Source organism: Oncorhynchus clarkii, chromosome 6, assembly GCF_045791955.1.
Source record: "Oncorhynchus clarkii lewisi isolate Uvic-CL-2024 chromosome 6, UVic_Ocla_1.0, whole genome shotgun sequence".
In the NCBI taxonomy this organism is placed as follows: domain Eukaryota; kingdom Metazoa; phylum Chordata; class Actinopteri; order Salmoniformes; family Salmonidae; genus Oncorhynchus; species Oncorhynchus clarkii.
The window spans coordinates 39,131,536-39,275,714 of NC_092152.1; the positions used below are offsets into that span (position 1 = coordinate 39,131,536).

A 144,179-nucleotide genomic window follows, 5' to 3' on the forward strand; every position below is an offset into this window, starting at 1 on the left:
GATGTCATTAAAAGTTAAATAAGGACGTTATAATGGAAACATTATAACTTGAAGAGTTTCATAATGTGTGTATTTTTGTGACGGAAGAGGCTGATTTTAGTTGTCTAACAAGATCATAGTATATTGTGAGACTTTACCTCATAACTAGCTAAGCCCCAGGGAACCCAGAAAGCGTGTCATAAACACGGAAATGCCCCTTTCTACCCTAGGGTAGAAAACATGTGAGTTAAGAATTTACATATCAGACTAGAGGACCACGCACTGCAGCCAGGGTCCACGATTAGTCACGATCCCAAAACGCAACACAAGGTTGAGGAAGACAAAGGAACCTCTTAACAATCAATGCTACGGTTGATTACAGTGTCTAGGAAGAGGTGAATTCAAGCAGGAGCACCTGGTTATTCTTTTCAAGTCACCGGTTGTCTACACAGCCCTCCTACCCACGCTGGGAGCATCGACACAGCTGATTAGCCTCCTCAGAAGCCCACTCTCACAGAACGAGTTCCCCATATATCACCAGTAGAACATTTACCATGAATTCCTAGAACTTCTAATCTACAATGTTTGTTACTTTGGTTAAGATAATTTTTTTAACGCATTCAATATTGTTCCAATATTCCTGTTCTTATTGTCGGAGTTGACACATTGTTTGCAGAATGCATAGTGGCGATTTTAGCACGTAAATCTTGGTGGGGCAATTTTATTGGGGATGCATGCCAGTAAAACCTCTACACAACACAACACTAAACAATACATGAATTGCACTATAACAGTGAAAAGCGGTGCCCACAAACTGTTAGGGCCTACATAAAGTTATCCCAATAGCAGAGTCGCAACAGCAGTACCAACATCTTACCACTGCTACACCTGGCTCTCAGCAGAGTCTTGTCTGGCAGTGAAACAGTTCATTCAGCCTCATTTACTGCCTTTAAAAAACACAGCTGATATGGCTGACTTGCTTAAACAAATGTGGTTTCTACTGACAATTGAGATGTACAAACTACGGCATAAGGGGACGTCGAGCGGAAACGAGGCAATCCATGATTTCAATTAAGACATTAATAAGCGAGATAAGACGGACGTAGTCAATATAACTATTTGTTCAATACTTTTGAAATGTACAGCGAAAGAATTCAGAACATTCCTTTCTTACAGTGTTCTCCCTGTACACCAAGTCAGAACCGTAGGATAAAGAAAGAGGCAATGAAAGCTCTTACAATATTTGATGATTACATTTCTCTAAAACAGGTTAAAGACTACATGTGCACCACCAAGTCAGAACAGAAGGCGAAATGAAGAGGGGAAAATATACCAAATTATTAGGGTGAGGCACATGGGCTACTAACAGCTTACTACAGAACATATACTTAGTATTACTTTCTTAGCTGCAGTATACATATCTCCCTGGCATATTACATCATTTTTTCAGCAACATACAAAACATTTTTGGACTCACCTTGTTGTGCTGTGCCCACTTGAACAGGAAGGTGGTGCCGCGCTCCTTCGTGGCATCAAACTTTGTCATCAACGTCTGGCATTCTCTGGATTTATGCTGCTTCCAAGACAACTGGCAACTCGGAAAAAAGAAGGTTGAATCATGATGACGTCAGTGATCTTCAGATTGTAGCTCTAGAAAGAGGCCCGAGTTCACAACTTACAATTCCTAGTTAGATGACCATTCAAAGTGTATTTTCCCAGTCCGAGCTGTTTTTTTTTTTGAGTTCCCAGTTATCTTGAACTCACTGAAGTCAAATTTCCCAGTTCGGAGTTGTTGTTTTGAGCGTGGCAGGAATCCTGCTGGATGGACAGCATGGCCAATGTTGAATGTTTATAATTTTAAACTAAGAAAAGAGAACCTTAAACCGAGAATTGGGACCACACACCCACTCCACTGAATAGCAGGCTAGTGATTGCTTTGCAATGCTTGCAGTTAGTCACTGATTCCTTCAAAACCACTCATTGTTGAATTTGCGATTTCCAACTTGTTGTGTAATATTCATGTCCATTGGCTGATGAGCACCGATACATTTTATCTATAATTTCTCTTCATTATTTCTCTTCATATAACAAGGATTAAAAAGGATTTGGCAGTAGATTGTCGACTTGATTCACGATGACTGCAAGCTAAGATTTTGAAAATATGATGATCAGTCCAATCAAGCTACTGTAGATATAATGTGATTTGACATTGTTTTATCTGTGGCCAATGACCTTGAACCTTCTTGGATGGGCACTTCTAATGTAACTCTAAGGGGCTTGATTTTTTTTGCACTACCCTTAGGTTTGGCAGTGACGTAGTGTCCCCAACACTGAGCCAATCACGGCACAACTAGAGAACATTACCAACCCCTACGCTCCGTACTTTCCGCTGGTTGCCCCACCACTACAGAAAGAAATTAGCTAGGTTGAAACACCAGCATTTTGGAGCTGCCTTATTCAAGAAAGCAAAAAAGAGACCATGTTTGTATGGAGGACTTATTGACTCAATTATATACAGTGCCTTGCGAAAGTATTCGGCCCCCTTGAACTTTGCGACCTTTTGCCACATTTCAGGCTTCAAACATAAAGATATAAAACTGTATTTTTTTGTGAAGAATCAACAACAAGTGGGACACAATCATGAAGTGGAACAACATTTATTGGATATTTCAAACTTTTTTAACAAATCAAAAACTGAAAAATTGGGCGTGCAAAATTATTCAGCCCCTTTACTTTCAGTGCAGCAAACTCTCTCCAGAAGTTCAGTGAGGATCTCTGAATGATCCAATGTTGACCTAAATGACTAATGATGATAAATACAATCCACCTGTGTGTAATCAAGTCTCTGTATAATTGCACCTGCACTGTGATAGTCTCAGAGGTCCGTTAAAAGCGCAGAGAGCATCATGAAGAACAAGGAACACACCAGGCAGGTTCGAGATACTGTTGTGAAGAAGTTTAAAGCCGATTTGGATACAAAAAGATTTCCCAAGCTTTAAACATCCCAAGGAGCACTGTGCAAGCGATAATATTGAAATGGGAGGAGTATCAGACCACTGCAAATCTACCAAGACCTGGCCGTCCCTCTAAACTTTCAGCTCATACAAGGAGAAGACTGATCAGAGATGCAGCCAAGAGGCCCATGATCACTCTGGATGAACTGCAGAGATCTACAGCTGAGGTGGGAGACTCTGTCCATAGAGACTCTGTCCATATTGCACAAATCTGGCCTTTATGGAAGAGTGGCAAGAAGAAAGCCATTTCTTAAAGATATCCATAAAAAGTGTCGTTTAAAGTTTGCCACAAGCCACCTGGGAGACACACCAAACATGTGGAAGAAGGTGCTCTGGTCAGATGAAACCAAAATTGAACTTTTTGGCAACAATGCAAAACGTTATGTTTGGCGTAAAAGCAACACAGCTGAACACACCATCCCCACTGTCAAACATGGTGGTGGCAGCATCATGGTTTGGGCCTGCTTTTCTTCAGCAGGGACAGGGAAGATGGTTAAAATTGATGGGAAGATGGATGGAGCCAAATATAGGACCATTCTGGAAGAAAACCTGATGGAGTCTGCAAAAGACCTGAGACTGGGACGGAGATTTGTCTTCCAACAAGACAATGATCCAAAACATAAAGCAAAATCTACAATGGAATGGTTCAAAAATAAACATATCCAGGTGTTAGAATGGCCAAGTCAAAGTCCAGACCTGAATCCAATCAAGAATCTGTGGAAAGAACTGAAAACTGCTGTTCACAAATGCTCTCCATCCAACCTCACTGAGCTCGAGCTGTTTTGCAAGGAGGAATGGGAAAAAATTTCAGTCTCTCGATGTGCAAAACTGATAGAGACATACCCCAAGCGACTTACAGCTGTAATCGCAGCAAAAGGTAGCGCTAAAAAGTATTAACTTAAGGGGGCTGAATAATTTTGCACGCCCAATTTTTCAGTTTTTGATTTGTTAAAAAAGTTTGAAATATCCAATAAATGTCGTTCCACTTCATGATTGTGTCCCACTTGTTGTTGATTCTTCACAAAAAAATACAGTTTTATATCTTTATGTTTGAAGCCTGAAATGTGGCAAAAGGTCGCAAAGTTCAAGGGGGCCGAATACTTTCGCAAGGCACTGTATATACAGTTTACATATGCTTAGGTTGGAGTCATAAAAACCTATTTTTCAACCACTCCACACATTTCTTGTTAACAAACTATAGTTTTGGAAAGTCGGTTAGGACATCTACTTGTGCATGACACAAGTCATTTTTCCAACAATTGTTTACAGACAGATTATTTCACTTATAATTCACTGTATCACAATTCCAGTGGGTCAGAATTGTACATACACTAAATTGACTGTGCCTTTAAGCAGCTTGGAAAATTCCAGAAAATTATGTCATGGCTTTAAAAGCTTCTGATAGGATAATTGACATCATTTGATTCAATTTGAGGTGTACCTGTGATTGTATTTCAAGGCCGTCCTTCAAACTCAGTGCCCCTTTGCTTGACATCATGGGAAAATCTAAAGAAATCAGCCAAGACCCGCTCAGCAAAGAAGAAGCCACTGATCCACAACCGACATAAAAAAGTCAGACTACGATTTGTAACTGCACACGGGAAAAAGATTGGACTTTTTGGAGAAATGTCCTCTGGTCTGATGAAACAAAAACAGAACTGTTTGGCCATAATGACCATCGTTATGTTAGGAGGAAAAAGAAGGAGGCTTGCAAGCCGAATAATACCATCCCAACCGTGAAGCACGGGGGTGGCAGCATCATGTTGTGGGGGTGCTTTGCTGCAGGAGGGACTGGTGCACTTCACAAAATAGATGGCGCCATGAGAAAGGAAAATCATGTGGATATATTGAAGCAATATCTCAAGAAATCAGTCAGGAAGTTAAAGCTTGGTCGCAAGTGGGTCTTCCAAATGGACAATGACTTCCAAAGTTGTGGCAAAATGGCTTAAGGACAACAAAGTCAAGGTATTGAAGTGGCCATCACAAAGCCCTGACCTCAAGAAAATAGAACATTTGTGGGCAGAACTGAAAAAGTGTGTGTGAGCAAGGAGGCTTACAAACCTGACTCAGTTACACCAGCTCTGTCAGGAGGAATGGGTCAAAATTCACCCAACTTATTGTGGGAAGCTTGTGGAAGGCTACGTGGAAGGCTAGCCGAAAAATTCGACCCACATTAAACAATTTAAAGGCAATGCTACCAAATACCAATTGAGTAAACTTCTGGCCCACTGGGAATGTGATGAAAGAAATAAAAGCTGAAATAAATCATTCCCTCTACTATTATTCTGACATTTCACATTCTTAAAATAAAGTGGTGATCCTAACTGATCTAAAAATTTTACTAGGATTAATTGTCAGGAATTGTGAAAAACTGAGTTGAAATGTATTTGGCTAAGGTGTATGTAAACTTCCGACTTCAACTGTATATATATTTGACATTGTTTGCAAACTGATATGTGACACGTATTAATGGCAAAATAACATGCAAAACAGGCAGCCACCCCCCCAAAAATGTTTTATTAAGGGTCGCCACTGAGAGTGCACAACCTGTGCTACACTTGTGATAAACAAGTTTGGGCTTATTTATTGACGAGTTCTGTCAATTTAGTCATTGTCTTTTGTTTGGAGAGCTCCTGTCGATGTTGAGTAAGGACACACACACATAGAAATTAGGCCTATAGACTACCTGGCCAGCGTGGAAATGTAGGAATATAAATGTGCCCATTTCGGTATCTGATAGTATTTCTGATTGGCTTAACGCACCACCACCTGTGGAGCTTCTCAAATTAATGTTTTCTTCACCTCAAACAGCAAGCAAACAAAGTCTGTTTTTACATCCATTGAGAATTACAATAGTTCCTCAAGGTATTTGAAAAATCTTTCCAGCTTTCCCTTTCGATAACCACTCAACATGAGGAGGGAAAAATGTAAAGCTCTGATCCAGTGGAAACGTCATAAAGTGGCTTCTTATCAGTGCTTGACTTAGACTGAAATAAGTTCCCGTACTTAGTTTGGTTGCTGGTACTGTTTATATGGTGCAGGAGCTCCACAATACTTTTGAGCTAATATTCTATAAGAGATACAGGGGCTCAAGCAGTAGAACATTTGAGATGCTGCTACTCAGCTCCAGTGAGCTCCTGCCTAAGTCAAGCACTGCTTCTTATCCCTTGTGCAAATAGTCTACAGCTGTGTCTGTCCCGAGCACACTAGCCTAGGAAACTGTGTGCCCAGAATATTTTATACAATGTTGCAAACTCGCTAGTGCAAACAGTGGGCCGAACACAAGTTAATAGTTGATTCAATGTTTCAAGTTCGTTGCAGACAGGCCATGTGAAACCAATGTGATTCATATGATATTTATTTTTAATCAGGATAAAGCTGTCCCAACAGCTTTATGGCTTTAAGTTGGCTTTTTTTACATAGTTGGCAATAGAAGTTACTTTTTAAGTTTGAATCATTTTCATTTAGATTTGGATAAAATGTTGACAATGATTTTGAGATATGAAGATTTTATTATAAGTTAAAGGAAACTGTTTCATGAAAATGTGCATATGAAAACTACAACTGGCATGCAGATCAGTAGAAATGGTAAGATAAATTGGCATTCCAGATGAGAAGGTTTGCAGACTCCTCGTGTAGTCTATTATCGGCAACTTCAGGGGAGTAATGGCAGAATCTGCGAAAGCCAGCACAAGCTAGAGGAGAATAGTTGGGTTTTTCTTCTGCTTCTCTCGAGGCATCAAACTGTAAGTTTAAAGCATCAGACAAGCTCAATGCACACAGTTGATTACACATTTAAACATTTCAAGCAATCGATTGGTCAAAAGAACAGACAACTTTCGGTCCACCAATATTTTTTTAGTCGGGACAGCCCTGGTTTACACTGAAAGTGTTTTTCTATCCCAAAAATGTATTCTCCCTCACAAAAACATCTATCTTCAACAACATCATTTGAAGACGCTCCAGCGACTCCATTTGAAAAGAGGAAAACTTTTCAATAACTCATGGAATTAATTATACTTTCATTGGATATCAGTCTAATTCTACAGATGGATATTAGCTAATGGAACCCGAGACTGATGTGTTTGTCAAACATGGGCCAGAATGGGAACAAGATGGAACCTGTTGACATTTACTGCAAGTGCTTGTTTGTTCATGCATTGATTTGGTGAAAAGGCCAAGCAATTAGATCAGTGGTCACCTTTTATGAGTCAAGATCTCTTTCTGAATCAAAATGCAAGCCGAGATCTACTGCTCAGACTTTTTTTTTAAAACATGACTTAAAAAATGTAAGCCTATGCAACATTAACCTATTAAAATGAGCAATGAGGTTTGTAGTAAACTATCTGCCCAATACATTATCACTGCATGTTGGCTATGCTTGAATTGCCCTGCCAATGTTGTTCTTCGCAGACTATTTCGAAATGATATATTTTTTTTAAATGTAGGTATACGATCACACTTGTAATAGATCATTTGTTGTATTACTTTTGAGTGAGCGTAATAATTGTTTTGTTTTATTTTACTGGACTGATGGCCTGAATCTGATAGTCTGTTTGAGGGGAGGGAGAGAGCAGAGGCTGCCTCACTGCTTTCCTTCCATTGAAAATGAATGTGAAACAGTGTTTCACCGCGGGGTGCTGCCATTAGTATAAACGGGCCTTACCATCCCTCCGCTGAGAAAAGGGGACACTGTCTTCCAGCTGATGGCGAAATTAACACTGTATTATTTCTGCCTCTTAAAGACCTAGTAATATTTTACATCAATAGCAGTCAATATTAATCGTCATCTTAATTCAGTCTCATCTGAAAGTTGTAAATTCTTCACGAACCCTGGCTAACAAGTTGAATCAGCAATACAAAATTGGGTTTAATTATTTATTTACTAAATACCTAACTAATCACACAGAATTACACATACACATAATTAAATCATAACTTGATTACAAATTACGTCATAAAGGAAAACGTCCCTGGCGGGCAGAACAGATATGACAGCTGGTTACACAAAGGAAAAGGGGCTGGGTTTGAGTGAAAGAGCGGTAAGACTGAGGAAAAAAGGGAAGAAGCTGTGCTATCGTAAATACAGTATCTTATGCATTCTAAATTACCGCCCATTTGGAAAAGGAAAATGTAATAAATATTTACTCTGAGCTGCGCTTCGTTAGGTTGGTGGTAGATGGAAGGCCGTGTTGCCCAACCGAGTCCTTTGAAGAATGTCTCTGGTTGTCAATTGGATACGTTGTAGTAACGTCGTTAGGTGATAGACGGGATACTCTGTCTGTTCCTTCCTAACCCTCGTTTGCATCTCCTGTTGCTAACTCAACGGCTAGGAGGTATCACTTCTGTAGTGAATAAGAGTTCAAAGTTCCTACCATTCACAATCAAAGCTCACGCTGATGTTGGCTTCGATCTGTAGTTATTATCTGAACCATTCTGACATCAGACCGTCGTCCTCACATCCCCGGAACAGGAGGTTATATTGTCGTCAAGGCTTTATATAGGAAGGAAGAGGAGGGCGTGTTTGAAAAGTTTTATAGCCCATGTCCCTTCACAGGGGCGGGCCACTGATTGAGTAGAGCCCTATCTTATAAAAACCCAAATCTCACATTTTAGAAGCTAAAATCACATTTCATCCCATCGCGAATAATTTCATAATCAAACATTTAAATTGAACAACAATACCATGTGAATCCGATAACTCTGATGTGTATACTTTCCACTGTATTGATGAGAATGTCTCAGATGAGAACCGAACTGACATCATATTCATTAAGTACCACCGCATATGTTTCGTTGTTCAGATTACCAGAGTATAGTTAATTTCCCCCCACCTTCTGATGTTCCCAGAATCTTTATGTTAACCAAGGGTTTTTGCAAATGTAACCTCAGTAGGGTAGAGAGAGGAAAAGGGGGGGAGGTATTTATGACTGTCATAAACCTACCCCCCCAGGCCAACGTCATGACAACAGGGTGACACAGCTCTATTGTGTGCAAGTAAAAAGAGCTCTACAGTACTATTAGACCTATGATGTGAATTATATGGTGGATGTACTGTTTCTATGTGTTAATGTTTAGGTGTATGCATTTTAATAAACTTCTGTTTTCTAAACCTTGCCCTTGAGACAAAAAAAACGTGGTAAGGAAATTGTGTTGGGGAGAGAGTTGAGTTATTGACTAGACTGGTGAGGTCGGGCATCCAGGCGGCTCGGGCTGCCTGAAATTTGACATAGAGGATGTCTTAATAAAGACAATCGAACGATAAGTCTTTGTATTTATTTGAAAGAGTTGTTCATTTGTTAGGCTACTGGCTAAAGGTGCAACACAATATTGACTATTGAATTACCTTTGATCTAGTTCAGTCTCACTTTAACATATTTAATAATGACCTCTTACCTAGCTTGATGACTGTGGGCATTTTTGCTAACTTTTTGTTGTTCTAAATATAGATGGCTAGAAGGGCCATGGGTCATATTAGATTGTGTTGGAATGCAGGAAATGAGTTTCACATAATCCAAAAATGTTATGCGAGAGGACCCCAGAAAATGTATGGCTCAGACACTCTTCTGCTTGGCAGAAGGCCTATCTAATTAGCCATTCCAGTAATCCAATTAACTGCCTACACATGATCTGCAGCCTACTCACTGTCTAACCCCCCAACGCAAAACACAGCCAATGCTGCCAAACATCACCTGATGATACTGATAATATTCCCTCTCCTATCTACCTCCTCCTCCTCCATCCCTTCACCTCTTCCTCCATCCCTCTTCTCCTCCAGCCCTCCTCTCCTCTTTCATCCCTCCTCCACTTCCTTTTCCTCCACCAGCTCACCATCCAATATAACCCCATGTGATCATTAAACAGCTAAATGACTATCTCAACAGGAGTGTCATCTCATTGGAGGCAGCTGAATGTTTGTATTGTCAGTTTGCCCTCTGGTGCCATATTTAAATGGCTTCTCATTACATTGCCGCTGGTGAATTATGGGTATCTTGCTATATATTTTGAGCAAGGTCGGAATACTAATGAGCAATATTGCAAACCTGCTTGAATGTGCAAATTATACCATAGCTTTGCAATGTTATCATAATACGATATGGTAATTACCATAGTGGCAGTAAATAGATTCAAGGTCAAGATTATACAATATTTGTATTCTCCTATTCCCCCGATATACAACTGACAATGGTTAAGGTGAGTGTGCATGTGTATTTGTGCGTGTGATTGTATCTGTGCAATTTTTCTCTGTGTGTGTACGGGGCTGGTTTATTGGCTCTCCAGCGTGCGTTTGGCAGGCATGGACAGTGAGTCACAGAGCTGAGTCATGTCATTGCTGCTACTGTACACTACCTTCCAACACACACACACAAATAAAATGTCAGTCCCCCAGAGTGCAGTTATGGCTGCTCTGCTGATGTCAGACATTACTGTTAGGGTGATAGATGTGTGTGTGTGTCTTGGCTCATGTTGGACAGTGCTGTTAGCGTTCTGGATGAACAGTAGCACATGTCCAATGGACACACTGGCTGCATGCTAAACAACACAGAGCCTGAGCCAGCCATAATGGAGGAGCTTATCTAGTATGCACACAGAATACTGCCTGCCTGGGACTACTGTATACCAGACCTGTGTTCCAACACTATTGGGAACTATTTCAAATACTTTAGCTGGGTTTGACTGGTACAATGGAACCAATACAATAGTTGCAAAACTATAAACCCTGTACATCTGTCACTCCAGGCTGTCTAAAGCAAATGCTTAAAGTATTTGAAAGATTTCAAATAGTGTTTGAACACAGGTCTGGTATGTAAAGAGAAAGCAGGGAGCAGATTATGTTCCTTCCTACCTCTATTCTAATTGGGTCTGTCTCCATCCATCACCCCTGCACATTACTGGTACCTACAACCTGTTGGGTGGCACACAAACCCTACTCAGTAACAGCTGGTCAGCAGTATTACAGTACAATTGATCCTCAAAGTGCATTTCACAGCTAAATGTGTGGAACACTCACTGCTCTATCCTCAAGTTTTGAGGAAGTGTGCATTCTAGTGATGCACAAACAAACACTCTTATTGTTGTATTTAGTTTACTCCAATTAGGGGAGGGGTGGTAGAGTTATGGGAAAAAGAAGGAAAATATATTTAAAACAATTATTTAAAAACATTTATGGGGATTTGAAATTATGCAGACAATTGATTGATATAATTGATATAATCCGCAATATATCAGCAATATTAAAGCTGATCTACCCTCTAAAAACAAAAACAAAAAACACTCAGGTACTTTGAGAGTTATCTATTGTGACTTGATAATGTGATAGGTCTGTCAGTACAGTACAATACTGTCATACATTTCGTTTACTGGAGTTATCTTCTTATCCACGCGTGATGGAGATTGGCACATCTAGGCAGGCTTGCTAGCTTAGGCATAGACCTCTTTTCATGGATATAAGATACTCACATGGAGACATGGACCACTCATGACACAACAGTTTAGATTTCCGAATTCATTGTTTCATCTCTGTAGTTATTGATTGAAGTTGTAGGTGCAGTCTAGCTCAGACAGAACGGGAATATCTTGACCGTCCTGACCAGCTAATTTGAATGTACATCATACAAAGCTATAACAAACCGGATATTATACAGTACATCCTTATATACTCTTGGCTAACAGGAAACTGTTACCAGTAACCATAGTAACCCAAACTAACCCTTGTTACAATACTAAACAGTACAGTAGGTCCATCCTTTCCAACACAAACTGAAGACATTAAATCAGAATATAATTTAAATATTATTGAGAAGATCAAATATAAATGAAAAGGAAACGTATATGTTCAAACTACAATAATTATTTCATAAATCCTTAAGCCTTCTCTGAAGGTGTAGAAGGTTCCCCACTGCCCTAGAGGATTCCAAAGCTTGCCAAGAGGCATTGAAATGGAGCCGTTTTCCTTTAAATGGCAGGTTTCTCGGAAAGAGAGTGTCACGGTCACCTCTCTCCACTCTATTCTGTAACAACTGAGGGGGAAAGGTAAACAAAAGTCATTCAGGTCTAGCATCTGTAGAATTTGATTGAATCCTAACAGAGTTAGAATTCATTCCATCCGACATTGAAGTGAGTTCAGTTTCGCATGTATTTAAATGCACCTTTATAGTTATAATGTCTCAGAGTCACCTCACCTCCAATGTATTCTGCAACAACAGAGGAGAAAGGCAAACAAAAGTCATTCAGGTTTATGTAAGTTACCACAAAATAATCATCATCCTCACCTCTCCTTTTCCCTGCAATTCAAGTGAGCCATGAAATGAGAGCGAGAAATAGGGATTCTGTAAACAAAAAGGGGAGAGGAACCAGAGAGCGTAACTGTATTGTTTATAAACTGTAGAATAACCTGCCAAAATGTCTTCTTTCCATACATACATTTGAATGCTTGAATTACTGAGACGCAGTTCTGATTGCAGTATGGTTATTACACTCATTCTCCATTTCCAATTAAAGCATATGAGAAGGCATGAAGGACTTTCCCACAGCACGCAACCTGGAGAGTGACAGGGAAGTGTGGAGCCGTGGAGAGTATGTAGGAGAGAGAATGTCAGCGGTGTGGGAGAAGGACACTGCAAATCAGTGTGAGAGAAGGTGAGAAAGGATGGAGGAGAGGGGGAAGAGGAGTGTGATGATGACAAAGTATGACCTTTTGAACTTCCATCAAGACCCACAACAATGAATGTAGAGATTTCTAAATGTCGTGGATTGTGTCTCCTAAATGTCACCCTATTCGATAGATAGTTTACTACTTTTGACAAGAGCACTATGGGCCTTGGTCTAAAGTAATGCACAATGAAGGGAACAGGGCATCATTTTGGACGGATCCAAATAGAAATGTGAAGAAACGACTGCAGGGTGCAATGAGGAGGAAGAGAATCCCTCCCGGCATACAGCGTAGATGTCTACATTACGTGCCATAGCCTACTAATCAGTATGGGGGTGAGTGTTCACTCATGTGTTGATCACATGGTCCAGTGGGTATATCACATCCTCTCCCCATCATTAAGCACTTTGAGAGCACAACTTGGCCATGTGCCATAGCAGGGCAGAATCCATCTAACCCGAAGAGAATTACATACACACACACACACACACCTACACACACATACGCACACTGGAACACCATCACAGGGCAGAATGATCCCTCTACCATAACATAATCTATCAAACCAACCTTTCCAAACCATTCATCACTCAAACTAGGATATATTTCAGAACCTATTCTATAAAATTGGTTCTGAGTTGCTGAGATGAATAACATACCAATCCCATATGGGCCTTTCTCTGAATTGAATGCACATATTAAGCGCATTATCATAGGGGTTCCATCCTAATTATCTGTACTGTTGTGCGGTAGTATGCACATTGCTCATAGTTTTTACTGGACTTGTAGGGGTGTAAAGCTCAGCGCCCTCCCGGAGTGCAGGAGCTGTTTTTAGAAGCTTCACTGCTTGCTGACGCACATCAGAGGTACATTAACATATACCCTCCCACTCAGCAAACAGCAGCAGACAGAAATAGCTGCACAACGGAACTTAGGTTTGCCCTACAGGCCCAGGCCAAAAGTAGTGCACTATATAGAGAATAGGGTGCCTGTCACGACATCCGCCGAAGTCGGCTCCTCTCCTTGTTCGGCGGCGTTCGGCGGTCGACGTCACCGGCTTTCTAGGCTTTCTAGCCATCGCGGCTCCATTTTTCATGTATCTATTTGTTTTGTCTTATTCCCTTCACACCTGGCTTTCATTCCCCAATCAATCTATATATGTATTTATTCCTCTGTTCCCCATCATGTCTTTGTGTAAGATTGTTTGTGTTACGTGTATTTTGGAATTGTGGATAATGTTACTCGCATTACTTTTGTCTATGTTCCGTGTTTGGGCACATTTTATGTTACTTTGTGCTGTCATTTTGGAACGGAATAAAAAGTGTGCCTGTTCACTACACTCTGCTCTCCTGCACCTGACTTCGCCTCCAATACACGCTCCTTACAGTGCCATTCGGGAAGCAGCCTCAGTAGGTGCTATTCTTACCTGCAGATCCGTCCATCACCACTCCCTAATACTGGACCAATCAGACCAGCTCCCTTACTGTCAACAAGAGGCCAAGGCTCAGGCCCCGATAATAGCACCCTACAGTCTTTACTGTTCCTTTAGGAGAACCCTTTGATGTAACTATTTTTGGCCACAACTATTTTTGTAACTATTTTTGGCCATAGCATCATCACCTGCCAAAGCATTTCATTTGCACTGTAGAGTCTTAAAAAGCTTTAGCTCCATAACTAGACAATCTGCCTTTCCTATTCTGGGAATGTATGTGTGTGGACACCTAGTTCAAGGCTGAATCTCTATGAATGTATTTATTTCTATATACGGTATAGAAAATGCTGGATCAAAATGGATAATCAACTGCGCTTGCTTCGTATTCCCCATGTCAAGTTCAATAATAGATATTTCAGATTGGTGTTGTCCTTGAACTCCTCATAGACTCTTGAAACATAAGATTCTGTGTAGACGGTCCACACTTAAAATCAAGTTCTCAAAGGTCCTTATATACTCCATCAAAGAAAAACGTTTTATTGGTCGAAAGTAGTGCACTATGGAAAACACTCTTAGGTTATTTTACCTTTATTTAACTAGGCAAGTCAGGTAAGAACATTTTCTTATTTTACAATGACGGCCTGCCCCGGCCAAACATTCCCCTAACCCGGACGACACTGGGCCAGTTGTGCGGCGACCTATGGGACTCCCGATCACGGCTCAAACCAGCGTCTCTAGTGACACATCTTGCACTGAGATGCAGTGCATTAGACCGCTGCGCCACTCGGGATCTGACTCGAGAGCCTCGGGAGCCCCTGAAACTACACTCTTAGAAGAAAAAGTTGCTATCTAGAACCTAAAAGAGTTCTTTGGCTGTCCCCATAGAAGAACACTTTGAATAACTGAAAATAATTGGAAAAAAACATGCTTATTTTATTTCATAATATACATAATTTAAAACGGCCAAGTTCTATTCACAACGGTATTCAGTTGGTAAGAGACAGACATTCAGTAAATACTAGGAATAGATTGTCCACCATCTATGTGTTATTCAGACAGAAAAGAGAAATAGGCAAAATAACATTTCGATTTAGAGCAATAAAGAAATTGAATAAATTAACTGAGCGAACCAATATATAAATTTAAACATTACTTTAAAACGATTTAAATATAATACATAGAAATGTTGTGGGACTATAGTAGATGAAGAATCAATATTTTTTAGATTGAGTATTTATTGGGTCATTATGTTAGTATATATGTTAGTATACAGTGCCTTGCGAAAGTATTCGGCCCCCTTGAACTTTGCAACCTTTTGCCACTTTTCAGGCTTCAAACATAAAGATATAAAACTGTATTTTTTTGTGAAGAGTAAACAACAAGTGGGACACAATCATGAAGTGGAACGACATTTATTGGATATTTCAAACTTTGTTAACAAATCAAAAACTGAAAAATTGGGCGTGCAAAATTATTCAGCCCCCTTAAGTTAATACTTTGTAGCGCCACCTTTTGCTGCGATTATAGCTTTAAGTCGCTTGGGGTATGTCTCTATCAGTTTTGCACATCGAGAGACTGACATTTTTTCCCATTCCTCCTTGCAAAACAGCTCGAGCTCAGTGAGGTTGGATGGAGAGCATTTGTGAACAGCAGTTTTCAGTTCTTTCCACAGATTCTCGATTGGATTCAGGTCTGGACTTTGACTTGGCCATTCTAACACCTGGATATGTTTATTTTCGAACCATTCCATTGTAGATTTTGCTTTATGTTTTGGATCATTGTCTTGTTGGAAGACAAATCTCCGTCCCAGTCTCAGGTCTTTTGCAGACTCCATCAGGTTTTCTTCCAGAATGGTCCTGTATTTGGCTCCATCCATCTTCCCATCAATTTTAACCATCTTCCCTGTCCCTGCTGAAGAAAAGCAGGCCCAAACCATGATGCTGCCACCACCATGTTTGACAGTGGGGATGGTGTGTTCAGGGTGATGAGCTGTGTTGCTTTTACGCCAAACATAACGTTTTGCATTGTTGCCAAAAAGTTCAATTTTGGTTTCATCTGACCAGAGCACCTTCTTCCACATGTTTGGTGTGTCTCCCAGGTGGCTTGTGGCAAACTTTAAACTACACTTTTTATGGATATCTTTAAGAAATGGCTTTCTTCTTGCCACTCTTCCATAAAGGTTTGTGCAATATACGACTGATTGTTGTCCTATGGACAGAGTCTCCCACCTCAGCTGTAGATCTCTGCAGTTCATCCAGAGTGATCATGGGCCTCTTGGCTGCATCTCTGATCAGTTTTCTCCTTGTATGAGCTGAAAGTTTAGAGGGACGGCCAGGTCTTGGTAGATTTGCAGTGGTCTGATACTCCTTCCATTTCAATATTATCGCTTGCACAGTGCTCCTTGGGATGTTTAAAGCTTGGGAAATCTTTTTTGTATCCAAATCCGGCTTTAAACTTATTCACAACAGTATCTCGGACCTGCCTGGTATGTTCCTTGTTCTTCATGATGCTCTCTGCGCTTTTAACGGACCTCTGAGACTATCACAGTGCAGGTGCATTTATACAGAGACTTGATTACACACAGGTGGATTGTATTTATCATCATTAGTCATTTAGGTCAACATTGGATCATTCAGAGATCCTCACTGAACTTCTGGAGAGAGTTTGCTGCACTGAAAGTAAAGGGGCTGAATAATTTTGCACGCCCAATTTTTCAGTTTTTGATTTGTTAAAAAAGTTTGAAATATCCAATAAATGTCGTTCCACTTCATGATTGTGTCCCACTTGTTGTTGATTCTTCACAAAAAAAATACAGTTTTATATCTTTATGTTTGAAGCCTGAAATGTGGCAAAAGGTCCCAAAGTTCAAGGGGGCCGAATACTTTCGCAAGGCACTGTATATATATATTTATTAATTTTTTCTTGGGCCTCCATAACTATATCTATTGTTTTTTTGTTGTTTTTTTTTGTTTGTTTTTTTCGAATTGGATTCATCCCCTCTACCACAAGGAACCCCACTAATCCTACCGATGGAAACGCTAATAACAGACCTCCATCCTATGCTAGCTTGTTACCGATGGCCCGGCTAAATCGCCGTGACCCCAACCAACCTCACTACTCACTGGACCCTTTTGATCACTCAACTAAGCCTGCCTCTCCTTAATGTCAACATGCCTTGTCCATTGCTGTTCTGGTTAGTGTTTATTGGCTTATTTCACTGTAGAGCCTCTAGTCCTGCTCACTATACCTTATCCAACCTATTAGTTCCACCACCCACACATGCGATGACATCTCCTGGTTTCAATGATGTTTCTAGAGACAATATCTCTCTCATCATCATTCAATACCTAGGTTTACCTCCACTGTATTCACATCCTACCATACCTTTGTCTGTACATTATACCTTGAAGCTATTTTATCGTCCCCAGAAACCTCCTTTTACTCTCTGTTCCAGACGTTCTAGATGACCAATTCTTATTGCTTTTAGCCATACCCTTATCCTACTCCTCCTCTGTTCCACTGGCGATGTAGAGGTGAATCCAGGCCCTGCAGTGCCTAGCTCCACTCCTATTCCCCAGGCGCTCTCTTTTGATGACTTCTGTAACCGTAATAGCCTTGGTTTCATGCATGTTAACATTAGAAACCTCCTCCATAAGTTTGTTCTATTCACTGCTTAGGAAGACCACCAAAAATTCGGACATTTTCATCCCAAACTACAACATTTTCAGACAAGAACTGCCAAAGGGGGCGGTGTTGCAATCTACTGCAAAGATAGCCTGCAAAGTACTGTCCTACTATCCAGGTCTGTACCCAAACAATATGAACTTCTACTTTTAAAAATCCACCTCTCTAAAAACAAGTCTCTCACCGTTGCCGCCTGCTATAGACCACCCTCTGCCCCCAGCTGTGCTCTGGACACCATATGTGAACTGATTGCCCCCCATCTATCTTCAGAGCTCGTGCTGCTAGGCGACCTAAACTGGAACATGCTTAACACCCCAGCCATCCTACAATCTAAGCTTGATGCCCTCAATCTCACACAAATTATCAATGAACCTACCAGGTACCTCCCCAAAGCCTTAAACACGGGCACCCTCATAGATATCATTCTAACCAACTTGCCCTCTAAATACACCTCTGCTGGCTTCAACCAAGATCTCAGCGATCACTGCCTCATTGCCTGCATCCGTAATGGGTCAGCGGTCAAACGACCTCCACTCATCACTGTCAAACGCTCCCTGAAACACTTCAGCGAGCAGGCCTGTCATGACTTCTGCCGAAGTCGTTGCCTCTCCTTGTTCGGGCGGTGCTCGGCGTTCAACGTCACCGGTCTTCTAGCCATCATTGATCCGTTTTTCATTTTCCATTGGTTTTTTCTTGTCTTACCACACACCTGTTTTCAATCCCATTCATTACCTGTTGTGTATTTAACCCTCTGTTTCCCCTCATGTCTTTGTCAGAGATTGTTTATTTGTTGTGTTGGTGCGCGACGGGTCCTCGTACCCATGTTTTTTCATGTCTTTACTTTTTAGTGTTATGGAGCATGTTCTGTTGACATTTATTAAAAGACTCCATTTTGACTCTCCTGCGCCTGACTTCCCTGCCACCTATACACACGACGCTGACAAGGCCTTTCTAATCGACCTGGCCGGGGTATCCTGGAAGGATATTGATCTCATCCCGTCAGTAGAGGATGCCTAGTTATTTAAAACAATTTTTTTTTAAATTTTTTACATTTATTTATTTATTTTTAAAATGCCTTCCTAACCATCTTAAATAAGCATGCCCCATTCAAGAAATTTAGAACCAGGAACAGATATAGCCCTTGGTTCTCCCCAGGCATGACTGCCCTTAACCAACACAAAAACATCCTATGGCGTTCTGCATTAGCATCGAACATCCCCGGTGATATGCAGCTGTTCAGGGAAGCTAGATACCATTATACACAGGCAGTTAGAAAAGCCAAGGCTAGCTTTTTCAAGCAGAAATTTGCTTCCTGCAACACTAACTCAAAAAAGTTCTGGGACACTGTAAAGTCCATGGAGAATTAGAACACCTCCTCCCAGCTGCCCACTGCACTAAAGATAGGAAACACTGTCACCACTGATAAATCCACTATAATTGAGAATTTCAATAAGCATTTTTCTACGGCTGGCCATGCTTTCCACCTGGCTACTCCTACCCCGGTCAACAGCACTGCACCCCCCCACAGCAACTCGCCCAAGCCTTCCCCATTTCTCCTTCTCCCAAATCCAGTCAGCTGATGTTCTGAAAGAGCTGCAAAATCTGGACCCCTACAAATCAGCCGGGTTAGACAATCTGGACCCTTTCTTTCTAAAATTATCTGCCGAAATTGTTGCCACCCCTATTACTAGCCTGTTCAACCTCTCTTTTGTGTCGTCTGAGATTCCCAAAGATTGGAAAGCAGCTGCGGTCATCCCCCTCTTCAAAGGGGGGAACACTCTTGACCCAAACTGCTACAGACCTATATCTATCCTTCCCTGCCTTTCTAAGGTCTTCGAACGCCAAGTCAACAAACAGATTACCGACCATTTCGAATCTCACCATACCTTCTCTGCTATGCAATCTGGTTTCAGAGCTGGTCATGGGTGCACCTCAGCCACGCTCAAGGTCCTAAACGATATCTTAACCACCATAAGAAGCATTACTGTGCAGCCGTATTCATTGATCTGACCAAGGCTTTCGACTCTGTCAATCACCACATCCTCATCGGCAGACTCGACAGCCTTGGTTTCTCAAATGATTGCCTCGCCGGGTTCACCAACTACTTCTCTGATAGAGTTCAGTGTGTCAAATCGGAGGGTCTGCTGTCCGGACCTCTGGCAGTCTCTATGGAGGTGCCACAGGGTTCAATTCTTGGACCGACTTTCTTCTCTGTATACATCAATGATGTCGCTCTTGCTGCTGGTGAGTCTCCGATCCACCTCTACGCAGACGACACCATTCTGTATACTTCTGGCCCTTCTTTGGACACTGTGTTAACAAACCTCCAGGCAAGCTTCAATGCCATACAACTCTCCTTCCGTGGCCTCCAATTGCTCTTGAATACAAGTAAAACTAAATGCATGCTCTTCAACCGATCGCTGCCCGCACCTGCCTGCCCGTAAAACATCACTACTCTGGACGGCTCTGACTTAGAATACGTGGACAACTACAAATACCTAGGTGTCTGGTTAGACTGTAAACTCTCCTTCCAGACCCACATCTCCAATCCAAAGTTAAATCTAGAATTGGCTTCCTATTTTGCAACAAAGCATCCTTCACTCATGCTGCCAAACATACCCTTGTAAAACTGACCATCCTACCAATCCTCGACTTCGGCGATGTCATTTACAAAATAGCCTCCAATACCCTACTAAATTGGATGCAGTCTATCACAGTGCAATCCGTTTTGTCACCAAAGCCCCATATACTACCCACCATTGCGACCTGTACGCTCTTGTTGGCTGGCCCTCGCTTCATACTCGTCGCCAAACCCTCTGGCTCCATGTCATCTACAAAACCCTGCTAGGTAAAGTCCCCCCTTATCTCAGCTCGCTGGTCACCATAGCATCACCCACCTGTAGCACGCGCTCCAGCAGGTATAGCTCTCTGGTCACCCCCAAAACCAATTATTTCTTTGGCCGCCTCTCCTTCTAGTTCTCTGCTGCCAATGACTGGAACGAACTACAAAAATCTCTGAAACTGGAAACACTTATCTCCCTCACTAGCTTTAAGCACCAACTGTCAGAGCAGCTCACAGATTACTGCACCTGTACATAGCCCACCTATAATTTAGCCTAAACAACTACCTCTTTCCCTACTGTATTTATTTAATTTATTTATTTTGCTCCTTTGCACTCCATTATTTTTATTTCTACTTTGCACATTCTTCCACTGCAAATCTACCATTCCAGTGTTTTACTTGCTATATTGTATTTACTTTGCCACCATGGACTCTTTTTTTGCCTTTACCAAAAGGCAAAACATTGTATATAGACTTGTTTATACTGTATTATTGACTGTATGTTTGTTTTACTCCATGTGTAACTCTGTGTCGTTAACCATGCCTACATGGTTAAATAAAGGTGAAATAAAAATAAATAAATAAATAAAATATTATGTATGTTTGTAATAGTGTGTTATATGTGAAAATGTGTTCGTATTATACATTGTATTTCAATGTTTAAGACTTGGAAAATTTGTCCAAATGGGGACTAAAAGAGATCCTAATCAAATCAAAAATCAAATCAAATAACTATTTTTGATTCCAGGTAGAGCTCTTTTGGGTTCCATGTGGAACCCTCTATGGTAAGGGTTCCCTTTATTCCTAAGAGTGTAGTTCTAAAACAAAGACTTTGTTGAAGGGCGCCCTTGTCCTCTCCTCCCTGGATGTCACTGACAATCATTATGAGCAGCTTGTAAACATAAAACTGCACTTATAGCCCAAATGTATTTTTGTTCATGTCTGAATTACCAACATGATCTCAAACATTAAAATTTAATTTGGGTCACAACAAAATTTCAAAAAGATTCCAACTTTGCCAACTTACACTCAAATTAACCCAACACATGAATTATCCATATGTAGCAGCAGACATGATAATTCCTCAAATATAAACCTTCTATCCAACTATCTTGATTCCCACTATGCAATTTAGATTATACTAATATTTTCACATTTGTTTTTTAAAGGGGTAAGGGATTTGAAAAAACAACAGAGCAGTCTGTTGTTTTTCAAATCCCAATCAAAGCATTGTTTGATCTCGACATTTCCACTCATCAAAAACACACTAAAGAGAGTTGAAGAATGATTCATCAGAAGTCCACAGGGTCCTCTCTCTTCCAATGGTTTAATATTCCACCTGTCAATCAACCAACCTGTGCACCCGGGTGAAATGTCTATCCCTAGTCAGTCTCAGAGGTGGTCTGGCTCATTACTATGTAAATCCTCTTCATTGTCATAGATTCCCTCTTCCCCACTGTCTGCTTGAAATTCAAAACAACAACAGACATTACACGTTCTGTAATGGCTCAATTCAAATCTAAAGAGAGCCCACATTGCTGTCTTTGCCGGCAAGATCTTACAGTGTCCCTTCTAAATTGGACGTATTACGGATGAACGTCTATTTTCGATGCATTCATTCTGTGTGGTGACAGGGGTAAGTCCGCGTGGTTACAGGGTTAAAACTGAAGCAACTCAAAGGTTAACAGTTTAGGTATTAATTCAGAGTGATTAAGGTTAGGGCTGTGGTTCGGGGATGGCTAAACACAATAACGTATTTGTTTCCCTCAACTATCGTCAAGTATTCTCACGGCTTGTGACAGCACTGCGAATTGTGGTGGTACAGTGGTCTAAGCAGTACATTCCAGTTCTGAGCATAACAAGTTTGCATCCAGAGCGGGGCAATCATTTTTATGCCAAGAAAGGCATATATCAATGTTTTCAGGACCTTTTTAAAACATCAGAAAATGTATATTTCTAGTGATCAGGCTGGTCTGTGCACTCTTTTCATCATGTACAGTATTGCTCTACTTTCAAATACCACATTTCTATATTCATTTGAGTGTACTAGCTATCATGACAACAGCCCACTGGGCACAGATGTCAGTTCAACGTCTAGTTTTGATTTTCATTCGGTTGAGTTGTCAACTAACGCAAATTCAACGTGAAATCAACAACAAATGTCACCATGTCATTGGATTTAGGTTAAAAGCTGGGTGTAATAAATACGAATTGCCCTTACATTGATGACTTTATGCAATTCCTAATCAGTTTTCAATGTTGATTCAACGTCGTCACATAAATTATTTTGGGTTGAAATGACATGGAAACAATGTTGATTCAACCAGCAGAAGATGGCAGCTGGCTACACAAGACTTAAGATCAGCCAACTCAGTAACGCCTTCTCAATCTGGTGACGTAAATATGATATATATTGTTAATTAAATGTATACAAGATCAAGCCAAAAGACTAGTTGGAATGAATTTACCATGGTTCACCAAGTGTTGAGAAATGTCACCTTGCTCTCACTGTACTCTATTCACCATGTACAGTTCCTATTCAGTTTTCAATGTTGATTCAACGTCATCACATAATTTAATTTAAAAAAACTGTCTTTTGGCTTGATCTTGTATACATTTAATTAACAATGTAAATCATATTTTGGTCACCAGATTGAGAAGGCGTTACTGAGTTGGCTGATCTTTAGTCTTGTGTAGCCAGCTGCCATCTTCTGCTGTTCACTCCAAGAAGCCAGGACATCAAGGCTTCCTGCCTCTGAATAGGTCAACCCAGGTAGTATTAAAGGGGACACAATCACATAACCAGATCTGCGTACCAGGCAGGTAGAAAGCACAGGCATTTATAAAGAAAAACCCAATTTTGCCGCTCAATCATTCTCGCTCTGATCCACCAACATGCCACCTGATGTCGTGTGTGTGTGTGTGTGTGTGTGTGTGTGTGTGTGTGTGTGTGTGTGTGTGTGTGTGTGTGTGTGTGTGTGTGTGTGTGTGTGTGTGTGTGTGTGTGTGTGTGTGTGTGTGCCTCTCAGCTGCCTCTCACTCTAACCTGCTGTCAGCGGGTTATTTTCCCCATCAACAAGGCTTAATTACTGAACTGCCCCCTAGCCGTCTGGGGACTTGGGCCCTGACCTAGGTGGATGTCATTATCATTACCCATAGACAGACACACACAGACACAGACACATGCACACACACGTGCACACGCATACACACACACAGTCCTACTGTATTGTCCTCCACATTGCATTGTTACACAGAGGACCTTACCATGTACAGCAGGTAGGAGACTGCCACATACCTGGGAAAGGAATTACGTTTTACTGCGGGATGCGTCCTAAATGGTACCCTATTCCCTATATTGTGCACTTCTTTTGACCAGGGAACATAGAGCTCAAAAGCATAGGAAATAGCGTTCCCTTTGAGATGCAAGCCTGCATGATTCATACAGTATCTGACACGTTATGCCAACTTTGTCTCACCTGTCCACGGTATTAGTCAGTTCAGAGAAGTTAGAAAACCTGGCAAGGTGTGGGTGTGGTGAATCTGTAATGCTGCACACTGAGTCAGGTCTTCACTGTTCATCATTCAGACAAAAGCGTTTTGAAGAAGAGACATAGATCAGCATTCATTACATCTATGATTTGACAAGCTTCAGCTTTGAAACATGTCAAGGTCATTCTCCTGACATGACTGTAAGAGAGAGCGAGGGAGAGATTAAGGACAACTTTAACTATGTACAGACTCAGTGAGCATAGCCTTGCTATTGAGAGAGGCCGTCGTAGGCAGACCTGGCTCTCAAGAGAAGTCAGGCTATGTGCACACTGCCCACAAAATAAAGTGGAAACTGAGCTGCACTTCCTAACCTCCTGCCAAATGTATGACCATATTAGAGACACATATTTCCCTCAGATTACACAGACCCACAAAGAATCCGAAAACAAACCCAATTCTGATAAAGTCCCATATCTAATGGGTGTATAACCACAGTGTGCCATCACCACAGCAATATTTGTGACCTGTAACCACAAGAAAAGTGCAACCAGTGAAGAATGAACACCATTGTAAATACAACCCATATTTATGTTGATTTATTATCCCTTTTTTACTTTAACTATTTGCACATACACTGTATATAGATACAATATGACATTTGAAATGTCTTTAATGTTCACTGTTCATGTCACGACTCCGACCGAAGGTGGCTCCCCTTCCCGTTCGGGTGGCGCTCGGCGGTCGTCGTCGCCGGCCTACTAGCTGCCACTGATTATTTCCTCCCCCTCCTTATGTGTTTATTGAGTGCACCTGTTTTGAGTTGGATAATATTAGTGAGGCTTTATTAGTCAGCCGGCCCGCCTGGTTCCTTGTGCGGGATTAATTATTGTGACCTTCTGTTTCGTGTAAACTTGTGTGCACGTCTGTGAGTTACGTGCTTTCCCATTTCGTGGGTTTTTCCTGGACAGTTTAAGTCCCCCTGTTTGGGGCGTTTGTTTTGTATTTCGCCCTGTGTTTTCGTGGGGTTGGCTTATGTTCGCCGTTGTTGTGCATTAAAATAGCACTCCCCTGAACTCTCTGCTTCATGCGCCTGACTTCTCACCCACTACACTCAGAACGTTACAGTTCATTTTAATTGTTTATTTCACTTTTGTTTATTATCTACTTCACTTGCTTTGGCAATGTTAACATATGTTTCCCATGACATTAAAGCCCTTGAATTGAATTGAGAGAGAAATAATTGAGAGAAAGAGAAATAAAGATAAATAAATACAGCAGACTATCATTGTTGATGAATTGATAATCTAGGAGATATCAAGAAGCTTGCTTTAAGTCTGACATTTCTTCCAAATTCCCTTGAAAACGAAGCATGGGTGTCACGCCCTGACCGTAGAGAGCCTTTTAATGTCTCTATTTGGTTTGGTCAGGGTGTGATTTGGGGTGGGCATTCTATGTTTTGTTTTCTATGATTTTGTGTTTCTATGTTTTGACCGGGTATGGTTCTCAATCAGGGACAGCTGTCTATCGTTGTCTCTGATTGGGAACCATACTTAGGTAGTCCTTTTTCCTCCTTTCTGTGTGGGAAGTTGGCTTTGTTTGTTGGCACTATAGCCTTAAGCGTCACGGTTGTTTTTGTATTGTTTATTGTTGGCGTCATCCTAAATAAAGAGGGAATGTGTACGCTCACCACGCTGCACCTTGGTCCAGTTCTTTCGACAGCCGTGACAATGGGATTTCAACAGGCATGCACCCACACTTCAGGCTATTCTCTTCCCTAGACTGCACAGTAGTTGGCTGCACCTAAATTGGGGAGGAAGGTCTCGTTGTAATGGCTGGAACAGAATCAGTGAAATGGTATCAAATACTGTAGATCAAACACATGGTTTCCATGTTTAGTGCCATTCCATTGGTGCCGTTCCGGCCATTATTAACTTCTTTGGGATAGGGGGCGGTATTTTGACGTCCGGATGAAAAGCGTGTCCAAAGTAAACTGCCTGCTGCTCAGGCCCGGAAGCTAGGGTATGCATATAATTGGCAGATGGGGATAGAAACACTCTAAAGTTTCTAAAACTGTTAAAATAATGTATGTGAGTATAACAGAACTGAAATGGCAGGCGAAACCCAGAGGACAAAAAAAATAAAATTCAGCATACCACTGATTTCAATGACTACCACTTTTATAATAGGGCGAAATGGTCCCCGATTGCAGTTCCTAGGGCTTCCACTAGATGTCAACAGTCTTTAGAAAGAGTTTCAGGCTGGTTTTTGGAAAAATGAGGGAGAAGTTGTAGTTTTTCTAAGTGGCTCCCATTTTGGCTGTAGTGTTTCCAAGTGCATGGCCGAGAGAGAGCATTCTTTTTGTTTATCTCCGGTAAAGACAATAACGATTCTCCGTCTTAAATTTGATTGTTTATTTGCATATTAGGGTACCTATGATTTGATTATAAACGTTGATAGACTTGTTTGGATAAGTTTATTGGTAACGTTTGGGATTCATTTTGAATGCATTTTGAAGGAGGGAAACCGAGGGGATTATTGACTGAAGCGCGCCAGCTAAACTGAGTTTTTCAGTATAAAGAAGGAATTTATCGAAACAAAAGGACCATTTGTAATGTAACTGGGACATTTTGGAGTGCCAACAGAAGAAGATCTTCAAAGGTAAGGCATATATTATATCGCTATTTCTGACTTTCGTGTCGCAACTCCCTGGTTGAAAATGATTTGTTATGCATTTGTGTGCTGGACGCTGTCCTCAGATAATCGCATGGTTTGCTTTCACCGTAAAGCCCTTTTGAAATCTGATTAACAACAAGTTAAGATGTATTTTTATGTATTGCACTTGTGATTTCATGACAGCTTAATATGTATAGTCATTTAATTTGAATTTGGCGCTCTGCCATTTCACCGGATGTTGGCCAGGTGGGACGCTACCGTCCCAAGTATCCATAAGAAGTTTTAAGAGCCTTCCTCCCCTCAGCGGCCTCCTGTGCTAGATACTACACGTTCTCCCACTACACAGACACCAGACAATAAAACCAGTAGTTATCCCACTACACAGACAATAAAACCAGTGAAGTAGTTCCTGCACTACACAGACACCAGACAATAAAACCAGTGAAGTAGTTCTCCCACTACACAAAAGAAACAGTGAAGTAGTTCTCCCACTACACAAACAATAAAAACAGTGAAGTAGTTCTTCCACTACACAGACACCAGACCATAAAACCAGTGGAGTAGTTCTCCCACTACACAGACACCAGACAATAAAACCAGTGATGTAGTTCTCCAATACAATACAGCTGAGCCAGCAGCATTGGTGGAAAGATCTTTACAGCTGGACGACTGACCATGAGAGACATTGGAAGAAGTTAGAAGTTCCTCTTAACCAACAGTACTTCAATTTGTGTCAATACGGTATAGAAAATGTCTATTAAATTAAAGCCATGCTTATTGGATGGAGAGTAATCAATACATTGTGTTTTCTGCATACACTTGATTAGGTCAGTCTCTCAAATGGCATCCAATTCCCTATATAGTGCACTACTGTACTTTTGACCAAAGTCAAAAGGTCAAAAGTAATGCACTATTAGGGAATAGGATGCCATTAGAGACACTGCATACCGTAACCTTGGCTCATTGATTTGACTGACTAAAGAATTATGTGCTTTGAGAGACTAGTCAAGGACCATATCACCTCCACCCTACCTGACACCCTAGACCCACTCCAATTTGCTTACCGCCCCAATAGGTCCACAGACGACGCAATCGCAATCACACCGCACACTGCCCTAACCCATCTGGACAAGAGGAATACCTATGTAAGAATGCTGTTCATCAACTACAGCTCAGCATTTAACACCATAGTACCCTCCAAACTCGTAATTAAGCTTGAGAACCTGGGTCTCGACCCTGCCCTGTGCAACTGGGTCCTGGACTTCCTGACAGGCCGCCCCCGGGTGGTGAGGGTAGGTAACAACATCTCCACCCCGCTGATCCTCAACACTGGGGCCCCACAAGGTTGCGTTCTCACCCCTCTCCTGTACTCCCTGTTCACCCACGACTGTGTGGCCATGCATGCCTCCAACTCAATCATCAAGTTTGCAGACGACACTACAGTGGTAGGCTTGATTGCCAACAACGATGAGACGGCCTACAGGGAGGATGTGAGGGCCCTCGGAGTGTGGTGCCAGGAAAATAACCTCACACTCAATGTCAACAAAACAAAGGAGATGATCGGAAACAACAGGGAGCAGCCCCCTATCCACATCGACGGGACAGTAGTGGAGAGGGTGGAAAGTTTTAAGTTCCTCTGCATACACATCACAGACAAACTGAAATGGTCCACCCACAGTGTGGTGAAGAAGGCGCAGCAGTGCCTCTTCAACCTCAGGAGGCTGAAGAAATTCGGCTTGTCACCAAAAACACTCACAAACTTTTACAGATGCATAATTGAGAGCATCCTGTCGGGCTGTATCACCGCCTGGTACGGCAACTGCTCTGCACATAACCGTAAGGCTCTCCAAAGGGTAGTGAGGTCTGCACAACGCATCACCGGGGGCAAACTACCTGCCCTCCAGGACACCTACACCACTTGATGGCACAGGAAGGGCAAAAAGATTATCAACGACAACAACCACCCGAGCCACTGCCTGTTCATCCCGCTATCATCCAGAAGGCGAGGTCAGTACAGGTGCATCAAAGCGGGGACTGAGAGACTGAAAAACAGCTTCTATCTCAAGGCCATCAGACTGTTAAACAGCCATCACTAACATTGAGTGGCTGCTGCCAACACACTGACTCAACTATAGCCACAAATTGATGTAATAAATGTATCACTAGCCACTTTAAACAATGCCACTTTTTATAATGTTTACATACCCAACATTACTCATCTCATATGTATATACTGTATTCTATACCATCTACTGCATCTTGCCTTGCCTATGCCGTTCGACCATCACTCATTCATATATTTTTATGTACATATTCTTATTCATTCCTTTACACTTGTGTGTATAAGGTATAAGGTAGTTGTTGTGAAATTGTTAGATTACTTGTTAGATATTACTGCATGGTCGGAACTAGAAGCACAAGCATTTTCGCCACACTCGCATTAACATCTGATAACCATGTGTATGTGACCAATGAAATGTGATTTGATTTGAGCAGCGTGCCACCGTCATCACCACATCTTAATTACTCGGGGGGCCAATTGGCCATTTATGCTGCACATATCGCATGTGAGCCAGAGGGGCTCTCTGACTGGAGCTGCTTGCTGCTGCGCTGTGACCCACATACCTGCCTGGCTGCCTGAGGGAACTGCTTTGTTTTCCCCTTAAAAATTGATGATATGGGAGGCTGTGATTTGGAGGAGAAGGTGGAGGAGGGACGGGGGATGAGGAGAGTGCTGTGAGGATGGGGGGTGGCACATCAGATAAATAATTATTTGAAAACGGGAGGAAGGCGGGCCACAAAAAAAAGTAATATTGCTAGCTATCGCTACTGCTCTCTCAATCATTATTTTTTGACTTTCTCTACCAGGGGTTCTGTATGGACTTTATACGCTTTATGATCAAGTGTGTTTCTCTTTCTTCTGAAGGCTGACATAAAGTATTCACACCCCTTTTACTTTTTTTCACATTTTGTGTCACAGATCTACAGAGATCTGATCCCGATGCAGCTGCATCTCAGTGCTATAGGCGTCACTACAGACCCTGGTTCGGTCCCGGGCTGTACCACAACCTTAATGTGAGAGGCTGGTCTGAGGGCTTGTAGGCGGCATTGTCACAGCATCATCGGACTGAGCTTATTGTCGTTACAGGCAATCTCAATGCTGTGTGTTACAGGGAAGACATCCTCCTGGTACCCTTCCTGTAGGCTCATCCTGATATGACCCTCCAGCATGACAATGCCATCAGCCATACAAATCAAATCAAAGTTTATTTGTCACTTGCGCCGAATACAACAGGTGTACAACTTACAGTTACATGCTTACTTACAGGCTCTAACCAATAGTGCAGAAAAGGTATTAGGTGAACAATGGGTAGGTAAAGAAATAAAACAACAGTAAATATACAGGCTATATACAGTAGTGAGGCTATATACAGTAGCGAGGCTACATACAAACACCGGTTAGTCAGGCTGATTGAGGTAGTATGTAGATATGGTTAAAGTGACTATGCATACATGATGAACAGAGAGTAGCAGTAGCTCTAAAAGAGGGGTTGGCGGGTGGTGGGTGGGACACAATGCAGATAGCCCCGGTTAGCCAATGTGCGGGAGCACTGGTTGGTCGTCCCAATTGAGGTGGTATGTACATGAATGTATAGTTAAAGTGACTATTCATATATGATAAACAGAGAGTAGCAGCAGCGTAAAAAGAGGGGGCGGGGAGAGGGGGGGGCACACACTGCTCGTTCTGTGCGTGATTTCCTGCAAGACAGGAATGTCAGTGTTCTGCCATGGCCAGCAAAGAGCCCGGATCTCAATCCCATTGAGCACGTCTGGGACCTGATGGATCAGTGGGTGAGGGCTAGGGCCATTCCCCCAAGAAATGTCCGTAAACTTGCAGGTGCCTTGGTGGAAGAGTGGGGTAACATCTCACAGCAAGAACGGGCAAATCTGGTGCAGTCCATGAGGAGGAGGAGCACTGCAGTACTTAATGCAGCTGGTGGCCACACCAGATTCTGACTGTTACTTTTGATTTTGACCCCCCCTTTGTTCAGGGACAAATTATTCAATTTCTGTTCGTCACATGTCTGTGGAACTTGTTCAGTTTATGTCTCAGTTGTTGAATCTTGTTATGGTCATACAAATATCTTACACATGTTAAGTTTGCTGAAAATAAATGCAGTTGACAGTGAGAGGACATTTCTTTTTTTGCTGAGTTTATATATACATTATACACACACACACACACACATTCTATTCTGACATTTCACATTCTTAAAATAAAGTGGTGATCCTAACTGACCTAAGACAGGGCATTTTTTACTAGGATTGAATCAAGAATTGTGAAAAACTGAGCGGAAATGTATTTGGCTAAGGTGTATGTAAACTTCTGACTTCAACTGTAGTGCACTATAAAGACCATAGGGTGCGCCATTCGGGATGCAGCCTTAGTTTGGTTAGTTCCAGATACAGAAGCTCCCTAGTCGCTGTATCACCTGCCTCAACCAGTTTCGGACTCTATGTTTCACATTGATCTACTCCATGCATGACCCAATTACAGTATTATATTGACCCCTTGTTCTCAGTCACATGCCAATCCATGTCTCCATCTCTCTGATCCAATTTCACCTAAATAACTGTCTATCTAATCAAAGTTCTGTTTGTATTGTGTGTTTTATTCCTGAGGGGGAATCATTACTTCTGTATGTTTATAGCCTTATAAACAAAGGAAATATCAAACCGAGCCATTACGCAAGATGACCTCTTCTTTCAACTCCCCTACTAGTTCATCTCATCACCAGATTCTTCCATCACTTTCATATTCTTCTGCCTTTCATATTCAACCACGGTTCCATATCCCCCTCTCCGTCTTACACACTCAACACTTCAGAATGTTCTGCTTAGTGCCACCACCCAATGGTTTATGAGAGGTGCAATCGCACTCCAGCGCACTGTTTTTCCACGGTTTGAATATATCCCAGATGATGTATTTTATGAATTGCCGTGTCAAAGTTTGCAAGTGTTACCTAATTGCAGAGAGGGCGGAGAGATTGTAAAAACATAACTTTGTGTTAACTAGACCTTACTCTAATCTCCCTGATCCTTAACATAGCAGTAAGAAACTCCGGTATGAAGTAGACAACAAAGAAAGTCATAAAACCATACTATGAGTCTGTTTATTATTCCTCAGCCTTACTCCCTGTAGGATGTAGAGGGCCACAGCTGTCAGGCTGTCTGGTCCTTCTCTCTGAAACATGCCTCTAGCTCTTCTTGGTGCCCCTGGGGCTTTCTTCTTGGGTTGGTGGGCCTCGATCAGATGGATACTGTGACGCTTGATCTCCTCGACAGGGCGCAGTCCTCCTCCAGACTGCGGAACTGGAACGTGTCTGAGACGGAAGAAGGGAGCAGGTGATAGAGGAGCTATTAGACACAACAAACCAGAAAACACTATTAGCAAAGCACTAAACAGCCATTATGCAAACATGCAGGAATGGATTCCAGCTGTTAATAAGCTGTTGTTTACAATAGACTTAAAGCCATGCAGAACAATACATCCAAGAAAAAAACATACCTTCTGAGACGCTGTTGTACACTGGGCTGCTGGCCCTTTTGAGGTTTCTGGGCTCCATCATGATGCTCTGCTCCAGGAAGCTCCACACCTGAGGTGAGAGGTAAGAGACCAGGGGGGTGAGACCAGGGGGGTGAGACCAGGGGGGTGAGACCAGAGGGGAGAGACCAGAGGGGTGAGACCAGAGGGGTGAGACCAGAGGGGTGAGACCAGAGGGAAGAGACCAGAGGGGTGAGACCAGAGGGGAGAGACCAGAGGGGTGAGACCACAGGGGAGAGGGGTGAGACCAGAGGGGAGAGGGGTGCGACCACAGGGGTAAGAACAGAGGGGAAAGGGGTGAGACAACAGGGGAGAGGGGTGAGACCAGAGGGGAAAGAGGTGAGACCACAGGGGTAAGAACAGAGGGGAAAGGGGTGAGACCACAGGGGAGAGGGGTGAGACCACAGGGGAGAGGGGTAAGATCCAAGATCAAGATAAAAACATTTGCTTTAGAATCCTCTCTATTCCTGAATAACATCACCAAGGGCTAGTTTCTATAATGAGAACAGTAGTGGTCCAAGAACAGAGCCTTGAGGAATGCCCAAACACATTTTCTGGCTGATAGGTGACCAGGGGATTGTTTTTCTTGGTGACCACGAAAGGGCCAGATGAGACTGAGCTGTCCATCTAAAATGACTACCATGACATGCACACAGCTAATCCTGAAGAACAGGTTGTTGACACCCTGCTCTACCCCATGCAGCACAGATTGGGCCTTGCCCAGCTTGGCTTCCCATTGGCTGCAACGATCCTCTTCCTGCTCAAGCTCCACCTGCATTTCCTCCTTCAGCTGCTCAAACCTTGAGAAAAACACAGAGGGTGAATCTCAATTGTGTTTCCTCGATTCCTCACATGCCCTCTCCTCGCCTCCTTTTGCAAAACCCATTAGAGAAGAAGGTCTGAGGCCTGAGATCTGAGATCTGAAGGACCTTCAGATCTTCTCCTCTATTTCTATGGATGATACAGAAGTATTTTTTTTCTTCTATGGCTCGACTGTACCTGTCGGAACCGGGTCCAGCGCTGAACTTGAGTTGGGCGTACTGGAGCTCAAGGGTAGCCAGAGTCTCCATGCTCTTTCTGACCAGCTCCTCACACTGGGTTATCTGGGTGTGCAGCTGCTCCCTGGTGGCCTTCTGAGAGGCCAGCTGTGTCTCCAGCTCCTAGACAGACAGGTAGACGACACATACTCAGCCTTGAGAGACTACCGGCACCAGTATTTCTAATATTGAGTTGCAGCCCCCTTTTGCACTCAGAACAGACTCAATTCATCGAGGCATGGACTCTGCAAGGAGTTGAAAGCCTTCCACCGGAATGCTGGCCCATGTTGACTCCAATGCTTCCCACGGTTGTGTCAAGTTGGCTGGATGTGCTGTCGGTGGTGGATCATTCTTGATACACTCGGGAAACTGTTGAGCGTGTAAAACCCAACAGCGTTGCAGTTCTTGACGCACACAAACCGGTGTGCCGGGCATCTACTACCGTACCCAGTTCAAAGGCACTTAAATCTTTTGTCTTGCACTTTCCCCCACTGAATGGCACAAATACACAATCCATGTCTCAATTGTCTCAAGGCTTAAAAATCCTTCTTTAACCTGTCTCCTCCCTTTCATCTACACTGATTGAAGTGAATTTAACATGTGACATCAATAAGGGATCATAGCTTTCACCTGGATTCCCCTGGTCAGCTATGAAAACCCAACTGACATTTACTCCTGAGGTACTGACCTGTTCCACCCTCTATAACCACCTTGATTATCTATGAACGCTTGAACATCTTGGCCATGTACTCTTATAATCTCCACCCGGAACAGCCAGAAGAGGACTGGCCACCTTTTAGAGCCTGGTGCCTCTCTAGCTTTCTTCCTAGGTTCCTGCCTTCCTAGGGAGTTTTTCCTAGCCAGTGTGCTTCTACATCTGCATTGCTTCCTGTTTAGGGTTTTAGGCTGGGTTTCTGTATAAGCACTTTGTGACATCTGCTGATGTAAAAAGGGCTTTGTATATAAATCTGATTTGAGTCAGTCTATGCCGTGGATAGAGCATGTGCTCCTAATGTTATGTACACAGTGTATATATGCAGTTAAAGAAAATGACTTTTTACTCCAAACATTTTCCCTGACACCCAAAAGTACTACATTTTGAATGCTTAGCAAGACAGGAAAATGGTCCAATTCACACACCTAGCAAGAGAATATCCCTGGTCATCCCTACTGCCTCTGATCTGGAGGACTCACTAAACACAAATGATTCGTTTGTAAATTATGTCTGAGTGTTGGCTGCCGGTAAATAAATAAACACGAGAAAAATCTGGTTTGCTTAATACAAGGAATGTGAAATTGTTTCTACTTTTACTTTGTTACTTCAGTATATTTGAGCAATTACATTTACTTTTGATACTTCAGTACATTTGAAACCAAGTACTTTTAGACTTTCACTCAAGTAGTGTTTTGCTCGGTGACTCACTTTCACTTGAGTCATTTTCTATTAAGGTATCTTTACTTTTACTCAAGTATGACAACTGGGTACTTCTTCCACCACTGGCAACGTGTGGATGACCTTTTTGTTCAGCGAGACTATCAGGTCAGGTACCAGGCCTAGGGTGTGTTTGAATACCTTTGTATTTTATGTCATGTCAAACCTACCGTAAGTGCTCCAATATATTACATTTAATAAAAACTACAACACCCCAGTGTGGTTAGACATTACTGCAACGTAACTCAACAAAATGAAACAACTACATCAATGCGTCATGGGAAATAACAAAGGGCTGTTTGCAACAGTGGCTTATATTAAAACGTTAGATTAATGATAGGCAACACACGCTGCTTATTAGAAGTTGTGTATATAGTAGGGCTAAATGATCCACGTGGGCCACCATACCTGCAGATCAGTGCAGCTGAGGGCTTCTCTCAGAGCATCAATATCCTCCACCAGTTTGAAGACGGACTGTGTCGTAATGGGGGACGCGACGGTCTGCTGGGCTGCAGGGGGAGAACACAACACAGGCACACATCATTTCAGCATCAATCCCAATGCAGAACATGGGGAAATACAATGTGAGCACCTGAAAACCGGCAACACGATGAATATGGATATCATTACATATTGCCTTTGCTCATGCAAAGTTATGTATGATTCAGAATACTACTGTCTTCAAGATAGAGTACTATTTGGACATCGGCGAACTGATATTTACTGTATTTAATGCATAAGTGTCTGTGGTGTAAGATCATCTGATGTAATACCTCTGATAGGGGCTGTATCTTCAGCCAGTCCTTCTCTGGTAGACGACCCTCTCCAACCCTATAAAACAACAACACTCACTGACTGCAATAGGCATTTAAGTGTCCCTCTTGACTAACATGTTCACTTTCAATCTTTTCTTACATTCTCCTGTTCTCTCGCTGTTTCCCACAGGTCCATCCCTCTCACTCTTTATTTGTCTCTCTCTCTCTTTGTTTCTCTGTTCCACACAGGCCCATCTTTCTCCTTCCCTTTCCCTCCCTATTTCTCTCTTCCTCCATCTTGCCCTCTGTCTCTCCCTCCAGCTCCCCCTCCATCTCTCTCTCCGTCTCTTCCTCTCTCACCTGCTCTTTCAACTTCTGAGCTACTCTGCTGCTCCGTCGCTCTCCCTCCCTCTCTCTCTCCAGCCGACCCTCCACCTCCTTCTCTTTCGCTCCCCTCCTTTCAGTCAACTCTTTCTCTATCATTCTGCGTTCCACCATTAGCTGCCTCTCCACGTGAACCAGCTGACTCTGGTGGCGAAAGACAGACAGACAGACACGTCATACAATTGTAGTGGGAAAATACATACTGGAATTCATGACGAGTCATGGCTGGTATTCAGATGAGCCTGACCTTCTTTCTCTTATTTTCTTCCCAATCACACAAAGACATGTAGCCAATGTGTGTAATAAAATTGATAGCACTTACAAGTAAACAGCACACAATGGGCAAGTGGGAGCTAAAAGTTAACGGTCCCCCAGATTTGCCTTACCTTAGTGCAGTCCACTGCAGCCACTGCGGTGTAAGACATGTGCGCCACCTTTCCTAGCTCTGACTGCCCGCCGACCACTGAGTTCTGCAGCTGATCCAGAGCCATGGGCATCTCACACACCTCCTGAACTAGAAACAAATGACCCAAACACGGGTCATAGTGGAACTAGATTTGTCTGCTTCCCAAATAGATTATATTCTATATATAGTGCACTACTTTTGACCAGGGCTCATAGGGCTCTTGTCAGAAGTAGTGGGGTCCCATTTGAGACACAACTCTGCCAGTCCTACATAGTCACACTAACTGCAGCATATTTCCCAAGGGAGACTTGAATTCAATGTTGACAATTTAATTAGATTTAATGTCCACAAAGAAGGGCTGATATCTGTGAATGTGTAAGTGTTGCACACCCGATGTAGGTGGTTGCAGACTCGCAGGTAGGTTTTTTGGATCCTCTCAGCCTCTGTGATTTTGATGGTCATCTTTTCTAGGCTGTTCTCCAGCTGTCTCACACGCTACCAGGGGACAATAGAACACAAACGTCAACACACAAGAAAAATCTTAAACATGATGTCTAGGATCTAGGATCCAAGACATCATTCACTTGAGTCTTGTAATAAGTCAAGGTCACTCAATGTCAACTTTAAGTACCATGGACAAGGCCCTTCTTACACTAACTCCACTAAGCAGTCAAAACTGTGTGTGGTGCTGTCCATGGTTCTGAAAGATCACACTGCTTTCTTCCAAAGTAGGTTTTTGGGAACAATTGAGTCTGTGAGATGCTAGCTCTTTAAAGGGGATGTCGCAAATGGCACCCTGTCCTCTATATAGTGTCACCTGGTCGTAGTGCTGCTCGTCATCATCCAATATGGAGTCCAGCTCCAGGACCTTCATGTCCGGCTCCATCTCCAGCAGCTGTGACTCCTTGGCCCTGACAGCAAACCTCAGCCTGTTGTGCTGCTCTATCAGACTACACTGTCGACACTTCTCCCGCTCCACAACACTCTACACACACACACACACACACACACACACACACACACACACACACACACACACACACACACACACACACACACACACACACACACACACACACACACACACACACACACACACACACACACACACACACGCTGGCATATTATATACAAGTTGATATGTACAACTGGGCTATTAAAAAAATGAGATGCCTTCACAAAGCTAATATTGTCTATGCACGGGTTACTACAAGCTTGCCACCTCTCTCTCTGCCTGAGCTCAAGTTATGTAGGCCTACCTCCATTGATGGTCCAGGCTTGGGCAGTGACCTGCCCAGGGTGCATCTACCTTGTGGAGCTTTCTGATCATTCTCTAAGATCTCCTTTGCAGCATGGTACTCTGCCTGGGTCTGCAGCTCTGAACCCAGGTGGATATCAAACAACATACACAAGAGGGGTGATAAGTATAATCACTGCAATCTATAGAGCATTTCATGGGCAACAGAGTACATTTTATGTATTATATATTCTGCAATACAATTATGTCAAGGTGTGACTGATAGCCATTCTCTCTCATATACATATATATATATATATACAGTGGGGCAAAAAATTATTTAGTCAGCCACCAATTGTGCAAGTTCTCCCATTTAAAAAGATGAGAGAGGCCTGTCATTTTCATCATAGGTACACTTAAACTATGACAGACAAAATGAGAAAAAAAATTCTGGAAAATCACATTGTAGGATTTTTAATGAAAATCACATTAATTATATGTGTATATATATATATATATATATATATATATATATATATATAATATATATGTGTATATTCAACTGTAATATATATATGTGTATATATATATATATATATATATATATATATATGTATATACCAGCTTTATGAGGTAGTAACCAGGAATGCATTTCTTAAAAGTTAATTTGTGGAATTTCTTTCCTTCTTAATGCATTTGATCCGATCAGTTGAACCAATACTTTAACTTTAATTTTGCCAAGTCGGTTAGGACATCTAACCAACGTATGTCGATGTATGTATATATATATATATATATATGTATATATATACAGTGCCTTGCGAAAGTATTCGGCCCCCTTGAACTTTGCGACCTTTTGCCACATTTCAGGCTTCAAACATAAAGATAGAAAACTGTATTTTTTTGTGAAGAATCAACAACAAGTGGGACACAATCATGAAGTGGAACGACATTTATTGGATATTTCAAACTTTTTTAACAAATCAAAAACTGAAAAATTGGGCGTGCAAAATTATTCAGCCCCCTTAAGTTAATACTTTGTAGCGCCACCTTTTGCTGCGATTACAGCTGTAAGTCGCTTGGGGTATGTCTCTATCAGTTTTGCACATCTAGAGACTGACATTTTTTCCCATTCCTCCTTGCAAAACAGCTCGAGCTCAGTGAGGTTGGATGGAGAGCATTTGTGAACAGCAGTTTTCAGTTCTTTCCACAGATTCTCGGTTGGATTCAGGTCTGGACTTTGACTTGGCCATTCTAACACCTGGATATGTTTATTTTTGAACCATTCCATTGTAGATTTTGCTTTATGTTTTGGATCATTGTCTTGTTGGAAGACAAATCTCCGTCCCAGTCTCAGGTCTTTTGCAGACTCCATCAGGTTTTCTTCCAGAATGGTCCTGTATTTGGCTCCATCCATCTCCCCATCAATTTTAACCATCTTCCCTGTCCCTGCTGAAGAAAAGCAGGCCCAAACCATGATGCTGCCACCACCATGTTTGACAGTGGGGATGGTGTGTTCAGTTGTGTTGCTTTTACGCCAAACATAACGTTTTGCATTGTTGCCAAAGAGTTCTATTTTGGTTTCATCTGACCAGAGCACCTTCTTCCACATGTTTGGTGTGTCTCCCAGGTGGCTTGTGGCAAACTTTAAACGACACTTTTTATGGATATCTTTAAGAAATGGCTTTCTTCTTGCCACTCTTCCATAAAGGCCAGATTTGTGCAATATACGCCTGATTGTTGTCCTATGGACAGAGTCTCCCACCTCAGCTGTAGATCTCTGCAGTTCATCCAGAGTGATCATGGGCCTCTTGGCTGCATCTCTGATCAGTCTTCTCCTTGTATGAGCTGAAAGTTTAGAGGGACGGCCAGGTCTTGGTAGATTTGCAGTGGTCTGATACTCCTTCCATTTCAATAATATCGCTTGCACAGTGCTCCTTGGGATGTTTAAAGCTTGGGAAATCTTTTTGTATCCAAATCTGGCTTTAAACTTCTTCACAACAGTATCTCGGACCTGCCTGGTGTGTTCCTTGTTCTTCACGATGCTCTCTGCGCTTTTAACGGACCTCTGAGACTATCACAGTGCAGGTGCATTTATACGGAGACTTGATTACACACAGGTGGATTGTATTTATCATCATTAGTCATTTAGGTCAACATTGGATCATTCAGAGATCCTCACTGAACTTCTGGAGAGAGTTTGCTGCACTGAAAGTAAAGGGGCTGAATAATTTTGCACGCCCAATTTTTCAGTTTTTGATTTGTTAAAAAAGTTTGAAATATCCAATAAATGTCGTTCCACTTCATGATTGTGTCCCACTTGTTGTTGATTCTTCACAAAAAAATACAGTTTTATATCTTTATGTTTGAAACCTGAAATGTGGCAAAAGGTCGCAAAGTTCAAAGTTCATATACACATATATATACAGTTGAAGTCGGAACTTTACATACACTTAGGTTGGAGTCATTTAAAATCGTTTTTCAACCACTCCACAAAATTACTTGTGTCAAGCAAAGTAGATGTCCTAACCGACTTGGCAAAATTAAAGTTAAAGTATTGGTTAAACTGATCGGATCAAATGCATTAAGAAGGAAAGAAATTCCACAAATTAAGTTTTAAGAAATGCATTCCTGGTTACTACATCATAAAGCTGGTTGAGAGAATACCAAGAGTGTGCAAAGCTGTCATCAAGGCAAAGGGTGCTACTTTGAAGAATCTTAAATATAAAATATATTTAGATTTGTTTAACACTTTTTTTAGGTTACTACATGATTCCATATGTGTTATTTCATAGTTTTGATGTCTTCATTACTATTCTACAATGTAGAAAATAGTAAAATAAAGAAAAACCATTGAATGAGTAGGAGATAGACTACAGTGGTTTGTGATAGGACTTCACGAATAGTAGAGTAGGCCTTTTATATTTTCAATGTGGAATATTACATCACTAATTCTTAATTCTATTATATGTACACTAAACGTGTCCTTTATAGAACTATTCGAAATACCGGTGGACATAACTAGCTATGACTTTACCTAATTGTTGTGCGCAGAGCCGCTGCTCTTGCAGAGTCAGTATCTTTGCCTTTGTATCCTCCGACTGCATACTGTCCTGCCTTTCGCTGTAATATGCATTTTTGTTTTATCGGCGCTTTTCAATAGATTTTTGTCACGCATAGAAGAACCGTGTCATGGATTGATATAGGTCTATTTCGACGTCATAATAAAACACAGATACGTTTTATTACTTCCGGCACGTGAGGTAGTAATGTAAAGGAAACAGTAGCCTATCTTTCAATTGTATTATTTATCAGCATGTGACTAAAACTTGAGCACTAATAGGAATACGGATAAGTAGAAGTCAGTGCAATGTATTAGTCATTACATATCTCACACATGAATACTAAATAGGCTACTGACAGCATAATCTCGTTCCCAGACACCTTTTCCCAAATGCACAATAGCATGAGGACGAGGTTACCGACAGTTTAACATAGTGAAAGGCTTAAAACAGAGTAACAGCCTATCAGCCTATCGGACATTGATTGTTAACTCGTTTTTGTCACTAATATATTAAGGTTTTATTATTAGTTAGTCTGCCTTGTACACAATCGCAGCTAAAAGCTGAATTGCAGTAGACAAAAAAGGAGTTAACAGTTATTTGAAGAAGAATATTAGGTCGCCCATTCAGTCAACCAGTAATTAATTCATAATGTAATGAATTCATAATCAAGTCATTATTATTTTAAATCGGTTTTCAAATCATAAAAGACTAAACCCACTGGTCACAGACGTCAATTCCACAACTATTCCAAGTCGTTTCAAGACAAGTTCATTGAAATTACGAGGACATATTGTTCAACCAGAGTGAGCTCAGTGGGAAGCGTGTCAATAAAATACTATCAAAGTACGATCTATTTTCTGATACTCCTCCACCTTTTCTTCTTAGTAGTGTACCACAGATATTCCATAACCCTGACTAGAATAAACACATACAAGTATGGTATCACTGACACATCCCTGCTAATACGGCGCTCACGTTTCCTCCTAACAATGCAAATAACACTACTTCTGCTACATTCCTTAAAGTGATAACTAGGGCTGTCAGAGTTAACCAGTTATAACTGATAACATTTACTAATCCAGTACATAAAGTGATGAGGACATACATACACTCTGAACAACAATAACATCACAATACTATACAATATGATTGTTTTGCAACCCAATCTAATGAGATTGATTGTAATAAGGAAATATGCAATCAAATCAAATCACTATCAATCAGTCAGTCAAAAAAAAGGCGCTGTTCTGTAAAAAACAGAAATGTGAAAGGCACATGTGGCAACTGAAAAAAGGGAGTATAAAGATGCACGGATATGCTTGCGTGACCATGATCATCTGGATTTAGTTCATATCGTTTCACGATGTAACCACAGTATACTGAATGAAATGTAAATGCAATGACCTTGATCATAATACAACCTAACCTAAACGTAACGGCTGAGAAATGATAAATAGTGTAGCGACCTTAACCCGACACCAAGAGGCTACCCCCCGAATTCGCTACAATAGGGTTTTGATCAACAGCATGTTGGATCTGTGCAAACAGCAGCACATTAGAGAAGTGCTCTCACTGTGTATGTGCATGTGAGTTTGTAAGGATGGGACCCAGTTTATTATGGTATAATACAGTTGAAGTCGGAAGTTTGCATACACTTAGGTTGGAGTCATTAAAACTTGTTTTTCAACCACAACACACATTTCTTGTTAACAAACTATAGTTTTGGCAAGGTGGTTAGAACATAAAAAGAAATTAGCCAAGACCTCAGAAAAAATATTGTAGACTTCTACAAGTCTGGTTCATCCTTTGGAGCAATTTCCAAACGCCTGAAGGTACCACGTTCATCTGTACAAACAATAGTACACAAGTACTATTGGACCACGTAGCCATCATACCGCTTAGGAAGGAGACGCATTCTATCTCCTAGAGATGAACATACAAAAGTATCTATATCCACAGTGAAACGAGTCCTATATCGACATAAACTGAAAGGCCGCTCAGCAAGGAAGAAGCCACTGCTCCAAAACCACCATCAAAAATAAAAAAGCCAGACTACAGTTTGCAACTGCACATGGGGACAAAGATCACTGGTCTGATGTAACAAACATAGAACTGTTTGGCCATAATGACCATCGTTATGTTTGGAGGAAAAAGGGGGAGGCTTGCAAGCCGAAGAACACCATCCCAACCGTAAAGCAGCACGTGGGTGGCAGCATCATGTTGTGGGGGTGCTTTGCTGCAGGAGGGACTGGTGCACTTCACAATATAGATGGCATCATGAGAATGGAAAATTATGTGGATATATTGAAGCAACATCTCAAGACATCAGTCAGGAAGTTAAAGCTTGGTCGCAAATGGGTTTTCCAAATGGACAATGACCCCAAGTACACCTCCAAAGTTGTGGCAAAATGGCTTAAGGACAACAAAGTCAAGGTATTGGAGTGGCCATCACAAAGCCCTGACCTCAATCCTATAGAACATTTGTGGGCAGAACTGAAAAAGCGTGTGCGAGCAAGGAGGCCTACATTCCTGACTCAGTTACACCAGTTTCTGACACACTGGAATTGTGATACTTGAATTATAAGTGAAATAATCTGTCTGTACACGATTGTTGGAAAAATGTATTGTTTCTAGCACAAAGTAGATGCCCTAACCGGCTAAAAACTATAGTTTGTTTACAATACATTTGTGGAGTGGTTGAAAAACAAGTTTTAAACGACTCCAACCTAAGTGTATGTAAACTTCCGACTTCAACTGTATGACTTGTGCTTATTTTGGCTCCCCTACATGAACTCACAATTCACATTGTACATTCCACACCTCCCCTCTAGGTGTGTATATGATACGATATTAGTGATATAATATAAATCTCTGCTCCCTGATTGGGAAAATCCTTTTTGATGTCAAAGAGGACAAAGTGTACATTTGTTCTTCATTCATGTTTGGACATACTGTAGAGCATCTGCTAAAATAATGTTTAAAAATAGTGCATTTTGAAAACTCTAGACTGGCATTGAGGACCACTGCTAACTGGACGGATGCATCATCAACACAGTCTGACGGTTTGGTGGTCATGCGGTTTGGTGACTTCGGACCTTGATCTGAATCTCTTCATCCTGAGAGAGAGAGAGAGAGAGAGAGAGAGAGAGAAAGAAAGAGGTAGAAAGAAAGAGGTAGAAAGAAAGAGGTAGAAAGAAAGAGGTAGAAAGAAAGAGAGAGAGGTAGAAGAGAGAGATAGAAAGAGAGGTAGAAAGATAGAGGTAGAAAGAAAGAGGTAGAAAGAAAGAGAGAGAGGTAGAAGAAAGAGATAGAAAGAGAGGTAGAAAGATAGAGAGAGAGGTAGAAGAGAGAGAGAGAGAGAGAGAGGTAGAGAGGTAGAAAGAGAGGTAGAGAGGTAGAAAGAGAGAGAGAGAGAGAGAGGTAGAAAGAGAGAGAGAGAGAGAGAGTGGTAGAAAGAGAGAGGTAGAAAGAGAGAGAGGTAGAAAGAGAGAGAGGTAGAAAGAGAGAGAGGTAGAGAGAGAGAGAGAGAGAGAGAGAGAGAGAGGTAGAGAGAGAGAGGGAGAGAGAGAGTGGTAGAAAGAGAGAGGGAGAGAGAGTGGTAGAAAGAGAGAGGTAGAAAGAGAGACGTAGAACGAGAGAGAGAGGTAGAAAGAGAAAGAGAGGCAGAAAGAGAGAGAGGTAGAAAGAGAAAGAGAGGTAGAAAGAGAGAGAGAGGTAGAAATAGAGAGAGAGATAGAAAGAGAGAGAGAGAGGTAGAAAGAGAGAGAGAGAGAGGTAGAGAGAGAGAGGTAGAGAGAGGGAGAGAGAGGTAGAGAGAGAGTTAAATCAGCCTGGTCTCTGTCTACTGTAGAAGATCAAACAACACAATATCGGTTGTGTAAAACTGATCTCTTGACTTTTGTTTTTTTTCATCTCTGGAAGATTCCTTGGTATATTGTTTATTTACTAGTTAGCATAATTTCCCTAAAGGTAATCCTGGATCCTGCTTCAGTGGGTACATGTGTGCGTCCCAAATGGGAATAGGGGGCCATTTGGACTTCAACCTTGCACATACTGTGTCTGCAGTCTCCTCCCCCTCTGTGTGTTCCGCTCCACTGTTGGGATTAGACATGTCAAAGTCAGAGAGAGCACTCTCTATAGCCTCCTCATCATAGTCTGTTTGGTATTCATCTGATAACTCTGAGGGAGAAAGGAAGACAGAGAAGGTGTAGAGAATAACACAGGAACCAAATAGGTACAGGAAGTGTGTGTGTGTGTCCGTGTGTGTCCCTCTCACCTTCCACCAGGACTGGTTTGACAGGCTCAATTCGAGAGACAATCTCTGCCAGGTCAGTGAAGGAGGCATTGGGACACGTGACCACCTGAAAAACACACACACACACACACACACACACACACACACACACACACACACACACACACACACACACACACACACACACACACACACACACACACACACACACACACACACACACACACACACACACACACACACACACACACACAAACGCCAGTCAACAGTCTAAAGGAACATTTATTGGCAACTGTAAATTAGGAAATTGCCACAGTCCATTTTATAACTGCTAGTATTGGAAGCAATCAGTCAAAAACGACACACAAAAAAAACATGTTAAAAAAAATCATGAACCAATGAGATGTGCAACCAAGTCTGAAGTGGGATTGGAAGAGCTGCTGCAACATCTGAAATAGAAACAAGGTGTGGTGCAGTTGAGAACCGGTCTGTGTAACTAGCTAACTCACATTGCCGCTCTTCGTGTTATGAAATTCCTCTTGATGTCTGTCTTTCATCATCTTGTCCACAACCCCACTACGACTCCACATGTCAAACACTGTCTTACAGTGCTGGTAGCCCACTTCCTGAGACAGAGAGAGCGAGAGACAGAGGGAGAAGGGGGGGGGGGGGGATTAGGTGAGATTATGATGAGACGAGACAGATGGAGAGCCATGGAGACAGTGTCTGGGTCCCCAATGGCACCCTTTTCTCTATATAGTGCACTACTTTACGGGCTGTGGTCAAAAGCAGTGCACCATATAGGGTATAATTTGGGACGCACTCAGTGAGAAAAAGAGGGCTACTCACGGCGATCTCATCGAACTTGCCAAACTCTAAGGTGCCGTAGTGATCAATGGGCGGCCGGATGTACTCGCAGTACTCGCTGTCTTTAACTAACTCCAGCTGACGAACGCAGCACACATACGCAAGCCTGGTCTGGATCTCAGCCATGTTCAGGACCTTATAGAGGATTAGAAGAATACAGAAATAGAACTGAGTTCAGGTAGGCCTCCGTGCCTCAGCAAACAAAGGAGAGTAGCAGGTTGTCCTCAACAACAATAGGGCTTACCCAGGAAAAGCATCCAAAAAGGACTAATATGGCCAACAGGAGTTGGAGCACTCTAAAACAGGCTAGATAGATCCGTTGTGATCAGCAGATATTAATCCTTGTGAACTAAATGAGGTATTCTAGGTTGTGAGCATGTTTTTTTTTTACATCCTCCTGACTCACCTGGACTTTCTTTGCCAGGGGGTTGAAGCGTTTCCATAGCAGCCACCAGCCAGACAGTGAGTCACCGTAGTTGGTGAGGTTAGTCTCATCCTGGCTGCCCACATCTATGGCTATTACTACTTTGGCTCCCATGGAGCGAGCTACATCAGCTATATAATATAAATATATATATATATATATATATATATATATTATATATAAAGTGAAGGTGAGAGAGAGAGATAGAGAGAGTGACAAACACTGACCAATAGCCATGGCATCTACTGTGTACATCACATGCAAGGTAATGTCTCTAACTTGTACAGTATAACTAGACATGTATGCTGACTTTTAACGTCATGTTTTATAGTTGTTTGAGACATGGCATATACATACTGACCAGGTAGGTTATTTATGTAGCCACCGTCCATGAGTAAGTGTCCGTCTTTGGGGTCACAGAGGGGTGGCAGGTAACCAGACAGTGACATGCTGGCACGCACATACCTCCATAGGGAACCTACAAGAGGAGGGCATGCCGAGGTTCAATACCTCAACAGAGTCAAAGGTCCCAAATGGCAACGTATTCCCTACATAGTGCACTACTTTTGACCCGTATCAAATGGCCTCCTTTTCCCTATATAGTACACTAGTTTTAAACCTGAGCCCTACAGAACCCTGGTCAAAAGTAGTACACTATATATATAGGGAATAGGGTGCCATTTTCGACACTGAGAATAAAGCCAGACAGACCGTCAGTGTGAACCCTCATGGATGAAGCAGTGATATCTGTGGTGATGTTGAAGTAGGGGATCCACAGGTCCTAGGAGAGTAGCACGCGGGGGAAAGAGAGAGAGAATAAATGTTTAGCTGATGAAAATAAACTATGAGCTGACCCGGTATTGTCGAGATCATGTTGAATGGATGTCATAAGCCAGCAGTCATAAGTATGGGTCAAATCTAGGGATAAATAAATAATCCGGATTTTTAAACTGATCACTGAGGCCTAATTAAAACCATCACTATTCGCAATGGGATCCTGTCAAGTGGAGTGTGGACTACAACCCCCTGTCCTCTCACCTCGATCTGTTTGCCCTTAAATACAGCGCTGACACTGTTGTTAAAGGAGGCCCCAGAGAACATGGAGGTCACCGGGTACGTCAGGTCGAACACCTTCTTGAAGATGGACCTCATGTCCTGGTGTTGGAGAGAGGTGGAGAGATACCTTACAATAAACTTCTCTGGAGCCAAAGACAATGGCTACGTCTTAAACCCTATTCCCTATTTAGTGCGTTACTTCTGACTAGTGCCCTGGTCAAAAGTAGTGCACTACATGGGGAATAGGGTACCATTTGGGATTAGGACAACATCCTCTTATGCAGTGAGCCCAGCTTCGGCCGTCCTGTATCTTCTCACCATGGCCCACTCGCGAGCACGGACCCTCATACGGCTGTTGCTCTTCTCCTCAGCGTACAGCGCCCCCATCAGGGAGCCGATGGAGGTGCCGCCCACCATGTCCACAGGGATGCCCGCCTCATTGAGCGCCCGCAGGATGCCAACTTGACAGCAACCCCTGGAGGGACACGGACCACAGGTAGGTTACACAGAGTCCAAAACATGACACTGGACAATAAAGCACAGTCGGTGTGTGAGTATAAGAGGGGGGACGTTTAGCCTAAGGAAGCGTTTTAGTGGACAGTCAGAGGGAGCAGTGTTGACGGGACTAGAGAATATACCCACCGTGACCCAGCTCCTGGACATGCCAGAGCAAAAGGGAACAAGAACAGAAAGCAGAAAAGAAAGACAGAAAAGCCATTATCTAAAGACAGTGGCCTCATAGCAAGGTAGACAGAGGCCTCATAGCAAGGTAGACAGAGGAAAGAGGCATCCAGTATTTCCTATACTAGAAATATGAAAATGATTTAAAGTTGGGCAAAAAACAGGAAAGCCATAACCAGGGACTATAATCCTAAAAGAATGTTTGAATAATTGCAGTTGTAAAAATCTGCGGCGTAAAAATCGTAATGTGACGACTGCAGATGCCAGATCTAATCCGCTAAAAAGGTACTACTGATAGTGCAGCATGTTACATTGGAGTGTGAGGTCTGGAAAGAGATTAGCAGCACCTTGCACCCCCTCCCCCCAGCACCAGGGCGATGGTGTTGCCTGTCAGGACTCTGGCCAGACGGCTGAAGTCAGAGTGGCGGTCTGGAGGCTTCTGGAACACACGCTGGTACATTTCTCTCTGAGGACAACCACAGCAGGACCACAGGAGCACAGCACCACAGGAGCACAGCACCACAGGAGCACAGCACCACAGGAGCAGAGGTAGAGGGGAAGAGTCAGCAAATGTGTGATTCGTCTCAATTGACACCCTATTCCCTAGTGCACTACTTTTGACCAGAGAGCTATACATTATATAAGAAATAGGGTGCCATTTGGGAAGCAGCCTAGGTCAAGATTGTTTTCGGAAAGCTCAGTAATGTTATCTAAAAGCTTCCTTCTGAGACGTGCATCATACGAGCTGTGAGGCAGAGTGAACCAAGCTGCAGGTCAAAAGCCAAGATTGAAAATGTAGGTTGAATACTGTCTAGTCAGTGAGAGGAGCTATGACTATTCTGGCTGAGGTGTGTGTGTACTGGCATGGACAGGCTACTACTGGAAAATACCACATTTGGGCAGGACGGGGGTGTATGTGTATGTATGCGTGCCTTCCTGCCTGCGTGTGTGTGCGTGCCTGTCTCTGTTCCTGCCTGCACGTGTGTGCGTGCCTGTCTCTGTTCCTGCCTGCACGTGTGTGCGTGCCTGTGTATGTGTGTGTATATAGGGTACCAGTTTAGGCAGGCTCCTCTTGGAGAAGACCCTGTGTGGACAGGAGAGGTGCAGGTGTCTGGAGATCCAGCTCCTCATGTTGAGCCACTCCACAGTGCCCTGAGGCGGGGGACCGTCCTCCCTGTGCAGCAGGATCAGCTGCTTCTGGGCCCGCACGGCACTGCCCTCCAGCATCCGCTCCAACTAGGGGACAGAGGCCACAGCACAGGGACAACAGCTTTACACCCCAGTGGAGGAGGCCTAAATTAAGTGTGAGTCCCAAATGGCACACTATAAGTAATGCACTGTAGAAGAGGGATTGGGTGTCATTTGAGACTTGTCCTTCATGTCAATCAGACAGCAGAGTCTGAAAGAGACAAGCCTTGTTTCTCTTCTTCCTCATTAAGCTTCAATCATTTAACCCCTAATAAACTGTCTTACTAATAGGGGTTCATCCTAGCGAAGCTAATTAAGAAGCTTAATCCCCACATACACTCAGTAGGCCAGTTATCCCACTTCATAGAGACTGCATACAACAAAGTAAGCCCTCGACTTTCCTAAAACCCATTAGGCAGATAGGGTTCTACAGCTATATGTTGTTTCTTATTGAGCTGCCCCTGTTGGCCAGGTCTCCCTTGTAAAAGAGGTATTCTGACCTCAATGGGACTTCCCGGATTAAATAAAGGTTCAAGAAAAAAGGCAGAGGTATTGGTGTGCATTTTTTAAATGTTATACCTCGCCCACGGTCGGCTCGGCCTCTCCCAGTCCCACTATGATGATGCAGTCGGCCTGGCGGATGCAGCGCTGGGTCCAGGGGGTCAAGGTATCGTCTGATTGGTAGAGAACGATGCGGTGGATGTCCTCCTGCTGCCCCAGCCAGCTGGACAGACGGTACTCATGCACACTACAGAGGAGAGGGTTGAGATGTGTGTATCCTTTCAAATGTTTCCTTCAACTATGACAACCAGCTGATCTTGACACAAATATGCTAACGCAGACAACAGCGTGCATGCCTGAAATGATTACGTCATTCCTACCTGTCCAGTGCGGCAGCACCCAGTCGCTGTTTGATGATGTCACTGGTCAAGAGTAAGGTGGGACCTAAAAGTCCAACAGAAATAAAATAGTACATACTGAATGTAGACCAGCAAGCTATAGTGAAATAAAATTAGTAGTCGTAGTTCACTTTTTAGTCCAACGACATCTGTTTGTGTCACCGGGAGTGGTGAAGCAGGACTAGTAGTAATGATATGTACCAATGGCACTGAGTGCATGCTGCAGCTCCAGTGTGAAGGCTGTAAGAGGCACCTCCTCTGACACAGGCAGGATGGTCACAGTGGACAGGTTAGAGGCAGGGCTCCCTGAATCCCACTTACTGCTGGGGGGTTGTAGCGTCAGACCACGGGCTACAACAGAAGCAGGAAGACAGAGGCATCGCTGATACACCATGGGTGGTTGACACAGACAGAATACAAGAACACACACACACACACTATCCCCCTGACACATACATTTTAAATCTACACCTCCGTTCAAAAGATTTGGGTCACTTCGAAATGTCCTTGTTTTTGAAACAAGAAGTACATTAAAGTCCATTAAAATTGATCCGAAATACAGTGTAGACATTGTTGATGTTGTAAATGACTATTGTAGCTGATTTTTATGGAATATCTACATAGGTGTACAGAGGCCCATTATCAGCAATCACTCCTGTGTTCCAATGGCACGTTGTGTTAGCTAATCCAAGTTTATAATCTTTAAAGGCTAATTGATTATTAGAAAACCCTTTTTCAATTATGTTAGCACAGCTGAAAACTGTTGTTCTGATTAAAGAAGCGATAAAATTGTCCTTCTGTAGACTAGTTAAGTATCTGGAGCATCAGCGTTTGTGGGTTAGATTAGAGGCTCAAAATGGCCAGAAACAAAGACCTTTCTTCTGAAACTCGTCAGTCTATTTTTGTTCTGAGAAATAAAGGCTATTTCATGCGAGAAATTGCCAAGAAACTGAAGATCTTGTAAAACGCTGTGTACTACTCCCTTCACAGAACAGTGCAAACTGGACAAAAAAAAATGATTTTCTTTCCAAAACAAGGACATTTCCAAGTGACCCCAATCTTTTGAATGGTAGTGTACACTAACCTGCCAAGGGTCCGTGAACCTGCTGCATATTTCCAAGGATCTTCTGTCCCAGCAGATGGATGAGTCTGGTCACTACCTGCGGATACCTCCTTTTGATGGAGCTGAGGGCCCCCTCAGGCAGCTTGGCTAGCTCAGAGTCCCTGATGGCGTGCACTGTAGTGGCTCGGTTCATGTGGGTCAGGGCCTCCACCTGAGGACACCACACAAGTTCTATGAATAACAGTTAATTGACATGATAGCACAAACAGGTCTGGGACCAGGCTAGAGTTAAATACATCAACCATAAAGAATATGGGATTATAGAGCACTCACCACCCCTATGAGGTCACCGCGACCATACTCTCCGGCCAACTCCTTCTTCCCATCATCCTTTGCGATGACAGAGCGCAGGCGGCCACTGAGGACGATGAAGGTGCTGTCCGACTTGTCTCCCTGCCTAGGAACGGTTGGATGCAGCAGTTAGACAGAGAAACAGATAGACCAGACTATTCAACTCTGACCCTATGAGGTCCAGAGCCTGCTGGTTTTCTGTTCTACCTGATAATTCATTGCATCCACCTGAAGTCCCAGGTCTAAATCAGTCCCTCATCAGCGGGGAAGAATACAAATAAAAAAAGCATTGGAACTGGTTTCGAGGTCCAGATTCGAATTTGAGGGAGATAGAGGATATGAGACCATTCAGCATAGAGATCCTATAATTCCCTGACCAAGATGGATGTTTTTGTTGTCATGTTGCTAGGATGCCTATGTCCATTCTAGTGTTCTATATGTACTTCTATGCTATTCAGCAGGTACCTGTAGACAGTGCGGCCAGCCTCCACAGCCATCCAGTCCAGAGCAAAGTCTATCTGCCTGACGAAGCCTGACACCCTCTTCACCACGGTGTGAGCCACATTCAGCACCACCCTTGGCTCTTCACGCATGATCCTACATAGACCCACATTCACATATTCAGACAGCAACTACTGTGCACAAAAACATGCACACCAACAGGATGTGGGACAACAGGGTTTGGGACAAATATGAGAATTACAGTAACAATACTGTCATCAGACATCGAGTGTGTGTGCGTGTGTGTGTCTCTGTGCCTGCATCTGTGTGTCTGTGTCTATACACAAGGAAAATGGCATACTCATAGAAGGCAGCTTTAGAGATAGACAGGAAGGTGCAGTCCCTGTGTGCTCGGACGCTGAAGATGAGGGGTTCACCAGTCAGCACGGCCAGATGACCCACCATCTCCCCTGGGTGAGTCAGAAACAGCAGGGTGTCCTCCTCGCGGTCGATCGTCCGCTGGTACACATGGAGCGCCCCCGAGATCACAAACTGCACACTTGCATCCTACCAGAGGGAACAGACGGCACAGGGAGATACAGCTATACATAATGTCAATGTGCGAGTCCCAAATGGCACCCTATACTCCATATAGTGCACTACTTTTGACTAGAGCCCTGGTCAGAAGTAGTCCACCCTATAGGGAATAGTGCCTTTTGACACACATAAATGAACCACTTATAAAATGACGCAAAATGACAAATGACGTTGACCGTTTCTGTCCGTGCTGCTGACAGAGAAGAAGCAGATGTTTTACTGAGGTGAGCTCTAGCCTCAGGGCTAAAGGCTATGTCTACCACTACCAGGCAGCATGCAGACAGACTGACTGACCTGGTCCCCCTGGCTGTTCAACACACAGCCAGCTTTGACCTGACGCAGAGTCACCCTGCCCTCCAGCAGACTGGGGTCCTGACAGAAAGCGGGAGAGAGATAGGGCGGTAAGAAGAGGGTCAGAAAATATGTCAGGAATGTCCAAACTCCTGCAGTGTGTGCAGCTTCTGTTCCAGCCCAGCTCTTTGATGAAGAATAAATAGTCTTCCATTTGGACTGTGATTAGTAGAATCAGGTGTTAGTTCTGGACTGGAACAAAAGCCTGCACATACATTGGCTCTCCGGGGCCAGCCCGCTGGATGTGTTCTAGTTTATACGGAGACCCAGAGAGAGCCATCCAGTACCTGTAGTTGTATGAGGCGCTGCAGGTCCTTCTTGGCAGCCTGGAAGATGGCGTTGACCTTGCTGTGGTGGATGTGACCTGACTGACCTCCTCCAACCTCAGAGTAGTGAAACACAGCAGAGGGAGTGCGCACCATGGTCACACTCTTCTTCAGAATGGACTGATGAATGAAAGGGAGAAAGGGGAGGGGGTGAGTATGGCCTTGCTATTGAGAGAGGCTGCCATAGGCAGACTTGGCTCTCAAGAGAAGATAGGCTATGTGCCCACTGCCCACAAAATGACGTGGAAACTGAGCTGCACATCCTAACCTCCTGTCAAATGTATGACCAGATTAGGCACACATACAGTGCCTTGCGAAAGTATTCGGCCCCCTTGAACTTTGCGACCTTTTGCCACATTTCAGGCTTCAAACATAAAGATATAAAACTGTATTTTTTTTGTGAAGAATCAACAACAAGTGGGACACAATCATGAAGTGGAATGACATTTATTGGATATTTCAAACTTTTTTAACAAATCAAAAACTGAAAAATTGGGCGTGCAAAATTATTCAGCCCCTTTACTTTCAGTGCAGCAAACTCTCTCCAGAAGTTCAGTGAGGATCTCTGAATGATCCAATGTTGACCTAAATGACTAATGATGATAAATACAATCAACCTGTGTGTAATCAAGTCTCCGTATAAATGCACCTGCACTGTGATAGTCTCAGAGGTCCGTTAAAAGCGCAGAGAGCATCATGAAGAACAAGGAACACACCAGGCAGGTCCGAGATACTGTTGTGAAGAAGTTTAAAGCCGGATTTGGATACAAAAAGATTTCCCAAGCTTTAAACATCCCAAGGAGCACTGTGCAAGCGATAATATTGAAATGGAAGGAGTATCAGACCACTGCAAATCTACCAAGACCTGGCCGTCCCTCTAAACTTTCAGCTCATACAAGGAGAAGACTGATCAGAGATGCAGCCAAGAGGCCCATGATCACTCTGGATGAACTGCAGAGATCTACAGCTGAGGTGGGAGACTCTGTCCATAGGACAACAATCAGTCGTATATTGCACAAATCTGGCCTTTATGGAAGAGTGGCAAGAAGAAAGCCATTTCTTAAAGATATCCATAAAAAGTGTCGTTTAAAGTTTGCCACAAGCCACCTGGGAGACACACCAAACATGTGGAAGAAGGTGCTCTGGTCAGATGAAACCAAAATTGAACTTTTTGGCAACAATGCAAAACGTTATGTTTGGCGTAAAAGCAACACAGCTGAACACACCATCCCCACTGTCAAACATGGTGGTGGCAGCATCATGGTTTGGGCCTGCTTTTCTTCAGCAGGGACAGGGAAGATGGTTAAAATTGATGGGAAGATGGATGGAGCCAAATACAGGACCATTCTGGAAGAAAACCTGATGGAGTCTGCAAAAGACCTGAGTCTGGGACGGAGATTTGTCTTCCAACAAGACAATGATCCAAAACATAAAGCAAAATCTACAATGGAATGGTTCAAAAATAAACATATCCAGGTGTTAGAATGGCCAAGTCAAAGTCCAGACCTGAATCCAATCGAGAATCTGTGGAAAGAACTGAAAACTGCTGTTCACAAATGCTCTCCATCCAACCTCACTGCGCTCGAGCTGTTTTGCAAGGAGGAATGGGAAAAAAATTCAGTCTCTCGATGTGCAAAACTGATAGACATACCCCAAGCGACTTACAGCTGTAATCGCAGCAAAAGGTGGCGCTACAAAGTATTAACTTAAGGGGGCTGAATAATTTTGCACGCCCAATTTTTCAGTTTTTGATTTGTTAAAAAAGTTTGAAATATCCAATAAATGTCGTTCCACTTCATGATTGTGTCCCACTTGTTGTTGATTCTTCACAAAAAAATACAGTTTTATATCTTTATGTTTGAAGCCTGAAATGTGGCAAAAGGTCGCAAAGTTCAAGGGGGCCGAATACTTTTGCAAGGCACTGTATTTCCCTCAGATTACACAGCCCCACAAAGAATTTGAAAATAAAAAAATCCAATATTGATAAACTCCCATATCTATTATGTGAAATTCCACAGTGTGCGACCATAGCAGCAAGATTTGTGACCTATAAATAAATCAACTGTACGTATCTCCTTATTTATTGTTACAACAGTGTTACATAGCCAATAATATAATGTTTGAAATGTCTATATTATTTTTAACTTTTGTGAGTTTAATGTTTACTGTTCATTTCTGATTAATTAATTTCCCTTGTTCATTTCCCTTTTGTTTAATTGTCAATTTCACTTGCCTCGGCAATGGAAACATATTTTCCCATACCAATAAAACCCTTTGAATTGAACTGAATTGAGAGAGTCAGAGACATAACTAGGAATGTCTCTGACTATGTATCTTATGGACGTTGTTACACTGACATGTGTCTGGTAAATCTGCAGTGCATCACAGACCTTGTGTGGGACCTGGGGACTTGGTGGTGGTGTGTCTGCTTTAGCTGCTTCTTCTGTTATTCTGGCTCGCTGATATGCCATGTTGAGGTCAGCCGATGTGGCACCTCAAAGAGTGTGAGGAGAGAGACAAAAAGCATTCAGACACACAGACCAGGGTTTGTACAGTACAGGGCCGGATTCACAAAACACTACTTACGCAAAAACTTAAGAAAAACAAAAGAAGATTGTTTGTAAGTGCAATTCCTCAACAATATCTTAAGATTTACAGTACAGGTCACTACTATGTGGTCTGACCAGTGTGTGTGTGTGTGTGTGTGTGTGTGTGTGTGTGTGTGTGTGTGTGTGTGTGGTAATGTATGCTTACTTGACACTGCCAGAGGAGTGGACTGGGAGCGAGACCTTTTTCCTTTAGTGGTTGGGCTGCTATTTGAAAGACAGGACTTCCTCTCTCCAATTTCTGAAACAACACCATACAGCTATGCCATGAGTATGTCCTGCTTTCCAGCAAGCCACCATTCTTCATAGTGACATAACATAACAACCTCCACACTTATCCATCTGGATTCATATTTTCATGATATGGTAATCCAAATGTAATCCAGACATAATGCAGACTAGGGTTGCACATTTCCAGTAACTTTCCCCAAATTGCCAGGTTTTCCAGAAACCCCACTTGGAGGATTCCCAGACATCCTGTTAATTCCCTCCTGATTCCAGGAATCTTCCAAATGGGATTTGTTTTTTTGGGGGAAAGTTACCGGAATGTTTGGAACCGTACGCAAAACCAAAGCTAGAATTAACATTGGTTTCTATGCTGGCATTTACCAGTGAGATGACCATCCCATAATAACTGACCTGTGTCGCTGGGCCCCTTCTCATGGCCAGACTCATCAGATCGAGATTGATGTCTGTCTCGACCCCTGTTCGGGTTGGCTTCACCTATCACACTGTGTACAGCCACAAGGGGGACCGCCTGTCTCTCCTGAACAACACACATGGAACACACACACAGAACTATCAGGAGTATACATCCCCTTCAAAGATGAAATACCCAGTCGTGTGTGTGTGTGTGTGTGTGTGTGTCATACTGCATTGAAGAGCTCTGTGGTAAGGCCTAGGTAGTTGTGAAGGGCCAGGAAGGTGACTCTCTGCAGGCGTACCATGATGATCTAGAAAGGACAATAACAAAAGAGCAACAAATGACTCCACTGTTTTAGTAAAGAGAGCAGAACCCTGAAAATGTCTGAAAATACAAAATCCTCAGTGATTTAGTTTTTTTGGGTTTAGCTGTGTAACTACAGAATAATGTCATAGTTGCCTACAAACCAGGCAGGAGGTGTGTTCTCCAGTATTTGAGTGATATTATATAATGGCTGATTTCCCTGGGTACAGACCACATCCCAAATGGCACTCTATTCCCTTTTTAGTACATTACTCTTGACCAGAACTATATGGGCCCTGGTCAAAAGTTGTGCACTTTACAGTGCTTATAGAAAGTCTACACCCCCTTGAACTTTTTGCACATTTTGCTGCCTTAAAATTCAATCTAAAAAATGATTAAAACAGATTTCTTTCCTACAGATCTACACAACCTACTGCAAGACAACATGGCAAATAAATGAACTTTTTGGCTTAAATTTAAAACTACAGGGTTGGGTCAAATCCAATATTGTGGTGGTGGCAGCAACATGTTATGGGTATGCTTGTCATGGGCAGGGACTGGGGAGTTTGTCAGGATCAAAATAAATATGAAAGGAGAAAACCTGCCCCAGTCTTCTGAAAACCTAACTTTGGGATAGTTTTTTTCCCATTGAGACAATAACACAAATTTGAATGCAAAAAATACACGCCAGAATGGCTTTCCAAGAGGTGTTAAGTGATTTAGTCTCAGTCCTGAATTAAATCTGCTTAAAGAAAAAATCAGAGACAAGGTTTGAATATTACTGTCCATCAGTGATTCCCAACCAAATATTATGAGCTTCAGCAATTTCGACAAAAACAATGGATATATGTTGCCCTAAGAGTTGTGCAAAGTTGGTCAAATCTTATTCCAAATGATTCACAGCTGTAATGGCTGCTTAAGGTTTTTCCACCAAGTATTAACTCAGGGGGGCGGTTTATCAATTATGCTATTTCAGTTTTTTAAAATTGTATTACTTTTTAAAATTGTGTTTCTTTCACTTTGAACATGTGGAGTAAGTTGTGTAGATCTGTAGGGAAAAAATCTAATTTAATAAATTTTTAGATAACATTTTAAGGCAGCAAAATGTGAAGAGAAGAAGATCAAGGGGGTCTAGACTTTCTATAGGCACTGTACAGGGAATAGTGCACCATTTGGGATGTATCCTAGGTCAGTCTGTCACTGATAGTAACAGTACCTGGATAACACGGACCAGGGTCTCTGGATATTTCTCAAACACAGAGTGGAAGGCAGCAGCTGGAAGACGCAGTATGGTAGAAGGGGTTGCAGCTCTGGCAGATACAGTCTTGTAGGGGGCCGAGTGACCCTAGGATGCATAGGGGGGTAGAGGACGAGAAGTGGTGGCTGGTCTCACTTTAAATCGGAGGACAGGCTCATTGTAATGGCTGGAATGGAATGGTCTCAAACACATGGTTTTCCATTCCAGCCATTACTACGAATCGTCCGCCCCTCACCAGCCTCCTGTGTCTTAGGTACTTATCAGAGTGCAGTGGATAAATAAACATGCACTAGCTGAATCAGAGGGTAAATGAGAGTGGAAGGCGTAACGTACAGTGATGACATCCAGGATACTGAGCAGACTGTGGACACTGTCTCCTGGAAACACCTCCTTTACCACCACATCTGTCCCATCCTGTAACAACAAAATACATGTTACTTGCATTTGACTATCAAACTTTAAGTTCATAATACAAGTAGTTGTAAATGCAGCGTAACGGGTGAGACCACGTCCCCTGATGATCTTTGGGCAAAACTTTTGTCAAAGATGGAAAACAATTTCCTTTCTATCTGAGTGCGGGCCTTCTTCATTTTCCTATTCATGATGAGGTTGCTTCAGCAACAGATAGATAGATATAGCATGTAGGGATCTTACACTCTCACGTATGCAGAGCTCCAGACGGCCGTCTTGCACCACGTAGATGCTGTCGTCAATGTCCCCGGGACGAAAGAGTGTCTCCATCTCGTGGAGCTGCACAAACACCATGTGACGGCACAGCTCCAGGAACAGAGGCTTCTCAAAGTGGCCCAGGACCCTGAACACAGCATGGGATGGATTACACAGGGGTTATCATTTATAGGGCTTGCTAAAACAACTGTTGGTAATGCAGCGCCTTACAACATGACAACCCATCATTTACTCAGTCTAGGTGAGGGACACTCAAATCTGAACCTCGGGTCCAGTTACACTTCTGGTTTTAGTTTTTACCTGGTAGTTAATTGCACTCACCAGGTATCCTGGGTCTAAATCAGTCCCTGACTAAAGGGTAAGAATTAAAAATCATCAGTGGAACTAGACTGGAGATCCATATTTGAGTGTCCCTATTCTGGGTGTTTACGGTTCCCTTACCTGACATTCTTAAGCATGTAGAGCACCTCAGAGGGCAGGTGAGAGTTCTGCACGTCAAACTCTGTGAGGTCAGCCTCCAGCAAAGAGGGAGGGGGCTCCTTAGCCACCAGGGTGGGGGGCTCCCTCCTAATGCGCAGTATTCTGGGACACAAAGTGTTAGGGTGGTGTTTAAATGTATCCTTAAAACATACAAAACTCGTACAAACTGTTCACCATCAGAAAAAGAGAGGTTATCACTACAGGTATCATCGGAATACAGTGTAGTCATGACTCACTTTCGCGCTATAGACAGGACTTTAGTTCTCTTCCTGATTCGCTGCTTCTGTGACTCGGAGGTAGAGGTAGGGGTTGAGGTAGAGGACAAGGTCTGCACCTGGTACGGTAAAAAACAGGGAGAGATGTTTTAATTTAAATCAATTCAGTATAGCTAGCCTTGTGAAACCAGCCTGATCTCGTGATAGCTCACATTCTAACGAGTGAAGTGAAATGAAACCTGGTCAGTCTGCTTAACCAGTGGTCAGTGAAACCTGGTCAGTCTGCTTGACCAGTGGTCAGTCTGCTTAACCAGTGGTCAGTTAAACCTGGTCAGTCTGCTTGAACAGTGGTCGGTCTGCTTAACCAGTGGTCAGTTAAACCTGGTCAGTCTGCTTGACCAGTGGTCGGTCTGCTTAACCAGTGGTCAGTTAAACCTGGTCAGTCTGCTTGACCAGTGGTCGGTATGCTTAACCAGTGGTCGGTCTGCTTGACAAGGCTACAGTAGAGCCTAACATACAGGTAATTTACTGTATCTCTATGTGCAATTTATATTGAAAATGACACAAAACAATTATGGGAGACACACTAGACAAAATGTGCGAGGGATTGCCTGATGGTGTGGGACTGACCTTTCTCATGATCTTTCTGCCATAAAACATAACTTTGTCTCTTTTCCTGAAGCGATAGTGAGGCTGCTGCTCCTCTGAAAAAAAAACATACAGCACATACTGTCATGACACATAGGCCTATATGGCTATTAAAGCTAAATTACTTTCTTTGTTTTATTACAACTTGACGAACTTGAACAATGTTCACTATTTTACTGGTTTGAAATATTTGCCTGTATATATTATTATTATTAGTATTTTATAGATAAAGGTAGGTCGGTACACCAACTGATTCTAAATAAATACAAACAAATAAATCAAATAGTTCTTCATTTATGAGAGAATGGAGGCAGGAAGTACTGACTGTACTGTTTGTATCTTCTGTAGAATAAAAACACAACCATGCCGATGAGAGACACTGCCAACACAGTCAGTACAGCTACGACCAGCACACCAGTCCACTGGGAGGGCAAAAGAAGATGATTATTAGACGTGGACCAAACCACAGCCACAATGACATCTAATATATTGGCTAGGAGTTCATCCCAAATGGCACCCTATTCCCTATATAATGCACTGCTTTGGACCAGAGCCTTAGTAGACCTACACTTTATAGGGAATAGAGTGCCATTTTGAATGCAGCCTCAGTGGGCTGCTGGCATGGTGATCTAAGAACAGTCACAACAGCACTGTTCACAGAGTCAGTGCTGGAGAGGAGAGTGCTGGGTAGCTACCTACCAATGGCAATGGCATAGCAGTCTCTGTTCTGTCCTCCATCCAATGTTGCATCCTGGCCTTAATTTCACTGCCAAGTGGCACCAGGCTCTACAAAACAAGCAGGAAACCAACATTCAACAGGTTAAGCCTAGATGGAGAAATGGAATCGGACACTGTGTAATAGACAGGGTAGTAGACCTATTGAATTGGTGGGAGACTTAGAACTGGTTTTATTACCGGATATATACTGCAGCTGTCCTCATCTTTGTCATCCACCTTGTCATCCATTCCTAGCCAAAAAAAGGCAAACAGTATACATGCACTTTCCAAGTCACAGTGGAAGAGACTGTAAAAAATAAAATAAAGTATTCTTCACACGGTTTGAGAAATGGAACCAGAGGGCAATGTCCTAATCATTCCACACACTGATAGGCCTAATCAAAAGGAGCACTATGTGAATTCTTGAAACCCTAAAAGCAATATGTCAAAACATCCCCTAACAAAACAGACACAAATGAGAAGAAATAAATATTACAAATGAGAACACTGGATCACTCACAGACTGTAGTCACAGAGTGTACTGCCAGTGTGTCTGTCTGCACCTGGTCTGCACTCTGTAACCAGAGACACCCACTGGCCACTGCACACGCATACTTGAATAGACTCACCCACAAGCAAGTAGAAAGTCTAGGCTACTACACTACACACCCTGAACCTGTATGTGTGCGTTAGAGACATCTCGCACAGATATAAGTTCATACACACCCCAGTAAACAGATTGTTCATGACAGGAATCAAATAGGGCCTAGTTTCCTGAGTATATCAAATTTGCCTGATCTAGCCTAGATCATTAAATACTGAGCAGGTGCATGGCCGGCTTGATTTCAAGATCTGGATGTATGGTATTTTCCTCTAACTGTGCCCTTATATTGATAAACAAACCCATCACGGACAGACACACAGTCAATTCGCACAGGTATGACATTCTACTAACGTCGCCCTTGCCTTAAATAGCTATAATGTATCTACGACATAAATATGGAAGAATACGAACACATTTCCAATTAGTTACGTTTAATCACAGTTATTAAATTGGTGCTCATAGGTTCAGGCAGTCGACGGTTATATGGCCAGATTTGTATCACTGTCACATAGATCTAAATGGGCTGACAGGCAAACAGACAAAGTCCCGTTATTCTGACTTGCCCAATGCCCATTGACACCCCCGTCTGCAGCCATGCAGTCAAATAAACACAAATTATTACACTGCACTACAAGGTTAAATGAAAATATTAGCTACCTTAATATACTTACTGGCTCGTATTACCTAACGTTCCACTATCTCCACTGTCAAAGTTTTATGTACACATGCATGTCTTTCTATCCCCGATGACTCGCTGCCAGTATCTGGAATTACAATTGGCTACCACTGACTGAATCAAACCAATCGCAAAACGTTTTATTCTGACGTCGGCTCTTCGAATGTGTCTATCTTGCCGTTGGCGCTGTTCAAGGTGAGTGTAGCTATAGATTTGACACATATTATCGCTAAAGTTATATTAATCGCCATGTAGTGCTTATCTTGCTTTCTACTTCCACAATGACCGTACAGCTATTTAGAAACGGAGAGTCAAAGTGTCGTTGACCCATGTGTTTTGCTAGCTAGCGAACTACTGTAGTGCTAGCAAAACACATTGGTCCAAAACCAAGCTAAATAACCTTAGCTAGCTAACAACAGCTACCAACAAAGCTATGCGTAGACAACAATGCTCAATACGTTTTTCGCAATGAATATGTCTTCAGGTAGCAACAATTACAATATGGAACGTGTTTAATAAGTGTCATGTTTACAATAATATTGTGTATAAACCCTGGCTTGTTAATGCTATATATTGGCCAGTGATAGGCTTTGAAACTACCGTATTGGCACTCTCCAGAAGAAGCCCATGTTGACTCCATAGGAATGAATGTAATTCTACACTATTTCCATTAGTGGCAATATGTAACTTTTCGGTCGACCTGGTCAAATCTGCATAGACATTTTAGTTTTAGATAAATCATTCTACTTGAAAGCAAGTCTAAGAAGCGGTAAAGTTGTTCTATGTTCAGTATTTCTATGCTACCATTAAGTTTTGTTTTTGCTCTTTTACCTTTGTACACCAGCTTCAAACAGCTAAAACAACAATGTTTTTGGTTATGGAAACTATATTTCACAGCGGTTTAACTGGTACAATGATGATCTACACTATACTAGTTTATGTAGTGTTGTGGTGTGTCTCATCGTGATGTGTGTGTTGTCCAATATTTTTATAAAAAAATATTTTCATCCCGTCCCCGCAGGAGTCGTTTTTGCCTTTTGGTAGCCATCATTGTAAATAAAAATATGTTATCTATATCTTCCAACAGTTTGACTCACATTTTCACACAGGGGTTTCAAACGGTCAATAGTTCAAATGCTTATTTTAATCTGTTTCTTCATCCCAGTCTCATTTTACTTGATTGAAACTAATGTGAAAGAACTGATAGCGGTAGGTTCCTAGCAGTGAGGAAATAGTGAGTTAGCTATGTTTACTGTTGTTAGCTACCAAAGTACCCATTGTAATCTCACCCATTTCATTGACTCCATACAGATTTGCCCAACAGTTTGAGTCCAAAAATCTTCGATGCGATGGGTGTATTGAATGCTCTTCGACGGGGCATTGTGAGAGGAGCTGATCGTATGGCTGAATTCACCAGCAAACGTGGCTCAAGGACTCACTACAAAGGCAGAGGGGCACAGCCAACAGGAGTACTAACCTCCAGCAGAAAATTTGTTCCAATACAGGCAATGATCCCCCAGTTTGTGGTGCCTGACTTGGAGGGATTCAGACTCAAACCCTACGTGTCGTACCGCACCCCGGTTGGAACGGAGCCCGCTGTCACCCCTGAGGGTCTGTTCTCCGAGGCTGTGGCCCAGCAGATCCAGAAAGACTTTGAGGAAGGCTCATTTGATAAGGAACAGCTGGAGAAATATGGATTTGAGCCCACGCAGGAGGGAAAGTTATTCAAACTATACCCAAAGAACTTTATACAATAAAAAGGCCACCCAATCTGATCTATCTGGAACTCTGACTTAGTATCAAGGATCGTTAACATTTTTTGTTTGTGTTGGGAGGTCAAGTTGTTGCTAACCATTTGAGACCGCTGAGCTGATCATATGTTACTGGACCGTGGTGTATTGTGAATGTGCTTGCTGAAAGTACTAGTATGTGGTATTCTAATTAAAAACAAATGTATTATATGGAGTTTTACTACTTTATTTATTTTTTAAACAATCAATACACATGTTGGATACATGTTATTAGGATGGGTTTTGCACTAAGCAAAATCATTATGGTCAATTGATCATAGTTGGATATCATCGTATATATCTGTACTAAGCTTAGATGTTTACCAAATAGGCTTTCACAATGTTAACAGAACAAGAGAAGCCTGGTGATCCAAATACAGTAAATGTCTTTATCAAAAATGATATTTTTTTTTTTTTTTTTTGGAAAAATAATTTTTATTTTCATTTCACATTCAAATACAAATTCAGTACATAACGTTGTACATAACATGGATACTTACAAACAGTATCAACAAGTACCGTAACAATATAAGAATATCAAAACTCCTTAAAGAAAAGTGCTGTTCTGCAGAACCTGAGCAGTATTATTGGCCTATATTCAAGATTAACATGCCTCTAACAATCTCCAAAAACAATACAAACAATTCTATAAATAAAAATATATACATATGCCAAAATGCACTCTGGATAAAACTGTGTATATCAAATATCTACAAAGGCTTAGTTTACATTTCAATTGTACCTATGTAATACAATTATATATTGGTTATAAACACATTTACAATGACGGGTAAATCCCTTTCCATCTCTGTTTTACTGATGCAATGCCCCCCTTATCTATTTCAAATTGTATTCTTTTCCAAACTTCCTGTTTTATAAATTGAACCAATCCCGTCGGTGACCACTTGAGGGTGTCATTAACTGCACCACATCTGGCCTCCCAAAGTTTGGTCTTGATAAGGGACACCAGAGTCACTAATGCTAATAATTGCACCCTTTCCACATTTTTTATTTCAAGTTTGGCAACCCCTTCATAATCAATGTTTTTTAAAATCTCAAAAAATTGTTTACTTTTTCCCCAAACTGATTGAGCAAAAGAACATTCCCATAAAACATGTGGAATTGTTTCGATTGCGAAACAATTGTCCCTGGGACAGAATTTATTTAGGGTCAAATTATGATCGTATAAAGTTGAACGGACCGGAAGACGTCTGTGTAAAACAAGCCAATTAAAATCTTTCAGTCTGTTGTCTAACCCTTTTAATTGTGTCCGTATCCAGGTGGAAGGCGATATTGGTAATCTGTCTCTAGGACGACAATTTTCTATTAATTTGGCGTATAGCAATCTGTGGTTGATTACATTTTCCTTTACTTTGCAGACAGGGGTTTTCTTTGCCCATTCCACTATTTTCTTAAAATGTAACGGGATAATTTCAGCTTTTGGCTTACTATTATCCCACTTCACCATGAACCTTAACGGTACAGACAGCCAGAATTTTATTAAAATGTGACATTTGTGTACAGAAGACGACAAAAGACAACAAATGTTTGAGTAGAACAACGCATCTAGCTTGAGAGGAATATGAGGGAAATCCCTTCCACCAGCCTCTATAGGCTGGTACATCCGATCTCTACGGATGTACTCATATCCCCCCCAAAAGAAATTAAACAGTACCCGTATAAAAGTTTTTCTTAGCGACACCGGCATGGGAAACACATATGCAAGGTGAAGTAATGAAGGCAGAATGTCCGCCTTCAGCACTAACACCTTCCCACTAAAAGATAGTCGCCTGACTTTCCACAGTCCCAATCTTTTATTAATCGATAATAGTTTTTCTTTCCAATTGAACATGTCATCTTTAATTTCATTTCCGAAAGATATGCCGAGCACAACCATTGGTCCTGTGCACACAGTCAAACCACATAACTGGTCCGTTCTCCTTTTCCACTGTCCCAAATATTTTATTTCTGTTTTATTCTTGTTTATCTTCGACCCAGACGCAACAGAGAATTCATCAATGACTTTGATAGACTCTTTCAAGCTCAGGTCGTCTTGTAAATATAAAACTGTGTCGTCCGCATATTGCGATATTTTTAGCATATCCCCTCCAGGTAAAATGATGCCTTTGATGTTATAATTTTTCCTAATTGCGCATGCGAAAGGTTCAATATATAAAACATACAATAGAGCAGATAGAGGGTCACCCTGTCTGACACCTCGTAATTGCTTGATAACATTTCCAATATTCCCATTAATATTTACCCTGCTACCCACATTACTATACAGAATTTTTACCCATTTCATAAAATTATTTCCAAACCCAAATTTCCCCATAATTCTGAACAAAAACTCATGGTTTACCATGTCAAAGGCTTTTTCCTGGTCCAAATTCACAGTAATAGCTTGCAGGTGCCTTTCCTCTAAATAGGCTTGAACGTCTCTGTGCAATTGTAAGTTCCAGGTTAATCTTCTCCCCACCACACCACATGTTTGGTCTAAACCAACAACATATGCCATGGCAGAAGATAGGCGATTAGTTACGGCTTTGCTTAATAATTTATAGTCAACACACAACATTGTTAACGGTCTCCAATTTGCTAATGTCTTGGGGTCTCCCTTTTTATACAGTAGAGAGATTACCCCCTCACACATCGAACCTCCCATATGCTCTAAACCAAATATAGCTCTAAACACTTCCAACAGATGACATCCAATTATATCCCAAAAAACAATGTAAAACTCTTTAGAGAGCCCATCCACTCCTGGTACTTTGTTATCTTTCATGCTCTTCAGTGCCATATAAATTTCATCTAATTTCAATTCCCCTTCTAATTGGTCTCTAATATCCAAAGGTATTTGCACATCCACGCATTTTAAAAATTTAGTCCCTTTCTCATAATCAATTGTTTGTTTTTGAAATAGCTGAGAAAAGTGGTGTGTAGCGACACCAAGCATGCCATCCCTATCCTCAACCATCTCCCCATCTTGGTCCAATAAAGCCGAAATAGTCCTCCTCTTTCCCCGTGATTTAATTTGCTTGAAAAAATATGCCGAGCACTTCTCATCATTTTCCCATTTATCTTGCTGACTTTTAAAAATGAAGTCTCGAGCTTTCTTTTCAAATAATGTGTGTTGCTTTTTCAGCAGGATACCCAATTTGTCTTTATCTAATCCACCACCATTTACATTTCCTTGGATGTGTAGATCTTTTAATTCATTCTGCAATTTATAAAATTCTGTGTGGTTATTACGTACTTTGTCTTTGCAAAAATTCTGAATAAAACTCTTGATTCTTAATTTTGTGCTCTCCCACCACTCTATGACAGTGGAATAAAACGGTTTCATAGCTACACAGCCCTGGAAAAAAGACCTGAATCTTGTCCCAAAAGTTTTGTCGTGTAAAATGCCGTTATTAATTTTCCAATACCCTTTTCCAAATTCAATTGTTTTTAATTCTACTGTCACAGACAGGCAACTGTGGTCCGAATAAAAAACCGGTGTAACGCACGCGGAGGACACACGGAGTTCACGCGGAACAAACAGATAATCTATTCGGCTCCTCGAGCCCCTGCTGTTTCCCCAAGTGAAACCGGGATCATCCGCATGCGCCATTCTATAAGAATCAACCAAATTATATTTACCTATAAGACTTTTTACAAGATGCCCGCCTAGATTACCTCGGTCATATGACACATTAAAATCTCCCCCCATAAACACCTGTCTGTTTGTCATAAAAATAGCGTCTAGGTCGTTAAGCATTTCCCTCCTTTCCTTGGGTGTCGATGGTGCATATACATTAATAAATCTAAAACATTTACCCTTCCAATCGATATCTACTATTAAAACCCTCCCGTGTACTGCCGAAAAACTTCCTACTATTTTTAAATCCCTATTCCCACATAGAACACCAACCCCTGTAGAATGCACCCCTCCGACACTCCACCTCGACTCTCCCTGAACCCATTCCCGCGTAAACCTCTCCACGTCATTTTGATCTTTTAGATGTACTTCTTGTAAAAAACACACAGAGAAGCGAATGGAGGACAGATGGGAAAAAACAGTCGCCCTTTTAACTGGGTTCCTAAACCCTCTAACATTGATGCTAGCTAGGTTAATAATAGACGACATGAGGTAAAGAGGGAAAAAGACAACTATCTAATTATGACATTATTTTCCAAACTCACTTTAAATACATTAACTCATTTGGCGGCCGGTCTGGGAAGCGATGGTCTCCAGTCGGAGGACTGTCCACCAAGATAGGGGTCGGGAAAACACTGTCCTCCTCCTCATGCTCCCCCTCCATCTGCGTGGGTGCTGGAACCCCACTGGGTGCCAGACCGCTGCTCTCTATGGAGGCTGCGCCTGACGGGGTTAGCAGAGTCTCCTCTGCGCTGCCCAGGTTTCCCTCGCTTTTCTCCTCAGACTTCCCGCTTTCGAAACAACTGAAGCGATTCCCCCCCAAAGCGGACTTCTCCGTCACCTCCATGTGGATGAGTGGGGAAACAGGGCTCATCTGCTTCCTTTTCACCGAGCACTTTCTCCTCTCTCTCACCGTTGTCCAGCTCTCGGTAGCCGCGGGCGCGGTGGGCTCTCCCTTCTCCTCCTCCACTTGCTTATTCCAACTTCTGTCCGCTTCTCTTCTCTCGTGAGATGATGATGGCGTCTCACTCCCGCTCTCCTCTGACTCTCGCAGTTCTCTCTCCATCACTATCTCATCCACAACCTCCTCAATGGCGCGTAGTTCCATGCCTTCTCCCTCATCTGGTCTTTTCCCGCCTTCAGCTCTTTTCCCGCTCACCGCTCTGGCGTAAGAGGGGACTGCCTTCGGGCAGTGACGGAACAGGTGGTCCTCTGAGTTACACAGACTGCAGCGCTTTGGCACCGTGCAATCCCTCATTGTGTGTCCAATAATTCCACAGTTTCTGCACCTTGTCTGTGTGCAGGCATCCGCGAGGTGCCCGTACGTGCTACACTTCCTGCAGAAACGAGGCTGTCCAGCATACATGAGGTAGCCCCTGTCAGCACCGATGGAAAACGAAGCGGGAGGATGGCGGTATCCATCATGGCCGCTCTCGTCTTCCTTTAGCAGCACACGAAACTGCCTCTTCCCTGTCCAGATGCCTAGGGCGTCCTTAATGTCTCTCACTCCTGGCAAGATGGTCACATACCGGCTGAGGTAGCACACTAACGTTTCTTCAGTGACCCAGGGGTTGAACATGTGCACCGTTAGCACCCTCATATTGTGCCTGCACATGGACTCAACTTTAAAATCCACGAGGGCGGATGCTGTCGCGTTCGCCCGAAAGAGCCCCTTTACTTCCTCCAGCCGGGTGATGGTGTAGAACGACACATCGTAAAACTTCTCGGGTGTGTTCTGTTGCAGGCAGTGCACATCGTCTGCTGTCAGGCGTAGAGGTCCAAACAGCACTTCCTTTCCAAAACGAACTCTCTCCATCAAATTTTCCTTTCCTGTCCAATTAAAACGAAGCGTATTCTTCAGTCCAGCAGCCGCTGACTGTGACGTGGCCGATGACGACATCGCACCACTTTGAAGATCCCGCGAGAAATACAGTCGATCCTGCTCTTGATCTTAGCCAAAAGGCCGAGTAATGGTAATGTTTTGAAAAACGTATTTGTTATTCAAATTAAAAGGCCAATGAATACTTGCCTTTGTGTAATGATTTAACTCCCACCGCTTGTGGGACATTTATTTTGAAGGCATGTCAAAAATAACTGCACAAGGACGGACGGTGACTTGACGGTCTGACACGTCAGTTAGAAATAGCTAGCTACAAATTGCGCAAGAAAATGTTTTTCAAAGAAAGGGAAAGTAGACACTGACCGTAGGGTGTTTCAGCAAGAGTGGACATTGAAATATGTCTTTATTGAGGAATCAGGGAAAGTTGTGTGCTTATTATGCAAAGAGAGCATCGCTGTCTTGAAAGACTACAACTTGTCCCGACACTTCCAGACAAAGCATGCAGAGAAATATAGGAGTATATCTTCTGTGCAGAGCGCAAGTGCATCGAAAGAGTTGCTTTCTCAGTTACAAAAGCAGCAAGGACTTTTCACAAAACTGCATTCAGCAAACAACGGAATCGCGAGAGCTAGCTATGTACTGTCCCACAAAATTGCTAAACATAGCAAGCCATTAGCTGAGGGCGAATTCATTAAAGAATGTTTAATTGACTGCAGCAATACTTTGCCCCGACATGAAAGAGCATGTTGAGGTGACACGGCGTGTTGAGGACATCGCAGAGAATATGGAACAACCGTTGAAAGACATGGTAAAGGATTTCACCTATTTCTCTTTGGCACTGGATGAGAGCAGTGATGCACATGACACGGCGTAGTCGATATTCTTACGAGGCATAACCCCAGATTTTGAAGTTACAGAGGAGCTTGCTTCAGTGCAGTCAATGAAGAGCACAACCACGGGGAAATATTTATTGGAGGTTAATAAGTGTGGCAAAGCGGGGACTGAGTTTTGAAAAGTTATGCAGTGTGACCACTGATAGGTGCCCAAACTTGACAGGAAAAAAACATTGGCCTTTTGAAAAAGATACAAGATCAAGTAGCTGAGCTGAACCCAGATCAGAATATTTTTTTCCTGCGTTGCATTATTCATCAGGAGGTGATCCGTTAATGTGTTCTGAAAATGAGCCATGTTGTGGATACAGTCACTAAAGTTGTAAACTTCATTAGCAAAATATTTAAATCACAGGCAGTTTGTCTCACTGTTGGAAGAGACTGAGTCGGTTCATGCAGATCTCCCCTACCACACAAACGTGAGGTGGCTGAGTTTGGGGAAGGTGCTTAAAAGAGTGGGGGACCTGAAGTCAGAGATTGCTGAGTTTGTGCAATTGAAAGGAAAATATGTGAATTTCCCTCAACTGCAAGATATTATTAGCTCAGGCCTGCTTTACTTAGTACTTTGTTGAAGCACCTTTGGCAGCGATTACAGCTTTGGGTCTTCTTGGGTATGACGCTACAAGCTTGGCATGCCTGTATTTGGGGGGTTTCTCCCATTCTTCTATGCAGATCCTCTCAAGTGCTGTCAGGTTGGATAGGGCGCGTCGCTGCTCAGCTATTTTCAGGTCTCTCCAGAGATGTTCGATCAGGTTCAAGTCCAGGCTCAGGGACATTCAGAGACTTGTCAAGGATCTCTCTGTACTTAGCTCCATTCATCTTTGCCTCGATCCTGACTAGTCTCCCAGTCCCTGCCGCTGAAAAACATCCCCACCGCATGATGCTGCCACCACCATGCTTCACAGTAGGGGTGGTGCCAGGTTTCCTCCAGGCGTGATGCTTGGCATTCAGCCCAAAGAATTCAATCTTATTTTCATCAGACCAGAGAATCTTGTTTCTCATGGTCTGAGAGTCCTTTAGGTGCCTTTTGGCAAACTCCAAGCGGGCTGTCATGTGCCTTTTACTGAAGAGTGGCTTCCGTCTGGCCACTCTACCACTCCACAGAGGAACTCTGGAGCTCTGTCAGAGTGACCATCGGGCTCCTCGTCACCTCCCTGACCAAGGCCCTTCTCCCCCGATTGCTCAGTTTGGCCAGGCGGCCGGTTCCAAACTTCTTCCATTTTAAGAATGATGGAGGCCACTGTGTTCTTGGGGACCTTCAATGCTGCAAAAAATGTTTTGGTACCCTTCCCTAGATCTGTGCCTAGACACAATCCTGTCTCGAAGCTCTAACGACAATTCCTTCAACCTCTTGGCTTGATTTTTGCTTTGACATGCATTGGCAACTGTGGGACCTTTTATATAGACAGGTGTTTGTGCCTTTCCAAAAAATCATGTCCAATCAATTGAATTCACCACAGGTGGACTCCCAAGTTGTAGAAACATCTCAATGAGGATCAATGGGAACAGGATTCACCTGAACTCAATTTCGAGTCTCCTAGCAAAGGGTCTGAATACTTATGTAAATAAGGTATTTCTGTTTTTTTTTATTTGTAATACATTTGCAAACATTGTCGTTATGGGGTATTGTATGTAGATTGATGAGGAGAAAAATGTATTTAATACATTTTAGAATAAGACTGTAATGTAACAAAATGTGGAAAAAGGTAAGGGGGTCTGAATACTTTCTGAATACCAATGCTTTTCCTGGAACATAATTTCTCAGCACAGCAGTTGTAACAAATCCATGATGCACTCATCAGGGAAGCCTAAGTTAAAGGGATAGTTCACTCAAACATATTTTAGTATTTTGTTCATTTGTCCACTGTTGATATGGTTGCCAACAATGGGGCCATGTCGGAAGTAATGTCTCCAAGATATAGCACTTTCAGTAAACATCTACATGTGAATATGTATTTTCATCACTCTTTTTGCTTTTTACCAAAAGTGTTCCATCTTGAAGATTTGACATTTTCAAAAAAGCAACAAAAAAAAGAATTGGTGCTGGTTGTTTTGTGTTTTTTTGTTTTGAACATTGAAATAAGCGAGGCATGTAGGGTCGTGTGAAATATAATATGCATTCTTCTGCCTCTGCCTCCAGAGGGGTGTACTACAAAAAGTGGGATCAATGAGTTAGCCAGCTAACTTGAATAAATATTCGGAAATCACTTTTTATTTTTTTGAAAACTAACTTGATATGGCCATGGTCTAAGTGACCCATCCAAAAGCACATGCAATGCCGTCAAAGTATTCAGACCCCTTGACTTAGTTCACATTTTGTTGCCTTACAGCATGAATTATAGATTCATTAAATGCATTTTTGTATCACCCATCTACACACAATAACCCATAATGAGAAAGTGAAAATATGTTTTTAGAAATGTTAGCAAATTTCTAGAAAAATAAATACAGAACTCTAATTTACATAAGTATTCACACCTGAGCCACTACTTTCTGGGTAAATCTCTAAGAGCTTTCCACACCTGGATTGTGCAACATTTGCCCATTTTTTTATTTTCAAATTTCTTCAAGTGCTTTCAAATTGGTTGTTGATCATTGCTAGACAACCATTTTAATTTCTTGGTAAACTGCTCCAGTGTAGATTTGGCCTTGTTTTTAGGTTATTGTCCTGCTGAAAGGTGAATTAATCTCCCAGTGTATTCGTCTAGGATTTTGCCTGTGCTTAAACTTCATTCCGTTTATTTGTTATCATTAACAATTACAAGCATTATTTGGGCTTGCCATAACAAAGGGGTTGAATACTGTTTACTTTGTAAAAACATAATTCCATATATGTGTTTGTGTAGGCCAGTGACAAAAACATCTACATTTAATCCATTTTAAATTCAGGCTGTAACACAACAAAATGTTGAAAAAGTCAAGGAGTGTGAATACTTTCTGAAGGCACTAAGTTTAACTTAATGAACCAGAAAATCGATAGTTTTTTCTGGTTGTTTGTTAAAGTTAGCTGGCTAACTCATTGATCCTGCGTTATTATACCCCTTTGATATTGTGGGCTTGACCAATGACACAAAACAAGTCTCAAAATAAACCTGGTGGTGGTGCTCCTGCCTGGCAATCGTTGCCCTCGTCCGTAGCTCCTCTCCCTCTCTCATCCCCTGGGCCTTCACGGTGCAGGCTACCTCCTTTGGTGCAGGCTACCTCCAGTACCAGCGCCATACATGAAGCATGTGGTCATACAATGAGCAGCTGGCTATTAGGCAGGACACTGCAGTGCTGTCTTCTGACGGGTTGGAATAAGGAGGTGGGCCTCCCACAGAGCTAGCAGGTGGCGGGGATATGCGCCCAGGTATGTAATGTCCTGCGTCATCCTCCAAGGAGGTGTTGAAGCTGGTAGCTGGAGATTCATACCTAATCCTCCTCATGGCTCTCTGTCTTTGCTCTGTGGTCTACAGATGGGAGCAGGGAAGGAGGCTGTTCCAGGGACAAGTGAGACCAGTCTGCCCCCGTAGGCCAGGTAGTTGTGTAGTAGGCTAGTACGGAACATGCTCTTCTGCTGCCCTCTAGAGGAACAAGTGAAAAATCCATGTTTGACACAATGACAAAATGTTACCAGCTCTTAAACTACAATTAGTTCTATAAACCTTTTCTGTTGGATTGCCCCTTTAAAAACAATCAGACATGGTAGTTGTAAAGGGTTAAGTTTTCATGTGAGCATCATGACACTGTCTAGCCTCAGCTCTCATGCTTCGCTCGAATGTTTGGTGAAAGCCTGTGCAGGCTAGCCCCGTTCAGACTCCCCAGGGCTTGCTTGCCTGGCAGTGAAGGATGTGGCAGTCGCAAGTGCTCATGGGTAGGATGCCACTTCAGTCACCACACTCCTCCACCCAGGGCATTCTCACTGAGAGGCTAGCACATGTTCCTCTCGTCCCACAGCAACACCTGCTTGTCATAGATACAGATACAAGATCATAGAATACTATAAGCTTACTATAGAAGACTTACACTGAGTGTTCAAAACATAACCCCCCCCCCCCCCCCCCCCGCCACCAGAACAGCCTGATTTCGTTGTGCCATGGAGTCTACAAGGTGGCAAGAGTTCCACAAGGAAGTTAGCCCATGTTGACTGTATTGCTTCCCACAGTTGTGTCAAGATGACTGGATGTCCTTTGGGTGGTGGACCATTTATTTTTATACACACGGGAAACTGTTGAGTGTGGAAATACCCAGCAGTGTTGCACAAACCGGCACTTATATCCAATCCATGTCTCAAGGCTTAGAAATCCTTCTTTAACCTGTTTCCTCCCCTTCATCTACACTGATTGAAGTGGATTTAACAAGTGACATCAGTAAGGAATCATACTGTAGCTTTCACCTGGATTCTTCCGGTCATTCTATGTCATGGAAAGTGCAGGTGTTCTTAATGTTTTGTACACTCAGTGTATAGTTTCCTATAGGAATCCCATAGTGCTTTTTCGTAAGGGAAGTTGCGTTTTGATGAATTAGCATATTTTGTTGCCACCAGCACCTTATGAATGAAGACAATACTATTTAACCACAAGATTGAGATAATTAACTATTTCCCATTTTAGAAATACTGATATGTATTTTGCAATTACAGTAATTAGTACTGCATGTACTTACCATCTTCAGTATAGAGTAGTGTAATTGTTTTATTGTTTTGTTTTTTTTGCCTACAAAAATACATTACAGATGGGCTATTGTCAAAATGGTCCCTTAAATTGATAAGACACAAGCACACAAACCTCAGCCATCTTGATCAAGCACTTCCCAACTCAAGTTCTGCCATTGACCTACCACACTCTGCCTTTTGATGAACTGTGGTTCAGGGTGACAAAATGGCACAATATTCCCTGTTATCCATGGATAAAATGGGTCCACAAGGAAATATGTCAAAAGATCAGTGAATCAACTGTCATATGATGTGATCTATGTGGGAATGTTGGGGAGAGTGTGTGAGAGTCCGAATAGATTATTCCCAGATGTTAGGTCACCTGTAAATTACACTTATTTTCTTGTTTGTGCCTGCTGCATACAAGCACTTGCATTGGGCAAATGCGTGGGTTTGTCTCTGTTTTTTTCCATTTACTATAGTCTCCTTGATGCATTCTTAAGAAGGCCAACATGCATTTTTAAACAGTACAAATTAAGCAGTTAAAGCCCGTGCCTGTGCACAGCTGTGTCTTCTTCAATGTGCTGGTGAAACTGAGTATCCAAGATAGAGGTCGACCGATTAATCGGAATGGCCGATTTAATTAGGGCCAATTTCAAGTTTTCATAACAATCGGAAATTGGTATTTTTGGGTGCCGATTTAAAAAAAAAAAAAAAAAAAAAAAAAAAAAAACATTTTTTAGACTCGTCCTATTCCCAGTTGTGATTCCTGGCAATCGTGGCTGTTTTTTTTCTATGTAACTCATGTCAAAATAGCTTACATACAGTCCATACCATATGGGTGGCACTAGGACTTTTTCCAGAAAGTTGTCTTGATTCAGCAAGAAGGCAGCTGGTAGGAAATGCACAAGAGCCTTTCTACTCTAACTCAGTCATCGGAATTTGATACAGAGAGGCAGAGACGACATCTGACAAATTGCATGCTTGGTACTAAACTGAAAGGGGAGGTGTAGCTTGATTTGATGTGTGTGTGTGTGTTTGCTTTGTGTAGCCTACAGGAGAGGTGTGTGTGGGGGGAGTGGCTATGTTCCCCCTGACACTCCCCAGTGTGTATGTCTGGGCTGAGGAATTGTGTTGTGGTCAGAGCAGACGTACACATTCTCACACACAGGCCGAGTTTGTTGTTGCAGCCAGACAATCTTAAAGAGCCAGTGGGTCTGCCATGGATTTAATGGAGCTGTTCTTTGTCTGCCTTGGTGCTGCAGTCGTAGTCTTTTATGGAGTGAAAATGGTCCACTTCGCTAAGATGCTTTATCCCAGAGTTTGCTTCCCGCAGCCAGATTCCTTCTTTACATCAATGGGAGAGTGGGCAGGTGAGCTCTCTCTCTGTCTGTCTGTCTGTGTGTGTGTGTGTGTGTGTGTTTACCCAGAATAAATAACTGACATGCGCTGAAGTTACATTACTGATTATAAGTAACTTATTAGGAAGAAGAATCTGTAAACACGTTTCATGAGGTTTTAAAAACGAATGATGTAAATTCAGTCTTTCTATGAGCACTACATGACAAAGTCCTACTTCAGTCCCTGTTCCACCTTGTGGTCTCAACTTGCTTCTAAGGTATTGTACTGGATGTAATGAAATGTGGCAACTCGTGACCCCACTGTGCAAATTATACTGAAGAACAAAGAGTTATATCTGGAACGGGATAAAAGCCCATTATTAAAACATTTTCCAGATCTTTAAATGTCTGGGAAACACTCGATAAGGTCACTCACAGCTAGGTGGATCAGTAAGGAGGCTTTATAGAATATAGGTGGGTAAATGAAGGTTGTTTTTTTACACCACAGCTATCAATGCCATTTTATTATCACGTTGATGTTATGTTGACACATATTATCTGGCGGGGATGAAGTGTGTCATCTGACAGGGTCACCTGGGGAGATTATCGAACTGACTGACATAGAGCCCAGGAAAAGCAAGCATGATGTCTACACACTGTTAAGATACTTTAAACTAAGTGTAAACGGTGTATGGCAGGGGTCTTCAACCTTTTCCTACCCAGGCAAACCGGCGACCCAGGGACCTCCATCATATTATCCGGTGAATGATGATAAGTAATCAATATTTTGAAATGAAATTTGTCAATAATTTTTCATTATTTTGACCTGCCCACATTAACATTGAAAGAAGTGTAAACTCTTAACATACCTTTCTAGCTAATAGGCTAACTCCAAACTAGGGCTGTGACGATTATGGAATTTTAGGTCATTCTTAATTGTCATGAAAATGCATTACAAGCGCCATTTAAAAAAAAAAATATGTCCATCTTTGAAAGACATACCTAATGAATACAACACAGCTTTGGTGACACCAGTGTCTCAAAAAAAGAATGGTTTTGACTGTTTATAGAGCTTTTGGAAATGAAGCTTCCCCTTCAACTTTACCAATGTTATATACAAATTAAAAACTGCTATTGGTTAAACTTTATTTACTTGAATTTAATGTTGACTCCCCCTTCTCCTAAAATTAATGTATTAAGATGATTATTATACAATAATTGTGCCAGGCCTACTCCAAACATGTTCGCTAATTGCAGCTGTTTAGCTGGTTTAACAAAGGTTAGCAATATGTTGGCAAAAATGTAATTCCAAGTCAAGAAAGAGTGCCAGCAGACAGCGTAAATTTGCCATGACTGGTACTCACGGGTACTTTTTCAAAGCCTATGTCAGATACTCCAGTGAGTGTAATTTGCTCAATATTAGGAGGTGAAACAAAGTTATCATTAGAAAGAAGATATTCCCCTCTTTTCTACTGTTGGCAGAGAGGAAGAGGCAAAGGGAGAGGTTTCACTCTCGCCAAAATCTGTCCAAAACAAACCCAATGTGTTTTTATGGGTTTATTTTGGACCTAATCTTGTAGTCTGCCTTTTCGCCTTTGGGACAACGACTCTCATTGTTAGGGCGGAGACATAAGCATCTCGCCATTATATTATACTTTTTTTTTATGTATACAGTACCAGTCAAAAGTCTGGGCACCTACTCATTCAAGGGGTTTTCTACATTGTAGAATAATAGTGAAGACAAACTATGAAATAACACATGGAATCATGTACAGTGCCTTGCGAAAGTATTCGGCCCCCTTGAACTTTGCGACCTTTTGCCACATTTCAGGCTTCAAACATAAAGATATAAAACTGTATTTTTTTGTGAAGAATCAACAACAAGTGGGACACAATCATGAAGTGGATGACATTTATTGGATATTTCAAACTTTTTTAACAAATCAAAAACTGAAAAATTGGGCGTGCAAAATTATTCAGCCCCCTTAAGTTAATACTTTGTAGCGCCACCTTTTGCTGCGATTACAGCTGTAAGTCGCTTGGGGTATGTCTCTATCAGTTTTGCACATCGAGAGACTGAAATTTTTTCCCATTCATCCTTGCAAAACAGCTCGAGCTCAGTGAGGTTGGATGGAGAGCATTTGTGAACAGCAGTTTTCAGTTCTTTCCACAGATTCTCGATTGGATTCAGGTCTGGACTTTGACTTGGCCATTCTAACACCTGGATATGTTTATTTTTGAACCATTCCATTGTAGATTTTGCTTTATGTTTTGGGTCATTGTCTTGTTGGAAGACAAATCTCTGTCCCAGTCTCAGGTCTTTTGCAGACTCCATCAGGTTTTCTTCCAGAATGGTCCTGTATTTGGCTCCATCCATCTTCCCATCAATTTTAACCATCTTCCCTGTCCCTGCTGAAGAAAAGCAGGCCCAAACCATGATGCTGCCACCACCATGTTTGACAGTGGGGATGGTGTGTTCAGGGTGATGAGCTGTGTTGCTTTTACGCCAAACATAATGTTTTGCATTGTTGCCAAAAAGTTCAATTTTGGTTTCATCTGACCAGAGCACCTTCTTCCACATGTTTGGTGTGTCTCCCAGGTGGCTTGTGGCAAACTTTAAACAACACTTTTTATGGATATCTTTAAGAAATGGCTTTCTTCTTGCCACTCTTCCATAAAGGTTTGTGCAATATACGACTGATTGTTGTCCTATGGACAGAGTCTCCCACCTCAGCTGTAGATCTCTGCAGTTCATCCAGAGTGATCATGGGCCTCTTGGCTGCATCTCTGATCAGTCTTCTCCTTGTATGAGCTGAAAGTTTAGAGGGACGGCCAGGTCTTGGTAGATTTGCAGTGGTCTGATACTCCTTCCATTTCAATATTATCGCTTGCACAGTGCTCCTTGGGATGTTTAAAGCTTGGGAAATCTTTTTGTATCCAAATCCGGCTTTAAACTTCTTCACAACAGTATCCCGGACCTGCCTGGTGTGTTCCTTGTTCTTCATGATGCTCTCTGCGCTTTTAACGGACCTCTGAGACTATCACAGTGCAGGTGCATTTATACGGAGACTTGATTACACACAGGTGGATTGTATTTATCATCATTAGTCATTTAGGTCAACATTGGATCATTCAGAGATCCTCACTGAACTTCTGGAGAGAGTTTGCTGCACTGAAAGTAAAGGGGCTGAATAATTTTGCACGCCCAATTTTTCAGTTTTTGATTTGTTAAAAAAGTTTGAAATATCCAATAAATGTCGTTCCACTTCATGATTGTGTCCCACTTGTTGTTGATTCTTCACAAAAAAATACAGTTTTATATCTTTATGTTTGAAGCCTGAAATGTGGCAAAAGGTCGCAAAGTTCAAGGGGGGCGAATACTTTCGCAAGGCACTGTATCAAGTGTGCCCGATGCCGCCCCTCATCTCTGATTCTCCACTGGGTGGGCAATATCAATTGTGCCTATAGGCTATGTAGGGTGATCTCAATCAAATGACCCATACCCTATAGGCTATGTGGGGCATGCATGGAGAAGCACAGAGCAGTTATATTTCTAACATAGCTGCTGGGATAGTGTAAATAAAACTAGGCTGGATATTCCAACCCTGAGCCCCGGCCTGCTCTGCTCTTGCTGATCCCAAACTTTTTTGTGTGCTGGCTAACTAATGTCTGTGCTGTGTAGGCCTACGGTGGCCGTTCTGGAGGAAAGGCAACGGTTTCTTCTGTAAATAATTTGGGATTAGGCCTACTGTAGTCCAAATTGTCTTGCGTGCGGACTAGCCTATAGCCTATATAGGCTAGTCCGCGAAGATGAGGAGGAGGACCGGAGGTCAACTTTGATAGCTTGCTACTACTATAATTTATTTTATTAAAAACAATGTTTCTTGCCTATGATGTATTTATCAGAGTTATTGACCTCACAATAAACCAGATTCAAGTAACTTACATTGTGTTGCTGAAACTTGAAGCAGCAGCCGCGGCACAATCAATCGGAAATGGACAGCTCATGGTGCTGAAAGTAGTCAAATTCAAGTATGCATAATTAATTTAAACCATCTTCATTTTAATTAGACTTTACTAACAACAACAGGCCTTTATGTTGGAGCCTATTTCTTCCTATTTAAAAAAACAAGAGGTAGGCCTACGTGTTTGACAGATGAAATTAGGGCTGTTAAGTTAAAACCAAGACTCAAATTCAAATCAAATGTTATTTGTCACATGCGCCGAATACAACAGGTGAAATGCCTTGAAATGCTTACTTACAAGACCTTAACCAACAATGCAGTTCAAGAAATAGATTTAAGAAAATATTTACTAAATAAACTAAAGTTAAAAAAAATATACAAAATAAAAAAGTAACAACAAAATTACACAACGATAACTAGGCTAAATATTGGGGGTACCGGTACAGAGTCAATGTGCAGAGGTATAGGTTAGTCGAGGTAATTTGTAAAGTGACTATGGATACATAATAAACAGTGAGTAGCAGCGGTGTTTAAACAAGGGGGTGGGGGTCAATGTAAATAGTCCAGGTGGCAATTTGATTCATTGTTCAGCAGTCTTATGGCTTGGGAGCCCTTTGGTCCTAGACTTGGCGCTCCGGTACTGCTTGCCGTGCGGTAGCAGATAGTCTATGCCTTGGGTGACTGGAGTCTTTGACAATTTTTTGGGCCTTCCTCTGACACCGCCTAGAAAATACATAGATCCTGGATGTCAGGATCTACAGCTTGGCCCAAGTAATGTACTGGGCCGTACACACTAGCCTCTGTAGCGTCACACCAGGCGGTGATGCAACCGATCAGGATGCTCTTGATAGTGCAGCTGTCAAACTTTTTGAGGATCTGGGGACCCATGACAAATCTTGAGGGGGCATGAGAGGGTATGCCATAGGCCTACCATTTTATTAAAGAAAAGGACACAAAGCACAGGCCTACCCCTTGTTAGCTTAAGATTTTGAAGAAAATAAAACAGATCTGATTATATAAAGTGATCTATGACATTGCTCTGGTCCGCAATGCTTTATGCTAGAACCAAGCTGTAAAATACCTGGGAAAGACGTGACTGATGCATATGGGGATATCATTGTTTTGTTCTTTGACATTCAGAGGCTGAGCTACAACCTTCTATAGCCGGGAGACTAAAAGCATACTCAGCTTGGAAGTCAAATAATTCTGTCACCTATCAATCGATTTAAGCTATTCATTTTCTGTACAATGGAAGATGTTTAAACCCAGACAGTTTTTGGGGAAACATTTTCTCGTTAGGTTAAGCAACGGAGAAGAGTAGCCAGCAGTTAAAGCTTACATTTCCCTGAGTAAGTAGGTCTACTCTGTCTGGGGTGGAAAGGTGGCCCTACATTTTTAAAGTACCATGCTCCGATTCCTAAATATGTCTCAGATTGAATTATTTGCCAACAGGGACAGTTTCATTGCAAACAAGACACACTGATTTGGCATTAGAGAAATATGATAAGATGAACACACAGGCCAATCTCTCTGTCCATTCTTAGCCTGTTATTTCTGTAATTTGTGTGGTATTAAAAACAATTCTGCTAATATGTGAAATTATGGAGAATTGCATGAAATGTTTATAAAAAGCTATTTTATCTCGGACCTGCAAACACGATGATAGATTCATGCAATGCTTTAACTATAAAGGAGATATTTTCACCCCTACTCTTGTCCATGGTGGTCTGTGAACCCAGCAACCTAATGACTCGTAGCCCTGTGCTCTAAAAATTCCTGCGTTGCCATGTAAGGCTTACAGGACGAAGAACAGTTTCTAAAACTGCATATCTAAGGCTCTGGTCTGTCCAAGAAGTGAGGGTAAATGGTAGGCATGTTCTCTGCTATCCATTATGTTTTAATTATTGTTTTGGGTATAGGGGAGGGTCAATTATTTTTTCTCTCCAAGCATTCAGGGAGCGTTTATATCAAATATATTTTGCTGAAGGGAGGGCCACCCATTATAATTTCAGAGAGGTCTGATTTTTTCAATGTAACCCTTAATATAAATAACGTTCACTCCCTAATTTAGACCTGGAACACCAGGTGTGTGCAATTAATTATAGGTAGAACAGAAAACCAGCAGTACTCCGGACCTCATAAGGTTTTAATACCCCTGCCCGTGTAGCCTACGTGTGAAGTCTGCTGTATCAAATAAAATCACATTTTATAAGTCACGTGCCAAATACAACAAGTGTAGGTAGACCTTACAGTGAAATGCTTACTTATGAGCCCCTAACCAACAATGCAGTTTAAAAAAAAAAAACGGATAAGAGAGTAATTAAAGAGCAGCAGTAAAATAACAATAGCGAGACTATATACAGGGGGGGCACCGATACAGAGTCAATGTGCAGGGGCACCGGTGAGTTGAGGTGGTATGTACATGTAGGTAGAGTTATTAAAAGGGGGGGGGAGACGATGCAAATAGTCTGGGTAGCCATTTGACTAGATGTTCAGGAGTCTTATGGCTTTGGGGTAGAAGCTGTTTAGAAGCCTCTTGGACCTAGACTTGGTGCTCCGGTACCGCTTGTCGTACAGTAGCAGAGAGAACAGTTGCCATACCAGGCATGTTGACACACCAGCATGACATTTAAACCGAGGTCATCAATGATGGCCAGCCCTCTATGGGAGGCTGAAAGCACAGATAAATGTGAAGCATCCGCTTAGCGTTTCCACTCACTAACAAATATGGTATTGATAGGAAGCCCACTGGCCGACATTGGGAGAAGATGGAACGAGATGGATTTTGGCTGACATTTTGCACATATTCTCATCAATTAAACATTTAATCTCAATAAAGTTTTCTGTTCCCATACCTCAAATGTTATGAACAGAGTGGACTAAGTTTTGTAGACTTTGCCCTTTGCGAAAGTTTTTAAAAATAGTGTTGCACAGGCGAAATGCACAGGCGAATTGAGTTATTGCACATGGCGCACTTCAGAGTAGGCGTTCCCAAATAGAAATTTGCAGACATATGCTAGAATGTGCCAATAGGATCTCGCTAGCTCGTGCTTGGATCTGCCCACCTTCTTCCTTGTTCTGCCCACTATGACTCATTTGTTCCCATTGGATACAACAGGCTGTGGTCTATCTTGGTTTAGTTATACAAGTCTTTGCTGAAAATCTCGGAGTCACTTTCCTATCAGATCATCTTCTGGGCAACGCAAACAAAACACAGACACGGACACAAACACACACTGAAGGCTACACAAACATACACACAAACACAGACTGAAGGTTAAACAAACACATATCAACTTCCTGTGTTCCTGAGGCAGCAGTCTCCTGGTGTTACTGGGCCGTCTTCTCCTCTGAGCTGAGTTGTTCCGCCTCCAACAGTGCTAGCTAATGCTGTGGTGTTCTCTTTCACCGTGAAGGACCAACAATACCCAGCCTGACGGCCTCCTTTTTCCCAAGCTCCACTTTCATTCCATTCCAATCAAGTACATGGGAAAAAAAGCCTGTAGAACAGTATGTTCCGGGTGAATTATTCCTTTCTTTCCCCTTAACTTGGAGGAGTCTTTCCAACTCATTGGAAATCAAAGGAACATGAGTGTGTTTCTCTTTCCTTTCACAATCAAGCCTTTTTCAGTGTTAGGTTGGAGTGTGTGTAGCCTTCAATGTGTGGGTGTGTGTGTGTATTTCGTTGTGTAGTGTCCCATACCGTGTGATTTCTAATTTGACTGTGGGAGGTTTCTGGTGTGCTTTGCATCTGTTCTTACTTCAGCTCTCTGCCCTGAAGCGATGCAGGAGAAGACTAGTGTTAAGAGAAGAATAGACATTCCTAACACTGTACAGTCAGAGGCTAGATAACCACATCTTGCTATTGAGAGAGAAAGAGACACCGGCTAGCTTGGATAGCCCTGAGACCACTCAGCTCCAGCCAAACACCACAGCTTTCAGATGCTGCTGCCTTTGTTATAATAGGGTCACTAACCAATGCTCCCTTCAACACCCCTCCCTTCCCCTCAGAGAAGAACATTCCAGGGCTTTCGTGTTCCATTCGGTTCCATCTCGAAGGTTGTTATTCTGAACTTCTTTGTTCACTATCCACAGCTACAGCTACAGTGTGTGTCTGTGTGTGTGAAGTTTACCATGCGGTTGGCAGTGGGTGCTGCTGAGGGGAGAACGTCTCATAATAATGGCTGGAACTGAGCAAATGGAATGGCATCAAATACCTTGAAACCATTTCATACCATTCAGTCATTACCACAAGCCCATTCTCCCCAATTTAGGTGCAACCAACCTCCTGTGGTAGTTGGATTTTAACAGTGAGGAGGCAACGATGCAGAATTGTTTGTTCTTACCAGGGTGAGGCTAAAACAGCCGGCGAATTGTACAATTACTTACAAAAGAAAAGAAGAGGACTGAGCAACAAGGAACATAAACTGAATAAAAAAATGGGTTCAAAAGAAAACCCAGGCTCAATCATGCCTGAAAAACCTGTCAGCATACCAACCCGTTCCCGGTCCTGTCTCTCAAACAAGGAAATGACAGGGTTTAAATAGGACCCATCATTCATCAGCCAGTGAGAACAAGCCAATTGACATCATGATGAACTGGGACAGTTCATTTGGCATGGCCCAGTGCCCCGAGTGGGTGGAGTGACCAATGGAATGGCACCAGGCCATGCATTTACCAGGCCATGCATTTACCAGGCACCGGCCTGGTCTCATTTACTAGACGTAACAGTAAAAATAAATTCAGTGCACTCAAATTAGTATGATATGTTAGCTTGGTATGGTTACATAAAACAGAAGGTTACAAAAAACGAAAGAAGGGTCAGGCGTATAACTTGAATGTCTAGCAACCAAAATGTTGCGTGTTTGAATTTCATCACTGACAACTTTAGAGAGGGGGGGGGGGGGAATTCTATCAATTTAATCGTTTTTTTCCCCCCTACCATACCTACCCTGATTGGATAAACTAATGGACAACAATACTTCTACTGCTACTTACAGCTATTTTCTCTCACATCTACCGTACATGTAGTTAAATAATTATACATATGTTCCTAATTTCTTCTTTCTTCAAGTGCTGGATTTTCACCCACAGCAGCCAATCCACCATTATGATCTTAACTCCAACCCTCTAATGTTCACAGATTCACCCATCTTTCCCAGTATAATGTCATTTTGCTATTTCCATTTGCAATTACAGCCCTCCATTTCACTATGATGTCTTATGAGGGTCCTGAACCTCCCAATTTGTAGCATTTCTACTAATATTGCTCTAAAGAGAAATACTTTACCCAAGAGTATAATAATATTTCCCATTGACGGATCGTGGTTTTTCGGATCCCGTAACAATACAGTCTGCAGGTTGATCTGAACCCTGATATTATGACATAACAACCATGCCTGGACCTGACTCCAAAAACGAGCCACCGATTGACAGTACCAGAACATATGTTATATTGATTCTGTTTTCTCGCGGCAGAATCAATTTAAAGTAAATTTTATATATAGTAAATGTAAATCCGGTACGCTCAAATTAGTATGATATGTTACGTTTAGTATGGTTACAGTGCATTCGGAAAGTATTCAGACCCCTTGACTGTTTCCACATTGTTACATTACAGCCTTTATTCTAAAATGGATACAGAATTACAAAAATAATCCATCTGCACACTACCGAATAATGACAAAGCAAAAACAGGTTTTTAGAAATGCTATTAAAACATTTTAAACTGAAATATGACATTTACATGAGTATTCAGACCCTTTGCTCAGTACTTAGTTGAAGCACCTTTGGAAGTGATTACAACCTCGGGTCTTCTTGGTTATGACGCTACAAGCTTGGCACGCCTGTATTTGGGGAGTTTCTCCCATTTCTTCTCTGCAGATCCTCTAAAGCTCTGTCAGGTTGGATGGGGAGTGTCGCTGCACAGCTATTGTAAGGTCTCCAGAGATATTTGATCGGGTTCAAGTCCGGGATCTGGCTGGGTCACTCAAGGACATTCAGAGTATCATGACACAAGGCGAGACCCAGATGCTGACACAGGAGGCAGATGGTTGGAGTCTTACAATGTTTATTAATCCAAAAGTAGTAGGCAAGAGAATGGTTGTGGACAGGCAAAACCAGATCAGAGTCCAGGAGGTACAGAGTGGCAGACAGGCTTGAGGTCAGGGCAGGCAGAATGGTAAGGCAGGCAGGCACAGAGTCCAGAACAGGCAAGGGTCAAAACCGTGAGGACTAGAAAAAGGAGAAATGCAAAAAGCTGTAGAACGGGAAAAACACTGGTTGACTTGGAACATACAAGACTAACTGGCACAGAGAGACAGGAAACACAGGGATAAATACACTGGGGAAAATCAGCAACACCTGGAGGGGGTGGAGCCAATCACAAAGACAAGTGAAAACAGATCAGTGCGTGACACAGAGTCTTGTCCTGAAGCCACTCCTGCTATGTCTTGGTTGTGTGCATAGGGTCGCTGTCCTTTTGGAAGGTGAACTTTCGCCCCAGTCTGACACCAAGTGGATGAGCCTTTTACTAAGGAGTGGCTTCCGTCTCTACCATAAACACCTGATTGGTGGAGTGTGCAGAGACGGTTGTCCTTCTGGAAGGTTCTCCCATCTCCACAGAAGAACTCTAGAGCTCTGTCAGAGTAACGGTGTAGGAACAGTGGGTTAACTGCCTTGATCAAGGGCTAATTATAATGGGATATTGTGTGTAGATTGATTAAAAACTCTTTTTTTTTTATTTTAAAATCAATTTCAGAATAAGGCTGTAACTTAACAAAATGTGGAAAAAGTTGAGACTGGTGTTTTGCGGGTACTAATTAATGAAGCTGCCAGTTGAGGACTTGTGAGGCGCCTGTTTCTTAAACTAGACACTAATGTACTTGTCCTCTTTCTCAGTTGTGCACTAGGGCCAACCCCTCCTCTTTCTACTCTGGTTAAAGCCAGTTTGCGCTGTTCTGTGAAGGGAGTATTACACAACGTTGTACGAGATCTTCAGTTTCTTGGCAATCTCTCACATGTCATAGCCTTCATTTCTCAGAACAAGAATAGACTGACGAGTTTCAGAAGAAAGTTCTTTGTTTCTGGCCATTTCGAGCCTGTAATCGAACCCACAAATGCTGATGCAACTAGTCTAAAGAAGGCCAGTTTTATTTCTTCTTTAATCAGCACAACAGTAGAGGTGATGGCGGTAGTGTTAGTAGTGGTGGCGGTAGAGGTGGTGGCAGTAGTGCTAGTGGTGATGGCAGTGGTATTGGTTGTATTTCGAGACAGGCTTGAATAAGGTAAGTAGCCAATAGGCAGAGAGTAGCATAATTTGTCTGATTCTCTAATCATGTTAAAATGTTATGGGATACATTTTCTCCATTGTTTTTGGTGGTAGGCCACTCTGGAACGTCTATATTATGATCAAATAGCCACAGTATCCTACACTGTCTGAAACTGTAACTTAAAACAGGTACAGCCTCGGTGTTCACAGTAAACACCTGCTGGAAGTTACACAGAATTGGAGGGAACATTGCCTGAAGCTGTTTGAAACATCTTTGTTGGCCGTAAAAACTGGTCAACCTTAGGCTTATTAAAGCCCACAGCCCTTGTAAGACTGGTTGCTTGCGGTACTCGAACTGAAAGTTGAGGGTTGCACTTAAGCCACTGAACCAATCCACCCCTCCGTGCCCCTGTCCTTTCTTGAACCTTTGCTTGATTCCCATCCCCTCTGCCAGAACGAAGGCGAGTCTTCTCACGTCCCATGATGTTAAGCCAAATAGGGTTCTTTCCAATTGTTGAATGTGGTTGAGGTCACTTTCATATGTGGAAGAGAAGACTGGCACCCACCCATTTGGCTGAAGCCTGGATTTTTCACCTCCTTTCCTCGTTGCCGTAGTGCTCTTGATGGAATGTTGGGCACCCTGGCAGCTCCCTTTAAGATATGCCCATTTTCCATTACCTTCAGTGCATGCTGTGTTGACTCATTTCTTCAGTCTGTTTTCTTCTTGTATGTTCTCATCTGAAAATAAAAACATTGAATTATATTAGTAACTGTAAGGAACTGACCCTTAACCTAAGACCTGACCCTTAATCTAACAAATGGCCCCTAATCCTTACACCTAACTCCTAATCTAACAGATGGCCCTTAACCCTAACTACCCCACACAGGACTGTGTACCTTAAGACTAACCAGTTTCTTTCAAACCACATGACTTAAAGTATTATTATTGACTTATAGAGGGATAGATTTTAAAGCTCTCTCTTAAAAACGTAGCTAGCTATCTAGCTATATAACATAAAATGCTGTGTAAAATAACTAAACGGCTTTAGAGTAACATTAATTGTAAAGCTTTCTGTCAATAGTGGAAACATTTACAACTGCAATTACGATATCTTATTGAATGTATTTTACCTCAGATGATCTGGTAGTAAGGTTATACGTAGCTAGCTATCTAACGAACGTTATATGACAAAATGCTGTGTAAAGCAACTAAAAGACTATAAAGTAACATTAACTGTAAAGCTATCAGTCACTGGTGGAAACATTTACAACTGCAATTAATTATTATCTTTTTTGAATGTATTTTACCTCAGACGATCGGGTAGTAAGGTTGCGAGCTAGCTCTGCTAGCAGTTTATGCTAACTAGCTAGCTGGCTAGCATTTACTGCCAGTAAGGTTACTAACTAGAAAATTAGCATAAACTACCACTAACTGGGATAGTCATTGTCTAAATGACAGGTAGAAACACATCATAACCATATAGGGGTAACTAGCCCCTAGGGGCCAGTTACCCCCGACAAGGTGGAGGCGAGTTGCCACCAACACACTCATCCAACATATTACTAACTTTACTGAAAAATTATCTAAATGTTTCTCTCTAAACAAGTGGATTATTTATCGTAAGGCTTTCCTACTTGTACATCTAACTTCATTGGAATATATCTACAACTTTTTCACTTACAGAGCAGTGGCAGCCAGGGAAAGTGTTTGGTGACATCTCGTGTTGGGGGGGGGGCTAGTTAACCTCAGGGGACTAGTTACCCCCTAGTAATGGGGCAGCAGGTAGCCTAGTGGTTAGGGCATTGGGCCAGTAACCGAAAGGTTGCTAGATCAAATTCCCGAACTGACAAGGTTAAATCTGTCATTCTGCCCCCCCCTGAACAAGGCAGTTAACCCACTGTTCCTAGGCCATCATTGTAAATAAGAATGTGTTCTTAACTGACTTGCCTAGTTAAATCAAGGTTCAAAGAAGAAAAAAATAAAAAAAACATTGAAGTACACTTGGAGTCAGTGATGATGTGGTGTGTTGTCCTTTTAGAACTACACATACAACCTAATTTATAGAAGACTTCTATATCTGTCGTTTCCATTACACATGTTGCAATTATTTTTTTTGCGACTGCTTTTGTCGAATACAACTGGGTCAATGGAAACCTGCCTATTAATTGATTTATCAAGACGACTCCTCCACACTTGTCTCAAAGCAGAGCGAAATGATCATCTAGGTGACATGACTATTGGATATGACTTTGGGAGTTTCAGTATAAAACAGCAATTTGATACATGCCTTCAATTGCATTAGCCTACTTTATTCCAATAGTTTCATCATTCAGTTGATCACAATTTAGGTGAGTTTTCCAGTCTCTGTCACCCGCCTCTTCTGCATTGTTCTCAGCACCAGTTTAAATCAATATACTGTTTTTTAGAAATATGGCTCCTTTTCGGGTTAAAGCTAATTTAATATCTCTGATATTGGGCTGGGCTCGGGTTTCAGTTTACCGGGCTTGGATCAGACTTGGCTCTAACTTTCAGGCCCGATGAGAACACAACTTCCAAGTGGAGCAGTCCACCCATGCTGTGGTGCATGAAGCCTCTAGTGGTGGGAAATAGTACTGCCTGGATACTTCTATCAGTAGCAATGTGTAAAGATATTTTGCAGTGACATCCTATCCCATCTTGCTCTGTTGCAGTGGTCACTGGTGGGTCAGATGGGATAGGGAAGGCTTACGCCTTTGAGGTAAGTTACCATTGCTGTCTCTGAATGTGACTGTGGCTGTTCATGACATACCACCTGTCCATCCCTAACTGCCTATAGTTCTATCCCCCCCATGCAACACCAACTCCATGTGGTTCTATCCCCCCCATGCAACACCAACTCCATGTGGTTCTATCCCCCCCATGCAACACCAACTCCATGTGGTTCTATCCCCCCCATGCAACACTAACTCCATGTGGTTCTATCCCCCCGCGCAACACCAACTCCATTGGTTCTATCCCCCCCATGCAACACCAACTCCATGTGGTTCTATCCCCCCGTGCAACACCAACTCCATGTGGTTCTATCCCCCCCATGCAACACTAACTCCATGTGGTTCTATCCCCCTGTGCAACACCAACTCCATGTGGTTCTATCCCCCCATGCAACACCAACTCCATGTGGTTCTATCCCCCTGTGCAACACCAACTCCATGTGGTTCTATCCCCCCGTGCAACACCAACTCCATGTGGTTCTATCCCCCTGTGCAACACCAACTCCATGTGGTTCTATCCCCCCGTGCAACACCAACTCCATGTGGTTCTATCCCCCCGTGCAACACCAACTCCATGTGGTTCTATCCCCCTGTGCAACACCAATTCCATGTGGTTCTATCCCCCTGTGCAACACCAACTCCATGTGGTTCTATCCCCCCGTGCAACACCAACTCCATGTGGTTCTATCCCCCCGTGCAACACCAACTCCATGTGGTTCTATCCCCCCGTGCAACACCAACTCCATGTGGTTCTACCCCCGTGCAACACCAACTCCATGTGGTTCTATCCCCCTGTGCAACACTAACTCCATGTGGTTCTATCCCCCCCATGCAACACCAACTCCATGTGGTTCTATCCCCCTGTGCAACACTAACTCCATGTGGTTCTATCCCCCTGTGCAACACTAACAACATGTGGTTCTATCCCCCTGTGCAACACCAATTCCATGTGGTTCTATCCCCCTGTGCAACACTAACTCCATGTGGTTCTATTCCCCTGTGCAACACTAACTCCATGTGGTTCTATCCCCCTGTGCAACACCAATTCCATGTGGTTCTATCCACCTGTGCAACACTAACTCCATGTGGTTCTATCCACCTGTGCAACACCAACTCCATGTGGTTCTATCCCCCTGTGCAACACCAATTCCATGTGGTTCTATCCACCTGTGCAACACCAACTCCATGTGGTTCTGTCCCACCTGTCCATCACTAACTCCATGTGGTTCTATCCCCCTGTGCAACACCAATTCCATGTGGTTCTATCCACTTGTGCAACACTAACTCCATGTGGTTCTGTCCCACCTGTCCATCACTAACTCCATGTGGTTCTGTCCCACCTGTCCATCACTAACTCCATGTGGTTCTGTCCCACCTGTCCATCACTAACTCCATGTGGTTCTGTCCCACCTGTCCATCACTAACTCCATGTGGTTCTGTCCCACCTGTCCATCACTAACTCCAGTGGTTCTGTCCTACCTGTCCATCACTAACTCCAGTGGTTCTGTCCTACCTGTCCATCACGAACTCCAGTGGTTCTGTCCTACCTGTCCATCACGAACTCCATGTGGTTCTGTCCCACCTGTCCATCACTAACTCCATGTGGTTCTGTCCCACCTGTCCATCACTAACTCCATGTGGTTCTGTCCTACCTGTCCATCACGAACTCCAGTGGTTCTGTCCTACCTGTCCATCACTAACTCCATGTAGTTCTGTCCTACCTGTGCAGCTGGCAGGACGTGGGCTGAACGTGGTGATCCTGAGCAGAACCAAGGACAAACTGGACCGGGTGGCACTGGAGATAGGTGGGAGGAATTAACATACTTCTTCTTCTGGGATGAGCAACATTGTCTTTGAGGGTTAAGATCAGGAGTGTCAGACATACTGCTCGCAGGGGTTCAATCCATCCCGAGGATGGTTTGTGTAAAAACATATATTGTTTTTGAAATTATAATGGACCTACATTTAAAGAGTTTCTTGACTGTTTCCAGCTCTCTAATAATCACGGAAATTAAAGCTACACCGTCAGGGTCGAATTTCCAAAAACGATGGATATAGGACTATTTTTACACACTTTGACAGCGAGGAAATATAACACATATTCGGTGCAGCCCTCCGGACCTCGATGAAGACCATATGCGCCCCCCGGTGCATAATGAGTTCGACACCCCTGGTTTAGATGTTAGGTCAATGTATCTCTGGAACTTCATTTTGTGACCTTTCTCTTTCACAGGAGAAACCACGGGGCAGAAAGTGAAAGTGATCGTTGCTGATTTCACTGAGGATGACATGTATGAACACATTGAGGAGAACCTGAAAGGCTTAAATATCAGTGTATTAGGTGCGCGCTGTCCTTCATTATTACTCCTCGTTATATTTACTGATCTCTAAAAATAGTAACCTATCCTATCCCAATAACCTATCCCAATGACAGCTGCCGAGTGGCATTAACCTGGTCTTATCCAATTCATGCAGTGAACAACGTGGGGATTCTGCCTAGTCATATTCCCTGCAAGTTCCTGCAGACTAAGGACCTGGAACAGGTGAGAGGAGACATACAATATTGGTTCACCTACAGATGTAGGATCTTCATTTGAGCCAGTTTGATACAGCAGGAAAATAATCCTTTAGCAACAGGAAATGTGAATTATTTTGTGTATTATAATTAATATACATTTTTGTAAGGGCTGATGCATTTGACGTTAGGGCAAATCAAGTCTGAAATGTTCAATTGGAAATTACAAACTTTAGAAGCCTTTTAAACCTTGAATACACTACAAGTTTGCAATTCCTGCTATGCACAAATGTTATTTTCAACAAAAGAGTGATCAAATTAAGATCTCGTCCTCGTACCTCACCTGTCCTCTTACCTGTTCCTCACACTCCCCTTTCCTCTCGCCCCACCTCACCTTTATCCAACGCGCTGTGTGACAAAGTGGAGGCTACTGAGGAGAGGATGGCTCATAATAATGTCTGGAATGGAGTCAATGGAATGGTATCAATGACATGGAGATCACGTGTTTGATACCATTCCATTAACTCCATTCCAGACATTATTATGAGCTGTCCTCCTTTCAGCAGCTTCCACTGCTGGAATGGAATAAATGAAACTGTATTCAACAGATCAAACATTGAAACCACGTTTGACTCCATTCCATTGATTTCATTCCAGCCTCTACAATGAGCCCGTCCTCATATAGCTCCTCCCACCAGGCTCCACTGGTGTGATGTCATAATATGCCAGTTATTACGTTGATGTTGATCCACCTCAAGAATTGCACTTGCATTTGGCGAAAGGCTCGTGACACACATACTCAGGCTGACTGGCTCTCGTTCAGACAAATGAGAAATAAGTGAACTCAGGCTGTCAGGAAGGCCAAAGTTAGTTACTTTAAGGATCAGTGCTCTCTCTGTGGGTCTAACCCCAAGAAGTTCTGGAAATGGTTAAAGACCTGGAGAATAAACCCTCCTCCTTACTGCTGCCCATGTCCCTTAATGTTGATGATGTGGTTGTTACTGACAAGAAGCACATGGCTAAGCTCTTTAATCACCACTTCATTAAGTCAGGATTCCTAATTGACTCAGCCATGCCTCCTTGCCCGTCCAACATTTCCTCATCTCCCACCCATTCTAATGCGACTAGCTCCGACGCTCCTCCCTCTTTTTCCCCTGCCCCGCTAGAACGTTTCTCCCTGTAGGTGGTCAGTAAGTCCGAGGTGCTAAAGGAGCTCCTAAACTTGACCCCCAAAAAACATCTGGGTCAGATGGTTAAGACGCTTTCTATCACCGCCAAGCCTGTCTCTCCTCTCTGGGGAGGTTCCCATTGCTTGGAAGGCAGCCACAGTTTGTGCTTTATTTAAGGGGGTGATCAAGCTGATCCTAACTGTTATAGGCCTATTTCTATTTTGCCCTGTTTATCAAAAGTGTTGGAAAAACTTGCCAATAATCAACTGACTGGCTTTCTTGATATCTTTAGTATTCTCTCTGGTATGAAATCTGGTTTGCGGCCAGGTTATGGATGTGTCACTGCCTGTCACCAAGGGAGTACCCCAAGGCTCGATCCTAGGCCCCACGCTCTTCTCAATTTACATCAACAACATAGCTCAGGCAGTAGGAAGCTCTCTCATCCATTTAGCTACAGTCTTATACTCAGCTGGCCCCTCCCCGGATGTTGTGTTACATGCTCTACAACAAAGCTTTCTTAGTGTCCAACAACCCTTAACCTTGTTCTGAACAACTCCAAAGCAAAGGTCATGATTACAGGTGTGATTACTACCTCTCATGGCTTAGAGCTTGAGGTAGTTAACTCATACAAGTTCTTGGGAGTATGGCTAGACGGTACATTGTCAGCACATATCAAAGCTGCAGACTGAAGTTAAATCTAGACATGGTTTCCTCTATTGTAATCACTCCTCTTTCACACCAGCTGCCAAACTAACCCCGATTCAGATGACCATGCTAGATTACGGAGACGTAATTTATAAATCGGCAGGTAAGGGTGCTCTTGAGCAGCTAGATGTTCTTTATCATTCGGCCATGAGATTTGCCACCAATGCTCCTTAAAGGACACATCACTGCACTCTATACTCCTCTGTAAACTGGTCATCTCCGTATACCCGTCACACGACCCACTGGTTGATGCTTATTTATAAAACCCTCTTAGGCCTCACTCCCCTCTATCTGAGATATCTACTGCAGCCCTCATCCTCCACATACAACACCCATTCTGCCAGTCACATTCTGTTAAAGGTCCCCAAAGCACACACCCCTGGGTCGCTCGTCTTTTCAGTTCGCTGCAGCTAGTGACTGGAATGAGCTGCAACAAACACTCAAGCTGGACAGTTTTATCTCAATCTCTTCATAGAATCAATCATGGACACTCGTACTGACAGTTGTGGCTGCTTTGCGTAATCTATTGTTGTCTCTACCTTCTTGCCCTTTGTGCTGTTGTCTGTGCCCAATAATGTTTGTACTGTGTTTTGTGCTGCTACCATGTTGTGTTGCTACCATGCTGATGCTGTGTTGCTGCCTTGCTCTGCTGTTGTCTTAGTTGTCTCTTTATGTAGTTCTGTGTTATCTCTCGTTGTGAAGTGTGTTTTGCCCTATATTTTTATTTAATTTAATTTACTTTGAATCCCAGCCTCTGTCCCCGCGGGAGGCCTTTTGCTTTTTGGTAGGCTGTCATTGTAAATAAGAATTTGTTCTTAACTGACTTGCCTAGTTGAATAAAATAAAAAATAAAATGTTACCTGTGGATGACAAGGAAGGAAAGAGGAACACACTTCACATTTTTTTTTTTTTTGTTCTTCCAGAGAATTACAAAAGTGATCAACTGCAATGTAAAAGCCTTGGTCAAGGTGGGTAGATATTGAAGCCCATCAGTGGAGTTTATGCTTAAAGGGATACTTTGGGATTTTGGCAATGAGGCCCGTTATCTACTTCCCCAGATGAACTCATGGATATGTCTTTTGAAGGAAGTTGCTGACTAGTGCTAGCACAATTACTAACTAACACATTCTCATTTACAGCAACAACCTGGGGAATAATTACAGGGGAGAGGATGAATGAGCCATTTGTAAACTGGGGATGATTATGTGACCATGATGGTATGAGAGCCAGATTGGAAATTTAGCCAGGACACTAGGATTAACACCTAGCTTTTTCCCCTTTATCAATCTACACATAATACCCCATAATGCCAAAGCAAAAACTGGACCATACATTTTTTGCAAATGTATTAAAAATTTAAAATAAACTGAATAAGTTGCATAAGTTTTCAGACCCTTCACTCAGTACTTTGTTGAAGCCCCTTTGTCAGCAATTACAGCCTTGGGTATGACGTTACAAGCTTGGCACACCTGTATTTGTGGAGTTTCTCCCAATAGAACAAGCAGGTGACAATTTTACGGGCTTTTATCAGCACAAAATCACTGAGGGAGCAGGCCCGACATCTCAAGCAAAATAATAAAATCATCAACTGATTTCCAACTGCCTTTTTGACTGCTTGCATATCAACCCATATTCATATTGTCATTATTGCTTATGTGATGATTTTCACTATTATCAAGCACACTTGGCACTTGTAATGATGTTTAGGCTACTGATGTTTTTGTCGTTTGACCACACATCTTGCTGACCTTGCACTTGGTGGTTGGGGTATTTATTTGCACTTTGTCATTGTAAAAAGAAGCTGATACCGGGTTCCAACACCAACGCTTACAGTTAATAGTTGTAACAAAGGCACTCCACGAATACAATTTATTGAACTCTTAATATTATAAGAAACAAATCAAAAATGACGGTCTAGATCCAAATAGGAGGTCCTGTGAGCAAGAAAGCGTTCCCCTCTGTGGAAATCACATGCCTGTCCAGGGCGCCGGCCCTGCTTCTGACTCATTGCCAAAATCCCGAAGTATCCCTTTAATTAAGTGTCTTTGTTTTTAACCGACTTGTCTTTGTTCCACAGATGTGCCAAATAGTCCTGCCAGGGATGGAGAAGAGGTGTTTTTGGAGAGGTTTTCCTCAAGCCAATATTTGAGACTTCACATTGTCAATTAAATCAAAAGTCCAGTTTATTTATACTGAGACTATAATTAGTCTAATCTAAAATCCTGTTAATTACTGGATGAACATATGTTGATGAATGTCAGGAGAGGAGAACCTGAGTAATCCTGACTGTCTAATTCCTCTGCAGAGGGAAGGGAGTGATCGTGAACATCTCCTCTGGTGTGGCCAGTGTTCCCTCCCCCATGTACACCATGTACTGTGCATCAAAGGCTAGTACAGACCTGCTATCTCTTTCTAAGCACAGGATGATCAGTCGGTTGTACGCGATGCTTCTGGAATTAGTAGTTTCTATAACAAATAATAAAAGTGATCTCAATGTTTCTGCCTTGCTGTCTTTGTACAGGTGTTTGTGGAGAGGTTCTCTCAAGGTCTGCAGGCTGAATATAAAGCAAACAGAGTCATGATACAGGTGCAGTGACGCATCAGGGTGCATGGATCTATTTTACATTCATATAAAAGGGGGAGGGCACTCAAATCGTTTGTACATGCATTGACTGTGTATGTTGGCTTATTCATCCCCCTGTCTCACCTGTAACTATTCCCCAGGTCATTGCTGTAAATCAGAATGTTTTCTCAGTCAACTTACCTGGTAAAATAAGGGTAGAATAAATAAATACAAATTGTATTCATTGGTTTGTACAGCAACGTGAATGTGAATTCAGGAGGAGAGCTAAATCAAGAATTGAAAAATCATAAGGGAAATAAATGGCATTTTACTATTCTTGAATTTTAAGGTAAATTCACTTCCCCACTTGACTGAATTGAAATGGAACTGGCCTCAACACTGTCTGCTCTATATGTCTGCTTTGCTCTGTTTCTCTCCTGTGTCTCTGTGTCCAGGCAGTGGCTCCATTTGGGGTGTCCACCCCAATGACGGGTTACCAGAAGTCCAACATGGTGACCCTGACAGCGGAAGACTTTGTCAGGACATCCCTGGAGTACCTCCAAGCCGGGGACAAGACCTACGGCAGCATCTGTCACACAGTACTGGTAAAACACATCAGAACATTTACACATATGGAAAGGTGGAGGAGTATTTACCTTGTTTTCAGTCATTGAAACAGGTGTGTGCTGTGTGTTGTCTCTACAGGGTTGGATGGTACAGGCTGTTCCTCTGCAGATCCTCCACAGTGAGACCATGCAGGACAGTCTACTGGAGTATGTGAAGAAAAGAGTGGGGACATAGGTCATAGGAGATCAACACATGCATTATGTTATCATCATGTACTGTATGCATGTCTGTAAATAAGATATGATGCCTTTTACAGTGCCTTGCGAAAGTATTCGGCCCCCTTGAACTTTGCGACGTTTTGCCACATTTCAGGCTTCAAACATAAAGATATAAAACTGTATTTTTTTTGTGAAGAATCAACAACAAGTGGGACACAATCATGAAGTGGAACAACATTTATTGGATATTTCAAACTTTTTTAACAAATCAAAAACTGAAAAATTGGGCGTGCAAAATTATTCAGCCCCTTTACTTTCAGTGCAGCAAACTCTCTCCAGAAGTTCAGTGAGGATCTCTGAATGATCCAATGTTGACCTAAATGACTAATGATGATAAATACAATCCACCTGTGTGTAATCAAGTCTCCGTATAAATGCACCTGCACTGTGATAGTCTCAGAGGTCCGTTAAAAGCGCAGAGAGCATCATGAAGAACAAGGAACACACCAGGCAGGTCCGAGATACTGTTGTGAAGAAGTGTAAAGCCGGATTTGGATACAAAAAGATTTCCCAAGCTTTAAACATCCCAAAGAGCACTGTGCAAGCGATAATATTGAAATGGAAGGAGTATCAGACCACTGCAAATCTACCAAGACCTGGCCGTCCCTCTAAACTTTCAGCTCATACAAGGAGAAGACTGATCAGAGATGCAGCCAAGAGGCCCATGATCACTCTGGATGAACTGCAGAGATCTACAGCTGAGGTGGGAGACTCTGTCCATAGGACAACAATCAGTCGTATATTGCACAAATCTGGCCTTTATGGAAGAGTGGCAAGAAGAAAGCCATTTCTTAAAGATATCCATAAAAAGTGTTGTTTAAAGTTTGCCACAAGCCACCTGGGAGACACACCAAACATGTGGAAGAAGGTGCTCTGGTCAGATGAAACCAAAATTGAACTTTTTGGCAACAATGCAAGACGTTATGTTTGGCGTAAAAGCAACACAGCCATCACCCTGAACACACCATCCCCACTGTCAAACATGGTGGTGGCAGCATCATGGTTTGGGCCTGCTTTTTTTCAGCAGGGACAGGGAAGATGGTTAAAATTGATGGGAAGATGGATGGAGCCAAATACAGGACCATTCTGGAAGAAAACCCGATGGAGTCTGCAAAAGACCTGAGACTGGGACGGAGATTTGTCTTCCAACAAGACAATGATCCAAAACATAAAGCAAAATCTACAATGGAATGGTTCAAAAATAAACATATCCAGGTGTTAGAATGGCCAAGTCAAAGTCCAGACCTGAATCCAATCGAGAATCTGGAAAGAACTGAAAACTGCTGTTCCATCCAACCTTACTGAGCTTGAGCTGTTTTGCAAGGAGGAATGGGAAAAAATTTCAGTCTCTCGATGTGCAAAACTGATAGAGACATACCCCAAGCGACTTACAGCTGTAATCGCAGCAAAAGGTGGCGCTACAAAGTATTAACTTAAGGGGGCTGAATAATTTTGCACGCCCAATTTTTCAGTTTTTGATTTGTTAAAAAAGTTTGAAATATCCAATAAATGTCGTTCCACTTCATGATTGTGTCCCACTTGTTGTTGATTCTTCACAAAAAAATACAGTTTTATATCTTTATGTTTGAAGCCTGAAATGTGGCAAAACGTCGCAAAGTTCAAGGGGGCCGAATACTTTCGCAATGCACTGTAAATAACTTTTTCACATGTATGTATTTCTAAAACAAGAGGACTGTAAAAGGCATTTTTAACTCATACTTCTAGTAAGTTGAACTCAAAATCAATGTTTATGTGATACTGACTGAAAATGAGAAGTCACACCAACCTTTCCCAGCATGCTCTGCTGTGGGTCGATATTTTGGAATCTGTGTTTTTTAATGTACATTGAGTGATTGATTGATTAATCTTATACTACACAAAGATAAATAACATACATTTTTATAAACTAATCCAATAATTTAGTTTGAATTTTTAACTTCTTACTGAAATGGTTGTTCCAGTTTAAATGGCTTAGGCAGTCTCCTCCCATTGTTCCTAACCCTGGCAGTTATTATCAGGTTGCGGGTGAATACAAATGTTAACTGTTGGATAGCCTAACAGGCTGGATTCCAATAGAAATTACAGCATAATGTGACTTGCAGGTACAGGACAAAATGCAGGTAAATTTCCCCCGTTGGAAGATTCCTGGAAATCCTTCAACCAAATCTGGGAATTTTGGGAAAGTTATCAGCATTCTGCAACCCTACTTGAAGGACTGATGTGGCCTGTAAACCATGAGTTTCAGGCCACTGTATAAGGGTATATAAAATAAGGTCTTGTAATGTATTGTCATAAAATTTTTAATTAATATCATAACATTTGCCTAGGAACTCAGTTGTTGAAGACCACAAGACTTAAAGTGAATGAATTCAACAACCATATCTCTGTCACTAACAAATACAGTCATGGGTGGTAACTCTATAATTCATTTGAAAAGGCAAGGCACACTAGGAAATTATATTTAACATTTTCAAGCTGATATAACTCAAATCTGGACCCCCTACAGGGTCACAGTGACTATTGGTTTGAATAATTACTATAAATTCACTTTATGTAACTGTACTCAGATATATTTAGTGCAACAGGTTTCCTCAAAAGTTTTACAGTGAGAGAAGAGGAGGCCGGTGGCACTGGTGTCTTACTGGGCCAATCAACTACGTAAACGTATGTCTCATGTTTCAACCGCTCTCGGAGCTCTAAGCTAAAGCTTTTTGAGTGTAGTTAACTAACTGTTTTGTATTTACTGATTTATATTTGACCTGTTACCGCTAGCGGAACATCTCGATAACATCCGGTGAAATTGCAGAGTGCGAAATTCTAATTAAATTATTATATATATTTAACTGTCATAAAATCACAAGTGCAATACACCAAAATAAAGCTTAACTTCTTGGTAATCCAGCCGCCGTGTCAGATTTCAAAAAGGCTTTATGGCGAAAGCAAACCATGCGATTATCTGAGGACAGCGCCCCATCATACAAATGCATGACAAACATATTTAATCCAGGGAGGTGCGACACGAAAGTCAGAAATAACGATATAATTCATGCCTTACCTTTGAAGATCTTCTTCTGTTGGCACTCCAAAATGTCCCAGAAACATCACAAAAGGTCCCTTTGTTTGATAAATTCCTTCTTTATGTCCCCAAATTGTTTGATTCAGAAATACACCGGTTCCAACTCGCCCAACATGACTACAATTGATCTAATAAGTTACCTGTAAACTTGGTCCAAACATTTCAAACAACTTTCCTAATCCAACCTTAGGTATCCTAAAACGTAAATAATCGATAAAATTTAAGACGGAATATACTGTGTTCAATAGCGGATCAAATCAACGTGGAGCGAGCTCCAGGTCCCGCGCAACAAACAATAGAGTCCACTTGGCTTGACACTCACACTGAACCACCCTACTTCTTCATTTCTCAAAAGAAAAACATCAACCAATTTCTAAAGACTGTTGACATGTAGTGGAAGCCATAGGAACTGTAACCAGATGCCTCATGAATATAGTTTCCCATAGAAAACCATTTGAAAACACAGTGACCTCAAAAAAAACAAATCCTGGATGGTTTGTCCTCGGGGTTTCGCCTGCCAAATAAGTTCTGTTATACTCACAGACATTATTTTAACAGTTGTATAAACTTTAGAGTGTCTATCCAAATCTACCAATTATATGCATATCCTAGCTTCTGGGCCTGAGTAACAGGCAGTTTACTTTGGGCACGCATTTCATCCGGAGGTGATTATAGTTTCTAAGTAAGGTGGGCTTTGCTAAACTCAAATATTTCAAGTATTGCAACTTATACTTATTAATTGACTCCCGAGCGGCGCAGTGGTCTAAGGAACTGCATTGCTGTGCTACAGGCGTCACTACAGAATGTGGTTTGATCCCAGGCTGTGATGCAGGGAGACTCATGAGGTGGCGCACAATTGGCCCAGCGTCGTCCGGGTTAGGGGAGAGTTTGGCCGGCTGGGATGTCCTTGTCCCATTGTGCTCTAGCGACTACCTGTGGCTGGCCGGGCAGATGCATGCTGTCGCCGGTTGTACTGTGTTTTCTCTGACACGTTGGTGCGGCTGGGTTAAGTGAGCAGTGTGTCAAGAAGCAGTGCGGCTTGGCAGGTTCGTGTTTCGGGGGACACATGGCTCTCGACCTTTGTCTCTAGCGAGTTTGTACAGGAGTTGCAGCGTTGGGACAAGACTAACTACCAATTGGGGAGAAAATAAAAGTGCCTTTGACATTAAAACATGATGTAGTGCTCACTTCCCCATATTGACTACATTTATTTCGTGTTTTTATGTATAGAGAAATCAAAATAACCATTGTAAGTTGACTTACATGAAAAATGTAAGTATACCTTACTCAATTTTTTTACATTTGTATTACTCATATGATGTTGTACTCCACACTTCAGCTATTTAAGTTTCTTAACTAAATTGTTTTGAGGTAATCAGTTTCCTAAAAATGTTTAAGTAGCCAGAACTTATCCGGTTTTACAGTGCAGGAAATGTATACTATTTTGAGAATATTTCAGCAAAGTGGCAATAAAACATTCAATACTTGCCAAACAACCATGGGCTTTTAGATTCTGTCTCTACTGTATTCTGAAATAAACTTGGAAAGTATTGGCATGTATTTGAAAACACTAACATACACTCACTCACTCTAGTCAGAACTAAGAAACTCAGACATGTTCAACTTGCTAACTGGCTGTAGTTATACACGTGCCATGTTCAACCAGTTAGCAAGTCAAACATTTCAGAGTTTCCTATTTCCGACTAGCATGTGAATGCGGCATTCACCCAGGTATTTGAATATAGTATTTCAAATACGTTTTCGTAGGGGATCATTTTCCAATTGGGAGACAGTGCTGTGTATGTGTGTGTGTGTGTGTGTGTGTGTATATGCGTATGTAGATAAAATAGGAACTTGTCCTTCATGGTGTGTGGAGGCCTACAGAACACCTATTGAAGAAGAGGATATCTCTACGGACACACACAAACACGCACCGCGTGTGTCTGCAACTCTCATCAAACACGCACGGCGTAACTCTCATCAGTGTAGTCTCCTCCATGGTGCGAGACAGACAGGGAGAGCAGTTCAGCATGGTGGGGAGTAGATGGTCAGACAGCCAGGCCGTTCTGTCTGTCTGTCTGTCTACACTCTACAGTAAATCACTGAAACTGATGCTTTTAACCCTCACATACAGTTGAAGTCAGAAGTTTACATACACCTTAGGCAAATACATTTAAACTCAGTTTATCACAATTCCTGACATTTAATAATTTTAAATTACCCTGTCTTAGGTCAGTTAGGATCACTACTTTATTTTAAGAATGTGAAATGTCAGAATAATAGTAGAGAGAGTGATTTATTTCAGCTTTTATTTCTTTCATCACATTCCCGGGTCAGAAGTTTACATACACTCAATTAGTATTTGGTAGCATTGCCTTTAAATTGTTTAACTTGGGTCTAATGTTTTGGGTAGCCTTCCACAAGTTTCCCACAATAAGTTGGGGGAATTTTGGCCCATTCCTCCTGACAGAGCTGGTGTAACTGAGTCAGGTTTGTAGGCCTCCTTGCTCACACACTCTTTTTCAGTCTGCCCACAATTTTTCTATAGGATTGAGGTCAGGGCTTTGTGATGGCCACTCCGATACCTTGACTTTGTTGTCCTTAAGCAAATTTGCCACAACTTTGGAAGTATGCTTGGGGTCATTGTCCATTTGGAAGACCCATTTGCAACCAAGCTTTAACTTCCTGACTGATGTCTTGAGATGTTGCTTCAATATATCCACATAATTTTCCTACCTCATGATGCCATCTATTTTGTGAAGTGCACCAGTCCCTCCTGCAGCAAAGCAAGCTTCACGGTTGGGATGGTGTTCTATGGCTTGCAAGCCTCCCCTTTTTTCCTCCAGACATAATGATGGTCATTATGGCCAAACAGTTCTATTTTTGTTTCATCAGACCAGAGGTCATTTCTCCAAAATGTGCGATCTTTGTCCCCGTGTGCAGTTGAAAACCGTAGTCTGGCTTTTTATGGCGGTTTTGGAGCAGTGGCTTCTTCCTTGCTGAGCGGCCTTTTAGATTATGTTGATATAGGACTTGTTTTACTGTGGCTATAGATACATTTGTACCTGTTTCCTCCAGCATATTCTCAAGGTCCTTTGCTGTTATTCTGGGATTGATTTGCACGTTAATCTCTAGGAGACAGAACGCGTCTCCTTCCTGAGCGGTATGACGGCTGCGTGGTCCCATGGTGTTGATACTTGCACACTATTGTCTGTACAGATGAACGTGGTACATTCATGCATTTGGAAATTGCTTTCAAGGATGAAACGGACTTGTGGAGGTCTAAAAAAAAAAAATCTGAAGTCTTCGGCTGATTTCTTTTGATTTTCCCATGATGTCAAGCAAAGAGGCACTGAGTTTGAAGGTAGGCCTTGAAATACATCCACAGGTACACCTCCAATTGACTCAAATGATGTCAATTAGCCTATCAGAAGCTTCTAAAGCCATGACATAATTTTCATCATTTTCTGGAATTTCCCAAGCTGTTTAAAGGCACAGTCAACTTAGTGTATGTGAACTTCTGACACACTGGAATTGTGATACAGTGAATTATAAGTGAAATAATCTGTCTGTAAACGATTGTTGGAATAATTACCTATATCAAGCACAAAGTAGATGTCCGACTTGCCAAAACTATTGTTTCTTAAAAATAAATTTGTGGAGTGGTTGAAAAACGAGTGTCAACTGTATACAGTTAGCCTCAATTATGGGCTGATGGGGACATCAGCAAACCAACAGGGCAACATATAATAAATTATAAGAAGCTCTGATAACATTTCATCCCACTTACCATAGCTGATGTTGTGCCAGCTTGTCAGAGCAGGTTGACTGGCTAACCAATGGTTGACTGGAGTGATGGACTGTCATGATGAATTATCTTCCTACGGTAAGGGAGAAAAGGAGGAATAGATTTGGAGAGGGTCAATTATACAGTAGATAGAGGAAAAGAGGTGGAAATGAGGGATGGAGAGGGGGAGACAGATAGATGTTAAAAAGTGGGGCCAGATATACCTCTACCAAAGTCTTTCTTTGTCCTGCACATTTCCGTTGGAGTCCCTCCAAGACAGAGACAGAGAGAGATTGAGCGAGGGAAGAAGAAAGGAGGGTAAGAAAAAAACAGTCTGTCATTATTAACACACAGCAAGATATAGGGGAGACAGACTGGCAGACAGAATAACACACCACACACACAGGCAAAAGAAGGCAGACAAGGACACGTACACACACACACACTCATGGATCCCAACATTGTCCAGCATGTCTTGTGCGTCTCATTGATAAACCAGTGTCAAGGGAGCATATTAGGTTGGCTGACATTTATCCAGAGAATGTAACGTGTAACAAAGAATTTAGCACGCCAACATGTAATATATTTTCAGTCCATGTCACCATCTAGTGGCAGTTTATGGTCATCACAAGCAGAAAAAGAAAGTTAGGAGTCTGTTAATTGTTTTTATTAGCAGTAGTTAAATTGAGCCAGAGCTTCCCAGAACCTGGCTCCTGCACCTTACAGGTCCCAAAGAGGAGTAGGATAGAAAGTAGGATAAAAGACTTAGCCCTAGCCGTAAAATGGTAATACATTGTATTTACAGCCATAATTCAGCTAGCCCTAACCCTTCCCAGTTAACAACAAACATTCCCATAACTTTAGAGAACATTCCCTTAAGTCTCATAAGTCAACTAACGTTTTTATAGGAATGTGCTTGGAATATTTCCAAGAAAACCTTCCCTTAATTTCAAATAGAATGTCTCATAATTTAACATATTCATGTTCTAGAACTTCTCATAATTTCACATATAGACAAGTTTTATGTTGCAAGAATATTCATGTGTCCAGTTTTCTGTGGGTTAGGACAATATTCCATTAACGTCCCACCAAACATACACAGCACATTGTTGCCATGTTCTCAGAACATAAGATATTAATGTTCTAGACACGTTTCATGGGACGTTGCGAGAACATTTGTGTCCCCAAAAACATTAATTAGACATCACATTACTCTTGCCAAGCCAAGCCAGTTTTGTCTGTTGGCAAGGGATACTCACATACAGTGTTTTCAACTTACATATTTGACACACATGATTACATTGAGCAGGTTCATTTATAAAGAAATGATTATTCAACATGTTCTCACTCGGCAAGCGGTACCGGAGCGCCAAGTCTAGGATCAAAAGGCTCCTTAACAGCTTCTACCCCCAAGCCATAGGTCTGCTGAACAATTTATCAAATGACCCCCGGACTATTTGACCCCATTGACCCCCCGCCCCCTTCTGCTACTCGCTGTTTATTATCTATGCATAGTCACTTTACCCCTACCTACATGTACAAAATTACTTGACTAACCTGTACCCCCGCACATTGACTCGGTACCGGTACCCCCTGTATATAGCCTCGTTAATTTTATTGTGTTACTTTTTATTTGACTATTCTTACTTTAGTTTATTTTGTAAATATTTTCTTATCTCTATTTCTTGAACTGCATTGTTGGTTAAAGGCTTGTAAGTAAGCATTTCACAGGAAGGTCTACACCTGTTGTATTTGGAGCATGTGACAAATCTAATCTAATTTTATTTTATTTTATTCTAATTCGAGTTCTACAGCACTCTGATCTTCCTGCTATGCCATCATGTCAATGTCCTGTATCAGGTATTTAATCTGACTATTCTCTCATCATTGATTTTATTTGCATATTTCAGCAATTTAAGGGCTTTCCGTATAGTTGTCTAACATTGGTGGGCATATTAACCTGTTTCAAAGATACTCCTGAATCACAATGATCAATAAAATATTTTCTTGAGTGTAATTTTAACAGAGCTGAGATTTACTTTAAAGTGCATTCACCTTGTTGCTTACACCTATCAAGTTTATTTCAAATCTACACAAGTGCCAAAGGAGAAGGGATTAGGGTTTATTCTGGACAGGGCCTAACTATACTAGCTCAATAAGAAAATGCCCTAGAGATATTCCTTATTGGGGCAGTGGTTAAGGTATTTGCCCTTGGTGCTGGTGGCCTAGACTTGGTAGACCTGCTAGGGGAGTCACCCTACTCTATAGGTCTTCACGGATCCACCTGTGTCCCATGGTCTGGGCCGGTTCAGACTGACTTGTCTGGAAGTGCCCGTACAGATCCCAACGCGACTGCTGCAGTATAGAGCGAGAGTGATACATTGTATAATTTAAGCTGCTGCTCTTGCTTTTCATGACAGTGGAGCGTGGCGTGTGTAGCTTGTTGTTGTTGTTGGCCTATCATAAGTCATCAAAGCGGCAATAGGCTACAGTCATAGAGTCTCCACGTGTGGCAAAAGTTAAGAGATATCTAATCAATGGAAGATGGAATTAAAATGACGGAATTAAATGTTAAAGGAGGAGGATAGGCTACAACGACCAAAAGTCAATAGGTAGGCTGCTACTTAATATTCTGAATGGAGTTGTTGTTATTGTAACTGTAGGAAGCGAAAGCGCATGCACTGCAGCCTCAATTAGCCTAGCTAGCTAACGTTAGCTAGCTTAACTAGCTTCTCCCGGTTTGATGCAATCAAGACAGGTACGACGTCATCATATTTGATGATAAATAACCTAGCTATGGCAGCTCTTAATCTATATCTATAATCTATAGCAGGAGTTGGCTTGGTTGGTGGCTATCTCTCATCTCTCGCTCTTCCCTGCTCCCCCCTCCCTCTTCCCTCCTCCCTCTTCCCTGTTCCCCACTGCCTCTTCCCTGCTCCCCCCTCCCTCTTCCCTGCTTCCCCCTCCCTCTTCCCTGCTCCCCCCTCCCTCTTCCCTGCTCCCCCCTCCCTCTTCCCTGCTCCCCACTGCCTCTTCCCTGCTCCCCCCTCCCTCTTCCCTGCTCCCCCCTCCCTCTTCCCTGCTCCCCACTCCCTCTTCCCTGCTCCCCCCTCCCTCTTCCCTGCTCCCCACTGCCTCTTCCCTGCTCCCCCCTCCCTCTTCCCTGCTCCCCACTGCCTCTTCCCTGCTCCCCACTGCCTCTTCCCTGCTCCCCCCTCCCTCTTCCCTGCTCCCAGTGTCACTCGCTCACAGTACGACCCTTTCACCGCCTGCTAGAGCGGTACCTCTCTCAACCTCCTCCTGCACTTTATCATCTCCGCTTAATAAAGTAGCTTAAAAAATGTATTTTCTGCTGCTTCCCTCACTCGGATTGGATCGGGTCTGGATCCGACCAGGTCTATATGGAACGGGACTAGTTGTCCTCGGGCCTGTTCCGAACGGGTCTCAATATTTAAAACAAATAATTATTCACATCGGGTCGAGGTGGGAAAGTTGGACCTGTGAAGACATCTAGTGTGAGTATCTCTAACCTTGCCAACAGACAAAGAGCTTTGAATGGATCAGTGGTTCACCAATCAGGGCTTTGATTGCCTTGGCAACAGCAACACGGTGTGATGTGTAATTTCTATTTAAAAACATTTGAACGTTTCTTTGCGGCTTCAGGTGACGTCCTGACAACTGATTGACAGAAATGTTCCTGCAACGTTCCCATGAAACTTGTCAATAACATTAATATCTTACATTCGGAGAAGATGGCAACCATGTTCTGTGTATGCTTGGTGGGATGTTGATATAATATTCTCATAACCCTCAAACTGGACACAGAAATGTTCTTGTAAAACATTAAGGTTGTATATTCTGAGAACATTGTAACCATGTTCTAGATAAGTTCTGCTTGTCATTAACATACCCGACTTTAACACAAACACATGATAAAAGTTTCTCAAAAGACTTTTGCTAACAAGGATAGAATGTTCCCGTAACTAACGGAAAACTGGACACTCAAATATTGGGGGAACATTACGGTTAACATTACAAAAACGTTTTCTTACCCTAGAAATTGTTAGCTGGGTAGCTTTATGTTCACACCAAGGTTCAATCTTACCCCAACCTGTTGATAAGTAATCTATGGATTTTGGGGATTTAATTGTCTTGAGCATTAATAAGAATTTTGACTTATCCCAGAACCATGGTTACAATGCAATGACTGAATAGATTCTACTGATGAAGCACAGATTTGTAACTGACCTCCTATCATTCATAATGAAACAGGGTCCTATTCATCAGTGCACACTGTAGCAAAACCTTTCACAATGGAAAAGAAAAACAAGTATTTCTTACTGGAAAAGTGAATACGACCCAGCATTTGGGGTTCTGTTTCTTCTATGAGTTTCATGACAGACTGCTATGGCCAAAATAGCCAGGAGAGGGCACTAAATATACACCTTTCGTTGCAGTTCCAATGGCACAATTACGCTGATTCATTCTGATGTACTGAGGAAAAAATAGATACCTGTAAGGGATGCTTTTAATCAGCATTTTATCGCTGTAGGATTTTTTCATAAATTTCATAAATTGGGGTTTAATTGATCCTGGTCAGCCAGTCGACTGCCTGCCCCTCTCCCAGCCTCTAGTTGTCTCGATGGAAGTTCCATCAACTTATAGTGAATCTTTATTTTCATTTCAACAACCTTCTGCTTGTGATGTGCTAAACGCCTTGGGCAATGATGTAAAAACAAAAATCCACTTGGACTGATTTGCTTGATCCTTTCTTTCTGCAGCTTTCTGCTCCTCTGATTGCAGAATCTTTAATACATATTTTTAACCATACAGTGGGGCAAAAAAGTATTTAGTCAGCCACCAATTGTGCAAATTCTCCCACTTAAAAAGATGAGAGAGGCCTGTAATTTTCATCATAGGTACACTTAAACTATGACAGACAAAATTAGGGAAAAAATCCAGAAAATCACATTGTAGGATTTTTTATGAATTTATTTGCAAATTATGGTGGAAAATACGTATTTGGTCAATAACAAAAGTTTATCTCAATACTTTGTTATATACCCTTTGTTGGCAATGACAGAGGTCAAACGTTTTCTGTAAGTCTTCACAAGGTTTTCACACACTGTTGCTGGTATTTTGGCCCATTCCTCCATGCAGATCTCCTCTAGAGCAGTGATGTTTTGGGGCTGTTGCTGGGCAACACGGACTTTCAACTCCCTCTAAAGATTTTCTATGGGGTTGAGATCTGGAGACTGGCTAGGCCACTCCAGGACCTTGAAAGGCTTCTTACGAAGCCACTCCTTCGTTGCCCGGGCGGTGTGTTTGGGATCATTGTCATGCTGAAAGACCCAGACACGTTTCATCTTCAATGCCCTTGCTGATGGAAGGAGGTTTTCACTCAAAATCTCACGATACATGGCCCCATTCATTCTTTCCTTTACACAGATCAGTCGTCCTGGTCCCTTTGCAGAAAAACAGCCCCAAAGCATGATGTTTCCACCCCCATGCTTCACAGTAGGTATGGTGTTCTTTGGATGCAACTCTTTGCATTCTTTGTCCTCCAAACACGACGAGCTGAGTTTTTACCAAAAAGTTATATTTTGGTTTCATCTGTCCATATGACAATCTTCTTCTGGATCATCCAAATGCTCTCTAGCAAACTTCAGATGGGCCTGGACATGTACTGGCTTAAGCAGGGGGACACGTCTGGCACTGCAGAATTTGAGTCCCTGGCGGCGTAGTGTGTTACTGATTGTAGGCTTTGTTACTTTGGTCCCAGCTCTCAGCAGGTCATTCACTAGGTCCCCCCGTGTGGTTCTGGGATTTTTGCTCACCGTTCTTGTGATCATTTTGACCCCACGGGGTGAGATCTTGCGTGGAGCCCCAGATTGAGGGAGATAATCAGTGGTCTTGTATGTCTTCCATTTACTAATAATTGCTCCCACAGTGGATTTCTTCAAACTAAGCTGCTTACCTATTGCAGATTCAGTCTTCCCAGCCTGGTGCAGGTCTACAATTTTGTTTCTGGTGTCCTTTGACAGCTCTTTGGTCTTGGCCATAGTGGAGTTTGGAGTGTGACTGTTTGAGGTTGTGGACAGGTGTCTTTTAAACTGATAACAAGTTCAAACAGGTGCCATTAATAGAGGTAACGAGTGGAGGACAGAGGAGCCTCTTAAAGAAGTTACAGGTCTGTGAGAGCCAGAAATCGTAGGTGTGTAGGTGACCGAAATTGTAGAAATTTGTAGGTGACCAAATACTTATTTTCCACCATAATTTGCAAATAAATTCATTAAAAATCCTACAATGTGATATTCTGGATTTTTTTTCTCCATTTTGTCTGTCATAGTTGAAGTGTACATATGATGAAAATTACAGGCCTCTCTCATCTTTTTAAGTGGGAGAACTTGCACAATTGGTGGCTGACTAAATATTTTTTGCCCCACTGTATAATTGTTTCTCGTACCATCCACAGGGTCTGGAAGGTGGCCCATGTACTCCCCTTTCAAAAATGTGGTGACCCATGTGACTTAAATAATTATCGCCCCATTTGCAAACTCTCTTCCCTAGCAACAATTTGAAAATCCTTTGTAAATACTCAACTTAGATCTATTTTAACTAGAAAATGTATACTAAATGTACACCAGTCAGGTTTCAGACCAGGTCATAACACCATCTCTGCTACTTCTTTGGTTTAAAATGAAACACTGTGCAACCCTTTTTATTGACCCGTTTAAAACATTCAACACTCCGGACCACTCAATACTTATTCAGAGGCTTTCATCAATTGGTATAGTCCAGGCTGCATGTAGTCTGTTTGAAAAGTATTTAAAGGACAACACACAGTGTGTGTTTACTGGTGTTGAATTGGGTTTTCTGGACGTAACAAAAGGTGTCCCACAGGGATTGATACTTGGTCCGGTTCCTTTCACTATTTACATGAACAATATTGGTTTATCTGTAAAATATTACTTTCACCTGTATGCAGATGACAATGTGGTGTATGCTATTGCCCCCACAGGTGACCAGGCTCTGTCAGAGATTCAATCTGCCTTTATTGCTCTGCAGAAAGCCTTTGTTGAACTGAAATTGGTACTTAATGCAGGTAAAACCAAGTATATGTTATTTTCCAAATCACTCCCTCAAAATGTGATCATTTATGCATATACAGTATGTGCTTTGGATGATGCCCTCATTGGCCATGTCCCTGCTTATAAATATCTGGTCCTCTGGATTGACAAAAGCTAGCTTTCAAAAAGCATGTTGATGAGTAAGTTAAGAAATTAAGAATTAAAATAGCCTTCTTCTATAGGAACAGGTTATGTCTTTAGTTAAATAGCAGAAAACAAGTAATTCAGTCAACATTCATTCCGGTTATTTACTATGGCGATATCGTCTATATGAATGCAGCTGTCACTGTTTGAAGCCATTGTGCGCAGTTTATCATAGCGCATTGCGCTTTATTACGAGCGGAAGGTTCAGTTGACATCATTGCATTTTGTATCAGAAAGTAGGCTGGCCCTCTTTGAAGTCTCGTATATCGATGCATTGCACTCTTTTTGTTTATAAAGCCCTCGTGCATAAACTTCCACCATAACTTACCTCATTGTTAACCTTCAGACGAATACATTTCCAGACCTGGACTAAGGGATGGCTAACCCTGGAGATCCCTTCAATCTCCACCAAGTTAGGTAAATCTACTTTTAGTTTTTTTGTCACCTCTCATGTGAAATGATCTCCAAAACTCCTTAAACTTGGTGGAGTGGGTGCCTCTGCGGAAGGTGTTCCCAAACGTTTTTGGCCCACAACCCCATTTTGAAATCAGAAAATTCTCACGACCCCAACCATGTGAAAAAGATGATGTAATTAACAGCCAGTGTTTACTTTTTTATTTGGGGCTATGGCAGTCAATTGAAAAACAGTATTACCGATTTTCTTCTCAACTTACCATCACATACTTTGAATGTGGGGCTATGACAATCAATTGCAAATTAGTCTGACATAATGTCTCTTCACCACGTTACTCAGGGGCGTTGTCAACAGTGCGCACCTCATCTCTGCTGTAACATCCCAACTGGATTGATATTTGGTTTTATTGCAGGTAAAAGCGCTGAAACCAGCTTTAATCGTGCTTTCAAAACAACTGGAAACTCTGAAAAAGGTGAGGTCAAATCACAAGGTCAGTGATCTTCATGTCGGAAATTCTGAGCACTCGAAAGAGGCCCAGAGATCCCGAGTTGGATTACCATTCGAAAATATTTTTGAGCTCGTTTTTGTCTGAGTTGCCAGTTTTCTTGAACGCACTGAAGTCGAACGCCGGAGATATCCGAGTCCACAGTTGTTTTGAACGTGGCATTAATGCTCAGACAGTGTAGGCTATTCCCATTGAGTCAGGAGACAAAATTAATCCGTAGTGACCTGTGAATGCATTCGGTCAGATGACAGCTCGATCAGCTATTCGATTTCACTTACCGGCATGTCAACTGAGCCAGGACCACATTCAAACAGATTGGTAAGTAGGCCCCAAAGTGCTCTTCCAAGCGTTGGAGGTGAGCAGCCATCACTCATGTGGGAAACTTACCGACTGATGCTGTTTGCTATTAGAAACATGCACAGCTGAGGGAAAGCATTCTACTCATCTGTAGAGTGCTTTTGTATTTCCCCTGCAATTTTTTACAACACTGCCCCTCGATAACCAACAAGCCTTGGTGTGAAATAGAACATTGTCATGCTCTGATCTCATATCTCCACATAGTTTTGCTAACGGGCCTGCGTGCAGTGGATGTAGTTTGATGTAGTTTACAATCGAAGTTACCTGCTGCAGTATATTTTCATGTTCTGTGCTCAGCTCTTTTGCCACCAGTTGCTCTCGGTGTATCGTACAATTCATCCATCTGGCAGAGGGAGACACATTCATAACTCCAGAGGCCTGCCCTCTGTCCCGCCATAGATGGAGCACCATCTATGCAAAAGCCCACCATTCCAGGTGAAGCTGGTTAAGAGAATGCCAAGAGTGTGCAAAGTTGTCATCAAGGCAAAGGTTGGCTATTTTAAGAATCTCAAATATAAAATATAGTTTGATTTGTTTAACACATGATTCCATGTGTTATTTCATAGTTGTGATGTCTTCACTATTATTCTACAGTGTAGAAAATAGTACAAATAAAGAAAAACCGTTGAATGAGTAATGTGTTCTAAACCTTTTGACTGGTAGTGTATATACTGAACAAAAAAATAATTCAACATGCAACAATGTCAAAAAGTTTACAGGGTACAGTTCATAGAAGGAAATCAGTCAGTTGAAATAAATTCATTAGGCCCTAATCTATGGATTTCACATGACGGGGTAGGGGCACAGCCATCACTTGGGAGCCTGGTCCACCCAATCAGAATATGTTTTCCCCCAGAAAATATCTTTATTACAGACAGAAATGCTCCTCAGCACCCCTGTCCTCCTCAGACGATCCCGCAGGTGAATTAGCCGGATGTGGCTGTTCTGGGCTGGCGTGGTTACACGTGGCATGCGGTTTGTGAGGCCGGTTGGACGTACTGCCAAATTCTCTAAAATGACATTGGAGGCGACTTATGGTAGAGAAATGTACATTATTATTGTCCCCAAGCACAAGGTGCACCTGTGTAATTATCATGCTGTTTAATCAGCTTCTTGATTCGCCACACCTGTCAGGTGGATGCATTATCTTAGCAAAGGAGAAATGCTCACTAACAGGGATGTAAACAAATTTGTGCACAATTTCTTTTGAGAAATAAGCTTTTTGTGGATGTGGAACATTTCTGGGATCTTCTATTTCAGCTCATGAAACATGGGACCAACACTTTACATGTTGCGTTTATATATTTTTTCAGTATAGATACACTATCGTTCAAAAGTTTGAAGTCACTTAGAAATGTCCTTGTTTTTGAAAGAAAAGCACATTTTTTTGTCCATTAAAATAACATCAAATTGATCAGAAATACAGTGTAGACAATGTTAATGTTGTAAATGACTATTGTAGCTGGAGGATTTGTTTTATGGAATATCTACATACAGTTGAAGTCGGATGTTTACATACACTTCGGTTGGAGTCATTAAAACTTGTTTTCCAACTACTCCACAAATTCCTTGTTAACAAACTATAGATTTGGCAAGTCAGATAGGACATCTACTTTGTGCATGAAACAAGTAATTTATCCAACAAGTGTTTACAGACAGATTATTTAACTTATAATTCACTGTATCAAATTTTCAGTGGGTCAGAAGTTTACATACACTAAGTTGACTGTGCCTTTAAACAGCTTGGAAAATTCCAGAAAATTATGTCATGGCTTTGAAAGCTTCTGATATGCTAATTGACATCATTTGAGTCAATTGGAGGTGTACCTGTGGATGTATTTCAAGGCCTACCTTCAAACTCAGTGCCTCTTTGCTTGACATCATGGGAAAATCAAAATAAATCAGCCAAGACCACAGAAAATAAATTGTAGACCTCCACAAGTCTGTTTCATCCTGGGAGCAATTTCCAAATGCCTGAAGGTACCACGTTCATCTGTACAAACAGTAGTATGCAAGTATAAACACCATGGGACCACGTAGCCGTCATATCGCTCAGAAAGGAGACACGTTCTGTGATGAACGTACTTTGGTGCGAAAAGTACAAATCAATCCCAGAACAACCTTGTGAAGATGCTGGAAGAAACAGGTACAAAAGTATCTATATCCACATTAAAACGGGTCCTATATCGACATAACCTGAAAGGCCGCTCAGCAAGGAAGAAGCCACTGCTCCAAAACCGCCATAAAAAAAACAGACTACAGTTTGCAACTGCACATGGGGCAAAGGTCGTACTTTTTGGAGAAATGTCCTCTGGTGCACTTCACAAAATACATGGCATCATGAGGTGGGAAATTGTGTGGTTATATTGAAGCAACATCTCAAGACATCAGTCAGGAAGTCAGGTATTGGAGTGGCCATCACAAAGCCCTGACCTCAATCCTATAGAATGGGTAGAATCCTATTGTGGGTAGAACTGAAAAAACATGTGTGAGCAAGGAGGCTTCCAAACCTGACTCCGTTACCCCAGCTCTGTCAGGAGGAATGGGCCAAAATTCACCCAACGTATTGTGGGAAGCTTGTGGAAGGCTACCCGAAATGTTTGACCCAAGTTAAACAATGTAAAGGTAATGCTACCAAATACAAATTGAGTGTATGTAAACTTCTGTCCCACTGGGAATGTGATGAAAGCATAGAAGGCCAGCATCCCGGAGTCGCCTCTTCACTGTTGACGTTGTGACAGGTGTTTTGATGGTTCGATTTAATGAAGCTGCCAGTTGAGGACTGTTTATCACACTGGACACTCTAATGTACTTGTCTTCTTGCTCAGTTGTGTACCGGGGCCTCCCACTCCTCTTTCTATTCTGGTTAGAGCCAGTTTGCACTGTTCTGTGACGGGAGTAGTACACAGCGTTGTACGAGATCTTCAGTTTCTTGGCAATTTCTCACATGGAATAGCCTTAATTTCTCAGAAGTAGAAAGTGCTTTGTTTCTGGACATTTTGAGCCTGTAATCAAACCCACAAATGCTGATGCTCCAGATGCTCAACTAGTCTAAAGAAGGCCCGTTTTATTGCTTCTTTAATCAGCACAACAGTTTTCAGCTATGCTAACATAATTGCAAAAGGGTTTTCTAATGATCAATTAACCTTTTAAAATTATAAACTTAGATTAGCTAACACAATGTGCCATTGGAACACAGGACTGATGGTTGCTGATAATGGGCCTCTGTACGCCTTTGTAGATATTTCATTTAAAAAATATGCCGTTTCCTGCTACAATAATCATTTACAACATTAACAATGTCTACACTGTATTTCTGATCAATTTGATGTTATTTTAATGGACAAAAAAATGTGCTTTTCGTTAAAAAACAAGGACATTTCTAAGTGACTCAACTTTTGAACGGTAGTGTATATATAGAGTAATTGTTGTTTATTGATGTTTTCATGCAGGGCTTCTCAGCAAAATAGATCGTGGTCTCAGCATGACTCCTTGGCTATAGCAAATTAAAAAATCTCAGGGACTTTCCACTGATAAATCTCTTTGATATAGGCTAGTAGTTACTCAGGCTATTGTGCGTTCTGCTTCCAACCGACAGTTTGAACGATGAATATCACTTTCAGCTGAAATAAAAAACGTTTGTCTTCACAGATGGGACTTTCCACACCTGATTTACTAGGTAATTATGTGGGGGGACCTTGAACATGTTAAATAACCCCTTTCAATGTTGTATTTCAAAGCCCTTTCATGGATCAAATGATATGGTGATGAGTCAATTGAACCCTTGTCACATTGGAAGAGTTCAGCTTCTAAAACAGAATGTTTGATAGGAAGCTCAAAAACAGGTGAGTGACATGAGAGAGAATGAGAGACAGACAGAGATAGACATAGCCAAGGGGAAGTAGGGGTGCTGAGGGTGCTGCAGCCCCCCCCGATAGATCAAAACAATATATACAGTATATATTTGAACATTTAAAATAATATTTAAAATATATTTTTCCACCAAACTAATGCACTGGGCCTTTAATCGTCCTGTAAAAGTCGACAGCAAATTATATCAATCTCTCTCTCCCTCCTTCCTTCCCTACAGTCCTCGCACATCATTGATCTGGGTGGCTTGGAGAAAGCCCCATGGAAACTAGCTCTCACCTAACATTGTCCATTCAGTGATTTACACAAGGAGGGGAGGAACAAAAATGTAATATAGTGGTCCTGTGTGGGTGGGCAAGAGGACAGAACTAAAAGCCTAGCAGTCTTTGAAGATGTGTCCTTCGTGACGGCCCTCCACTCTGAACACTGAGTGCTTGTTGTTTCAGTAAACAGAGGAAAGGGTCAGAGGAGCATCCAAAACAAGCCCGACAGCCACCACGGCCCACCCAACACGCATGGTTTGGAACCAGGCCGGACCACTCACCTCAACACACAGGCAGGCCCATGACAAATATATATATTTTTTTACTGTAGCTTTCATATGGCTGGTTTCTCAATCAGAGGAATGTGTCGAGCTTGTCAGTTTGACACACCAGAATAAACATTCTAATATATACATTCTCTGACATATGTATTTCTGTGACATAATTACCACCTTGTCCCTCAACTTTAGTTCTTGTGAACATCAACGATTTTCACCGCGTTTCAAGGCCTAATTATTTCTCCCCGAAGTAATATCACTTCTCTCCTCGACGCAGATCTTTGAAACTCAGAGTATAATTCCTACCCTTCATCTCCTCCTAAACAGGATGCTGTCAAGGAGAAGGTGAACTGTCAGCAAGCGGGCGGGGAGAGGGAAAGACAGAGGCAGAGAGAGAGAGAGGACCCCAAATTACAGGAAGAGAGATGGAAAGACAAAAAGGGAGAGAACGTGAGTGCGCACACAAGAGAGAACAGAGCGCACTTTACTCCACTCACATATGGCGGGGCTTTGCTTTTGTAGCCCTGCAAAAATAAACACAGGAGAGGCTACAGCTGGGGGGAGAGGAGAGGGGCCAGCGAGCCGCTTGCTTACCGAGGCCCCTGTTCACTAAACAATGGATCAGATGAAGCAGGCCCCTTTGGCAGTGCTAGACACGGCCCAGAAATGCCTTTCTTCTCTACGATTAGATCTCCCTACTCCAAATATTTACTCTACGGAAACGCACAATTTTCCATTGCATTTGTTCTGTTTGAAAGGAGACCTCCCTCGCTATCGGTCTCACCTTTTACAGTTTGACATGAGGGGGTTCAGTGTGTAGATGCATCTCTTGTCCAGAGAAACATGATGACTCTGACCTTATTTTACAAATCTATCATAGAACCACACATTTACTATTTCAGTCATTCCATCTAGGTGTGGAGAATGAGGTTTCAAGGAGATCGGAGTTCATTTTAGTTGTCTCACCAGTGGATCATTAATATTCGGGCAGGGGACTTACTCTTTTTTAGGAACCAGAGACTAAACAGGAGGATTATTCCTGTGTGTGTGTATCCAGTCTACCTCTTTTATGATGTAGAACAATAAGGAGAGGAAGGGCCCAGGAGCTAGTAAATTAGACTCAGTTACAGCTAACAGGTCTCCTAGGAAACCAAGACAGGAATGGTTGACCAATTGTGCGTCATTTCCTAATGAAATGAGGGGAATGTTTTTTTTTCATTCAGAGACCTCCTCGGAGCGTTACCGTAACAACTGTGGGATATTCCCCCAACGTGATGGAGTTGTTTGCTTGCTGAGTCACCTATCTTGGGGCAGCAGGTAGCCTAGTGGTTGGAGCGTTGGGCCAGTAGCTGAAAGGTTGCTAGATCGAATCCCCAAGCTGACAAGGTAAAAATCTTAACAGTTAACCCACTGTTTCTAGGCCATCATTGTAAATAAGAATATGCTCTTAACTGACTTGCCTAGTTAAATGATGTAAAAAAAAAAATTAATTGCCCCATAGGCCTTAATGAGACGTATATACACTCACTACATGGCCTCTTATTTACTGTATGCCGATGAATACCTGTGTACTGAACATAAACTCAGCAAAAAATGAAGCCTCTCACTGTCAACTGCATTTATTTTCAGCAAACTTAACATGTGTAAATATTTGTATGAACATAAGATTCAACAACAGACAAACTGAACAAGTTCCACAGGCATGTGACTATGGAATAATGTGTCCCTGAACAAAAGGGGTGGGGGGGGGGGGGGGGGGGGTGGGGGGTGTCAAAATCAAAAGTAACAGTATCTGGTGTGGACACCAGCTGCATTAAGTACTGCAGATCCGTGCTCCTCGCTGGCCATGGCAGAACACTGACATTCCTGTCTTGCAGGAAATCACACACAGAACGAGCAGTATGGCTGGTGGCATTGTCATGCTGGAGGGTCATGTCAGGAGGAACCTGCAGGAAGGGTACCACATGAGGGAGGAGGCTGTTTTCCCTGTAACGCACAGCGTTGAGATTGCCTGCAATGACTATAAGCTCAGTCCGATGATGCTGTGACACCTCTCCAGAGTACAGGCCTCGGTGTAACACCAACACCCCTGGTGAGACAAAACCGCAACTCGTCAGTGAAGAGCACCTTTTGCCAGTCCTGTCTGGTCCAGTGACGGTGGGTTTGTGCCCATAGGCGACGTTGTTGCCGGTGATGTCTGGTGAGGACCTGCCTTACAACAGGCCTACAAGCCCTCAGTCCAGCCTCTCTCAGCCTATTGCGGACAGTCTGAGCACTGATGGTTGGATTGTGCGTTCCTGGTGTAACTCGGCAGTTGTTGTTGCCATCCTGTACCTGTCCCGCAGGTGTGATGTTCGGATGTACCGATCCTGTGCAGGTGTTTTTACGTGGTCTGCCACTGCGAGGACGATCAGCTGTCCGTCCTGTCTCCTAGTAGCTCTGTCTTAGGTGTCTCACAGTACGGACATTGCAATTTATTGCCCTGGCCACATTTGCTGTCCTCATGCCTCCTTGCAGCATGCCTAAGACACATTCACTCAGATGAGCAGGGACCCTGGTCATCTTTCTTTAGGTGTTTTTCAGAGTCAGTAGAAAGGCCTCTTTAGTGGCTTAAGTTTTCATAACTGTGACCTTAATTTCCTTCCGTCTATAAGCTGTTAGTGTCTTAATGACCGTTCCACAGATGCATGTTCATTAATTGTTTATGGTTCATTGAACAAGCATGTTTAAACAATTTACAATGAAGATCTGTGAAGTTTTTTGGATTTGTATGAATTATCTTCGGAAGACAGGGTCCTGAAAAAGGGACATTTCTTTTTTCCCCTGAGTTTTGTAGTACTAAACGTAGTACATACACAGTAACACTATAATATAGAATAGCCACTTACACACACAGACACACATGATTTTAAGTAACATTTTCAAGCAAAAAGGGAAAGGATAAGATGGTAAACACTACGGCAAGCAAAAAGGGAAAGGATAAGATGGTAAACACTACGGCAAGCAAAAAGGGAAAGGATAAGATGGTAAACACTACGGCAAGCAAAAAGATATAGAGGACTGAGAAAGGGAGGCATAAGGAGGGAAATGTAAGTGGGTGAGGGGATAAGGGAAAATAACTGAAATCGTCGAATGAACACGACAATAATGAGAAGGGAGTAATGGTTGGATGGACAGACAATGAATAGATGGTTTTAGGAATATATATTGTTTTTTTGGGGGGGGGGGATAATGGCAGCTGATGCATTATTTAAATGACTTATACATCCACATGCAAAATCCATTCAATGAAAGCAATGCTACAGAGGGGCAGAAATACCACATTCTGCCAAGATTACCATCGCCTTCTTTTCTCAAATTCTTAGTTCCTCATGAAGAGCTGCGAGCTCCAATACTGCAGACGGACAGGTAACAGCCAAAATAAAACAAACACCAACCTAGTGTCTTAATAGGGCGTTGGGCCACCACGAGGTGCCAGAACTGCTTCAATGCACCTTGGCATAGATTCTACAAGCGTCTGTAACTCTATTGGAGAATGCGACACCATTCTTTCACAAGAAATTCCATCATTTGGTGTTTTGTTGATGGTGTTGGAAAACGCTGTCTCCGGCGCCCCTCCAGAATTTGGGTTGAGATCTGGTGACTGACACACACACCCGTTAAACCCCCTATGCTCCTTTGAGACCCCATGTTCAAAGTCACTGAGATCTCTTCTTCTAGCCATGTTAGCCAAAATAATGGGCAACTGGGCATTTCTATACATGACCCTAAGCATGATGGGATATTAATTGCTTAATTAACTCAGGAACTAAACCTGTGTGGAAGCACCCGCTTTCAATATACTTTGCATCCCCCATTTACTCAAGTGTTTCCATCTCTGTAGAAACCTGAGAGGAAAGGCCTCCATTGGCCTTTCTTCCACCAATCACACCACACGCTCTGTCTGTCTCTCCCTGACGTCTGCAAGTAAACCCAGCCAGCCAGATGGATGGACAGACACTTGGGTAATTGTGACAGGGAATCGAGAAAGTCCTGTCACCGTCCTGACACACAGAGAAAAGACCCTAATAGGGAAGTTAGAAAAAGCCAGCAGTCCATTTTTTGGTCAAAAGTGATGCCCAAAATAGGGAACAAAATACAGCAAAACAGAGTGAAAAGATGGTAGACTCAAGTGGACCCATAATCCAGTGAACACAAACAACTCTTTGACTCTTGTACTTGTGTCTTTTAGTCCTCAGTGCCTCTTGCTAAACATGTTCCACCTGTTTATATTTATTGACAGAACAGCACTCGGTTTGCGTTTCTCACGTCACTGAAGAGCTGGAATCCTTTTAGATAGCTTTTAGACAGGACAACATTGGGAATCATTGGGGCATGATGTATTGTAGAGGTGTCCAATTCTTTACAATCATTTAGTGCATTTCTAAAACCTTTTAAGCCTGACTGTCATTGCACTTGAACCAGACTGAGCAAAGAGCGGAGGGGGAGGTAGATGGGAATCTGTTCGTGGCGTGAGTTTGAGGAGGAAAGAGATATAGAAAGGGCTTTTTTATTCCACAGATGTGTGGCCTGTCTGTGTGCACCTTCTACCACCCAGAAGGGCTACTACACACACGGCTTTGGCAGCGGAGCTGAGTGTTCTGTTGAGGCACGTATTAGTCTTGTTGTTTATTGATAGCTATCAGCACTTTCTCATTTCAGCTAAACAAAACACATTAACAGAGCTGCACCCTTAGGGGCTCTGCTTACCTCAGCTGAGAGGTCAAACAGCTGCGTGGCTTTCTCTCTCTCTCTCTCTCTCACACACACATCTCTATACAGTAACTATCAGAGATGGTATACAGCAGTGGTCCCCAAAATGGTGGGCCAGGACCCACAGATGGTGGGCCACGACCCACAGATTTATTTTTTTGCTCTAATGGTGCAGCAGCGGCCTCCACTCTGAGGCCATTAGAAGCAGAGCTGAGCCCAACCACAGCCTGTCATTTTGCAGACTACTGATGCGGGAAGGAGCGCCCCGACATGCACCCACCACAGGCCCTGCCCCCAGACAGCCCCTGGCCCACTTCCCATACACACCGTCTATTGAGAAAGAGTATATAAGAAAACTAGTCAAAGCCTTGCGGAAGACAGAACACAGACAAAGAGACAGAGTGTGAGTGAAGGGGGGGGGGGAGATTTTTATTAGGACCACCAAGGGTCCTGCCATGTAGGTGGTCAGACATGAGATTCTCAGGCTGGTGGTCACTAATTAGTTGAGAAGGGAACATGGGTTACCACCACTGACACAGTCAGACCATGTCTGGCCCAAGTCAATGGCACATGGCATTAATGTTCTGAATTACAATGTACATTTTCATACATGAGCACGCACACACATGGTTTGTCTACACGGTTGACACACACACACACACACACACACACACACACACACGTATTTATCGATCTATAATTTCAGGATAGGTTACAGTAACCAAAACGATTACATTTTTTGTTTAAAAAAAAGCATAAGAAAAATAAAAGTCGAACGCAAAATACATGTCGTCATGTCTCCCCCAGAATCACTTCTTCCACAGGAACTTGTCGTTCCTCTTCCAAAGTGACGTGTTCCCTTTCTCCTCTCCTCCTCCTGTTCCTCCTCTGGCCCTGACGCTAGCACTCTCACACACCCTCTCTACCTCCGACAGGTCCGTCAGTTTGTTGATCCTCTCCTCGTTACCCTCCTCCAAAATGTCCCAGAAGTCTCTGTGGCTGTTCTTTGACCTCTCAGGGGCTGGAAAGAAAAGTGGTGTAATGGGGTGTGTGAGGGGTGTGGTGATGGATCGAGAGGGACGAGTAGTACTAGAAGAAGGGCCTGGGACGGATTTTGTCAGGGGCCGAGGGTGGGGTGTGCTGGGCGGTTTGGGAGGCGCTGTAGGGTGACAGGAGGCAGGTGTGGCAGAGTGAGAAGTGGGTGTAAAGACAGCCTGTGAAGTAGGGGTTTTTGGGAAGCCCCTCTGAGGCTCTAAGGAGGCCTTGCTTCTGGGTCGCAGCAGGTCGTCCAGGATGGAGGTGTCTCCTAGCAGCTCTGTGAGGAGGACCTGCTGGCTGGGGGGAGAGGAAGGCTGAGCTCTGTACCGCTGCCTCCCCACAACCTCACTCTTCCTGGGGGAGGACAGCAGGCTGCTCCTCCCTCTCGGAGGGCTGGATGTGGGCTTAGCCTGGGGATGGCTGAGAGCTGAAGAAGAGGAGGAGGAAACGGGTTGAGCTCTAGAGGCCCCTGGTCCCAGAGGACTACTCCTACTATTGTCCAGGTCTGAGCTGGAGCACTGAGCAGCTCTGGACATTCCACTATTACCACTCTTCTTCTTCCCTCCTCTGGCGTTCCGGACCCTCTGCTCCTCAGAAGAGGGAACATCCCTCTGGGGTTCTGGAACGGACCTATGTCGGGTTCTAGGTTCTGCTTGGGGTTCTAGAGCAACTCTCTGGTTCCTTTTGGAGTTGGGTCTGTGTTTGGTTGTAGAGGAGGAGGAAGGGGTTGTCCTGTCAACTTTGGGCTGGGCTGTGTGTGGTTCAGCGAAGTTCTCCCTGATGGTGGAAGCCACCTCAGGGCCCTGGTCAGTGTAGTACTGTCGTAGCTGAGCCAGTCTCTGGGCAGAGGTACTCCTCAGAACCTCCTCAGCAAACTGTCTCAATGAAACAGGTCCAAGTACACACGCCATCTCCTCCAGCTGCTGCCTACATGGGGAACACACACAGGATTCGGCTCAGAGAGCGTAGGAAAGTTGCGTGATAACATATTAGAAAATAGGAAAATGTTGGCTTGAAAGTAGGTGAGCTTGATGCTTCGTGGATATATATACAAAGGTATGTGGACACTCTTTCAAATGAATGGATTTCGCTATTTCAGCCACACCCGTTGCTGACAGGTGTGTAAAATCGAGCACACAGCCATGCAATCTCCATAGACAAACATTGGCAGTAGAATGGCCTTACTGATGAGCTCAGTGACGTTCAACGTAGCACTGTCATAGGATGCCACCTTTCCAACAAGTCAGTTCATCAAATTTCTGCTCTGCTAGAGCTGCTATTGTGAAGTGGAAACGTCTAGGAACAACAACGGCTCAGCCGCGAAGTGGTAGGCCACACAAGCTCATAGAAAACAGTTTATCGGGAGCTTCATGTAATGGGTTTCCATGGCTGAGCAGCCACACACAAGCCTAAGATCACCAGGCGCAATGCCATGTGTCGGCTGGAGTGGTGTAAAGCTCGCCGCCATTGGACTCTGGAGCAGTGGAAACACGTTCTCTGGAGTGATGAATCATGCTTCACCATCTGGCAGTCCGACGGACTAATCTGGGTTTGGCGGATGCCAGGAGAAAGCTATCTGCTGTAATGCATACTGTCATCTGTAAAGTTTGGCGGAGGAGGATTAATGGTCTGGGGCTGTTTTTCATAGTTCAGGCTAGGCTCCTTAGTTCCAGTGAAGGGAAATCTTAACGCTACAGCATACAATGACATTCTATTCTGTGCTTCCAACTTTGTGGAAGGCCCTTTCCTGTTTCAGCATGAGAATGCCCCAGTGCACAAAGCGAGATCCATACAGAAATGGTTTGTCGCGGTCATTGTGGAAGAACTTAATTGGCCTGCACAGAGCCCAGACCTCAACCCCATCGAACACATTTGGGATGAATTGGAGCGCAAACAGCGAGCCAGGCCTAAACGCCCAATATCAGTTCCCGACCTCACTAATGCTCTTGTGGCTGAATGGAAGCAAGTCCCTGCAGCAATGTTCCAACATCTAGTGGAAAGCCTTCCCAGAAGAGTGGAGGCTGTTATAGCAGGAAAGGAAGGACCAACTCCATATTAATGCCCATGATTTTGGAATGAGATGTTCAACGAGCAGGTCCACATATTTTTGGTTATGTTGTGTATATTTAGGGTACATTTCTGATCGTCATGGAATGATATAGGGTCCTTTTTCTAAGACAGGCGCAACTGTCCCCAAAAACAACATGGACAAACCATATTCTGTCACAGCCATTAAAACAGGAACTAACCATATTCTGTCACAGCAATTAAAACAGGAACTAACCATATTCTGTCACAGCAATTAAAACAGGAACTAACCATATTCTGTCACAGCAATTAAAACAGGAACTAACCATATTCTGTCACAGCCATTAAAACAGGAACTAACCATATTCTGTCACAGCCATTAAAACAGCAACTAACCATATTCTGTCACAGCCATTAAAACAGGAACTAACCATATTCTGGGAGTCTCAGGATAACTGTGGTATTGGACAGGAAAGGCAGTACTGTAGAGCCTGAACACAACTGGCTAATCTTTGGCAATGGTTGAGAGGGTTAACTCAGAGGTGGTCTCACACACACACACACACACACACACACGAAGGAGAACCCCTTTCTACCAGTTGAGGGCGCTGCACACCATAACGGTGGTTAGATTTGGCTCTCTGCCCTGCCCTACCAGGAATAACTCACCTTCGGATGGTTCCGGGGGTCTCTCCGATAATGACGGTGGTGTGTTGGGTGGGGTGGTGGACGCTCCTGATGGTGTGTGTGACTGGGTGGTCCACACTGGGTCTGTGCACTGCTCCCACCCAACCAACATCATTATGGGAAGTATGGAATGGTGGAGTGTGTTCAGGCTGGGTCTGTAAAATACGCACACGCACAGATTTGATCAATTCCTTCTAATCACACTGACAAGGAAGGGACAAGGAAAAGGGGTTAGGGAGTTGATTTGGAATAGGACACTAGACTATCGACTCGTTGGGTGGTTTGGGCTTCACCAGGTAGTGAGTGTGTACCTTCTGTGTGTCCCGGAGTTCATTGGCTGGAAGCTGGGAGAACCTCCTGCGCTCAAACACGTCTCTGAGAGCGGCTCTGCTGATTCGCTCCTCGGCCTTGCTCCCGCCCACCACATGTTGGTTAGAGTGGGTGTAAACCACCTCCCGTACACCACCTACAACACCCACACAAATAGGAGAGATAAGTCTGTACTTACAGGCAAATTCTACTCTAACTCTTGGTATAGAATTGGGCCTGTATCCCAGAAGCATCTCAGAGTAGCAGTCCTGCTCTCCTCTGAGATGCTTTGTGAATACAAGCCCCTGATGTTTGCTGACACACATGATACAACAGTTGTTTTTTTTATCCCATATTGACCTTACCTAACACATTGTCAATCGTTCCACAGGGCGGTCCTTTGGCAGAAGGGACAGTCTGGTTCACTTTTGGGTTTTTCAGACCTGTAAACGCCCTCGCTCCGTGTTGGTCTGTCTGTGGGCCTGGGCCATGATTGTGGTTCTGTGGGGCTGTAACAGATCGGACTCTTTCGACTGGAGTGTGGTTTTCGTCTGAGGAGGTAAAAGTCTCAATGTCCTCTGCTTGTCTGGTTCTTCTACTCTGGTCTACTGGTCCGTTGCTGGTCTCTCTCTTACTACCACCATCTCTCCTTCTCAGGTGTGCTGGGGGTCTCTTAAGCACATGAGTTTGTGCACAAGGTCTGATTAGCTCCTTAATGTCTATGTCCTCAGACTCAGAGTCAAACACCACCTGGTGCATTCTGGAAACTGGAGTTTTAGTGTTAGATCGTTTGCTTCCACTGGAGGGGGGTGAATCATCATCACTGTCCTCCTCCACCCTCCTCTTCCTCCTTATTCCTTGTTTCAGATTTGGTATTTTTCTCCCCATGTCATCACTCTCGCCTGACAGTGTAACAGGATCATGGTCTCGCCCCCTCTGTCCATCCCATCTCCCTCCATTCCTTTCTTCCTCTCTCTCAGAGCCACTGGAGACGTCCCAGTCGTTCTTCAGAGGAGCTGCATCCAAGTGGTTCCCACCCTTGGGGGCCAATGTAGGGGTCTGGGGGCCTCCACTCCCTGCGGTGCTGAGGCCCTTTGGTGCCATGGCAGAAGTGTCTTCATCCCTGTCCTCCTCAGAATCACTCCTTCCCCCCTCACTCTGGCTATGCTCCCCTGATTCTGACCCTGATCCAGCCCTGACCCCTGATCCCTGGAGCAACCTGGAGAAGCCATGCTGAAGGAGACTGAGTCGGCCAGGAAGGGTAGTGTTCGCCTTCTCCACCTTACTCCTGCCCCCCTGTTCCCCCTCCTCCTCACTGCCACTGCTGAAGTCCAGCACCCCCCTGGTTGTTGCCCTGGGGATCCTCGAGGGCCCTACACTGCCAATCGCCCCTCCATTGCCCAGTTCACAGTGGTCCCTTGCGGAAACCTCCCCAGCCTCCTGCAACACAAGGTCAGAGTCTTCATATTTAAAAAAAAAAATATATATATATATATATATATAAACTATTTTTAAACCCTTGGCCCAAGATTGGTAATTTACAGGTCTTATTATGAGCTCGCTTTTGCTAAGGTGGGAGGGATGGCAATATCGGAGGTTTGTCGTTAAAAACATTGGCCAACGTGCCAATTTCAGGCAGCGCTGGGGGGGGATATTTAAACCAACTGAAGGCTGGTCTTAGAGGTAACGCGGTTGGTTAAGGCATGGATTTGAACAGCGGAAGAGCAACCTACCCAGCAGTGATGCACAGTTCCCATATGCACATGGAACAAGAGAGAGGCAATTTGTTTTTGTCCATAACCTCGTATTTAGAAATATAAAAAAAGTCATGTTTTTTTGTTGAATTTGATCAAATAAAATCAAGCATAGCCTCGCCTCATCTCAATGAAGGCTGCTTTTGTGTTGTTGTCCTGACCAAAGCATTCACTAAGTAGTCAAGACCATTGATAAAGGGTTTGGCTCGGGAGACCGCTTCAAAATAAATCATCACCAAACCTTTATTTAAAGATCAAGTTTAGGAGCAGCAAAACGGTGAGTGGACAGCCCATTTTTTATCTATGTGTTGTACATTATTTTAGCTAGCTCCTGTTATCATTTGTTATGTGCGTAAAAACCCCTTCACGTAGGCTACATGTTCATATGCCCATCGTGGAACGGGAGATGAGATGTTGCCGGTGACCCTCGTATTTAGAAACAAGTTCATTTCCTGTAACAATGGCTTGTTTTCCATTGAATTTTAAAAAACATTTTTTTTTTACTCAGCAGGCTACCATTACCCTACTATAACGAAAGCTGGTTCGACAGCAATGCGTCTGGTGTCTTTCTTATCCTGGCCACGCATTAGCTTATTCATAAAAAGGTACTTAAAAATGGTCTACTAGTGAGGCTTTAGCCAACAATTCGTTATTCACAATTCACCTGCAGTGCATGCCCCATTTCGGCTTGTATTCGTCTCCGTTTCCAAAGAGCGCCTCTTGTCCGGTCACCAAAGACGTGCTTCCTCATAACATATTCAAATTCTTCAGTTCTATAACGCCATATCAACGGTAGGCATAGGTTAGATCTTGTTTATTGAGAACGTGCCTCATGCATTCAATTCAATTTACGTGAGGAGCCTAGTATTTTTTGAGAAGTGCGATGCTTAAAGACATGTAGGCCTATACTCGTATTAGCCAATCACAACAATGTTGACTGTCAACACTCCAAACATAGAGAAAACATGGCTGTTTTTTTCATTGTTATGACTCGTTAGGCTACTGTAGTCTATGCTCTTTCATAAACTGTAGTATTAATCCACAATTGACTAGAACGAGAATGTTCCGTGGCCCCAGCACGAATTGGAGTTGATGACCGCGCAAAGATCGTGAGACGACATGCAATATTGAGCCATGAAACACGGCGACTGGCCAGTGAGCCAGCTATTACGCTCACAATTCCCGCTGTGAAAATAGCAAAAAAATGTAGGACAAACAAAAAGACGTATAAGTCTACCGTCAGTGCTAAGATTTACCACTGCGTTAGGTCTGGTAGGAAAGCAGCACTAATGAGATCGACAAAGCTATGGAGTCTTCTGTATGTTGTATTTGGTTGTGACCTGGGGCTGATGGCATCACCAGGCTACAGAACAGGATTGGTCATTCATAAAGAATTTAGCAGTGCTAGGTAATGCAAAGATGCTTGTAACAATAAATCAGCCATACATAAATGTGACATGCCATGAGTCATGAATATGAAACAATAGGATACATTGTAGCTTTTATAGCGTGCATGGGAGTTATGCGAGGGCCTTTATGAGTGGGACCACCTACAGCGATACTAATCTTATGGTTTTTGCCAACCAGATGACTCCTCCGTTGTGTGTGTGTGTGTGTGTGTGTGTGTGTGTGTGAATACACCCTGGTGTATTGTCTATGGCTATTAAAGTCTGAACATCCCCCGGTACATACCCAGCCTACTAAAAAGGGACAGTTGTGTTGGGTCTTAGCTGGGAACTGTCACAGTAGATAGAAGCCAAACTATTGGGTAAATAAATACCACACAACAGAACAGACGGCCTTCAGTGTGGTCTGGTCCTGGCATTACAGAGGGATAATTATGTCCATCTGTTGGGACACTATCACAGAGAGAATGCGAAAGAGAGATGGGGGGGGAAGGGAAAAGGGAGAGAGATGGGGGGAAAAGGGGGAGAGAGAGAAGAGTAAGAAGGGGCCGGTGAAGGAGAGACAGGAAGACGCACGTGTGAGGAATTGTCTCTTTCACGTGGGAATGGAGGGATGAGAGGGCTGCCTGGGAAAGGAGAGGGAGTGAGAGATGGGAAAGACGCGCCCGTCACGGGTCCCTGAGAAAGGCAGTTACTCACGGTCTCGCTCTTCCTCTCCTCCTCTTCCCCTGTGTGGGTGCTGGACGTCATTACTCCTACCTCCACTCGTCCCTCCCGCTGAGAGGAACACACGCACACACACTTGAGCATACATGTACATAAACAGAAATAGAAATATACACACAAACATGTAACACACAGTACCAGGGTTGTCCACACAGCCTGTTTGACTTCTGACCTCCAGTATTCTCCTGGTGAGGCAGGTCCCCTGGGTCTGCAGCCTGAAGAGGTTCTGTATCCCAAACAGCTCCCCCTTCTGGTCGTCGGACCCCTGCACTGCATCAAAGTACCGCCGGGCACTCTCCTTACCCATCACAGAAGACTGCAACTGCTGCAGAGTCACAGACAGGGATGGAGGGAGAGAACATTAGATGGTTGGTTTCCCCATCTAAATACCAATATCACATGGGTCATTCCATTTCAGCAAGCCATTGTTTTGAATTGGTTTCTGTAGTTAAGAACATATCGGATAAGCATTCCTGCAACAGCTAATTGATTGCACCCTAATTGGCCATTTCAATGTATAGGATTAATCAATAAATTCGATATTCAATAAATATAGTATCCAACATCCGATTTGGACCAAACCTCTTCTTAAAACCGACTACGGGAGGAATCCAAATAAAATGGTCAAAAGTCACCCACAGATCTCCCAAAGCTCACACCAACATCCAGTATATAATATCAGTTCTCTGTTTGACAAGTAGTGTGAAGTTGCGTATTGGAGTATTGTTTATTCATACTATGTAATATATTCTCAGTGTATTTGGTGATGTTTTTCCCTTGTTTCCCCTTGTTCAGAGAAATTAGCCATTGAAGTAGCTTGCATTTTCCCCCATAAATTAGTGTGAAAGTACCAGCTTTGCCCACAAGATATCGCTATTCCTGCTACCGCCACACCCGTTTATCCATTTTTCTGGTCTCTTGTGTTTAATAAATGGATCGCAACATTTTCTTTGCAACTTTGGGTAGAAAATTAATCGGTTTTTGCTCATGATGAAAATACATTGTGTGGTTATCCTCACAATTCAAGCCAATCCTCCATGAAAGCAATTTAGAAATCCTCAAACACAATAATTGTATGTGCAGACAGCATACTGTGATGAAAGTCTTAGGATGACTGTACCTGTTTGTAGACCTGGCGCAGGTAGATGACCTCCTCCACTGTTCCCAGAGAGATGAGTCTGAACACTGTCACGTCCCTGCACTGGCCTATACGATACGCCCTGAGGAGAGGTCACACACTGTCAAGTCCTTGCACTGGCCTATACGATACGCCCTGAGGAGAGGTCACACACTGTCAAGTCCTTGCACTGGCCTATCCGATACGCCCTGAGGAGAGGTCACATCATGGAAATAAAAAGGAATAGAAGAGGGGTCCCCATTCAGGTAAATAAGCCATAAAGGGTGACCTATGGGTCCCACACCAGCACAGAGATCACTGTTGTTAACACTGGCATTGTGTATACAGACATAGAATATGAGACTGAAAAGATTTGGCATGGGTCCCCAGATCCTCAAAAAGTTCTACAGCTGTACCATCGAGAGCATCCTGACTGGTTGCATCATCACCTGGTATGGCAACTGATCGGCATCTGACCGTAAGGCGCACCAGAGGGTAGTGCGTACGGCCCAGTACATCACTGGGTCCAAGCTTCCTGCCATCCAGTAATAGGCGGTGTCAGAGGAAAGCCCATAAAATTGTCAGAGACTATAGTCACCCAAGTCATAGACACTTTTCTCTGCTACAACACCGCAAGCTGTACCGGAGCGCCAAGTCTAGGACCCCCTCCATTTATTTTGTACACTGCTGCTACTTGATATTTTATCACTTCACCCCTACCTACATGTACATGTACAACTAACCTGTACCCCTTGTATATAGCCTCGTTATTGTTAATTACACTTTTTTACTTTAGTTTATTTGGTAAATATTTCCTTAACTCTTCTTGAACTGCGATGTTGATTAAGGGCTTGTAAGTAAGCATTTCATGGTAAGGTCTACACTTTTATTCGGCGCATGTGACAAAGTTTGATTTGATTCAACAAATTGGAAAGAACCCTGTAAGGTTCTATGACTATGTACTTCTATGTAAGTACATGGCATGTATGGATATTGCAGCATACCTGTCAATTGCCTGGAGGTCATTGGCAGGGTTCCAGGTGGGATCAAACAGGACCACAATGTTGGCCCCCACAAAGTTCAGGCCCAGACCCCCTGCCCTGGGGGGGAGAAACAGACAAGCGAACCTACAGTCCCTGGTCCGTTCATTTCAAACATAGCTGTGTCTCAACTGGCACGCTATTCCCTATATAGTGCACTACTTTTGAGCAGGGCCTTGCACTATGTAGGGAATAGGGTGCCATTTGGGGGGGACACATCCAACACAAACATATTGCTGTGCTCTGTTAAAGCAAAGCTATGAGGGGTGGTGGGAGTGGCACTGACATGGTGGAGACAAGGCAGAGGTTAATGTCAGGGCAGCTGTTGAACTCTTTGACGATCTTCAGCCTCTCTCTGGGCTTGGTGTTGCCATCCAATCTGCTATACTCCAGCCCATCTGCCATGCAGTAGCTCTCCAGCACGTCCAGCAACTGAAGGATTAACACAGTATATTGAGAACACTTCCTTTTGGTGGCGTGTTACCAAATAAAATGTATTTATATAGCCCTTCGTACATCAGCTGATATCTCAAAGTGCTGTACAGAAACCCAGCCTAAAACCCCAAACAGCAAGCAATGCAGGTGTAGAAGCACGGTGGCTAGGAAAAACTCCCTAGAAAGGCCAAAACCTAGGAAGAAACCTAGAGAGGAACCAGGCTATGCCGGGTGGAGATTATAATAAAACATGGCCAAGATGTTCAAATGTTCATAAATGACCACAAGTATTAAGGGCATTGGGAAAGTATTCAGACCCCTTCCCTTTTCCAAAGTTTGTTACATTACAGCCTTATTCTAGGATTAAATAAAACATGTTCCTCATCAATCTACACACAATATCCCATAATGACAAACCGAAAACGGCTTTTAGAAATGTTTGCAAAATGTATTATGTATTCAAAATAAAAAACAGAAATACCATATTTACATAAGTATTCAGGGTCTGAATACTTTGATTGCACTGTACGCTTAAAGGGATAGTTTCCTCATCGTGTAAGCAGTCTATGGACAAAGTAAGGAAGACAGCAATCAATGCTTTGGTTGTGTCTGAACTAGAGCTCTGACACCATCTAAAGACAAAGTACATGATCTCACCATTATCTACCACAGCTATTTTCCTACACACACACTAACACCCCTACAGATCCCCCGACTCTCACACTTGACATCTACAGTACATACACACAAACACAGAGAGACACACACATACAAACAGTTAGACACAAATGACAGAATCCCTGTGGCTACCAAACACAATTAAAAAGTTTTACCTTAGTGGAGAGGGAGAATAATAGCACTTTGTCTTTTCTCTGCGTGTAATGTTTCAACAACCTCTGGAGAACCTATGACAGGGTGTAGAGAAGGAGGGATATCAACCAAGGATCCAGATGAGACATACTTCTCTTAAAAACCTGATACTATATGTAAACATATGAGCCTACCTAACTACCTTTGCCATTCACGTGACATGACTTTTGTCCTCGTGACCAACCTACCTTCATCTTTCCGCTGTACATGGGGTCTGACATGGCCTCAAATGCTGCCTGCTTGCATTTCTCTGTGAAGTCAGGAAACTTCTGGAACACCTTCTCACAGATCTCATTCACATACTGCTCCTGAGAGAGCACAGTATGTCCAAATGTTAAACCAAACAGAACTTGTCACGTTCAGTAAAATAATAACCAGGACTTCACTTGTGAGAGCGTACCTGCTTTTTGCTGGTGTTCCACTTGGATTGCAGCAAAGCCACGTGGTTGGCCACCTTCCTGAGAATGGCCAAGTAACTGAAGTACAGGTCTGTCACACGCACACCCCGAGCATTCACCTGTAGTTTACAAGAGAACAAACATTTACATCACCTCCCAGGGAAGGCCTATCACAATAAAGTCAACATTACTGACAACATTGTGACCATTGCTTAGTCTAGGTGACCTATAAAGACCAAACAATGATTCAAACCTTCACTGAACTAAAGAGTGCAAAACGGTTAATAACAGATTTCTTCATAGCGGGTCAAATAGAGGTTATAACACAACTGTTCCTGTCATAAGCCGACCTTGTAGCAGCACTTCCTGCGGGAGTGTCCACTGTGACAGTCACACTTCTCTGAGGAGCGCAAGAGCAGGGTGACGTCCTCCGTGTCCAGTACCGCCTGGTACACAGTCTGCTGGAACGACGTCAGCGAACAGTACACCACCTGGCCATAGATGGAGGAGCCATTCACTTAGTGAGATGTTTGAAACCACCTGCTAGACCAGGGATATTCACATTCAAGGCCAGAGAATTCATTCAATTAGGGTTGTAAAATTCCGGTAACTTTCCCAAAATTCCCAGCTTTTCCATGAATACTTGTTGGAAAATTCCTGAAATCAGGAGAGAATAAGCAGGAATACTCCCAACTAGGATTTCTGGAAAAGTTACCAGAATTGCACAACCCTAATTCATGAACATGAACCCTGTGTGGAAGTCTCCACTCACCCTGTCGTCTTTTTTGGGCAGCTGCTCTCTAATAAGAGCCTTGGTCCTCCGGAGAAACCAATGGGAGAGCTTCGCAGCCAGGGCCCGGACCGCCCTCCTGCCCGTCGCTAGGGCCCGCTTAGTTACGCTGTGCTTCTGCCCCAGTTCGATGGGGTCCGAAAACATATTCTTGAAGTTACCCAGGCTGCCAAGGCAACGAGGGATGGCCCTGAAGTACACAAAGGAAGAAGGTCAATCCCAAGAGAAAGAGTGGTTTAGAAGGAAATGGTGGCACTGGGTATTGGGAGGTTTTTTGGGGTAACCTCTTGACTCTACATCAATGCACTAATACGTGTCTAATAAAGGGTAATCAGTCATACTGTAGCAGCAGTGATAGAAACAGTAGTAGTAGTTATATTGCCAGTGTAGACCCACCAGTCCATGACACACCAGAGCTCGTCCAGGTTGTTCTGCAGGATTGTGCCAGTGAGGCCCACTCTGACCGGACACCTCAGATCCTTCATTGCCCCAGTGATCTGGGAGTTGGGGTTCTTGATCTTGTGGGCCTCGTCCACTATCACAGCAGACCAGTCAATGCTGGAATTGAAGACCGGCCACACAGTCAAAATGCGTGGCAGGCTTATAGGTGGAGTTTCACAGTAGGATTAGGAAACGGGTCTACTATGGTTTCAGGCTACACACGCCAACACACCTAATTATCTTAGCTAACGTTACCTGTTAAACTGCTCCAGATAGAGGCGTAGGGTCTCGTAGGTGGTGAGGGCGATCTCAGAGCGTCCCCTCCGGATGCGAGCCAGCTCCTCCTCTTTCCTCAGACCGTGGACTACAACGGTCAGGAAGTGACCCCACGTCTCCAGCTCCTCTTTCCAGTTGTACAGCACCGACAGAGGGGCCACAATCAAGAACACCTGGGCACAACCATGGATAATATAACAACACCTACACAGGACCCTAACAGAGAGCATGGGCATGCACATGTGGGTTTTTAACATTTTTGTAACTATCAGTCAGTTTTCAGCCACAAAGAGTGCTACCCTTGTGGGAAATCTATAGCTCAATATCTACCTTTCGGGGTTTGCTTCGCTGTGTGGGGATCTGAGTAAGAAGAAACTGAGGCCTGTTGTTCTCAATGTCCTCCCATGTCCCTGTTTTACCCAGCACAGCAGCCAGGAAACCAATGACCTGTTGGCAGACACACACGTCAGTCATGAACAGCAGGTCTTTCTTCACATGATAACTCCAATAGTGCTAATACTCTAGCTACATACCGTCAACAATCAGGTTTCTGCAGAGACAGTCTAGTTTTTACCTGAATGGTCTTGCCCAGACCCATGTCATCTCCCAGGATACATCCTCTCGACTGGGCATAGTTGTCATAGATGAACTGGATCCCTTCCTTCTGGTAGTACCTCAGGTACCTGTTGACGGCATCTGATTAAGGCCCCATTCGTACAGCAAAAACAACCTGGGAAGCCCAGCAAAATCCCAGCTTCCTAGTTAACAGCTCACGTACCTGTTGATGGTGTATGGGACTGCCACACCACTCTGTGACAACACCAAGGGCTCTGATGGCCCGGGGGGTGTCTGGCTGCAGAGGAATAGAGGCTTCTCCTGGGCAGACACTACACTGGTGGACGACTGGTTTGCGTCTGGTCTCTGGAGTTTACAGACTGGAAAGACTGCCTCCTCTTCTTCATCTTCATCATGTTGCTCTGTGAACTTCACCAATGCCATGTCCTCACCATGAGAAGTGGAAGGGAGTTTCTGGATTGTCCCCTCTCGTAGTAGGGTGCCATCTCTGAGGCTGGGAGCGAGGCATCTGTCGCCCTCATGCCACACTGTTTATGGGAGGGAGGGAAAATCATGGCTTGGTTAGTTATGTCAGGTTAGCTATATAAATACCTAGACAGCAAGCAGTGTTGGGGAGTAGTGAACTACATGTAATGTAACTACTATAAATGAAAAGAATGGGTGAAGTCGGCAAGAATGTACTTTATTTTTGGCATCAGACCTGCTGAATGCTCACTTGAAACAGTTTTTGTTTTTAATAGGCTAAATTACCAGTGGTGACCCATCATTCAGGGCAGGTTTTGAGCCCCACCCATTAAGCTAAAAAAATATATCTATTTTGTGTTGCCTGTTTTGCATGTGATTCTGGCATTAATACATGTCACATATCAGTTTGCAAACAATGTAAAAAAAAATAGATATAATATTGAGTTAATAAAGCCGCATACAGTTGAGTAAGGCAGCTCCAAAATACAGGTGTTTCAGCCTAGCTCAGTGCTTTCTGTGGTGGTGGGGCAGGCAGCAGAAAATACAGAGCGTAGAGGTTGGTAATGTTCTCTAGTTACACCATGAATGGCTCAATGTTCTGTCACTCATGGGGACACTACGTCGCCGCAAACTCTACGGGGAGAGTTGGACATTCAAGCTCCTTGGGTGCTGCCATAGAGTTACATTAGAAGTGCCCATCCAAGAAGGCTCAAGATCATTGGCCAAAGATAAAATTATGTCAAATCATGCCATTTGATTGGACTGCACATGTCAACATCATACCTTCAAAATCTTAGCTAGCAAGCAAGACAAGCAGTCATCATGAATCACGTTGACAATCTACTGGCAAATCCTTTTAAATCCTTGTCATATGAAGAGAAATGTAGCATCGCTAAGGGATTCACTCCGTGGTGCTGAAAAGAAAGCTCTGCTGTTGGGACAGCTTTATGTAGACCCTAAAAGTTTCTGAAAGTTGTCACCGTGATATTCATGTATGTGCTGTGTAGTGGCTTTGCTGGAATCCATCTAAAAACATTGCCTCACCAAGATTTAACTTAACGTTCCATGCTAAAATCACCACCGTAAATTACACATTCTGTTAACATCCAACTCAAGACAATGTGAGCTTAACAGTTAACTTATGCTACTAGCTAGCTAGCTGGCTATGTGACTGTTTTGAGAAACAAACTTTTAAAGCTCAACGAGCTAATTATCTCCCATTAAGCGTCTGCGTAACAAACCTTTTATGTCAGCTGTGGAAGTTGAAGCCATCATCCAAAAGCATTGTGGCAAGCTGTAACTAGCTAAAGCATAAGCAGACAAGCTCACGTTAACTAGTAAGACAAGTCTCTTCACTGTCTGGCAAAGACATTGCTCAGACAGTAAAATAGCGTTTAGCTAGTTAGCTAAATTTACACTCGATAACTAATTTATTTAGTATTTTGACGGGGCAGTAATATGTATAGCTAGCTAGCTAGATCTTTGAGACATATCTTGCCCGTACTTGTCAGCGTCGCTAGCTAGCAAGCGTTCTGCTGTTTATCTAGTTTAAGCATTCGGCGTCGCACTTTCAACAATCACCCTGGCTGCCAAAACACAAATTGTCAATTCAAACGAAACTAAAACTAAAACTAATAAAACCAAAATATAATTAAACGTGTTCTTTATTTCCCCCGAAATATCTAAAAGTGAACATTTATAATTGCTTCAATATGTTAATATTAATAGAAAGTGCTACCTGTTGTGCAATTTAGGCCCAGCGGAAGGGAACGCTGACGCAACCAAATCAAACGTTGTATTCGGAGATTTTTGGCTTATATCCAAGTGTATTGATAGTGAGTGTGTTACTACAAATATTTATACTATTCCCCTCACAGACCATAGGGCCATTTTACATTGATATAAAAATATTTACCCCTGATGCTAACATTGGTAGAGCATCCTACTGGAAGCTAAATAGCTCATTATTAAATAATGATATAGTTAAGTTTGAGGTTAAAGATCTGCTTTCACACTTTTGGGAAAGGGCTTGTGAAGAAAAATCTTATTGCAAGAACTGGGAGCTCTTTAAATTTGAGCTGTCCAAATACCTTAGAAAACATGGTAGTAATCTTGCTAAGACCAGAAGAGCTGAGGAGGAAAAGGTGATCATTAAGATAACTTCCCTTTCTCAGAGGTCCCCAGCCAGCCTCTCGGGGGAGGAGAAGATGGAACTAATTGAGTTACAAAATAAACTGGATAATATATATAGATTAAAAGCAGAAGGAGCCTTTATTAGATCTAGGAAAAAATGGATTGAGGAGGGAGAACAGAATTCCTCCTATTTCTTTAGACTTGTGAAATATCCCTGTACAAATAACACTATCCATAAGTTAAACATTGATGGTGTTATTACAGATGACCAAAAAGTAATCGCTAAATACTGTAACAATTTTTACAGGAAATTGTATAGCTCTACGTACTGTCAGGAATCCACAGATATGTTTTTTGTCTCACTGAATAATGTTCACTCTTTCAGTGATATATAATCTAAACAGTGTGATGAACCCATCAAAGTTGAAGAGATTATAGAGTCTATCAAACATCTAAAGAACAATAAATCACCAGGTGTTGATGGAATTACATCAGAAGTTTACTAATTATTTTCTGAACAAGTAGCTCCCTTCCTATTTGAAGTCTTTTTAGAGAGTATTAAAAACAATGGTATCCCTCCTACAATGAGTCAGGGGTTAATAACACTGATACCTAAGCCTAAAAAACAAGTGCTGCTCATCGATAAATGGCGTCCAATTTGTCTTCTTAATTATGACTATAAGGTATTAGCCTTACTACTAGAAAAAATAATTAAAGAAGTCCTGGATGCAATCATTGATGAAACACTGTCTGGCTTCATGAGGAACAGACATATTTCTAACAATATCAAACTAGTATTAGACATACTTGACTACTCAGACCTCACTTGGCTTTGGGGATTTTTTTCTGTAAGACTATTAAGACTATACAAATCAAATCAAATCAAACAAATGGTAACAGCTCCGTCAAATTGAAATATGGCACCTCACCTAGATTTGAGTTATTTTTTATTTTTTTATTTAACCTTTATTTAACCAGGTAGGCTAGTTGAGAACAAGTTCGCATTTGCAACTGCGACCTGGCCAAGATCAAGCAAAGCAGTGTGACACAGACAACAACACAGAGTTACACATGGAGTAAACAATAAACAAGCCAATAACACAAACAAGTCAATGACACAGTAGAAAAAAGAAAGTCTATATACGGTGTGTGCAAAAGGCATGAGGAGCTAGGCAATAAATAGGCCATAGGAGCGAATAATTACAATTTAAGTGTGCAGATGATGATGTGCAAGTAGAGATACTGGCGTGCAAAAGAGCAGAAAAGTAAATCAAATAAAAACAGTATGGGGATGAGGTAGGTAGATAGTTGATGTTTAAAGTTGGTGAGGGAAATAAGTCTCCAACTTCAGCGATTTTTGCAATTCGTTCCAGTCACTGGCAGCAGAGAACTGGACGGAAAGGCGGCCAAATGAGGTGTTGGCTTTGGGGATGATCAGTGAGATATACCTTCTGGAACGTGTGCTACGGGTGGGTGTTGTTATTATGACCAGTGAACTGAGATAACGCAGAGCTTTACCTAGCATAGACTTATAGATGACCTGGAGCCAGTGGGTCTGGCGACGAATATGTAGCGTTAAAGAGAGGAATTAGGCAAGGTTGTCCTATCTCTCCGTACCTGTTTTTATTAATCACCCAACTTCTTACTAATTCTTTAAATAATAGTCCTGTACAAGGTATTTCCATAGCTGGTAAAGAAATTATTATAAGCCAGCTGGCTGATGATACTACACTTTTTCTGAAAGATGGTAACCAAATTCCTATATCGATCAATGTGATACAAACCTTTTCCAAAGTGTCTGGTCTATATCTTAACAATAATAAATGTGAACTCATGGCTGTCAAAGATTGGGTGACACCTGCATATTATGGTATTCCAGTAAAAGAAGAAATTACATATTTAGGCATAACCATTACAACGGATCAGAAGTCTAGAGGCTTACTAAATTGTAACCCTTTTATTTAAAAAAAAAAAAACAGAAGAAGCTAAATCAATGGCTACAGAGGGACTTGTCTTTAAAAGGAAGAGTCCTGATAACCAAGGCTGAAGGTATCTCTAGACTAACATATGGTGCTCTATCTTTATATCTTGACAGTAAAATATGCAAGGAGATAGACCAGATGCTTTTCAACTTTCTGTGGAGAAACTGTACCCATTACATTAGGAAAACTGTTGTAATGAACACTTATGAGAATGGTGGGCTGAATTTTCTGGACTTTACTACCTTAAATAACACTTTTAAGATCAATTGGATAAAACAACTCCTAAGAAGACCCACTTCTATGTGGAATTGTATTCCTCATCATGTCTTCTCTACTTTTGGTGTCCTTAACTTCATGTTGGTTTGCAAATATAATATGGACAAAGTTCCAGTGACACTTTCTGCTTTTCATCGGCAGGTTGTCCTTAATTTCTAAGCATAATTTTTCTCCACACAGATATTATATATGGAAAAATCGGGATATATTGTTTAAAAATACTTCTTTGTTTTGGAAATATTGGTTCCGAAATAATATCCTATTGGTGAGCCAACTGGTTAATGCAGAGGGTATTTCACTCAGTTCTAAGGAATTCTTATCACTTTACAAGGTCCCAGTAACACCTAAAGATTTTGCAATTGTTTTAGATGCCATTCCTTCAGGTGTTGCTTTATTTTTCAGGAACGTGTCAAGACCTGACCCTCAGAGCCTACCTTCCATTAACCCTGTTGACTCATCAGTAGGAAAGATTTGTTTCTCTTTTGGTCCATTCAACAACCGAGCGATACAAACCTTGTTAAATCAGGATGTTGCATGACCTTATGTCAAGCCTTATTGGAATGGATGTATTGATAATATCTGTTGGAAAAAAGTTTGGATGTTGCCACACACATACCTACTTGTTAACAAAATTAAGGAAGCTTCCTTTAAAATTATTCATAAATATTATCCTGCCAACCACTATATGAAGACGTTTAAGGAAAACATCAACTCAAATTGCTCCTTTTGTAATGAAGGAAAAACTGTTGTAATGAACACTTGATCCTCCCCAATAATTAGCCCAATTGTCCTTTGTATATTATTCATATCTTCTTGTGTTCCCAAATGTACTTTTTGTATTGATTTGTTGTTAATAAAAAATACAAAATAATAATTGTTGTATTCGGCACATGACAAATCACAAATTTACGACCTCTTTCCCAATGATGTAGAGTTAAAAATAAGAAAATAAAAACACAAGAGGAATAATATACACAGTAATTAACATACAGGGAGTACCAGTACCATATTTATGTGGAGGGATATGAGGTAGTTGAGGTAGATATCAAGATACTGCATATAATCTAAAGTAGCAGCAGCGTATATGATGAGTCATCGCTGTATACACATCGCAAGACCCGCTGGTTGATGCTTATTTATAATGCAGTCTTAGGCCTCACTCCCCTCTATCTGAGATATCTACTGCAGCCTTCATCCTCCACATACAACACCTGTTCTGCCAGTCACATTCTGTTCAAGGTCCCCAAAGCACACACATCCCTCCTCTTTTCAGTTTGGTGCAGCTAGCGACTGAAAAGAGCTGAAAAAAACACTCAAACTGAACCGTTTTATACCCATCATGAGGTTGATCTACATCTCTTCATTCAAAGACTCAATCATGGACACTCTTACTGACAGTTGTGGCTGTGATGTATTGTTGTTTCTACCTTTTTGCCCTTTGTGCTGTTGTCTGTGCCCAATAATTGTTTGTACCATGTTTTGTGCTTCTACCATGTTGTGCTGCTGCCATGTTGTGTTGCTACCATGCTGTGTTTTCCTGTGTTGTTGCCATGCTATGTTGTTGTCTTAGATCTCTCTTTATGTAGTGTTATGGTATCTCTCTTGTCATGATGTGTGTTTTGTCCTATATTTTTATTTTATTTTACATTTTTAATCCCATCTCCCGCAAGGAGGCCTTTTGCCTTCTGGTAGGCCGTCATTGTAAATAAGAATTTGTTCTTAACTGACTTGACTAAATAAATAAAAATGTGTGTATGTATGTGTGTGGGTGTGTGTTATGTGTGTGTGTGTAATGCGTGTGTACCCAGCTAACAAGGGAGAGAGAAAGTTAATGTTCCCCTAATGTTTGAGTGTCCAGTTTTCCGTTACTTGAACATACAATATTAATGTTCTAGACACACTTCAAGAACATTTCTGTGTATCAGTTGTCAGGACATCACCTGATGGTCCCAAAGAAAGAAGCTCTTTGTTTGTTGGCAAGGTTAGGGATACTTAAAGTGTTTTCAACTTACATATTTGATTACATTGTGTCTGTTCATTTACACAGTAATTATAATTCAACATATCCTCACCTGGGATTTGACCTCACAACCTCATTTCACAGCACTCTGATATTCCTGCTATGCCACCATGTCCCTGTCATGTATCAGTTAATCTGACTATTCTCATCATTGATTTGAATGAGGTCTCCTTATTTCATCAATTTAAGAGCTTTCAGTATAGTTGTCTGAAGTTGGTTGGGCATGTTAACCTGTTTTAATGATACTCCTGAATCACTATGATCAATAAAAGTTTTTCTTGAGATGTACTTTTAACAGAGCTGAGATTTACCTCAAAGTGCTTTTACCCTATTGCTCACAGCCTTACACCTATCAAGTTGTTTCAGATCTACACTAGTGCTTACAGAAGAGGGGGTAGGGTTTCTTCTGGACAGGACAGTGGTTAGGACATTTTTTAATTGGTGCTGGTGACCTGGGTTCGGGACCCACTAAGGCAATCACCCTACTCTCAAATACTAAGCAAAATATGTTAATGCCATTATTTGGCAACAGTTACAACATACCTATCTGATTTAATTAAAATTAGTTTGATGAAAGTTTGGAATCGGTAGGATTTCCCCTCAAGCACGAATTTTGACCACATTTCCACTACCTCATCAATTATCCGTTTTTATTAGTTCTGTATAGCTGAGCATCTCTATCGTGTTTTTTAAATCTACACCACATATACCATTTAAACAAACGTGTCATTGAGAAACTCATTTTAAGAAGAAACCCTAACCTCTCCTCCTTAGGCACTTACTGTATGTAGGTGAAATAACTTGATAGGTGTAAGCAATAGGGGGAATGCACTTTGAGGAAAATCTCAGCTCTGTTAAAAGTACATCTCAAGAAAAACAATTTTGTTGATCTGA

At 42.5% G+C, this 144,179-nt stretch overlaps 4 protein-coding genes and 1 pseudogene across 9 annotated transcripts; 2 read left to right on the forward strand and 3 right to left on the reverse strand.

Moving 5' to 3' along the window:
* Positions 1-31,917: 31,917 nt before the first annotated feature.
* On the reverse strand, positions 31,918-40,950 carry LOC139412369 (coiled-coil domain-containing protein 183-like; annotated as a pseudogene).
* LOC139411116 (patatin-like phospholipase domain-containing protein 7) lies at positions 40,918-62,111 on the reverse strand. Of its 5 annotated transcripts, none has more exons than XM_071156981.1 (35): positions 62,021-62,111; positions 60,944-60,996; positions 60,728-60,814; positions 60,354-60,450; positions 60,011-60,084; positions 59,402-59,499; positions 59,127-59,267; positions 58,653-58,812; positions 58,332-58,412; positions 57,957-58,085; positions 56,667-56,747; positions 56,434-56,560; positions 55,943-56,035; positions 55,579-55,682; positions 53,150-53,308; positions 52,806-52,883; positions 52,276-52,481; positions 51,939-52,070; positions 51,456-51,579; positions 51,144-51,333; positions 50,261-50,410; positions 50,042-50,105; positions 49,740-49,908; positions 49,026-49,208; positions 48,320-48,438; positions 47,610-47,766; positions 47,274-47,390; positions 46,947-47,016; positions 46,597-46,713; positions 46,218-46,366; positions 45,794-45,946; positions 45,454-45,570; positions 44,966-45,050; positions 44,744-44,868; positions 40,918-43,805 (listed from the first exon to the last, which is right to left on the reverse strand). In XM_071156981.1, exons 2-35 carry the CDS (start codon positions 60,992-60,994, stop codon positions 43,761-43,763), a joined length of 4,032 nt encoding a protein of 1,343 aa, XP_071013082.1. In that variant the 5' UTR covers positions 60,995-60,996; positions 62,021-62,111; the 3' UTR covers positions 40,918-43,760. The 5 variants fall into 5 exon arrangements, with proteins under 5 accessions (XP_071013082.1, XP_071013083.1, XP_071013084.1 ...); XM_071156982.1 differs by having other exon boundaries at positions 62,017-62,105; XM_071156983.1 differs by having other exon boundaries at positions 62,007-62,105.
* A 1,263-nt stretch (positions 62,112-63,374) lies between these two features.
* Positions 63,375-63,782, forward strand: LOC139412370 (large ribosomal subunit protein mL41-like). Its single transcript, XM_071159182.1, has one exon. It carries the CDS (start codon positions 63,375-63,377, stop codon positions 63,780-63,782), a length of 408 nt encoding a protein of 135 aa, XP_071015283.1.
* A 12,180-nt stretch (positions 63,783-75,962) lies between these two features.
* On the forward strand, positions 75,963-102,510 carry LOC139411117 (hydroxysteroid (17-beta) dehydrogenase 3). Its single transcript, XM_071156986.1, has 11 exons — positions 75,963-76,191; positions 90,085-90,131; positions 91,874-91,949; positions 92,378-92,485; positions 92,620-92,687; positions 95,457-95,501; positions 96,611-96,645; positions 96,839-96,920; positions 97,055-97,120; positions 97,552-97,701; positions 97,802-102,510. The coding sequence occupies exons 1-11, from the start codon at positions 76,041-76,043 to the stop codon at positions 97,895-97,897; spliced, it is 924 nt and encodes a 307-aa protein (XP_071013087.1). The 5' UTR covers positions 75,963-76,040; the 3' UTR covers positions 97,898-102,510.
* A 20,410-nt stretch (positions 102,511-122,920) lies between these two features.
* Positions 122,921-138,430, reverse strand: LOC139411118 (excision repair cross-complementation group 6-like 2). Of its 2 annotated transcripts, XM_071156988.1 has the most exons (21): positions 138,116-138,199; positions 137,658-137,788; positions 136,612-136,936; positions 136,408-136,516; positions 136,164-136,280; positions 135,813-136,006; positions 135,513-135,674; positions 135,099-135,306; positions 134,677-134,817; positions 134,329-134,445; positions 134,117-134,236; positions 133,892-133,963; positions 132,910-133,055; positions 132,588-132,683; positions 131,587-131,686; positions 130,639-130,791; positions 130,440-130,517; positions 126,946-128,020; positions 126,583-126,737; positions 126,254-126,426; positions 122,921-124,483 (listed from the first exon to the last, which is right to left on the reverse strand). In XM_071156988.1, exons 3-21 carry the CDS (start codon positions 136,830-136,832, stop codon positions 123,328-123,330), a joined length of 4,593 nt encoding a protein of 1,530 aa, XP_071013089.1. In that variant the 5' UTR covers positions 136,833-136,936; positions 137,658-137,788; positions 138,116-138,199; the 3' UTR covers positions 122,921-123,327. The 2 variants fall into 2 exon arrangements, with proteins under 2 accessions (XP_071013089.1, XP_071013088.1); XM_071156987.1 differs by lacking the exon at positions 137,658-137,788 and having other exon boundaries at positions 138,116-138,430.
* Between the last annotated feature and the right edge of the window lie 5,749 nt (positions 138,431-144,179).

Bases quoted from the DNA above. Each gene is read 5' to 3' on its own strand.
- LOC139411117 (XM_071156986.1), top strand. From the start codon at position 76,041: ATGGATTTAATGGAGCTGTTCTTTGTCTGCCTTGGTGCTGCAGTCGTA. The intron at 91,950-92,377 runs GTGGGAGGAATT...TCTCTTTCACAG, and splicing joins CCGGGTGGCACTGGAGATAG to GAGAAACCACGGGGCAGAAA. The intron at 97,702-97,801 runs GTAAAACACATC...TTGTCTCTACAG, and splicing joins GCATCTGTCACACAGTACTG to GGTTGGATGGTACAGGCTGT.
- LOC139411118 (XM_071156987.1), bottom strand. From the start codon at position 138,149: ATGATGGCTTCAACTTCCACAGCTGACATAAAAG. The intron at 136,281-136,407 runs GTAAAAACTAGA...GTCTGCCAACAG, and splicing joins GTCTGGGCAAGACCATTCAG to GTCATTGGTTTCCTGGCTGC. The intron at 133,056-133,891 runs GTAAAACTTTTT...TTAATCCTTCAG, and splicing joins TATTCTCCCTCTCCACTAAG to TTGCTGGACGTGCTGGAGAG.
- LOC139412370 (XM_071159182.1), top strand. From the start codon at position 63,375: ATGGGTGTATTGAATGCTCTTCGACGGGGCATTGTGAGAGGAGCTGAT.
- LOC139411116 (XM_071156981.1), bottom strand. From the start codon at position 60,994: ATGGATGACAAGGTGGATGACAAAGATGAGGACAGCTGCAGTATATAT. The intron at 58,086-58,331 runs GTACGTTACGCC...TATGCATCCTAG, and splicing joins GTATCCTGGATGTCATCACT to GGTCACTCGGCCCCCTACAA. The intron at 56,036-56,433 runs GTCAGTTATTAT...GTGTTGTTTCAG, and splicing joins GAAGGGGCCCAGCGACACAG to AAATTGGAGAGAGGAAGTCC.